Raw genomic sequence first — 144179 nt, 5'->3', positions numbered from 1 at the left:
AAAGGGGGAGAAGTTGACTCAATCTTTGCATTGTGTGTCTTTGTGTGCCACACAAAACATTAAGTAGAGAAAGAAGAGATGAGAATGGTCTGAGGACATGAGAACCAAAATTGTTGAAAAATACCAACAATCTCCAGGTTAAAAGTCCATCTCCAGAGAACTTTTGTTCTTTTGTCCACAGTGTGCAAAATAATCAAAGTTTACAATGCATGTAGCTAATCTCCTTACAAATTGATGAAAATTTGCAAAGCAGGGTAGTCCAGATGGTGGATAAGCAGCCCCAATCAAGTTACAAAGAAATTCAAGCTGTCCTGCATACTCCGGGTGCATCAGTGTCAGTGCACTCTATCCATGAACATTTGGATGAAATGAAATGCTATAGTAGGAGACCCTTGAGGACCCCACTGCTGACACAAAGACATAAAAAAGCTAAACTGAAGTTTGCAAAAATGTACATGAATAAGCCAAAATCCTTCTGGGAAAGCGTAATGTGTACAGATGAGACCAAGAAAGGTTTTTGGTAAATCACATCATTCTATTGTCTACCAAAAATGGAATGAGGCCTACAAAGAAAAGAACACAGTACATCTTTTTAAGTATGGTAGAGGTTCAAAGATGTTTTAGGGTTGTTTTGCTGCCTCTGGCACTGGATGCCTAGACTGTGTGCAAGTTATCATGAAATCTGAAGACCACCAAATTATTTTGGGGCATAATATAGTGCCCACTGTCAGAAAGCTGGGTTTTGTGTCCTAGATTATGGGTTAATGATCCCAAACATACTTCAAGAAGCACCCAGAAATTAATGTATTCAAAGTGCTGTAGAGTTCTGAAGAAGCCAACAATGAGTCCGGATCTAAATACCGTTGCACAGCTGTAGAGAGATCCTAAAATTGCTTCTGGGAGACAGCACTCTTCAATATGAGACCTGGACCAGTTTGCAAAAGTAGAGTCCAAAATTCCAGCTGAGTGGTGTAAGAAGCTCATTGATGGATATAGGAAGCGATCAATTGCAGTTATTTATTCTAAATGGTGTGCAGCCAAAGCTTAGGTTGAGAGTGCCAAAAAATGTCTGGCCCAGTTTTGGAGTTTTGCGTGAAATTTATGTCCAATTTGCCCCTTTTTTTTGTGTGTATAACAAAACATTTGTGGTTGCAATAATTTTCTGGGAGAAATATTTAATTTTCTAGAACAATTTCAAGGGTGCCAACACTTTGTCTTGACTGTAGAATTCTAAATCTACAAAAGCTGTGATTTTACCCTTATGGTGCATTTATACTGCACCTTTATTGTGAATGAATATTCCTTGTGTGATAATCATGTACCCTAAACAGGCTGCCGATCACTTTATGAGCGAGATGAACACTAGCTTGTTGGGTGAAATGATAGAATGGGGCAAACCAAACTTTCTCCTAGTGAAGAAAGAATTGCATGCCTATGTGCACTGAACGATCTATTACAGATAGCTCAGTGCACAGCTGAAGCCAGGTTTGGCTATGTAAACGGGCTATACACAACCACTGACCGACAAGCCGTGCTAAACAGCTGTCGCGCTTTGAGTTAAAGCGCCCTTACTTTACAGGTATTAGAAAGCGGATTTTTAAGTTTTTCAGGTGATCTGTAAGAAGCAGAAATGACATACTTGTATTGTGATTTATGCACTTACCGAGTTTTTTGATGAACCTCATAATCTTAAAGCACAAAATCGTATCCTTACATATAATGTCGCTCACGCTATTACCTGACTTAGTCATGATAATTCGACATTTTAAGCGCCATAATATGTCATGCAACTACTTCATAGGACAGCTTAGTCCTGGAATACCTAAAAACTGTAGGCTATTCTGTTATTCTGGCATCATTACAAGACCAAAAACTGCTACTAAATCTCAAATCTAAAGCCTTAACCTAAAATATAGCTTGGAGACTAGGTAAACCAATCCACCTTCTAATCTACATCTTATCACATATAATAAATACTCCTACAAGGTGATATTAGAAAATATCCTAATATTTGAATATATGTATGGGGTTTAACAACTGAACTTTAATTACTATGTTACAAAAGTATAGTCCCTTCTCCCCAGCCTTCCCATCAGGTGACTCCTCAGCTCAAGATATCAATGTAATGATTATGTTGTTGGCACTTTATTGGTGATTGATCAAAATGAATCAATAATTCAGCATATCTGCATCATTTTGACACTAAGTTTGCTGAAAATAATTGATTGGAAATTTGAGCAGTGAGCAATCGATGACAAGAGATGAATGTCCCCTAAGCAAAAAAAACCCTAATTAACCTGATGATCAAGGGTCCATGTTTCCACGGTGTCTCTCCTATTAACCTATTGTGTAGTATAAGCACTGTAGAGGAATAATAACTTGTCCTCTGGTTACTTTTTGCCATCAAATATTAATAAATGGAAAGAACACTTTCTATTGTTCAGGGAATTTGATGTATTCTTATCTGATACTGCCCATTTTGTTCATTAGAATGACAGCACTTGCGTTGCCCCATCGGTAATAGGGGATCCCACTGACTTAAGGGGATTACCTTTTTTAGTTTTGGCATCAGTGTATTATTAAGCAAGGTAAGTCAATTGGAGAACATAATTCAAAGGTCGTGAGTTCACAATTGCCAGTTGGCTGTTATAATTTGTGATTAGACGTAAGAAGTGATGAAAACTTAAATATCATGGGACTGACAAAAACTTTGACTTCTAGGTGCCGTAGAAGATGATCAGACCTTTCAAGAAGTCACCGAAGGATCCAGGTCAGTTGATCTGAATGCTTTGTTAATCTGATAAACATTCATACATGTTACTAATTTCAGTAGGGATCATTTATCTACTTTCTGCCCATTTTTCACTTCTGGGTTCTCTGTGGATTTTTCATTTTTTAATGTCCTCTTTCATGTGACATGCTGTGGGTGCGTGTTCTTGTTTTATTAGATCCTTATTTTGGATACCTAGAAAACTTCATTGTGTTAATATAATATAGTGTTGTGTTTTTTTTGTTCAGAATACAACATATGCAGTAATTGTCTTTATTGTATTGAGAATATATCTGCATAACATAGGGAAGTGAATGATTTAGATCTTGGTTTGTCTGTTTTTGATTACTCCATTCTTCAGAAATGATCCCAAACCACTCCTCAAGGAAACCCAACAGGTCATGTCTTAAGGATTTCCTTAATGGTGCACAGATGAATTAGATGCTGCTAATCAGTAATTAGCACTATGGTAAATCCTCAAATGTGATTGACAGCCACTCATACTAATATCTGAAAATGGTGGAATGTCGAATGTTAGCCAGTTAATTCCCTAAACATTGATCAGGCAGTGTGGTGTATGTGATGTGAACCCTAGTACTGTTAAAGAAGACCTTTCACAAATTGTGACCCCATATATAATATATATACACACGTGTGTGTGTGTGTGTGTGTGTGTGTGTGTGTGTGTGTGTGTGTTTATGTATATACTAGCTGTAGTACCCAGCGTTGCCCGGGATAGTAACTGTCTGCTTCTGTGTCTCTGTCTCTGTATCAGTATCTCTCTGTCTCTTTCTGTCTTAGGCGGGCTTTGCACGCTGCGACATTGGTAACAATGTGTTACCGATGCTGCAGCGATAGTCCCGCCCCCGTCGCACGTGCAATATCTAGTGAAAGCTGCCGTAGCGATTATTATCGCTACGGCAGTTTCACACGCACATACCTGCCGTGCGACGTCCCTCTGGCCGGCGACCCGCCTCCTTCCTAAGGGGGCGGGTCGTGCGGCGTCACAGCGACGTCACACGGCAGGCGGCCAATTGAAGTGGAGGGGCGGAGATGAGCAGGATGTAAACATCCCGCCCACCTCCGTCCTTCTCATTGCAGCCGGGAGGCAGATAAAGTGATGTTCCTCGCTCCTGCGGCTTTACACACAGGGATGTGTGCTGCCGCAGGAGCGAGGAACAACATCGCACCTGTCGCTGCACCGGCATTATGGAAATGTCGGAGGCTGCAGCGATGATACGATAACGACGCTTTTGCGCTCGTTCATCGTATCAAAAAGGATTTACACGTTGCGATATCGACTGCGACGCCGGATGTGCATCACTTTCGATTTGACCTCATCGACATCGCACGTGCAATGTTGCAACGTGCAAAGCCGCCCTTAGTGTCTGTCTCTCTGTGTATGTCTCTCTGTCTTAGTGTCTGTCTCTATCTCTGTTTCTGTCGCTTTCCCGGTCTCTGCCTCTTTCCCTGTCTGTGGCTGTCTGTCTCTTTCTCTCTCTATCCGTCTCTCCACTGACACCATATTACCTCACACATAAGCTTCTTATACTAACCATTTCGTTCACTCCTATAGCAACCAATCACAGCTTCTATTAATAACCTGCAGCTCTATTGACTTTAATGTAAGCAGATTTTTTTGCAGAGTAACTGTAAAGTGCGGGGTTACATTTTTCCGTCAAAACATAGTCTGACGTTCCCTGAGTCACATGGAGTGTCGGAGCAAAATTGTGTGATTATAAATGAAACGGTGCGAATTCCTTTCGCGGGCATACACACACACATATACATACACACACAGTCAGCTTTATATATTAGATATATAATATATGTATATACACACACACACACTCATATATCATTATGCTCGAGTCACACCCATCCTAGTAGCCAACTGTTCTTTACAAGTACCGAGCACCCAAGCATATCCACGGTATATTAATGCACATATTTAGATTGGGCTCAGGAGCTATGCCTGCTTCTTTTAGGGCAGGTGCCATATGTCATACATAGCATAGACCTCTGTGTGTAACGGGAGCGACTGTTGCATGTCCTGGAATCAATTAAAAGTCAGCTTTGCATGCAAAAATGACCTTACACTGCACCATCAATAGAAAAATTTAAAAAAAAAACGTTCTCAGAAAATGGCAACACAACATACATAGAGAAATATCTATTAGTAGTTATTTAAAAAAAAAATCTTAATTTTTATTACTCCAAAATTAATATGTATATACAATTACACATACATTTGGTATCAGCTTAATCATACTCACCTGGAAATTGGTGCTACTTGGTAATTTATGGCAGAATTGCAGGGAGTTGTTTTTAATTCTCAATTTCGCTCCACTTGGAATTACCTGTTTTTTAGCACATAATTAGTGTCATTAAAAACTATTAACTCGTCCTGTAAAATAAAGCAAGCTCTCACACAGCTATTTTGTAGCAAAAAAAAAAGTGATGGCGCTTGTTACAAAGGCAGGAGAAAGAGCTCAAAAAATGTAAAAATCAGCAGGTCCCGAAGGGCTGAATAGCCGCATGGTCATATTGATAAGGCAATATCATTGGCAAACTTGGCAGCTAATTAAATTAGCAATATTCGAAAACCACCCAGTGGGTGTGGGCATGGTTCTGAATCCATGCTATAACCACAATGTGGAGGCGTACACTTATCACTTGAGAAAACAGTGTGCACTTCAACTAGGCCTATGAAGCACCTGGCCATTATTATGAAGAATGGACACTGAATGCTGCTGTTTTCGGTGTGTGTTACTGCAGACGCAAAGGAAATTTAGTCAAAATTGATAAATGAAGCATCTTATAGGAAAATGTTTGCAGAATTTGCATTTATCGGTTAATAAGATTCTCATAGGCCCCATTTTGACGTCCAACATCACATTGATCCAAACCATAAGGCCAATTTGACCGTTCAGTGTTCTTTTTGTTCTTTTTAAATTCAGTGGACCTGTGATTTTATATATTACTTGTGTGTGTGCGCTAAGTTGTAGTTTTTTTGTTTTTTTATGGCACCATTTTGGGTACATACGGCATCTTGATCACTTTTTGTTGCATTTTGTAAGGTATGGTGGCCAAAAATGCCAATGTGGTTTCTATAGATTTGACTTCTCTGGACATGGTGACACTGAATAGGTTTTCTTTTTACATCATTTTAACAAGTTAGGGTACTTTCACACTTGCTTTGTTTTCCTTCCGCTACAATCCGCCCTTTTGGAAAACAGCGGAATCCGTTAACTGATTCCGCTGTTTCCCATAGACTTGTATGGTGGACGGATTGTACCAAAAGGACCTGCGTTGCTTCCGCTGGGCGACGCTCCGTTGCTTCCGCCCAGCGGGAGGAACGCAGCATGTAACGTTGTTTTGAGCAGCGGAATCCTCTGGATTTCACTGCGCATGCTCTCTGTGATTTTTTGAAAAAAACCCCAAAACTTTATTTTGCCTCGCGGTGGCCGAATGTGCAGCTGAGCGCCCGGCCGTCGGCAAGTGACAGCGCTCAGCTGAGCGACTGGCCACCGGCATGCCCGGGCATCGGCAACTGACAGCGCTCAGCTGAGCGCCCGCCCGCCGGCATGCCCGGCCGCCGGCATGTGACAGCGCTCAGCTGATCACCCGGCGGCCGGCTGCAGGGAGCGCTCAGCTGATCACCCGGCGGCCGGCTGCAGGGAGCGCTCAGCTGATCGGCCGGCTGCAGGGAGCGCTCAGCTGATCGGCCGGCTGCAGGGAGCGCTCAGCTGATCGGCCGGCTGCAGGGAGCGCTCAGCTGATCGGCCGGCTGCAGGGAGCGCTCAGCTGATCGGCCGGCGGCCGGGAGCGCTCAGCTGATCGGCCGGCGGCCGGGAGCGCTCAGCTGATCGGCCGGCGGCCGGGAGCGCTCAGCTGATCGGCCGGCGGCCGGGAGCGCTCAGCTGATCGGCCGGCGGCCGGGAGCGCTCAGCTGATCGGCCGGCGGCCGGGAGCGCTCAGCTGATCGGCCGGCGGCCGGGAGCGCTCAGCTGATCGGCCGGGAGCGCTCAGCTGATCGGCCGGGAGCGCTCAGCTGATCGGCCGGGAGCGCTCAGCTGATCGGCCGGGAGCGCTCAGCTGATCGGCCGGCGGCCGGGAGCGCTCAGCTGATCGTTCACAATAGTCTGCCGCCGGTAAAACTGTAAAAAAAAAAAATCAGAACTGATTCCGTTGTTTTGCAGCATCCGTTGTGCCACTATATGCAACACATCCGTTGCATCCGTCACACAACGCAATGCAACGGATACCGTTCAACGCAAGTGTGAAACTAGCCTAAAAAGCAGGGTTATTTTAAATAGTTGTTTGGGTTTTTTTCTGTTTTTTTTTTATTAAACACTTTTTCTTTAGTCACCCTAGGGAACGTAAACCTACGATCATTGGATCACTTCAGCTACATACTGAAATAGTTTAGTATTGCAATATAAAGAACAAATCATGGTCTCCTATGAATCCAAGCCAAAGGCTGGTCTTTGATGGTGTACTAACATGGTAGTGATGGGGCTTTCAACCATGATTACCACTGACTAGTCAGCACAACATGTTCACATCATAGGGTTTGAAGGACGCCTAGGCAGAATCTTGTGCCTGGAAGGGCATCGGTCATCAGGTTTTTGACATTTAACCTGACCTAACCTGAGAGCAGCATAATGTAGGGGCAGAGATCCTGATTCTAGTGATGTCACTTACTGGGCTGCTTAGTGTAGTTTTGATAAAATCACTGTTTAATCAGCAGTACATTATCATTAGAAGACTACTTGGCGTGCTGCTAGTTAGTCCAGCATATTCATGAGCTGGTATAACTGCTAGATCTGCAGCAGAGAAAAAAATGATTTTATCAAAATGACAGCAAACATCTCAGTAAGTGACTCCTGGTTGGAATCACGGTCTCCGTCCCTACATTGAGATGGCAAAAGTCTGCTGACAGATTCCCTTTAAATGTCATTATCCAAAATTGAGGCAGCATTTAATGGTCAGAAAATGACATATATACTGTGTGCAGAATTATTAGGCAAATGAGTATTTTGATCACATGATAATTTTTATACATGTCCTACTCCAAGCTGTATTGGCTTGAGAGCCAACTACGAATTAGGTAAATCAGGTGATGTGCATCTCTGCAATGAGGGTGGGGGTGGTGTAATGACATCAACACCCTCTATAAGGTGTGCTTAGTTATTAGGCAACTTCGTTTCCTTTACCAAAATGGGTCAGAAGAGAGATTTGACGGGCTCTGAAAAGTCCAAAATTGAGATGTCTTGCAGAGGGATGCAGCAGTCTTGAAATTGCCACACTTTTGAAGCGTGATCAAGCGTTTCATGGCAAATAGCCAACATGGTCGCAAGAAGCGTGTTGGGTAAAAAAGGCACAAAATAACTGCCCATGAATGGAGGAAAATCAAGCGTGAAGCTGCCAAGATGTCATTTGCCACCAGTTTGGCCATATTTCAGAGCGGCAATGTTACTGGAGTATCAAAAAGCACAAAGTGTGCCATACTCAGGGACATGGCCAAGGTAAGGAAGGCTGAAAAATGACCACCTTTGAACAAGAAACATAAGATAAAACGTCAAGACTGGGCCAAGAAATATCTTAAGACTGATTTCTCAAAGGTTTTATGGACTGATGAAATGAGAGTGACCCTTGATGGGCCAGAGGCTGGATCAGTAAAGGGCAGAGAGCTTCACTCCAACTCAGACACCAGCAAGGTGGAGATGGAGTACTGGTATGGGCTGGTATCATCAAAGATGAACTTGTGGGACCTTTTCGGGTTGAGGATGGAGTGAAGCTCAGCAGCTTGTCGTAGGTGATTTCGGAACCGAAAGCAGCAAACCCCCAAAAGGACAACCTCAACTTCCAGACCTACTGCCAGTTTCTGGAAGACAACTTCTTCAAGCAGTGGTACAGGAAGAAGTCGGTATCGCTCAAGAAAAACATGATTTTCATGCAGGACAATGCTCCATCACATGCATATTATCCAAGAAGCTATTGTGATTACACTACTTACAGTTAGGTCCAGAAATATTTGGACAGTGAGACAAGTTTTGTTATTTTATCTGTTTACAAAAACATGTCCAGAAATACAATTATATATATATAATATGGGCTGAAAGTGCACACTCCCAGCTGCAATATGAGAGTTTTCACATCCAAATCGGAGAAAGGGTTTAGGAATCATAGCTTTGTAATGCATAGCCTCCTCTTTTTCAAGGGACCAAAAGTAATTGGACAAGGGACTCTAAGGGCTGCAACTAACTCTGAAGGTGTCTCCCTCGTTAACCTGTAATCAATGAAGTAGTTAAAAGGTCTGGGGTTGATTACAGGTGTGTGGTTTTGCATTTGGAAGCTGTTGCTGTGACCAGACAACATGCGGTCTAAGGAACTCTCAATTGAGGTGAAGCAGAACATCCTGAGGCTGAAAAAAAAGAAAAAATCCATCAGAGAGATAGCAGACATGCTTGGAGTAGCAAAATCAACAGTCGGGTACATTCTGAGAAAAAAGGAATTGACTGGTGAGCTTGGGAACTCAAAAAGGCCTGGGCGTCCACGGATGACAACAGTGGTGGATGATCGCTGCATACTTTCTTTGGTGAAGAAGAACCCTTTCACAACATCAACTGAAGTCCAGAACACTCTCAGTGAAGTAGGTGTATCTGTCTCTAAGTCAACAGTAAAGAGAAGACTCCATGAAAGTAAATACAAAGGGTTCACATCTAGATGCAAACCATTCATCAATTCCAAAAATAGACAGGCCAGAGTTAAATTTGCTGAAAAACACCTCATGAAGCCAGCTCCGTTCTGGAAAAGTATTCTATGGACAGATGAGACCAAGATCAACCTGTACCAGAATGATGGGAAGAAAAAAGTTTGGAGAAGAAAGGGAACGGCACATGATCCAAGGCACACCACATCCTCTGTAAACCATGGTGGAGGCAACGTGATGGTATGGGCATGCATGGATTTCAATGGCACTGGGTCACTTGTGTTTATTGATGACCTAACAGCAGACAAGAATAGCCGGATGAATTCTGAAGTGTACCGGGATATACTTTCAGCCCAGATTCAGCCAAATGCCGCAAAGTTGATCGGACGGCGCTTCATAGTACAGATGGACAATGACCCCAAGCATACAGCCAAAGCTACCCAGGAGTTCATGAGTGCAAAAAAGTGGAACATTCTGCAATGGCCAAGTCAATCACCAGATCTTAACCCAATTGAGCATGCATTTCACTTGCTCAAATCCAGACTTAAGACGGAAAGACCCACAAACAAGCAAGACCTGAAGGCTGCGGCTGTAAAGGCCTGGCAAAGCATTAAGAAGGAGGAAACCCAGCGTTTGGTGATGTCCATGGGTTCCAGACTTAAGGCAGTGATTGCCTCCAAAGGATTCGCAAGAAAATATTGAAAATAAAAATATTTTGTTTGGGTTTGGTTTATTTGTCCAATTACTTTTGACCTCCTAAAATGTGGAGTGTTTGTAAAGAAATGTGTACAATTCCTACAATTTCTATCAGATATTTTTGTTCAATCCTTCAAATTAAACGTTACAATCTGCACTTGAATTCTGTTGTAGAGGTTTCATTTCAAATCCAATGTGGTGGCATGCAGAGCCCAACTCGCGAAAATTGTGTCACTGTCCAAATATTTCTGGACCTAACTGTTCTTGCATGATATGAGTAACATTTTAATATGTTGCTTTTGGGAAGAAAAACTGCTGCAGATAATAAAATATAGGTTTCAGTCTGCATTTTCTGTTGGATGTGGAAGAGGAAACTTTCTATATTTTCATAGAAAGCAATATTAAAGTAGACTCTTAACTCCTTCACCCCCAAGCCTGTTGTCACCTTCCTGACCAAGCCAAATATTAAAATTCTGACCAGTGTCACTTTATAAGGTAATAACTCTGGAATGCTTCAATATTTCCAAATGATACTGAAATTATATATTCATGACACATTGTGCTTCATGATAGTAATTCTATAAAAATACCAAAAATTTGACAAAAAAATTTGAAAATTTCACACTTTTACTTTTTATGCCTTTAAACCAGATAGAACTATCACACAAAATCATTAATAATATATTCTACATGTCTACGTCACATAAGCACCATTTTTAAAACGTGATCTTACGTTTTTTATTAACGGTTAAGTGTTAAAAGTTTATCACCAATGATTGAGTCCCCCTGGGTTATAATACCATCTTAATGTAATTTTCATGTATGTCTCAAAAGTAGGAGGCGCAGGTTATATCCTATATTACTGTATTTTTTGGACTATAAGACGTACTGGACCATAAGACGCACCCTGGTTTTAGAGGAGGAAAATAAAATTTTAAGCAAAAAAATGTGGTCATGACACACTGTTATGGGGCGAGGATCTGCTGCTGACACTGTTATGGGGGTAATGTCCCCAAAATCTCTGCTAAGGTACCCCATCCTGGTAATGATCCTCCTGCCATGTATATGATCCCCATCCTGGTATGTGCCCACATCCTGCTGTATACCCCCATCCTGATATGTGCCCAAATCCAGGTACCTTATATGCCCCCATCCAGGTATATACCCCCATTCTGATATGTGCTCCAATCCTGCTCTATACCCCCTTCCGGGTATATGGCCCGTATCCTGTGGCACACAAAAAAATGAACCTTTTATACTCTCCTTTCCTCACTCCACGCAGCATCTCTCGTCTTCCTGTCTGTGCTAGCAGCAGCGCCGATGACCTGTGTGGAGCCGTGCGCACAGTGATGACGTCATCGCTGTGCGCATCGCTCTCCACACACATCAGTGGGCCGGCAGACATGAGGACATCGCGATGCTGCAGGGATCGGTGGCCGGTAAGTATACTTATTTCACTGCCCCCCCCCCCGTGCTGATGATGATGATGATGCACAGGGGGCAGTGAATATAGCCACACATGATCACTCCAGGCTGTAGTTGCCAGGGATGATCACGCGGGCCGGCTGTTAATTATGTGCGCATCCCCCCGACCACCTGTCAGCGCTGAGAGATGATAGGCGTCGGGATGCAGTGCATATGAAAAGAGATAATGAGCGGGCCCACGTGGTCACAGTAGGCGCTGCTACAGCCTGCTCATGCTGCCGATGACCGCAGCACCCTCATTCCCAGTTCAGACTATACATTCGGACTATAAGACGCCCCCCCCCCCACTTTTCCCCAACAATTGGGCGGGAAAAGTGCGTCTTATAGTCCGAAAAATACGGTATATACCAATATCCTACAAGTGGTTGAAAACTGCTTTTGAGGCACAAAGCTCACAAGGAAAGAGTGCCATACTGAAGTTCTGGTTCAGTTGCAATGGTTTGAGTGTGCCATGTCACATTGACAAAGCCCTTGACATGCCAGAAAAGCAGACACCGCCAACCACTATAAGTGAATCCATTTTACTAACTCCACCTTTCAATGAATTCATCTAGGGGTGCAGTGAGCATATTGACACAGGTGTGTCACTGAATTTTATACTATTGGGTGGTGAAGAAAGGATAGTTAAGTAAAGGGTTGTTTCAGCCCGGAGTTTTTATGTTTTAGAAGGACAAATAAGAAAAAAATGGACCACACAATTTGTTGTGTAGTTTTCTTGAGTGAGCCAATACACTCCATGTTATCGTGAACTACTTTTGTGGTAGAGTCCAAAGCTGAGATGGGAAAGAGCACAAGATTGGACTTCAAAATTTGCTTGAATGGTTTGCGGGTGCCAGTATAGCAGTACTCCCCCAAGTGACCCCATTTTACACCTCAATTATTTAATTTAGGGGTGCAGTGAGCATATTGACACCATAGGTGTCACAAAATTTTATACTAGTGGGTGGTGAAGAAAAAATTTAATTTTTACCACTAAAATGTTGTTTTAGCCCCAGATTTCCAATTTTCACAAGTAGAATAGATAAAACAGGTCCCTTAGGTTGCGGCCACACGGGGGACTACTGCGATCCTCATATGACACTCGGATCAGGCTGGCAACACCGTGGGAGCCGAGTGTCACTGCGACTGAGGTCCGATCTTGTGATCAGACCACAGCTGTGGGGGGCCGGCTCTGAGGAGGGGCAGGCCAGTGCTGAAGAGAAGGAGGGATTTATCTCCCTCTCTCCTCCGTTGCCGGCTATTGCCATTCTCGCTCTGCACTTGCAGTACACCGGTGTACTGCGAGTGCAGTGTGATTATTCTCTCGCCCCATAGACTTGAATGGGTGCAAGACAAACAAGGATCTTATTGCACCCGCAGCATGCTGCGACTATTTTCTCGGTCCGATTAGGGCTGAGAAAATAATCGCTCATGGGTGCTAACACATAGGCTAATATTGGTCCGAGTGGAATGCGATGTTTTATCGCATTCAACTCGCTCCGATTTTCATGCCGTGTGTTTTAGGCCTTAATGTGTTATACAATTTCTCCTGAACCTGGCAATGTCCCACATGTTACTGTACAGTACTGTTTGACCACATGGCAAGGCTTGGGTGGGAAGAAGCGTCGTATGCGTTTTGAAGCACAGTTTTTCCTAGAATAGTTTGTGCACTCCATTTGCAGGGCCCCTAAGTGCCAGAATAGCAGAAACCCCCACATTTTGGAAATTACACCCCTTTGGTAATTTATCTACAGCCCCCGTCACCGACCCAATCCACGGCTCCATTCGCCCCCCCCCCCGAACGGAGTCGTGTATTGGGTCGGTGACGGGGGCTGGAATAGCCGGGTACGAAAAGGCACAATAATTCGTGCGGCTCGTTAAGTGGTGAGGTTCACAGAAGCTAAATGACTTCATTTAAAAAAAAAAAAGAAGTGAAGCAGTGATTGATGGCGGTGTTATAGGGCCAGTCCACTGGAGAAGTCCAATAGCAAGAGGGCTTGGTCGCTTGCCATAATGAAGAAAATCAGTCTGAAAACATGTTGCAAATCTTTTAACTTGAACAAAAGCAAAGGAGAAAATGATTTTGTAATGGTACAGCAGCCGTTAATTCATCTACAGGTGTATTGATGATTTTGTCTCTGGAAAACACCCATGAAGTCAAACGCAGTGAATGTTGCAGCATTACAAATTGCAAATAAGCTCTTGTAGTGCCCAGTACATTGTAGTGTCTGTACTTTGTGCCCAGCTCATGCTTCTGGAGACACACACCCAATAAATTAAGCGGGCTCTCCTCAGTACAACAATGCCAAACATGTGGACGTTAACTATTGGGAGGTTGTTTTTAATTCACAGTGCATCTCAGCCATAGGCTGAGAGGCATTTCTGGGAAAGAACACTGGCCCTTTAAGAGGAGGGCTGGAGTGCGTGCGCATGCATGCCCTAAGCGCACTCTTGTGGAGTCTGTGCAGCGTCCACAAGCCTCGGGGTGAGGAGAGCGCAGAAGCACAAGTGGACGGCAGCGGGGAAGGATGTAGCCTGACCAAGGTGATGAGTAACTCTGCATCCCTGCAGGGATGCTGGCGCTATAGTACCCACTTCTCTTACGCCCCCTCTTCACCAGGCCTGAAAGAGGTTTCTCTCTAGCAACTTGTCTTCAGAGATGGTGGGTGAAGACCTCTCCAGTGGAAGGCGTAGACTGGATGGCTGCTCCTTGAGGGGATTCTTCCTGGGCCTCGAAAGGAAGACTGCATTGACCTCCAGGGTAGTCATCACTGGGGCCTCAGCAACCAGACATCTTTTGTGGCAATTCTGCCCCCAATGATGCACCTCTCCGGATTTCCAGTCCATTGCAGGTTCATGGGTACGGAGCCAAGGCAGACCCAGGACAAGTGGACAGGACAAGTTTGGAAGCACCAGGATAAATATCTTCTCCATATGAGAAGCTCCAAATAAAGTTCCTCCTTCTGGGAAATGAAGCAAATAGATTCCGTCCAGAGTATTCCCTCCACTGAAGACAGTCAAGGTACTCCAGTGGCGCCAGACGAGGATCTGGTATCAATGCACCACCGCCTGTTGAATAAAGTTCCCAGCATATTCGATATCCAGGTGGGCCGTCTCAGTGAATTGAGTAACCTTATGCAATATGGACACAGTCATGGTCTACGAAGATTTGTTCTTCTCAAAGGTCATCCCTCTGACTGATCCTAGTCAGGAGGGTCCCGGCCTCACGGGACACGCATGGATGAAGTGTTCCTCACCTCCGCAGTAGAAACACAGACCCATGACTTGACAGTGGTGTTGACATTGTGCAGACATCTTATCATTGTCGAACTGCATGGGTTCAGGAGCAAGAGCAGCAACAGGAAACTGGGACACCAGCGGCCTCTAGAGGGATGCAGCCAAATGTTTTGGTCCCCTATAGATCGCTCCTGGAACCCAAGGTCAGTCCGGGCAGCCAAGGAAATCAGGTCATCCAAGATAACGGAAATATCACGGCCAGACAGTTCATCCTTTTATCCCCCCAGATAAATCTTCCCAAAAGGCAGCCACCAGCGCCTGATTATTCCAGCCTAGTTCCGAAAAGAGGAGGCAGAACTGAACTGTATATTGACCGACAGTCTGTAAACCTTGACGTAACTGCAGAGTAAAAATACAACCTGCTTGATCGAAAATGTTCTGGAAGGCTTTCAGAAAGGCTAGGATGTCGGAGGTGCCGGATCTCTGTTCTCCCACAGGGGATTGATCCAAGCGAGGGCCTCCTGCCAAGGTGCAACATCAGGAAAGCCAATTTGGCCCACTCCTAAGTGAATTGGTGTGGCAAAAGTTCAAACTGCAAGGAACATTGATGAACCCTCGGATGAACCCCCCCCCCCCCTCCCCCACCCCAGGATAAGAGAGAGACTCAGGTATGGTCTCAGGTTCAGGCAGGTACAAGTTGGATGGCTGAGGCAGACAAGCCAGTTGGTATGGACATGTGTGGTGAGCACGGCAGGGACAAATGGGTAAGGGGAGACTAACACAGGTACAGGTGACTGGACAGAAGCCAGAGACCTGACAACTAGCTAGCAGGCTGATGGACTAACTAACTAGGAGTGTTGCGCAGGCACTTCCCCCTAGAGTGAGGTTGCCTTAAATACATAGTGTCTCTCAGCAATAGGCTGAGAGGCATTTCCGAGAAATGGTGCACCAGCTCTTTAAGAGGAGAGTTGTTGTGCGTGTGTGCGTGCACAGGCTCCAAGTGGAGGAGAGAGCAGGAGCACACGTGAACAGCAACGGGGAAGGACTCAACCCGGCCGGGGCGTTGAGGCAGCGCTCATATCAACGGTATTTTGCTGCAAAACCGGATCCGTTATAAATGCGTTTCAGTTACATTAATTTTCAATAGAATCGTGGCAAGATGCGGTCACATGCGATTTGTGTATAACGCACACAACCACTTGTGACCGCATCTTGCCTTGATTCCATTGGAAATGAATGGAACTGAAACGCATTTGTAACTGACCCTGTTTTGCGTTAAAATATTGCTGATGTGAGCGCTGCCTGATTAAGTCGGCGTGCCTGTAGGGATGGCGGCACTACAATCCTGCAGTACAGTGCTACAATCCTACAGTACAGTAGAGTACAGGACGAAGGATGATAGTTGCAACCTTGCTATCCAGAAAAGTTTGACAATTTAGCAGTGAACAACATTAGATAATCTGTAATGTGAGCAATAGAAGATTTGAAGCAAAGTCAGACAGTATCATGATTCAATATAACCATCTATAAAATTTACAAAATGTTGTTGTAGTTTATGGAAACATTTATTTTAATCAAAGGTGTATATTCTGACAAAAACTGTAAGGATACGTTCCGATGATCAGTGTTTGAGTTTTTGATGCTGTAGAATTTCTGCACCTTATTTTACTCGCATTTATTCATTGGATTTTTGTGTGCGTTTTTTTCCAGAACATTTTTAACGCTTTTTTTTTGTCTGTTTGTGTCAAGCTTTATATAAACTATGATTTTTTTATTTTTTTTTTTTGATGTGCAGTTCATGACTTTTTCCACAGCTATGGCTTGTTATAAAGCTGATTTTGTTTTTGAAAGGTCCTAGTATTGCTATTCTTAGGTTCGGATTACATGCATTTTTTTTATGCGTTTCCGCAGCAGAAATCTCCCTTCGGCTATGTGCGCACGTTGCATATTTGTATGCAGTTACGCTGCGATCTGCACCGCAGCATAACTGCATGCGTCCTGCGTCCCATGCATAATCTATGAATATTATGCAGGAGACGTGCGCACGTGGCGTATTAGAGCGCAGCTCTTCGGCTACTGCCCGAAGCGCGCGTTCTAAGAAGTGACATGTCACTTCTTTCCTGCGCTCTGCCTGCAGCTCCTGCTCTGTCTATGGGAGGGGCTGCACTCAGAGCGCATGAAATCGGCTTTTTTTTTTTTTTTTCATTACGGACTCTTTCTGCAGCGATTTGAAGCGCACGTGTGCTGTTCAAATCGCTGCAGAAATTTCTGTAAAAGTCTGTGCTTTTGACCAAGCGAAAATGGCCAGCGTTAAAAAATGGAATTAATACTCGTTGTGGACACGTAGTCTAATACACATACATCTAGGTTTCAAAGGGTGTAAAATACCAGTATGATGGCATGAAATTCCAAATGAATGAATTAATGTAGCAAGGTAAAATGTAGCGATAAAAAATTAATATAAAAATGTGTGAAATTAGCTTGTCAACTACATTACACAAACTCTTAGGGAAACCAATATACTTAACGTAATAAATTCGGGTTTGAAGTTTTCATCGTTTTACAGAATCCTTATTTATTCAGTCCAAATTTAACATTTTGTCTTTACATTTTTATCGCTTCTTATGTTGGCAAAGAATTTTTTGTGTAAAAATTGCTCAAATACTAATAATGTAACTGATAACTTAACACAACATAACAAAAGAATAGATATATTATACAGTCATGGCCGAAAGTGTTGCCACCCTCAATGTTGTTCCAGAAAATGAAGTATTTCTACCAGAAAATTATTCCAATTACACGTTTTGTTATACACATGTTTATTTCCTTTTGTATGTTTTGGAACAACACTGAAAAAAAGTTAACTTAAACAAAATTTCACACAAAACCCCCAAAAGGGGCCCGACAATTTTTGGCACCTTTCCAAAACTGTGGGTAAACCACTTTTGTTTGAAGCATATGATGCTCGTTCAAACTTACCTGTGGCAAGTAATGGGTGTGGGCAATATGGAAATCATGTGAAACCAGATAAAAAGGGGGGAAGTTGACTAAATCTTAGCATTGTCTGTGTGTGTGTGTCACACTAAGCATGGAGAACAGAAAGAGAAGAAGAGAACTGTTTAACAATTTTGGTTCTCAAATCCTCAAACAGTTGACAATTTCACTTCCCTGCATCAGAAACAAATGGTCCAAGCATATCATATTTATATGGTTACTATTAAAAGAGAACCTGTCAAGAAAAAGAAATACATAAAAAAAAGAACAAAATACACAAAACTACGAATTAATAAATAAAATGATACTCGGGTATGAAAATATACTACAGAAGAAAAAAATATCAGCAATCTCAAGGGTATAAGTATTTCTCCAGAGATTTTGATGCTCCTTGGTCCACAGCGCGCAACATAATCAAGAAGTTTACAATCCATGGCACTGTAGCTAATATTCCTGGACATAGATGGCAGAGAAAAAATGATGAAAGTTTGCAACGTAGGATAGTCCGGATGGTGTATAAGCAGCAGAAATCAAGTTCTAAAGAAATTCATACTGTCCTGCAGGCTCAAGCTTCCTCAGTGTCAGTGCGAACTATCCAACATTAGAATGAAATGAAATACTATGGTAGGAGGAAACCCAGGAGGACCCCACTGCTGACTTGGAGACATAAAAAGCATCATGAAATCTGAAGATTACCAAAGGATTTTGGGATGTAATGTAATGTAGTGTCAAGTGTCAGAAAGCTGGCTTTACATCCTAGGTAATGGGTCTTCAAGCAGGACAATGACCCTAAACCTACTTCAAGAAGCACAAAGAAATGGATGGAAACAAAGTGCTGGAGAGTTTTGAAGTGGCCAGCAATGAGTCCGGATCTAAATCCCATGGAACACCTGTGGGGAGATCTTAAAATTGCTGTTGGGAGAAGGAACCTTCAAATATGAAAGACCTGGAGCAATTTGCAAAAGAAGAGTGATCCAAAAATCTAGTTGTGTGGTGTAAGGCGCTTGTTGATGGTTATAGGAAGCGATTGATCAGTAGTAATTGCCAACCATTTTGTCCAGCCTATTTTTGTGGCTCTGTGTGAAATTATGTCCAATTTGCCCTTTTTTTTTTTTTTTTTCGTTTTTGTGTTATTCCAATAATTATTCCAAGAAAAGGGCACAACAGCAAATGGTCGAGATCAATCCAAATTACACACCAGAGAGTATAAGCAACAAGTGATAAGAAGAGATGGTGTGCAAAAAGTTTGGGATCACTGATGAGAAATCATCAAGCAAACAATAATTTTATTGATAATAAATAGAAACAGCAAAACAACACTAAAGCACACATTAAAAACATTTAAAAACCCACTCCAGAAGGTGGACAAAATGACTGGGGTTGCATACAATAAAGTATAGACCCCTATTTCCTCCTCCAAGGGGACAAGTCTATATTATCTATGGGCAGTCTATACAAAACAGGCCGTCAAAATAGAGACAAAACACACTGAAACACTGGGAGTAAGCAAACCGTAATAAGGCAGTACAATGAAAAAACACTGACAGCAAAATAATATTCAGAGGACACTTATAAATACCATCCCTGCAGATGAAATAGTGTGATAACAGCCAAAGACTGAGCCCACAGAAAGATCACTTAGCAGCCATATAGGAGGAGGAAAAAGAGAGAAACCCCCCCACATACACGCGTATCGCCATACACGGTGGTGGCTTCCTCAGGGGAAATGGGGAGGCTAGTTAGTGCATTTCATACCCAGCAAATGATAATTCGTTGTACCATAATAGATATCACCTGTAGGTAAGTATGTGGATGCTGCAGGGAGTAGCGTCTGGAAACCAGGCAGATCCGGATAATGTGCGGCCAGGAAGTGTGCACCCTGCGCAAAGTGCGACACGCATGTCAGTGAGGAGAGCAAAGCTCCTCCATATCACTGATCTAATTAACGCATGCGCAGATTAGGTAAGTGATGTGGAGGAGCTTCACCATCTTTTCTTTTCACTTGTGTTGTTCCAATACACACAAGGGAAATAACGTGTATGACAAAACCTATAATTCCGAAATTTTTCATTTCGCCCATGACTGTGTGTGTGTATCTCATAAAACTTTAAGCTGGAATCACACATCCGTGTGAAATGTCCATGTGCTGCTGGATATATTATTTTTGGTGTTTTGTTTTGTTTTTTTTATCGGACAGCACACAGAATTGAGTAGAGTGGATATATTCAGAGATCCATTAAAAAGGTGTATCCTAGAATGAGATCTGCGAGACTCTGCACATGACCTTCTGATCCTATTTAGAAGATCCAAATATGATTTACTCAATGGATCTTTGTGCTCTCTAATATTGGACAACACATGGACACTTGACATGAATGTGTGAGTGCAGCCTAAAAGACAGCAGATAGTAACCAGCCATTAGCCTAATAGTGCTGTTGGCGGAGCCACCATCTATGCCTCTCCAATGCCACATAATCGCTGTTTACGAAAGCTAAATAAACTGGAAGGGGTTCCATTTTTCTTGCTCAGAGATTAGAATCTAGTAAATGAGTTCTGGTATAAAGTAGGTACATGCGATGCACATCCCATTTATATACCATCTATTGCTTGCATATCCCCACTTTCCTTTGCCCATTCTCGCATGTGGAGGCATGCTCCATCTATATTATGACCAGACAGGCCAGCTTTATATAGGACTCCTATAGCAAACATAATTTATTGCTAATTTACGGTTCAAGACTGCAAAGGAATTTCGGGATTAGGCTTCTGCTTCACTTGTCTGATTGCTGGAATTTTCTCCTTTTCTAAATGCGGCCACTAACATTTTGTATTGGTAGGAAAGGGAGGATGAAGAGGGATATGGCACCTGACGGTAAGGCAGCTGTGCTTCATCTCATGCACACGTTTTTCCTGTGGCCTTTTTTTCAAGTTTATTAAACTGTAGTTGGCACAATTACATTATAGCTTTTGTTTATAGCAAACTTGGCGCTTCCAGTGTTGCTACTTATTGCCGCTTATTAAGTGAACTTTTCACATAAAAAATGCAATCCAGTCTGCAAGCAGCATGTTATAGAGCAGGAAAAGATTTAATATACAGGTCTGTAGGAAAAGATTCCGTACAGCTTTTTTTTTTTTTTTCTTGTCTAGTGGGCATTTAAATTTGGTGACAGTCTTCAACGGCTAAACATACATATAGCTTTGTCTGTCTTTCACTGATTAGGAACATTACATGACACAGTCAGAGGCCTACGTGAACAAACTGTCAAGTTGTTATGAATATTTCCCATAAACCTATATATCATCTAATGTGTGATAGATTCCCCTTAGTGTAGATGTGATATAATTAATTTCCAGTAGTCTGGGGTGCGTAGACTTCTCTTCTGACAGTGGGAGTCAAAGCTCCTGCTCATCTCAATGGAAAACTTGCAATCCCAGTACAGTGGAACCTTGGATTTGGATTAAGAGTAACTTGGTTTGAGAGTGTTTTGCAAGACCAGCAAAGCTTTTTACAAATTTGTAAATTGGTTTAAGAGCAATGCTTTGCAAGAAGAGCAAATCCTCACCGTGCACACTTCCGGTTCTGTCCTTTTATCATGCTCTTACCCGCTCTACAGTAGAGATGACTTTCTGTACATACTGCATGTACTGTATACTGTACACAGTATACCATTGTACAGTACAGTATATACTATATAGCATGTCTATTAATTTGCATTTGTGGATACAGTATTGTGCGTTCTTTCTGCTATCCAGTACAGCACATTGCTTGTACGTTACCTCTCGCACGCCAACAATTTTATTGTAAGCTAAAGTGCAGTTTAATTTGTTGTGTTTTTTACTGTACAGTATTTTGTATTAGTGTACTGTAATAATTTTATATGAATACAGTAAATTATATTGTATTACTGTAATACGTTTGTATAAATACTGTAAATATTTTAGGGTTGTGGAACGAATTGTCTGCGTTTCAATTATTTCCTATGGGAAAATTCGCTTTGATATAAGAGTAACTTGGTTTAAGAGCACACTCACGGAACCAATTATGCTCGTAATCCAAGGTTCCACTGTATTTTGAAAACTATCTTGAGATGGGGCAGATCTCATTGTGACAGCCTGATTGCCTCTCATGGTCTTTCCTGCACTGCGCTCACTCACTGCCCCATACTCGTACACGACTGTCAATTTCTTGCCTCCTTCTTACTAATCTCTTGGAGCTGGCAGTATCTTGGCCATTGGGTGCCTCCTTCCACACCACCATGGAAATAATTGGTAAATTAAATCCTAAATACGCCTGTAAATCTTACATACACTGGTAGATTTCAGATGTGTGTCTGTGCTACTCGTCACTACAGCGTGCTCTGGAACAATTACCTCCTCCAAAGTGACTTCTGTTATTAATACATTTTTATTTTGTTTCCCCCTTTAGACAAGGGGGGTTGGGTAAATGTGGATTACAGATTCAATTTCACAAGTTTGCTCCGCCATCTCTTTCAAGGGGAGCGGATGTGATTAATGACTTCCTAAATACAAGCCTAAGATTGGAAAGAGAACAAGAAAGAGGACATCGGTCAATGTGAATTGCTCCAGGATATTGATAAAAACAATAATGGACTGGTATGGACAGGGCAATAATGCACAAATTACATCCACCTGACATGTAAGGGCATTATACTATGGGAGGTGCCAAGACAGTGTAGAAATAATGGGTCTATAATTTTTCTATTGAGATGAGCAGGAGCCTTGACTATGGATCTCAGTCCACTGAAAACCAAAGGAATCAGACCTCCATGACAGAATGACAAAATGTCATATTGAAAATGCAGTCCTTATTCTACACCTGATTTTGAACACTGCCTATATTTATAATTGGCTAATACGCAAAATTGTGAAAATTGCTGATCACCCTTAAAGGGTATCTGTCACCAGGTCTTTGCTCTAATCTGAGAGCAGCATAATGTGGAGATACATTCTCAGATTCCAGCTATGTCACTTACTGGGCTGCTTTTTGTAGGTTTGATAAAATCACTGTTTTATCTGCACGCGATTATCACTCTCGGACTAGGAAACGTGCCACCATGTAGTTCTACGTATTCATGAGCTCTGTATGACCCAGCCCTCATCACTGATTGGCAGCTTTTTGCCTATGCACTGTGTAGACAGAAATCTGCCAATCGGGGATGTGGGCAGGGGTTATAGAGAGCTCAGCATTCAGAGAACTGAAAGATCCGCAGCAGATAAAATGAAACCTGGCATTCCCGGTATTTATAAATTACCTTTGTCTTTATAAATACTTGCCATGCTAGATATTTCTGCCCCTCTCAGGCTTTACTGTCCTGGCCATACCAGTCTATTATTATTATTATTATTATTATTATTATTATTATTATTATTATTAATTTATTTTTAAATCCACCTCCCAGAACAATCTGTGTGAACTTAGGTCCTTTTTCTTGTTCCCTTTCCAATCCTAGGCTCGCATTTAGGAAGTCATTAATCACATCCCTTTCTCCGGAAAGAGATGGCAGTGCAAACCTGTGAAGTTGGATCCAGCACCCGCCTTTACACAACCCCACCCCCCTGCCCCTAGTCTTAAAAGGGAAAAAAAAAAGTCTGAAAAATGTAGGTTTTGCCTAAGATCTCACTTCCTTATCTTCTGGCAATGCTAAGGTTAAAAGTTCAAAAGTCAAGTCTCTGTATAGTGCTAAATATCCAGGAGCAGTAGGGTGTCTGTACTTGTGCGCCTTAGTCCATATACATAGATTAGATGTGAGGATATAATGTGCAGAATATGCCTGGTGACGCTCAGCGGTGTAATAGGAGTCACATCGGAGGAGGTAGCTTATGCAGAGCACTGACCCGTGTGGCTGCCATCCACCAGTGTGTGTGTGTGTAAGACTTGCAGGTGTGTTTAGGGCTTCATTCATAAATGATTTCCATGCTTTGTGCCATGAAGCACCTATTGGCTGAGAGCAGTCACTGCCAGCCCCTACAAGCTCTATGGTGATATTCGTAACAAGGAGACAAGTAATTGACAGTCACGTGTGCTGGAAAGCGAGCGCAGGAACCAACACAGGAGGGAGAGCATGCTAGACCATGCTAGCTAAATCTGGGATCGCTCCAAATCAGGATGTCACATTGATGCAGCAGATCACCCACACTGAGGAAACCCGTCATCTGTCATTTGGGAAGCAGGCGGTGTCATGGCTAAAGGTTCATGGCCCTGTATTTTCTTCTAGTGTGTAATGTTTATCTGCTTATGAGTTGGCCGAGGCAGGGGAGGGAGCTGCTACAACCTACTTGTAATGTAGCAAGTGTATAGAGCTTCCATGACTCTGGTACTAGGCACAGGAGACTGCCTATTGTCTGCAGGCTGGTCTTTCACACACCTAACCCTGAAGATGTCTTCTTCACTTGTCCTGGTTTTTGGTAGTAAACACACAAACCATGTGCGCTGCATGCATATGCAATGCCAAGTTCTATACACACTCACGTCACTCATTTTGTGAGATGGCCTATGTGACTGCTTCCTGGGAAAAGTCACCAGGGTTATGATGGTGAGAAGTTAGGTGACCAGAGATGTATCATTGCTGTGTTAACATCATTGTTTCTGCTTTTATCCAGGAGGGGCTGGTAAAGGTGGCAGAGAAGAGCAAGGAAAGCTGCCCGAGCAGGAGGAAGAGGAGGAGGAGGAGGAGGACATCCAGGTCCTGCGTGGTGCAGGCCACTGCAAATGGTTCAATGTGCGGATGGGATTCGGTTTCATCTCCATGACCAGTCGGGAGGGAAGTCCTTTGGAGAACCCTGTGGATGTATTTGTACACCAAGTAAGTGTACGCTTTTCCTCCCCCTTTGTCTGCCACCCACTGTGGAAGGCTAAACCACCCATTTTGACTTTGTCTGCAGGCCGTGTACGAAAGCATCTTTTGTGTCTTCACTTGCTGTTTTATTTTTCATTTCTTTATCTCTGAAATAAGGAGGAGTGTTCCTTAACCCTCTAGGATCCTAGAATTTTTCAGTATGATACACACACAATACGAAGTTTATATTGTGGTACCGTCTTAGCCAGAAAAATCGATGTAAATACTTATGCCCCAAACAAAAGTATTCTAGGAGAGATACCAGGGTAGTTTAACTAGAAAAATGATATTTGCAAGCTTTAAGAGCACATTATTTTTCTGCTAAGCCAATAACGGTATCTGTCTTAGAACGCGTTTTTCATTTATGGCGTGGGATATTTTACTCTCTGAATTTGTGAAAGTAATAGTATAATCTGCTGTGATGTGGGTATGTAAGATTGGCGGCAGAACTTCAATTTAATGGCTTTTTAAGCAAGTGTAGTACTCTGTGCTAAATGTCTTATTTTACACTCACAGAACAAGAAACCTAGCTACTTTCTTCCTTCAGGTTTGATAATGTTGGTATAAGAAAGCTCTGACCGCCACCAAACAACGAGAAGTCAATAATCATAAACTTAATGGCTGTGCTGTAAAAGGGCCATGTTGCCTTTACTCTGGTTGTGAACAGCAGGACATTTCATGAGTCCCAGCACTGCCTCTTTAAGGGTATTGAAGTCCAGCAAGCATGTGGCCAGAGGCGCTCCATGGTTATATACTCTGGACTGTGTACATGGCTTGTACTTTCTCCCTGGTTAGATACTACAATCTTCAGATAGTGTGACGGTTTATTCAGTGTAAAGTGCGTAGATAGTCTCCTCCATTACTGTGTGTTACATGTATGGATTATTAACACTTTCATGCTTCAGGGTAAATGTGCAGGTCAGTACTGCTTACATACAGCCGGACTACTGTTCATTTTGGTAAATTGGTGCATGAAAGAACTGTGCTTGTATTGAACAGCCTGATTTCTTGGTCTATAGATTTCTATTCACTATTTCCACAAGTTGTCTACTATAGGAACAGTGCAAATAGTCTTTTTATTTAATAATACTCCTTGTTCCACCCTATAGCTGCTTGTGATTGCTCGGAGTGGGGCCATAACGCTGCCTCAAAGAAACTAAGCTCCGGTGACATGGAGCTTGACAGGTCACATGGGGACATCTCTGCTCCTTGCTGTATGGCGTATGCCAAGGCACGCATCTCAGTGCTTTGTCTTTTCCAACAAAAAGGTGCTGAGTGTGAAATCCAAACACGTGGGGAGATTATTTTTCTATATATTGTTTTTGAGGGGTTTTTCAGCACCTTTGCTCTATTTCTCTTGCCTCTCCTTCCGGCAGTTAGTGATATGAGCCAGCCCATAGCGTGATGGGTTTTTTTTCTCTCTTAAGAACTAGGTACCTTAATATTTCCTGGATCAGATGGGTGTCAGTGTTTTTAGCTCCTTTTTCCATTTGAAAATCTGTAAGGTTGTAAAGTAATGTCTGCTTGTTTTAACTATCTCATAATTTGCTTTTATAGATGAATAAAGTAAAAGAGAATACAATTTCTTCTAGGTGTAACTGTATCTTTACTAAATGACAGTTCATCAAACGTGTCTGTTTAAGTCTAAAATTGATAAAGATGTGTAATATTTTGTAATTTTAATGTACTTTTTGTAGACTTGGTCACTCATGTGTTCTTGTGGAATATAATATTATATATATATATATTATATAAACACAATTGTATATGGGCATTCATTTAGATTTTGTGCATTGCTTTCTTACATTAAAAATACAATTTCAGCCTTGAATCATCCTGGTGGGTAATGACAGCTGGATTTATTGGCTGATTTAGGTGCTATATGACCTACCGTAACTTCTATGTATATTGCATTGTGTATATACACACACCTATATTTATACAGCATGTGCATACATCATATGTGTGTGTACATAGTGTCTTGCAATTACTTGCATGTGTACATAGGAGTGGGTGTATTTGTATGTATACATATATATTTAGTGTGTATATATTTTTCTTTCGCTTTCTTTTTCTTTCTTTTTCTCTTTCTCTCTCTTTCGCTTTCTTTCTTTCGCTTTCTCTCTTTCGCTTTCTTTCGCTTTCTTTCTTTCTTTCGCTTTCTTTCTTTCGCTTTCTTTCGCTTTCTTTCTCTCTTTCGTTTTCTTTCTTTCGCTTTCTATCTTTCGCTTTCTATCTTTCGCTTTCTTTCTTTCCTTCGCTTTCTTTCTTTCGCTTTCTTTCTCTTTTTTTCTTTCTTTTTCTCTTATTTCTTATCTTTCTTCTTAGTGTGTATTTTTGCATTTATATTCACATCTATATTGTGTGTATGTATATTTCTATGTGTGTGTGTGTGTGTGTGTGTGTATATGTTATAGTTGTTCTTTACATTTCTACTTTTAAATAATTTGCAGTGTGTGTGTATACTTTTGTGAAGCATCTCGATATTGGATATATGTAGTTGGCAGTAAATATGATTTGTGACCTTGTCTTTTGTTTATGCATGTTCTAACCAATAAGGCTGTCATCATAAATTGTCTGCAACACCACTTTTTATAGATTGGCAGTGTAGAGGTTGAGCATTGATGCTTCTTGATGTCTCAGTAATTCTTATGACATAAAGGGTTTTTTTGGTTTGGTTTTCCTGAGAGCATATCACCTTTCAGAAAGTAATGGTTTATTGCTCAATAAACAGATTTTTTTTTTTTTTTTTTACTTGTTTGTGTTGTATGTTTTATTTAATCAAATAATCTTTTTTTTTATTTTTATTCTTCCTAGTTTTATTTTGCAACTATAATTCTAAATATTCTGATCCAAAGCGAATGAACTTATACAATATACTCAATTTATGCTGTTGTTGAGTTTATTTTGGTACCACGATGCGTTTCATCCATTGTCAGTGGATTATTCCTTCTACTCTAGTGTGGTTAGAAATTCACAGTTCAGAGTTGAATAATGAACATTTATTATTTTATATATAACATATGTACACATTGTGGTAGCTGGGAACCGGAAGTGTTAATTCATTGAGTTAGCCGAGTTATTTATTTATTTTAGATATACTTTAATGTTAAGTTGACATTTATAATCAATATGTTCAAATAAAATAAGGCCAGTAAGAGTCAGGCCAGTTTTAGAGCTGCCAATAACGCAAATCGGCCATGTTTTTAGGCAGGACTTGAACAATTTCCCCATTGATATGTTGTGTCTTGCAATCCTCAGTAATGCAAATGGTAAGCTCCAGATGGTCTCCCCTTGTGTATTGTATATTTGTTGTTCTGGAATATACATCTACTTTGTCCTTCAGCTCCATACATGATCTTTATTAGATGTATCTTTCTGACTAGTGATGGCACAGTAGTAATGTTTCCTTCCAGTCAGACTTTTGTGTAGTAATATAAATTATTTTTCATCCGTGGCGCAGGAGTGCCATTGATTTGCTCATACATGAAGTGATGAGCTTTATATAGCTGTATACATCCATGGGAAATGGCTTGCTGACTTACACCAGGCTTTAAGATCTTTTGACATTTTCTAGTCAGTCGAAACATCTAGAGCTCTGCACATTTGCCTTAACATAGTGGTACAGCCATGTGTTCTGTCATATGAACCAATTTGTTGTTAGTTTGTGCTCAGCAACACAGGGGTTAACATTCCTTCCCCCCACTCCATTGAAGATCTTTTGAATGGGAGGAATTTGCACCCTTTGGCTCAGGTTGCAGACTCTCTTGATCAAACTAGAGAAGTTGAGGGTCATAGCTGTTCATTGCTTACTACTTCCTTTGGCACTTTTATGTTTTTTGGGGGTTTTTTTTGTTTAACCTTTTTATTTTTATCAATTTATATGCAGTTTTAGGTGTGGAGCTAAAATATTCTATATTTGATTTGTGTAACTTCTCACGAACTGCCAAATTATCTATAGATATTGTTTCTTGTCATGCCTTTATATTTAAAGAAAGAAATTATGCTTTCATATTAGGTTTAATATACTGTATACATTATATATATATATATATATATATATATATATATATATATATATATATATATATATATATATATATATATATATAATATGAGCTTTCAACCAATGGTCAATGTATGTGTGGAATTAGGAAAAAGTACTTTTAAATTCTGCATTGTTTATCCATTTAATTCTGGTTAAATTTGTATTGTATATTATGGTTGTTTAGATGTAATAAAGAAAATATAAATATAGATATACATATCAATATAGATATATAGATATATATCTATATATATACATATAAATATAGATAATAATAATAATAATTTTATTCATTTATATAGCGCTATTAATTCCACAGCGCTTTACATACATTGGCAAAACTCTCCCCATTGGGGCTCACAATAGATATATAATCTATATGTTAGTGTGCGTGAATATATATATTTATTGTATGTGTGTATATGTGATGATAATAAATAAATAATATCTATATATCTATATATATATATAGTCACATATACACACATATATGTATGTAATATATATAATACATATATGTTATATTTATCAATGTCACATATACACACATATGTGTGTATGTATGTATGTATGTGTGTGTATATATAGATATAGATATAGATATATCATACATACACACATATATGTGTGTATACGTGACATTGATATATATATATATATATATATATATATATATATATATATATATATATATATATATATATATATATATATATATATATATATACTTTCAAACATATATTATAAGATATACGTAAGAGATATATATCGGTCACATGAATGGGATTTTCATGTCATACATGCCTACATTTTATACATTTCTGAAGCTTAAAGCTTGCATCCAAAGCTGTTTACAATAGCCTGTAGACACTGAAAAATAAAATATATATATATATATATATATATATATATATATATATATATATATATATATATACATACATACATACATACATACATACATACATACATACACACATATATATATATATATATATATATATATATATATATACATATATATATATATATATATATACATACATACATACATACATACATACATACATACATACATACATACATACATACATACATACATACATACATACATACATAAAGAAAGGAAGCCAGCACTGCCTATTAGTGGCATGCAACAATGCGAAAGTAAAAAGTGTAAAATTCATTCCTACTGTGACAGTTCAATGGAATTTTTGGCAAATAATTGATCAATGATTTGAGCCCCCCTGCCCCGTCACGGCAAATCTCTATAAGGGGGGTCCCTACACTATATTTATAATTATTAGAAAAAGAGAATAAGAGTTTTTATAGTGCAAATAACAAGTTTTTATTCGACAGTGGTGGGGAAAAAATCCAAACAGTCATTAAAAACATATAAAAACATTAATGACGGTTTACCCCTACGAAGGGCATGATACAAAAATTAAGATGTAAATACATAAGGCATATAAATAGCACGTACTCAGTGATGCAGAAACAACACGTGGATGTTATACCAACAGTCTGCAAGGAAAAACAGTGATGTCATTTTATCAAGCAAAGTTGCTGCAGTGATCTGCACTTAACACCAGACTTCAAAGTATATATGTATAAGGCATGCAGATATAACGTACTCATTTGTACAAAGACACCATATAGATACTATTTAGCATGCTGCCAAGCACTACAAAGTCACTGCAGTATAAAGTCACAGCTGTGATTAAATTTAGATCCTCACTAAGAGCCTGCACACATAAATACCAGTGCCTATAACGCCCAGTACCAGTCCAACCAAGTGAGGGGGGAAGCTCCCTTCATGCCTCCTCCCTGATGAAGATTAATCACCTTTAATATCGAAACGTACGTAGGTCTTCCAGAGGCTTCAGTTACTGGCGGAGCTTCCCCCCTCACTGTCGAATAAAAACTTGTTATTTGCACTATAAAAACTCTTATTCTCTTTTTCTAATAAGTTAATGAGTTTGTGCTGATAGGGCTGGGCTCCAGAAAAATCTGGGCCCACCCCTACTTTTGCTATGGTATTTTGGAGTATTCCTCCTCTAACTATATTTATAATGTATATACGTACCCTAAGGTCTCGTGTAATGCGCAGGACCATGTATGAACATTACTTAAGCACCACCTGCCTGGGGCTGTTCCGCCCTTCATCCATGTATGCTGGTCTGGCACTGTGGGGGTCAGTTCTGACACTGTGCTGGTGAGTGTGGTTCTGCCACACATGCTGGCACCTGGACTGCCCTTTTACTCGCAGTTGTCAGCCCTTGCAGCATGGGAGCGGTTCTGACACTTCTCAGGTAGGTGACGTTCATACATGGTCCTGCGCATTACACGAGACCTTAGGGTACGTATATACATTATAAATATAGTGTAGGGACCCCCCTTATAGAGATTTGCCGTGACGGGGCAGGGGGGCTCAAATCATTGATCAATTATTTGCCAAAAATCTCATTGAACTGTCACAGTAGGAATGAATTTGTGAATTTTACACTTTTTACTTTCTCATTGTTGCATGCCACTCACAGGCAGTGCTGGCTCCCTTTCCTTATATACATGTATGTATGTGTGTGTGTGTGTGTGTGTGTGTGTGTATATATGTATATAATATATATGTATATAATATATGTATATGTATATGTATATGTATATGTATATGTATATATGTATATGTATATGTATGTATATGTAGACTGTGAGCCCTCGCGGGCAGGGTCCTCTCTCCTCCTATACCAGTCTGTCTTGTACTGTTAATGATTGTTGTACGTATACCCTCTTTCACTTGTAAAGCGCCATGGAATAAATGGCGCTATAATAATAAATAATAATAATAATAATATATATATATATATATAATTTATTTTTTTTTACTTGCAGCACAGCGTTGGGCTGATGGTCAACTCATCACCCAAGCCATTAAGTTATAAAGAATAACCATATTCCAATTGATATTGTATACTGCTACCAAATATTGGTGCATGCTTCTCCACAAGGAAATAATGACACTGATTGTGAACACTCCTATTGGCTTATCATTAGGAGCGCTAAATGTGGCAGGAAACCTGTTGGGGGAGGTGGATGCAGTATTCACATTTCTGATGCATTCAGGAGGTTAAAGTGGGGCCCTGTTAAGCTTAACCTCAACCTTTTACAGCTTTTTTGACATGCAAGCCCCACCCATGAATGTCCCTGGACAGCTAATACCAAGCCTTTGTTTCTCTGGCAAAAAGGTTTTTTTTTTTTTTCCTTAGACTGCACTGAAAGGAAAGAAAACAGTGCTTTCTCAATGTTCTGATCAAGTGACTTCCCTTCAGTGAGTCAGAGATAGGGTTGAAGGTGATTCACAGGATGAATCAGACCTAAAAAATCCATTTTTTTTTCATAGGGGTTTTTTTTCGTGTCCGGAAATAAATATGACAAAGACAGCTCATTTGTAATGAGGCTGTCAAGTATTCATAGCAATAAAAGGTATACAACAGCTGTATTGGTTGGTTTACCTGCTATACGTGCAGGTAACATTGCATCTGGTTATGAAACTACTTGAATTCTATGACTGTTTTTACCTTTTTCTTCTTTTTTTTTTTTTGCGTTTTTTTTGGCTTTTGTTTTTTTCTTTAAATGGTCATATAGTTAATAATTAGGTTAGATGGTATTAGACTAATTAATAAACAATAATGCTTTTGTAAATTATGGATGTCTGCTGTTATTTGAATTGGTATTGTGTTGGTTTATTGCCATGTCATGCTTTGCTTTTGAAGATGGTGAATGTTACCAAATTTTCTCTGAACTCACATGGCAGCTACAGTGGGGGGAAGGGTCCCATCCAACAAGCTTCTGGTGGGGGCTGGGAGTCTTGCCTGAGAATTGTGGTGATTAAACACTGCAATCTTTAGTAAAGCAAGGTAATATAAAGCCAACATAATATAACCATCATAAACAAGAAGACTTAATAATTTATTGTTACCTGGCTATGTTGCTTTTAAAAGGCATGTCCTAACACTACCTATTTGTATATCTGTATTTAATGGAATATTGATTAAGAAATATACAGCAACATAATCCTCAAAATATAGTGTGTGTGTGTGTGTGTGTGTGTGTGTGTGTGTGTGTGTGTATATATTTATATAGAAATATTAACAATGTTTTGAACTTTTGACTTTTAAGGGTGCTTTACACGCTGCGACATCGCTAACAATATATCGTCGGGGTCACTGTGTTTGTGACGCACATCCGGCGTCGTTAGCGATATTGCAGCATGTGACAGCTAGGAGCAACGATCGCAAAAATGTCAATCGTTGATCGTTGACACGTCACTCCTTTTCATAGTATCAGTGATGGTGCATGCCGCTGGTTGTTCGTCGTTCCTGCAGCATCACACATCGCTATGTGTGACACCGCAGGAACGAAGAACATCTCCTTACCTGCGTCCACTGGCAATGAGGAAGGAAGGAGGTGGGCAACATGTTCCGGCCACTCATCTCCTCCCCTCTTCTTCTATTGGGCGGCCGTTTTGTGACGCCGAACGCACCTCCCCCTTGAAGGAGGGATTGTTCTGCAGCAACAGCGACGTTGCTGAACAGGTATGTGCGTGTGACGCTGCCGTAGCGATATTATTCGCTACGGCAGTGATCACCACATATCGCACGAACGACGGGGGTGGGTGCTATCGCTCACGACATCGCTAGCGATGTCGCAGCGTGTAAAGCACCCTTTAGGCTCCATATCATCTTTGAGCGTGAGACTACCTTCGTTTTATAGACCATCATCTTGGCTATCTCATACATAAATTTAATTTACGACTATTTAGGATAGGATTAGTTATGCAGATTCTTGACATGTCACTGCTTTGTTACTACCGTATTTTGTTCCTGATGGTGGAAAACTTTCTTCCTGTATACTACAAGGTAACATTACAACCGGTTTTCACATTCCCTAATAGCTCTGTGTGTTAAGTTGATTCTCAGCGAAAGGTCACTGATTAGAATCGAGGAGCAGCCATGAAGATGATATCCCATGAAAAGAGAAATCGCATTATCTAGCTTATCAATAGCGGTTTTTCTGTCAAGAAAATTGCCAAACTGGATCATGTGAGTGCCGTGACAGTTGGAAGAATATTAAATGAAGTTCGTACATCCATTCAGAAGCCAAGATGTGGACGTCCAGGCAAAATATCGGAGTCAACAAGTCGGTTCATCACGAGACCTATCAGTTCTAGTGGGACAAACAAGGCAGTGGAGGTGGTTCTATGCTTCGTAATAGTGAGATCACAGATGTCCATGAAAGCACCATGCAACACACAATGCAGAAGTCTGAAATGGTGGTCCAAAAAAAAGGGAAAAAGCCTCAACTTCAATATCCTCATAAAAAGCATCAGTTCAAGTTTGAAAAAAAAAGTACAAAACGTGGACGATAGAATATCTGAAACAAGATATGGGTGCAAATGGGTCTGGAAGAAACAAGAGGAAAAGGGACTAATGAATTTTTAAATTGAAGGAACTGTCACATTTGGTGAAGGAGACCTTATGATATGGGGTTATTTCACAGCCAATGCTGAGCTACATGTGAGAATCCTACTAGACAAATTATTTCATACACTCAAGTACTATGGGAAAGAAAAGTACCAAATATTGTTCTAGCAGGTCAACAACTCGAAGCATATGTTCAGATTGGCAAAGAAATGCTTCAATGACAATGAAGTAGAGGTGCTGGATTAGCCCCCACAGTCCTCAATCTAACATTTGTGGGTAGAGTTGAAGAAAAAGCTGTATACATACCCAAGTGAGTTGACCATTATGCACCAATATTGGGAACGTGTAGAAGAGACCTGGGATCAAAGTATTGGTGAAGACCTGCTCAAATCTAATAGAGAACATGTCCAGAAAGGTTCGGGCAGTGTTTAAAAGCCAAAGGTAAATTTACAAAATAATAAAAATTAAAATTTAGATGTTTAGGAGTAAAACGGTAACAATGCAGTGACATTACAAGGACCTGCAAAATTAATCATAAGCTAAATAATTGAAAGTCAAATTTATGACTCAGATGGACAAGATGATTGTCTATAAAATGAAGGTAATCTACCATTCTAAGCTGAAGGGGATTATGATATATGGAGCCTGAAAGTCAAAAGTTAAAAACATTGTTAGCTACCCTTTTGCTCGCCAGTGAGTCTATATAAGATAGATATATCTATATATTGTGATATATCTATCACAAAAATGAATGCACCTCTCCCATTTTTATAAATATTTTATTATCTTTTCATAGGACAACACTGAAGATATGACACTTTGATACAATGTACAGTTGTCAGTGTACAGCTTGTATAATAGTGTGAATTTAATGTACCGTCTAAACAACGCAGCACACAGCCACATAATGGATTAGTGTGTATGTAATTGCAACCGTATCATGTATTGTATCTCAATCTTTTTGTAATGCCGTCGTAAAAAAATTCCTTTTTTTTTTTACTTGTGCCTGGTTTAGTATACAGACAAATGAATAATATATTTGTCACATTTAGAGGAGTGTGTCAGAGAGGACCTCCACCTATCTATTGGGAGGACTGGGGGTTCCTTTTGATGACTGTTACAAGAGAAGAGGCCACCAAAAATTGACTAGAATCACTTTGCCAATTGGAAGCCTACCTCTAGAGATACTCTTCTGCTTAATCTGACGTCTGGTAATGAGAGGCTCAGTTGTCACTTAGCAGTACTGTTTCCAATACTCATATGCTTTATGGAACTTGCAGAGAAGGAGGTGGAATCCGGCAACAAAAAAAAGTCTTCATTCAGGGAAAATATCCATCGTTAAAATCCCGTTTATTAGTGCTAATTAAAATCCATTACACGTACAGACATGGGGACCGCGTCCCCATGTCTGTACGTGTAATGGATTTTAATTAGCACTAATAAACGGGATTTAAACGATGGATATTTTCCCTGAATGAAGACTTTTTTCTGTTGCCGGATTCCACCTCCTTCTCTGCAAGTTCCTTAGCCTTTGTTTTCCATGCACCATCTGGCTTCTTCCATGGATGGACATTATACTGAGTGGTGAGCTGTATAATCTTGTTTACTGTTTCATATGCTTTATAGAGTCCAGTGTTCAGTTGACTTTCCACCGCCAATATCAGATTGAACAGGGTACACTTTGTCTTAGGGTGTTAAGGGGGCTTTACACGCTACGATATCGTTAATGTTTGGTCGCCGGGGTCAAGTTGTTAGTGACGCACATCCGGCGTCATTAACGATATCGCAGCGTGTAATACTTACTAGCAAGCTTAGGCGACCTCAAAAATGGTGAAAATCGTTCACCATGGAGAGGTCGTCCCAAAGTCAAAAATCGGTAAGGGTTGTTTAGCGTTGTGGTTAATCGTTCATGCGGCAGCACACATCGCTATGTGTGACACCGCATGAGCGAGGAATGTCTCCTTACCTGCCGCCGGCCCAAATGAGGAAGGAAGGAGGTGGGCGGGATGTTACGTCCTGCTCATCTCCGCCCCTCTGCTTTGATTGGCTGGCCGCTTAGTGACGTTGCGGTGACGTCGCTGTGATGCCGAACGTCCCTCCCCCTTGAAGGAGGGATTGTTCGGCAGTCACAGCGACGCCGCCGACCAGGTAAGTATGTGTGACGCTGCGTAGTGATGATGTTCGCTACGGCAGTGATCACAAACAATCGCATGCGCAACGGGGGCGGGTACTTACACGGTCGCTATCGCTAGAAATTGCTAGCGATATCGCTACCGTGTAACGCCCCCTTTAGAGTTTCTAACAGATTTGAGCAGATAGTCGGACATCCTTCTGGATATTTACTGTGTGCAGAATTATTAGGCAAATGAGTATTTTGATCACATGATACTTTTTATACATGTTGTCCTACTCCAAGCTGTATAGACATAAGAGCCAACTACCAATTAAGGAAATCAGGTGATGTGCATCTATTTAATGAGGAGGGGTGTGGTGTAATGACATCAACACCCTATATAAAGTGTGCTTAATTATTAGGTAACTTCCTTTCCTTTGGCAAAATGGGTCAGAACAGAAATTTGACGGGCTCTGAAAAGTCCAAAATTGTGAGATATCTTGCAGAGGGATGCAGCAGTCTTGAAATTGCCAAACTTTTGAAGCGTGAACACCGAACAATCAAGCGTTTCATGGCAAATAGCCAAAAGGGTCGCAAGAAGCGTGTTGGGCAAAAAAGGCGCAAAATAACTGCCCATGAATTGAGGAAAATCAAGCATGAAGCTGCCAAGATGCCATTTGCCACCAGTTTGGCCATATTTCAGAGATGCAACGTTACTGGAGTATCAAAAAGCACAAGGTGTGCCATACTCTGGGTCATGGCCAAGGTAAGGAAGGCTGAAAAACGACCACCTTGGAACAAGAAACATAAGATAAAATGCCAAGACAGGGCTAAGAAATACCTTAAGACTGATTTTTCAAAGGTTTTATGGACTGATGAAATGAGAGTGACTCTTGATGGGCCAGATGGATGGGCTAGAGGCTGGATCAGTAAAGGGCAGAAAGCTCCACTCCGACTCAGATGCCAGCAAGGTGGAGGTGGGCTACTGGTATGGGCTGGTATCATCAAAGATGAACTTGTGGGACCTTTTCGGGTTGAGGATGGAGTGAAGCTCAACTCCCAGACCTACTGCTAGTTTCTAGAAAACAACTTCTTCAAGCAGTGGTATAGTAAGAAGTCGGTATCGTTCAAGAAAAACATGATTTTCATACAGGACAATGATCCATCACATGTATCCAACTACTCCACAGCGTGGCTGGCCAGTAAAGGACAAAAAGATGAAAAAATAATGACATTGCCCCCTTGTTCACCTGATCTGAACCCCATAGAGAACATGTGGTCCCTCATAAAATGTGAGATCTACAGGGAGGGAAAACAGTACACCTCTCGGAACAGTGTCTGGCAGGCTGTGGTGGCTGCTGCACGCAATGTTGATTGTAAACAGATCAAGCAAGTGACAGAATCTATGGATGGTAGGCTGTTGAGTGTCATCATAAAGAAAGGTGGCTATATTGGTCACTTATTTTTTTTCGTTTTGTTTTTGCATGTCAGAAATGTTTATTTCTAAATTTTGTGCAGTTATGTTGGTTTACCTGGTGAAAATAAACAAGTGAGATGGGAACATATTTGGTTTTTATTAAGTTGCCTAATAATTCTGCACATTAATAGTTACCTGCATAAACAGATATCCTCCTAAGATAGCCAAATCTAATAAAACCCCACTCCAACTTCCAAAAATATTAAGCTTTGATATTTGAGTCTTTTGGGTTGATTGAGAACATAGTTGTTGATCAATAATAAAAAAAAACCTCTAAAATACAACTTGCCTAATAATTCTGCTCACAGTTTATAGTAATTCTGATCCACAGAAGTGTACTTTTGGCCCTAAGGCTCTGTGCGCACTGGGAAATGAAATTTCCTTGCGTAAATTCCGCATGCTCTCAAAGATTACCGCACCCGCGGTAAAAAACCGCGGGAAGCCGCACCCGAAAACCGCATGCGGTTTGCCGCGGTTTTACCGCGGCATTGTTCGCGGTATTGCCGCGGTTTTGCCGCGTGCGGGTTGGGATGTGCTTTATTGCATTCAATGCAATAAAGCACATTGAAGAAAAAAAAAAAAAATACATTTAATTCTGATAGTGGATAGACAGAAGAATAGATAGAGGGATAGATAGATAGATAGAGGGATAGATAGAGGGATAGATAGATAGATAGATAGACAGACAGAGGGATAGATAGAGAGATAGATGACAGATCGCTGCATTTCCCACGGTCGGCAGTGAGTTCACATTACCGGCCGTGGGAAATGACCGGTAATTACCTCTGCTGTCTGCTGCATTCAGCCTGTGTGTCTGTGACAGTCGCGGCTGGATGTCAGCAGTGCAGGACGCCGGAGCCGGAGCTGTGGACTACGCCGGAGCTTTGTTTGGGAGGGGTTAATAAAATGGTGAACGAGGCTTGTTGGTTTTATTTAAAATAAAGGATTTTTCTGTGTGTGTGTTTTATTCACTTTACTTACGGGTTGATCATGTCAGTTGTCACATAGACGCTGCCATGATCAAGCCTGGAGTTAATGGCGGTGGTCCCCCATCACCATTAACCCCTTGTATTACCTTGCCACCACTGCTACACGGTGGCAAGAAGAGCCGAGGACACGCCGGTATTGTCGCATAATGCATGCGACAGTGCCGGGGCAGCTGCGGCTGATATTCTCGGCTGCGGGAGGGGGAGTGAGGCGGGGGACATTACCCCTGCCCCTCTCCCTCCCCAGCCTGAGAATACCGGGCCGCCGCTGTGTGCTTACCTCGGCTGGACGGTAAATATGCAGCGGAGCCCACGTTCTTTGTTTTCTATATTTCCGTTTTCTTTCTATGTGTGTTCTATGTGTCTGTGTCTATGTGATCTATGTCTGTGATGTCTGTATGTGTCTGATATGTGTGTGTTTACTCTCTGCACGGCTTCCTCTTCCTGTAATGACATCACTTCCCTGCAAAACCGCAGACAAGCGATGCACATTACCGGAGGTAAACCGCGAAATACTGCAGGGAATAACGCAGGAAAACGCAGTGAACCGCACAGAATTTGCTGCCTGCGTTATTCCCTGCGGGATTTCATGATTAACATTGAGTCAATGGAGTGAAATCCCGCAGCGATGTGCGGAAAAGAAGTGACATGCACTTGTTTTTGCTGCGGGATTCCCGCAGCAAAACATGCAGCTGTCAAATTCCGCCCAGTGCGCACAGGATTTTTTTTCTCCATAGGATTTGCTGGTGATTCACTGCAGAGATGTTATGAACATTTTTATGCAGCGAAACATGCAGCAAATCCGCGGAAAATCCGCGGCAAAATCCGGTAAGTGCGCACATAGCCTTAGCTGGTTTATTATGTTGCCTGCATTGACCTTCCCTGGGCTTTGCACACTTTTTTTTTTTTTTTTTAACCGTTTTCTACAATATAGAAGATGGCTCTTACTGCGGGCTGACTGCCTTCACTCACTTCTCATTTACATTTATCCTTGTGGAAATACAAGAACATGTAGCCCTAATCTAAATCCAGGTATTCTAAAATGTCATTTTAGAATTGATTCTAACAATATCCTAGGGATTTGTGATGCACCCAATTAGAACAAGTAGAACAGCAAAGCTAGGACCTGCCTAATACAAGTGTTTTCATAAGGTGGAGAGGAATAAGCTGGACTCCTCTGGTAGCATCTTATCTCTTGAGGAAACAAAAGATTTGGAAAGTTTTAAATTTTACACCTTTTGATGGAGAGTTCATTCTCTGAGGGGCGAGTCTTTAGGCTGCTCTGCATTACTACCCTGTGAGCAACAAATTGGAAAATAATAAAAAGGCCCTATATCTCTAGAACCTGAAAAATCACGGGTGCAGCAGGCATAGAGGGGCGCAAGATCAGGCCACTTTTGCCCTGGTGACAGGTCCTCTTTAACTTCCATATCCATAACTAACTTTCTGTAATCTAATAACAGAATAAAGTCTTGCGGTATGCTGTTTTGTTTTATTTTTACTGTTTGAGGCATGTCTGCGATACCAAGCAGCACAATTCAGTGAAGGCGACCCTTCAGACCACACATAATTAATGCTCATTTGCCTTGGTTATACTCAAGCTGTTATCTGATGTTTTTTGGTTGTTTTTTTTTTTTCACTGGTGGTGTAGTAGTCTTTACCCTAAAGGCCCCGTCACACTAAGCAACATCGCTAGCAACATCGCTGCTAACGAACAACTTTTGTGACGTTGCTAGCGATGTTGCTGTGTGTGACATCCAGCAACAACTTGGCCCCTGCTGTGAGGTCGTTGGTTGTTGCTGAATGTCCTGGGCCATTTTTTAGTTGTTGCTCTCCCGCTGTGAAGCACAGATCGCTGTGTGTGACAGCGAGACAACAACAACTAAATGTGCAGGCAGCAGGAACCGGCTTCTGCAGAGGCTGGTAACCACGGTAAACATCGGGTAACCAAGAAGCCCTGTCATTGGTTACCCGATATTTACCTTTGTAACCAGCCTCCGCCGCTCTCACTGTCCGTACCGGCTCCTGCTCTGTGCACATGTAGCTGCAGGACACATCGGGTTAATTAACCCGATGTGTGCTGTAACTAGGAGAGCAAGGAGCCAGCGCTAAGCGGTGTGCGCTGCTCCCTGCTCTGTGCACATGTAGCTGCAGCACACATCGGGTAATTAATTGCTTAGTGTGACTGGACCTTAACTCTTTCCCCCCCCCACCCACACATTGTAATGGAAATTAACTCTTAATGCTTTAAACTTGCTGGTTAGCTTCTGATAGGCTATGTTCACGCAGGGCTTTTTTGGTAAGTGTTTTTTTTTTTCCTGGCCAAAACCTGATCTTGTGGCAGGAAATCTCCTTTGAGTCATCTGCGTTTTTGGTGCGTTTTTCATGTGTTTTTTTATTGCCGTTTTTGCTGCAGATTTGGTGCTGATTTGCTGCTTTTTTTTCCTACAAAATGGGTTGTATCAATGAAAAAACGCAGCAAATCTGCAGCAAAGAATTGACATGCTCGTTCTTTAGAAACCTGACCAAAAACGCAGGTATTTGACAAAACAGTCAGAAAAAAACCTGATGTGTTTTGTGTGTGTGTGTGCATGAGATTTCAAAAATCTCATAGACTTTTCTGGGACTGTAAAAAGCAGCTTTTTATTAGCATGGATTTGCATAAAACCAAGGTAAATCTGCAGCTAAAAAACGCTGCAGAAACTTACCAAAAAAGCCCTGTGTGAACATAGCCTTAAGGGTGCTTTACACGCTGCGACATCGCTAACGATATATCGTCGGGATCACGTCGTTAGTTAGTATAGTGACGCAGAACCGGCGCCGTTTGCGACATTGCAGCGCGTGACACCAAGGAGCGACAATCAACGAGCGCAAAAACGTGAAAAATCGTTGCTCGTTACCACATTGCTTCTTTTCCAAATATCGTTGTATGTGCAGTAACGATGTTGTTCGTCGTTCCTGCGGCAGCATACAACGCTATGTGTGACACCGCAGGAACAACTAACATCTCCTTACCTGCGTCCACCGGCAATGAGGAAGGAAGGATGTGGGCGGGATGTTCTGGCCGCTCATCTCCGCCCCTCCTCTGCTATTGGACAGCGGACGCTTAGTGACGCTGCACGAACCGCCCCCTTAGAAAGGAGGCGGATCGCCGGCCAGAGCGACGTCGCAGGGAAGGTACGGTAAGTTTGTCTGACGGGTGTTAGCGATGTTATGCGCCACTGGCAGCGATTTGCCCGTGATGCACAACCGACGGGGGCGGGTACGCTCGCTAGCGATATAATACCGATATCGCTGCGTGTAAAGTGCCCTTCAGACTGGTTTTAATTTACAGCAAACAATGTAGAGGCCACACTGCCGTAGCTAGAGTATTGGGCATTAATGTGAACCAGGGAAATGAGGAGTCTAAAACTACTTCAGACTCCTTTTAGGCCATGGGTGTCCAACAATTCAGGGTCTCTAGGAAGAAGAGCTGTCTTGGGCCGCATCTTCTATTACATTTAGTGAAGGACCTGCAAGTCAGTGCAGGGGTTATGGTTGGACTAGAGTGCACATGCCAAGTTGTCCTGTAGTGATAATCTTCTGCTGATAAAACAGTGATTATATTGGAACAGCAAAACGCAGCCTAAGTGACACATGATTGCAATTCTGGATTCTGCACCGAAATGAGGGTGCTCTATGATTACATAGCAAAATCCTACTGACAGATTCAATTTTAATTAACTCACACACTGAAAAGGAGGTGGGGCAGCTAGAAACCTGAACTGCCAATCACAGCAATTCCAATGTTTCAGACAAATAAAATGGGAGCCTGGCAACGGAGGCGTCACTAGCCTCAACGCTGATTGGAGTGTTCATATGATGAGGCGTTATTGCGCCAATCAAGAAACGGAGACACGGTGACCACTCTGCTTCGCCTCATTCCCACTTGGAGACATGGATATAGTCATCACTGTGCTGTTTTACCATGGGTCTGCTGGAATTTGTGGTGCCACAAGCTTTTTTTTTTTTTTTTTTTTTTTTAAAACCTCTACTACCACTGCTTGTGCTGCTGCTGTCTGAAGAAAGAGATAATCTTTCCTCAGAATCTATTCCCCCTTTTCAGCCACCCCCCTTTTACTGCCAAGCGCTGATCAGTGCATTATCACCTGATTTTTTGACAGTTTGTTGTTTTGGTTTTTTTTCTTTCTTTTGCACCGCCCTCCACCTGTGCATCCTGCAACCGCCGAGCGTTGATCAGTGATCAATTTCCCTTGCACCGATTCCGACTCACACACATATTGCTTATATTTAAGTGAAAAATGTATTGTTGTACAATGTGACCATCAGACATTTAATCATTTTTATCAAACAATAATCAAGATATTTAGATAGAACATAAAATATATTTATTAGATACAACTTTAAACACAACAAACTGTAATAAATTGTAAATATGTAATACACTGCGTAATATAGGCTACATATATATATATATATATATATATATATATATATATATATATATATATAATACTATGTAATAAATAATGTAAGTGGCAAAAAACACTTTTCAACAAAAACATACTAAATAACATTTGTGCAGTCTATGAATTTGTTCTAAGAAATAGAATTGCTTCCATTAGAGCCTCCTCCGTAGATGACCTCAAATCTGACCTAATAATTTTAAGGCTAGAGAACAACCTCTCTAACTTGGGTTGGAGGCAAAGCCGTAACCACATGGGCAACATCTCTAACAATTTACGGGTATAAAGGAATTTCCTCATGCACAGTCAGTTTTGATGAACGGTTGAATTTTTCTATTTCTTTGAGAGCAAGTGTAAAGTTTTGCTGAAATATGGTCAATCTGCTGCTATAGGAGACGGAGTGAAATCTTTTTCCATGCGGCAACACTTTGTCTGCTCCATGTCATCCAAATACTTGTCAAAGTTAAACTCCTCATCTGATGAGGATGAAGATATGGCAGTAGTAGCACTGTCAGGACCCAAGTCCTCTTGTGCTTGGCAGTCCTGTAGGCCACTCATCCTAACTGCTACCTCAGTCAGAGCTTCTTTTCCTTTAGTAAGCTGTTAATCATCAAGCAGTATATAATGACTTGGGTTCACATAAACTGCTGCCAGAAGAATTTTATTTTCCAATAGCTGTGTCTCTCTCTGATCCATTGAAGCAGAAGTGCCATCTGCGATTAAACCTCCTCTTTGGGACAGGCAAAATAGCAAGTTCTTCTACTCCTTTATGAAAATGCCAGGCGTTAAATCCTCAGCTTGTAATTTTTTAGTCATGGTAAATGGGTGATTAAGCAATTCCTTCAATTCAGCTTTCTGTGTCCATTGACCTTCATTTAGGGTTACCTGAGGGTTCGCCATATCTATAAGAAACTGTTTCAGTTCAAGCAATCTCTCAATCCATTAAATCAGTGCTGCCTCACCAAGTGGCTTGATTGACAATTGCCCCTTTCCCAGCACGTCTCTTCAAGATGGAATCAATTTTAGGGGTTCTGGCGGCAATAACCAATTTCCTCACTTTTCCAATCAGATTTCCAGCATGTCCCTCTTGCAGACTATCTCTTATTGCCAGCTGCAGTGTGCACACAACACAGCGCATGTGATGAATATGAAAGTGTTTTGAAGCAGCTTCATCAAGATCATCTAGTTCTAAAGTATCATTTTGCTGTTCTCTGTTGTATTATCTGTTCCTCAGTTACATGAACAGCACTGTGGCCTTCCATCTCTTACATACTGAATCCTAAATTTCCTTCTAGCTGTTGTTTATTACTCTCATTCATCAGTTTAATTGTACTTATCATGTTTGAAGCATTGTCTGTTATTTTTCTAATCTGCTTTTGCTAATGAAACATTATCTATGAGCTCAAAAACCTTTCAGGTGATGTGGTTTTTTAAAAAGGTGATCTGCTTTTGCAGCTGAAAAACATATCCTCAGAAAACGCAGCAAAAATGCTGTGTGTGAATGTAGCCTTAGATCAGGAATAGAACAGCCATTTATAGGACATTTATAACTTTCCCAAATTCCTATGAAAAAATAATCAGCACATTCTGTATTGAACTACTGTACCCAATTTATTATTTATTTTAGGAGTCGGAGTCGGTCCATTTTATTCCGACTCCACCAAAATGAACTCACGACTCCGACTCCACAGCCCTGGTAAAAATATACTGTAGTATTTTTTTACTGAATATAGTCAGTTTCAGAATTGTAGTGGAAATTTCATGTAGTACTTATACTAGTCTTTCTCTACTGTAGAGCATTACAGTCAGTGTAATTTAGCGTTTTGTTTGCTTTTTTTACCACATTTTTATCCTTTTTACCCACCTCTGAATAAAATCTTATTATTTTCCACACACACCAGCCAAACGATAAAATGTCCGAAAGCAGTATTCAGCCGAGGAGGCATATGCCTCCCACACCACCTTCCTTTATTTTTCCTCCTTGTCCTCCTCTTCCTCCAGTGATGCTGAACCCCCACACAGATGCCCCAGGACACCAAATGAGTCAGCACCCTCCATGAGTGAACACCCATCCACCGCAAGTGACCTATGGACCTCCCCTCCCAAAAATTAGGAGTCTCAGTCCCCTTGGACACACATCCAGCTGAAGCAAGGGCTGATTTCGGCAGTTTCCCCCACCACCCCCAGATATCGTCCCGCCCCTGACTTCGGCTTATAGAGTGCTTAGCTTTCTCCACTGGCTGCCATGTTCTGCACACCTCTGCGGCTCTGCATTACCCTCAGCAGTGTGATGACGTCACAGGTCGTGTGATTATGCGCCCTGCTCTGCCCCCTGGCTTCACCACATGACTAATTTGCATGTGATACACCTGAAGAATCACTTCACATGCAAAGTAGCCTAGTGTAGTGGCCGAAGCAATATGGCTGGCCACCTATGCTGTGGTTGTGACTGGGCCAGGGCTTAATAAAGCTAAGTAATTACCTCGGCCCCAGGCCATGCTCCCCTCTTTACTGGGCCCCATATACCAGTAATAGTTGTAATGCCCTGTTGGCAGCCCTGCCTGTAAATAAAATCTTGAGTGCTTCCAGAGGTCATCTGATTAATACATTTGAGTTCACCTGTGTGTAATTTATTCTCAGTATAGCTGCAGCTGTTCTGTGAAGGCCTCAGCTTTGTTTAAGAATAACAACATGAAAACCAAGGAACACAACAGGCAGATCAGGGATAAAGTAGTGAAGAAGAGTAAGGGCGGCTTTGCACGTTGCGATATTGCACGTGCGATGTCGATGGGGTCAAATCGAAAGTGACGCACATCCGGCGTCAGTCGATATCGCAACATGTAAAACCTTTTTGATATGATGAACGAGCGCAAAAGCGTCGTTATCGTATCATCGCTGCAGCCTCCGACATTTCCATAATGCCGGTGCAGCGACAGGTACGATGTTGTTCCTCGCTCCTGCGGCAGCACACATCGCTGTGTGTGAAGCCGCAGGAGCGAGAAACTTCAACTTACCTGCCGCCGGCTTCAATGAGAAGGACGGAGGTGGGCGGGATGTTTACATCCTGCTCATCTCCGCCCCTCCGCTTCAATTGGCCGCCTGCCATGTGACGTCACTGTGACGCCGCACGACCCGCCCCCTAAGGAAGGAGGCGGGTCGCCGGCCAGAGGGACGTCGCACGGCAGGTATGTGCGTGTAAATCTGCCGTAGCGATAATAATCGCTACGGCAGCTTTCACTAGATATCGAACGTGCGATGGGGGCGGGACTATCGCTGCAGCATCGGTAACACATTGTTACCGATGTTGCAACGTGCAAAGCCCGCCTAAAGCCAGGTTAGGTTGTGGGGTAAAAAAAAAAATTGCTCAAGCTGTAAACCTCTCACAGAGCACTGTTCAAGTCAACATCACATTATGCAAAACTGCAAACCTACCAATACATTGCTGTCCTCCTAAATTGGAATCCCAAGCAAGTAGAAGTCTAATTAGAGAAGTAGCCAAGAGGCCCATGGTCACTCTGGAGGAGCTACAGAAATCCACAGTTCAGGTGGGAGAATCTGTCCCATAAAAGTCAAATTTGTGGCACCTATGACTTGTAATGTGAAGAGTGGCAAAGTAATTTTTAAAAGCAAACCATAAGAAGTCTTGTTTGCAAAATGTTATGGAGACACCTAACATGTAAAAGAAGGTGCTCTAGTCAGATGAGACCAAAGTAGGACTTTTTGTGCTAAATGCAAAACATTGTGTGGTGGAAGACGAACACTGCAAATCACCCTGAAAACACCATTCCCAACATCAAACATCATGGTGACAGCATTATGCTGTGGGGATGATTTCATTGAGCAGGGACAGGGAAGCTGATCAGAGTTGATGGAAGGAGCTAAATACAGATCAATCCTGGAGGAAAACCTATTACAACTTGCAAAAGACTTGAGATCGCTGTAGATTCACCTTCCAGCAGGACAACGCCCCTAAATAAACTGCCAGATCTACAATGGAATGGCTTAGATCAGTGTTTCTCAACTCCAGTCCTCAAGACCCAACAACAGATCATGTTTTCAGGTTTTCCTCAATATTAGACAGGGAATAATTCCATCACCTGTGCAACATTAAGGAAATCCTGAAAACCTGATTGAGGAAAACTTGAAAACATGATCTGTTGGTTGGTCTTGAGGACTGGAGTTGAGAAACACTGGCTTAGATCAAAGCATATTCATGTGATTCAATGGCCCAAACTCCAACCCCAAGGGGTACTTTACACGTTGCGACATCGCTAGCATTGGCTAGCGATGCTGAGCGCGATAGTACCCGCCCCCGTCGCACTCTGGTGATTGCTTCCGTAGCGAACATTATCGCTACGGCAGCTTCACACGCACATACCTGCTCGGCGACGTCACTGTGACCGCTGAACAATCCCTCCTTCAAGGAGGAGGTGCGTTCGGCGTCACCGCGACATCACTAATCGGCCGGCCAATAGAAGCGGAAGGGCGGAGTTGAGCGGGACATAACATCCCGCCCACCTTCTCCCTTCCGCATTGCCGGTTGAGGCAGATGAGGAGATGTTTGTCGCTCCTGCGGGTTTACACAAAGTGATGTGTGGAGCTGCAGGAACGACAAACAATATCATACCTGCAGTCGACCCGACATTATGGAAATGAACGACGCTACACAGATCAATGATTTTTGACGCTTTTGCGATCGTTTATCGTCGCACCTAGGATTTACACGTTGCAATGTCGCTACCGGCGCCGGATGTGCGTCACTAACGACGTGACCCCGACGATAGTTAGGAAGCGATGTCGCAACATGTAAAGCCCCCTAAATCCCATTGATAATTTGTGACAAGACTTGAAAATTGCTGTTCACATGCTCGCTCTCCATGCAATCTGAGTTAGTTTACAAAGAATAATGGGCAAAAATGTCAGGCTCCAGATGTGCAAAGCTAGTAGCGACATACCCCCAAAAGACTTGAAGCAGTAATTGCAGTGAAAGGTGGTCCTACAAAGTATGGGGCTGAATACAAATACACGTCATTATTTTCATATTTATTTATTTTTTTTAAATTTAGAAAGTCATGTATAATTTCCTTTTACTCATGACAAATACTTGCTACTTAGTGTCAGTATATTACATAAAATCCCAATAAAATATTAAGCACATGGGTGAACGTCAAATAAAATGTGAAAAAGATATATATGGCGCTTCCAGTATAATTGTCAATGTAAATACCTGTAATGTATTCCACTTATCAACATGCTATAGACATCATGTGAAACTGTAAAATGAATAGATTGATGGCAGCACACTTTCCCGTTCTCTGAGGTCACTGGAAGTTGGTCACAGACTGACGGCAATTGGCTTCCTCTGTCGGTACTGCTGTCTGGAGATGGTGGTACCGTCAAAGTAGAAGCATTGGACTATCCTTATCTGCATTCTTTTTTGACCCTGCTAAATGGCAGTACATAAAGTTTAACTGTCATTTTAATTAATCTTTAATCTCAAATTTAAGAATTTTGATAATGACCAATTCTGGCAGAGAAAGAAGAAAATTTGTCTGATAAGATATATTACACAGTTCCTTATTTTTTATGTGTACAATTGATTTGAGATAAAAATTAAAAATATGGTCTTGCCTTAAGGTCTATAGGACATCAATCCCAGTGTGTGCTTCTACCTTGAGCAGCCCTATCAATAAAGGGTCTCTGTCATTTTCAAAAGCATTTGATGCCCCTCGACAATTTAGAAATCCTCCCATTTGTTTGCTGCAAGATTATTTAGAGAAAAAAAATAAATTACAAAATATTTCCAGCAGCAAATGCCACAAAATTGGCTTGCATTTGGGTAATTCATAATTCAGCCGTCTATAATTTTTCACATATGCAAAAAACAGCAATAATCTTGTATGAGTAATTTTGATATGTATTGTAGCTCAGATCAAAAATGGATATATCTCCTTGGGGTTTTTTTTTCTTTTCTGTAGACCCTGTCTTTTGTTTTTTTTTAAAAAAAAAACAAAAAAAAAAACAACAACAAGAACATGTGAATAGCATCATAGATTTTAATAGGTATGTGTGAAATTCATCAATAAAACTCGTATGTGATTTGCAAAAGTCTGAATGAGGCCTTTAAAAGTATCGGAACACCTTTTTAATCCTTGAATTTAGGCTTTTCATTCAGTGCCATTGCTACAGATGGATAAAATCAAGCAGCTAGCTGTGCATATATACTAATATTTATGAAAGAATGGGTTTTAAAGGGTTCACTGACATTCAAGATGGTCCTGTAATAGGATGCCATCTTGACAAGTAAGTTTGCAAAACTTCTTCTTTCCTTCTGAATCTTCTATGATCAACTGTGAGTGGTAACATCAAAAAGTAAAAGCAATTCTTAATTAAAATAACTCATTTCCAAAGTGGCAGACCACATAAAGTTACAGAGCGGGGCTTCCAAATGCTGGCACATTGTGCCTAATAATTTCCAAGACTCTGGCAACTTAAAGGGCTTGTTGTTATGATCCGGTAACCGTGGAAGATTACAAAAAACTCCCATTGGTGAAAAAAACACCAAGAAACAGGAGTAGTTGGAAACTGGGCTGACCGCAATCCCCTATCAGACCACACTAGAAGTAGCCGTGGAGCGTTCTTAAAAACCTAGACACCTTGTCACAGCCTGAGAAACTAGCTACACCTCACAGAATAAAATTAGGAAATCTACCTTGCCTCAGAGTAGTCCCCAAAGGAGTAGATAGCCCCCCACATACAAAGATTACGGTGATCTAGAAAAACACAATACTCAGGAAAAATAGATTTAGCAAAAGCAAGGCCCAACTAACTAGATGCAAAGAAAAGAAAAGGAACTGATTGTGGTTAGTACAAAATCCCTGTAGAAAAATACTTAACTCCTGATAGTAAAAAATGGCCCTGTAAATAATGGGAGAACAAAATACCAAAAGAATACCAAAAGAACACAAAATACAGAAGAGCAAATAATCAAATTAGACAGGGATAAAATCTGTTTTCCTGCAGGAGAGCTAGCACAGGGGAAACCCCCATGCTCACAGTATAATTGAAACAAAACTTAACCTGCAAGAAAACGGACACAAAGCAAAACATGGAAAAAGAACACCCTAAGGTGTAAACCAGGAAGCAAAGCAAAAACTTATCTGCAGAAGTCTTGCTCAGGGATACAGGGAAGGACAACTCTCCAGGCCAGGAACAGAAACTGAGGAATATACCATTACAACCGGCGCCCACAGGGCAAAAAGTGCTCTCCTATATAGACCAGACTTGTCTGCAATAAGACGTCCCCAATTCCCAATTAACGCCGACACCTGTCTGAGTCACACGCTCAGATTCAGCTCCACTACCATTCCTGGCCACCAGAGGGATCTTCAGAACAGCACCAACACAGACATTCATAACAGCTTAGGCAACTACTAGGTAAACCCTTTCTGATTCCATGTTTTCCCCCAGGTAACATAAAAAGGCCTATACTTCCGCAGCCGGTGTTTCCAGCGGTGCTGGGGCTCACATGACATTGTGATGTCTTGAGTACCCTGCATCCAATCTGTTGGCTTGTGTCTTCCCGTCTTTGGACACAGGAGCAATCAACAAGGATGTGAGTGGCAGCCGCAGTGCTCGCTTTCTGTTGATTAACTATTTTGTCTGAAGGCAGGAAGACAGAAGCCAGCGCTGATTGGACACTGGGTTCTCATGACCTCACAATGTCATGTGAACCCTGGCACCACAGGGGCTGCGGAGGTGAGTATAGCCTTTTTTTTTATTTTACTTGGGGGAAACTGGGAATCAGAAGGGATTGTTGTAGTAGTGGACAGCCCCTTTAATTAGCACAAGAGTTGTGTGCTGGGAGCTGTATGGGTTTCCATGGCCAAGTAGCTGCATTCCAACCTTACATTGACAACCACAAGTATCGGATATAGTGGTGTGATGCACACTTCCACTGGTCTCTGGAGCAGTAGAAATGTGTTCTGTGGAGTGATCACACTGTTTAGCTGTCTGACTGAGGAGTCTAGTATTGATGGATGCAGGAGTTTGGCACAATGCGGTCAAGCTTCAGCATACCAAAAAATGTTGGCCAATTGTGTGCTTTCAGCTTTGTGGGAACAGTTTTGGAAATAACCTTTTTATGTTGCAGCATGACTTTAGGTACCGTCACACATAACGAGATCGCAGCTGAGTCACGGTTTCTGTGACGCAGTAGCGATCCCGTTAGCGATCTTGTTATGTGTGACACCTACCAGCGATCAGGCCCCTGCTGTGAGATCTCTAGTCGTTGCAGAATGGTCCAGGCCATTTTCTTCAAAGGCGATGTCCTGCTGGGCAGGACACATCGCTGTGTTTGACACTGTGTGACAGGGTCACAATGACTGCTGAGATCGTTATACAGGTAGCTACTGCGACCTGTATTATTCCTGCATCGCTGGTAAAATCTGACTGTGACATCTCACCTGCGACCTCCCAGCAACTTACCTGCGATCCCTATCAGTTCGCATCGTTTTCGGGATCGCTGGTAAGTCGTTGTGTCTGACTGGGCCTTTTGCCTCAGTGAACAAAGCATGATGAGAGGACCTAGCTTGCAACCTCAGTCCTAGATCCCATCAAACACTATCCAAAATCTTGTAGAAGGCCTTCCCCTAAAAGTGCAAGTTGGTTTTGGTTTAGAGATTGAAGGGAACTAAAGTCCAGATTAATGCCTATAGATATAGAATAGTAAATAGTACACATGAAAGTAAGCAAGTTAGTAATAAAACTTTACAAAATCTGCCTCTTTCACTTTCCGAGCTGATCTTTCACTCTTAGGCGGGCTTTACACGTTGCGACATCGGTAACGATATATTGTCAGGGTCACGTCATTAGTGACGCACATCCGGCGCCGTTACCGACATCGCAGCATGTAAACCCTAGGAGCGACAATCACCGATCGCAAAAACGTCAAAAATCGTTGATCGGTGACACGTCGCTCCTTTTACATATCGCTGCTGCTGCCGGTACGATGTTGTTTGTTGTTCCTGCAGCACCACACATCGCTGTGTGTGACACTGCAGGAACGACAAACATCTCCTTACCTGCGTCCACCGAAAATGCGGAAGGAAGGAGGTGGGCGGGATGTTATGTCCCGCTCATCTCCGCTCCTCCGCTTCTATTGGCCGGCCGCTTGGTGACGTCGCTGTGACACCGAACGCACCTCTCCCTTGAAGGAGATATTGTTTGGCGGTCACATCGACGTCGCTGACCAGGTATGTGCGTGTGAAGCTGCCGTAGTGATAATGTTCGCTACGGCAGCAATCACCACATATCGCATGTGCAATGGGGCGGGTGCTTTTGCGCTCAACATCGCTAGCAATTGCTAGCGATGTCGCAGAGTGTAAAGCCGCCTTAATCCATGTGTAAAATCAATCTGTACTCAGTGCAGACAAGGTTTTTTATTTTACTAAGGAAATTACGTGCTTTTTAAATTTCTCTCTATAAAGGAGGAGCTAGAGGCAGACACTAAATATATTTTTATAAGCAACAGTTGTTCTCCCCTATCTCAGTAATGGTAAAATCTGTATTCACATAGGACGTACACTACAGTTCAAAAGTTTAGGGTCACTTAGATATTTCTTTATATTTGAAAGAAAAGCACATTTTTTTTCTAATGAAGATAACCGTAAATTAAACAGAAATACACTGTATAATTTGTTAATGTGGTAAATAACTATTCTAGCTGCAAACGTCTGGTTTTTAATGCAATATCTATATAGAGGCCCATTTCCAACAACCACCACTCCAGTGTTCTAATGGTTCATTGTGTTTTATAACTGTGTTAGAAGGCTAATGGATGTTCAAAAATCCCTTGAAAATCCTTGTGCAAGTATGTTAGCACAGCTCAAAACAGTTCTGCTGATTAGAGAAGCTATAAAACTGACCTTCCTTTGAGCTAGTTGAGAATCTGGAGCATTACATTTATTGGTTCCAATTAAACTCTCAAAATGGCCAGAAAAAGAGAACTTCATGTGATCATTTTCAGAAGCAAACCTCACTCCAAAAGGAGAAAGAAGCAGATTTCTCTGATAAGATATATTACCAAGTTTCTCATTTTTCACATGGACTGACTTATAAAAAAAATTTAACCATTACACTTTAAAGAAGTTGTCTACTACTTTGACATTGATGGCTGATCCTTAGGATAGGTCATCAATGTCTGATCGATCGGAGTCTAAAGGCTGCTTTACACCAGACAATCTATCGTGCAATAGATCGTCGGGGTGACGGTTTTTGTGACGCACATCCAGCATCGCTGGCGATGCCGGCCTGTGTGACACCTCCTAGCGACGCAGTATCGCTCACAAATCGTGAGTCGTGTACTGGTCGCTAGGTTCCATAATATCGGTTCTGAAATCGGGCGCCGGTTGTTCATAGTTCCCGTGGCATCACACGTCGCTCCGTGTGACACCACGGGAGCGATGAACATCGCGTACCTGCCTCCCGCGTCAGCCGCCGGCTCTATGTGGAAGGAAGGAGGTGGGCGGGATGTTTACATCCTGCTCATCTCCGCCCCTCCGCTTCTATTGGCCGGCGGCCGTGTGATGTCGCTGTTTTGCCGAACGTCCCTCCCACTCCAGGAAGTGGACGTTCGCCGCCCACAGCGTGGTCGCACGAGAGGTAAGTATGTGTGACGGGGGTTACCGACTTTGTGCGCCACTGGCAGCGATTTGTCGGTGACGCAAAAAGGACGGGGGCGGGTACGATCGATTGTGAAATCGGTCATACCATGTAAAGCAGCCTTAACACCCTGCACCTCCGCCGATCAGCTGTTTTTTGGTCCCAGCAGCAGGCAGCCAGAAATGCTCAGTTCCGGCGCTGCTACATCTTCTGATAGCGGCCACAGCCAGGTAATGCACATTAACCTCCTATTGAACTGAGGACGTCCAGGTGCCGTGAGGGAAAACAGCTGATCGGCGGGGTATCTGGCCCTGGCTGAATAGTTGTTGATGGCCTATTTTTAGGATAGGTCATCAATTTCAAAGTAGTGGACAACCCCTTTAATGTGTTCCTTAAAAGGAAAAAACTGTTTTGTAAATGGTAGGCACTTCTGTGTATATTGTTTCTGTGTATCCCTGCCAGTTCCTATGCCCGTCTTAGTATTTTTACTTTACTTTTGTATTTTTTTGTTTTTGGCATGTAATACATGAATTAAATGACTGTTTCAGCATATTGAGGTTGGCTGAAGTTACTATTCATGGCTAAACTTGAGAGCGGTGGAATAAAATATTCCAATGGTCCTGTTTAAATAATTTAATGCTACTTGATATCGCTACACTATGAACAATGGTGAAACAAGATACGGTTATTGTATTAAGGTAGTCTTGCAATTTATAGCTGTATATTTCACATAGGCTCTTAGTCAAGTTTTTTGTGTGTGGTAAAATTATCTAATGTATATAAATAATTCCAATCTTTATAAAATTATCTCATTCTGCACAAATTGAATAGCTTTGCAGTGACTTAAATGTACTGAGATGTAATACAAATTCTTACTTGATACCATTAGAATACGGGTTCCAACTGAAGGCTCGCTTATCCGAATTATAGAAATGTCAATCTCTGTGCGTATTCCCAGTGTTAAATGGCTCCGTCCAGTGCACACACATGGTCAGCATATGTAGTGAGCAGAAAGTGGACCTGCAGTTAAACTTATTCCATACATTAATATACAAATATAAACACTATATGGTGCTTTTTATTTTGTTTTTTTTGTTAATTTATTTATTTTTTCTGATTGTGGCCAGCTACACTACAGACCAAAAGTTTGGACACACCTTCTCATCTCTAGAACAACTATTAAGAGGAGACTTTGTGCAGCAGGCCTTCATGGTTAAATAGCTGCTAGGAAACTACTGCTAAGGACAGGCAACAAGCAGAAGAGACTTGTTTGGGCTAAAGAACAGAAGGAATGGACATTAGACCAGTGGAAATCTGTGCTTTGGTCTGATGAGTGCAAATTTGAGATCTTTCGATCCAACCACCGTGTCTTTGTAGAAAAGCTGAACGGATTGACTCTACATGCCTGGTTCCCACCATGAAGCATGGAGAAGGAGGTGTGATGGTGTGGGGGTGCTTTGCTGGTGAAACTATTGGGGATTTATTCAAAATTGAAGGCATACAGAACCAGCATGGCTACCACAGCATCTTGCAGTGTAAGTAAATCTAGTAAGGCTATGCTCAAACTTTGCATTTTTTTTTTACGTTAAACCTGTTTTTATTACGGTTTTTTTTGTTTTTTTTTTTTTATAACATAGAAACAAAACAAACATTTGCAAATGACAGAATTGACACCCCCAAAGTTAAGTCCGTGGGATTTCTATGGGCTTCCAAAACAATGGTTAGCTTTGCAATAAGGAAAGACTATTAAGAACTAGTAAACACTTTGTGGGTTTTCTTGTTTTTTTTTTTTTTTTTGCAAACACTTATTCTTTTTACAGACTGAAATTGAAAACTACTGCATTTTTTTAAAAGAAACAGCATGCCAATTTTTTCAGCATTTTTGCTGCTTTTTTCACCATTGAAAGCAGCTTTTTTTTTTTTTTTTTTTTTTTTCCGACAAACCGGTTTGGCTGCAGAAAAAAAAGCAACGTGTCACCATACCCTTAAGTTTTGAATCTTTTAGCCAAATAGGTGAGATTTTTGGACTTGTGAAATGTGTTCACAGTGAGGTCCAAAGCAAATTGATAGTTTGAATGGATAACAGTTGGGTTTAAAGATATGAGATGAGCTAACCCAATATTAGACCTTACAAAATAAACAGGGTTCACGCTTGGTGTTCGGGTGCTTTTACGTATGCTAACAACTCATGCGAGCATCACTGTGCTCGGGTACACTCGGTGCTCAGTCCAGTGCGAGCCTCTTGCAGCGTTTTAACGGCTCTCACTGGGGGTAATTACAGCGTGATCAGATGTAGTGTGCACCAAACAAACAAAAAATGGACCCCTCCCCCCCTACTTGCCCCTGGAAGTGTCTGTTTATGGCTGGCTGCATGTGGGCAGAGACCCAAACAGCCCAATTTGTAACTTCCGTTGGCGTCTAGATAAACTTCGGTTTGAGACCCGGACATGATCTGAAGGCAGGCTAAAGCTGCCAAACTGAACTTCCACAAGTTCACTCATCTCTAGCTACGAGCCTTAATTTGGATGCATGAAACTGAAGTTGTACCAGGAACAAAAATGATCTAGCCCTACTAAGATAATAATGTGACGTTGGGTGGTGTATTAAACGTGACGCACATCCGGCGCCGTTGGCGACATCGCAGCGTCTGACAGCTAGGAGCGGCTTGCAACGATCGCAAAAACTGCAAAAATCGTTGATCGTTGACACGTCGCTCCTTTTCCAAATGTCGTTGCTGTTGCTTGCCTGCCGCTGGTTGTTCCTCCGTTCCTGCGGCATCACACATCGCTATGTGTAACACCGCAGGAACGACGAATATCTCCTTACCTGCGTCCACCGGCAATAGGAAGGAAGGAGGTGGGCGGGATGTTCCGGCCGCTCATCTCCTCCCCTCCTCTGCTATTGGGCGGCCGCTTAGTGACGCCACTGTTACGTCGCTGTGACGCCGAACGCACCTCCCCCTTGAAGGAGGGATTGTTCAGCGGTCACAGCGACGTCTCTGAACAGGTATGTGCGAGTGATGCTGCCGTAGCGATAATGTCCGCTACGGCAGCGATCACCACATGTCGCACGTACGACGGGGGCGGGTGCTATCGCGCACGACATCGCTAGCGATGTCGCAGCATGTAAAGCACCCTTTACAGTGCCTTGAATAAACTTTCAGACCTTGTTAGTTTTTCCACATTTTTTCACGTTACACAAATGCAAACTGAAATGCATTTTATTCGGATTTTATGTAATTTACCAACACTAAATAGCAAGCATTTGTGAAGCTTAAACAATATGATGCATTGCTTTCTACATATTTTAAAGATCTAAATCTGAAAATTGGGACATGGAAATGAGTAAATGAGCTGCCGTTTTTCCTTTTGCCTTTCCCCTGTCTTTCTAGTCCTTGCCGTCTAGCTCGATCAGGAGAACAATTCCAAAACTGCAGGCAGAACTATTAAATGATAAACGGAGATAATGGGATGGAATAGAGAAGGGGAAGAGATTTGGGAGCAATGGATGAAGAGGGAAAGGGTGGATCAGCATCGATATTCATGAAAAATGTAAATCGATTGCAACAACTATTTAATAAAGGAGGGCAAACCGAGACACCACGGGCTAATGAGAATAAGGCACAATCCCATAGACTGCATAAGCATCAGTTTGAGGGATCTTAAAGCTCTGTCCAATCCCTCGATTTTTATACATTACTTGTCCATGGCATTTGGAGTTGAAGCTGTTGGGTCTCCCATCCTGTTGAGAATGGATATTTCAGAAAACTGTTCTTGCAGATTAGAGGGATCTGTGCTTTTCCAATATTGAGGGAGATAATTTTTGACTGCTTGTAACAAAATCACTCTTGATTTGATCTTCTCAGGGGTGTTGGGGGTGATCATCAGTTATGAGTAATGAGAGTGAGTACTGGACTTGGGAAACTCCACCATGTGAAAGATTTCAAACAATACAGTCAATTTCCCCTCATCCACTCTGTACCTCAAGTAAATATCTGATACTCCGTTAACCAGCCATGTAGCAAACCTGGTGTCCTGCCTGTACCTTCATGGGAAAGTGGAATACATTAAGCCCATTGTAGCTCTTTAAGGCTAAGGACACACATCCAACTTTTCTCCCGTTTGTTGGATCCGGCGCGCTGCCGTACAGTGTATACAGTACAGTGGCTGCTCTGAAACTTCCTGGTCACATGACATCACGTGACCGGAGTTTGTCGCGCAGCCACTGTACTGTATACACTGTACAGGAGCGTGCCGGATAGAACAAACGGGAGAAAATCCGTATGTGTGTCCTTAGCCTAAGGGATCTTCCAGGGTCTTTTCTTTTTTTTTTTTTTTCCCAAGCTGAACAATAGCATGGGCACTCTTCAGAATCTTAATTAACAAGCCATCCATAGAGACAGGATAGGGATTGCACAGGAGGGTATTAGAGGCATGGCTTTTCAAAGTCAGAGATGTATGCACCTGGATATTTTGTTTAAATGTGTAAGTGTTGGAGTTGCATATAGTCATAAGTAGCTCTTGGTGGAATAGAATCAGTTTGAAACAAACTATCAGTGATGTGTTTTGTGTAACATTGATGGGGCGATACTTCTTTATTCTGAAGAATTGATTGGAAGAAGATACTGAAGGAAATGCTGAGTTGTCTGAAATGGAAACCCGCGACCTATTAGGATCAAACGACCTCTTTCTCCTTGTATATTTAAGGCCAAAATGATGTAGTATGCTCTTAATGGTGTGTGTGTGTGTGTGTGTGTGTGTGTGTGTGTGTGTGTGTGTGTGTGTGTGTGTGTGTGGTGGTTTTTATGAGCTTAAGAATATGAATGGACCCTTGAAATGCACGAACACTCTACATGTATTGCTGTCTTGGGCCCTGTGCGCACTAGAAAATGGAATTTTCTTAAGAAAATTCCGGATCCTCTGAAAGAATTCCGCACTTGTGGCAAAAACCACACCCGAAATCCGCATGCGGATCCGCAATTACGCTGTAAAATCCGCAGCGTGCGCACAGGGCCTTAATCTTTAATACAGTCTGCCCCTATGCTTAGGGAAACAGAAAACCTCAAAAGAAAAACCCTGTTAAAAATTAACTTTTTAATAAATAAGTTAAAAAGCCCAAAAAAGGACACACATATATAGATTAAAATTGAACGAGGGTACCACAATAGGTCAGAGGGCAATGGCAGTCACATGAAAATATCACAAATACAGTGACCAATACTAGCGTGCTAGGAAGAAAAAACAGGGAGTAACCCCTTTCAGTCAATAGGTATTCACAGGGCAAATGACCCTAATAAGCCCTAGAAATCCCTACCTAGTAATGGAGGATGTGACACATTAACTGTTTTGGGCGCCCCCATTCATCGTCGGGATGCCCTAGGCCAGTCATGGCGAACCTTTTACATGCAGAGTGCCCAAACTGTAGCCCTAAACCCATTTTTTTTTTCCAAAGTGCCATCCAATCCTATTATGTAAATAATTGATTGTAACCTTACCTTTGCAGTCTTCTCTTCTCTTTAGCAGGGGACATCACACTCATGCATGCTTACCACACATTGAAGCCTGAGCCCCTGCCCTTTTCCAGACACAGCAGTTGGATTGATCTTTCTGGAAAAAATTGCAGCATATTAGACAGAGATTTTACCATGTAATCCACATCTACATTGCAAAGTCTGAACATCCTGAAATCCCATAAAGACATACGAGTTGCTCCCCTCCCCCTTCATTGTGTAGTTCTGTCCACCTTCCTGGGCCACTTCCTCGTAAACATGTCCCCCATCCTGATATATATTTCCTACATTCTGGTATATTTGTCCCCATCATGGCCCCATTCCTGGTAGTCCTCCATTCTGGTTAATGTACCCCATTCTGGTAAATTTACCCCATCCTGGTAAATGTATCCCATCCTGGCATGTTCCCCCATCCTGATAAAGGTCACCCTTTCTGCTAAATGTTCCTCATCCTGGCATATTTCCCCCCCATCCTTTCATGTTTCCCCCCATCCTAGTAAATGTATCCCCCATCCTGGTAAATGTACCTTTTCCTGCTAAATGTACCCCATCCTGGCATGTTTCCCCCCCATCCTTCCAGCCATGTTTCCCCCCCATCCTTCCAGCCATGTTTCCCCCCATCCTTCCAGCCATGTTTCCCCCCATCCTTGCAGCCATGTTTCCCCCCATCCTTGCAGCCATGTTTCCCCCCATCCTTGCAGCCATGTTGCCCCCCCATCCTTGCAGTCATGTTGCCCCCCCATCCTTGCAGTCATGTTGCCCCCCCATCCTTGCAGTCATGTTGCCCCCCCATCCTTGCAGTCATGTTGCCACCCCATCCTTGCAGTCATGTTGCCCCCCCCATCCTTGCAGTCATGTTGCCCCCCCCATCCTTGCAGTCATGTTGCCCCCCCATCCTTGCAGTCATGTTGCCCCCCCCATCCTTGCAGTCATGTTGCCCCCCCATCCTTGCAGTCATGTTGCCCCCCCATCCTTGCAGTCATGTTGCCCCCCATCCTTGCAGTCATGTTGCCCCCCATCCTTGCAGTCATGTTGCCCCCATCCTTGCAGTCATGTTTCCCCCCCCATCCTTGCAGTCATGTTGCCCCCCATCCTTGCAGTCATGTTTCCCCCCCCATCCTTGCAGTCATGTTGCCCCCCCATCCTTGCAGTCATGTTGCCCCCCCATCCTTGCAGTCATGTTTCCCCCCCATCCTTGCAGTCATGTTTCCCCCATCCTTGCAGTCATGTTTCCCCCCATCCTTGCAGTCATGTTTCCCCCCATCCTTGCAGTCATGTTGCCCCCCATCCTTGCAGTCATGTTGCCCCCCATCCTTGCAGTCATGTTGCCCCCCATCCTTGCAGCCATCTTTCCCTCAATCTTTGCACGTTTCCTCATCTTTGCAGCCATGTTTGCCCCGTGCTCTCCATGCCCCGTGCTCTCCATGCCCCGTGCTCTCCATGCCCCGTGCTCTCCATGCTTGCCCCGTGCTCTCCATGCTTGCCCCGTGCTCTCCATGCTTGCCCCGTGCTCTCCATGCTTGCCCCGTGCTCTCCATGCTTGCCCCGTGCTCTCCATGCTTGCCCCGTGCTCTCCATGCTTGCCCCGTGCTCTCCATGCTTGCCCCGTGCTCTCCATGCTTGCCCCGTGCTCTGTATGCTTGCCCCGTGCTCTCCTTGCCCCGTGCTCTCCAGGTTTTCCCCGTGCTCTCCATGCCCCGTGATCTCCATGCCCCGTGCTCTCCATGCCCCATGCTGGCACTGTCCCCCACACCTTGGCACAGCCGCACACAGCTTTTAAAAATAAAACTAAAAAAACGTACCTTCCAGCACTCGCTCCTCCGTAGCGCGCCGCTGGATCCTTCAGTTCCTTCCCGTGCAGCCACAAGACTCCGGCACCGCCTACTGATGCTCCTCCGTCTCCTAGGCAACAGGCCTGCTGCCCAGGAGAGGAGGCGTGTCAGAGCGAGGAGAAATGTCTCCTGTGCTCAACACCACTTTGATCTGCTGGCGCGATCACACCAGCAGATCACAGTGGCTCAGTGTGGTGACAGCGTGCGTGCCAGCAAAAAAGGCTCTGCGTGCCCAGTCTGGCACGCATGCCATAGGTTCGCCATCACCGCCCTAGGCCAACCCTACAGTGACCCTGTCCACAATGATACACCAAAGGTAATAGATTACTTATCTGAATTTTCAAACAATTTTCATACTTCAAGAGGTATCATCCTCATTTCCAGATCTTGGCACACAGCTGTCTTTTTCTAGAGTCCCTGTATTTGGGACTCCTGAATATTAATCTTCTCTGTTCCCCTGATGAACCCTGGTACAACGGAAGCTAGGGAGGGACGTTGTTTGAGAATTCAGATAAGTAATCTATTACCTTTTGGTGTGTCATTGTGGACAGGATCACTGTAGGGTTGGCCTAGGGCATCCCGACGGTGAATGGGGGCGCCCAAAACAGTTATGGTGTCACACCCTCCATTGGTAGGGATTTCTAGGGCTTATTAGGGTTATTTGCCCTGTGAATACCTATTGACTGAAAGGGGTTACTCCCTGTTTTTTCTTCCTAGCACGCTAGTATTGGTCACTGTATTTGTCATATTTTCATGTGACTGCCATTGCCCTCTGACCTGTTGTGGTACCTCGTTCAATTTTAATCTATAGGTGTGTTCTTTTTTTGGGGCCTTTTAACTTATTTATTAAAAGTTAATTTTTAACAGGGTTTCTCTTTTGAGGTTGTTTAGGCCTGACCATTGTGCCACTGGCTATGTGGGCACCAGCTTGACTATATGAATTCACAATGATGACCAAAGCAAAGGGATATAATGAATGAATGTAGAACTGTTGGGGGTAATGTAAAGATATGTTACAAGTAGAAATGGGCAAATCTGCAGATGTTCAGTTTCGGTGGGTCCAGGATGATTTTAAGAAGTCCAGTTCGGGACCAGGCTTGACGCCGAACCCCATATATGTATATGGGAACCTGAACTTGAGTGGTATAAAATTATGGTAGTAGGGGCTGCAAAAGGGAAGCACAACAGGGATTAATGCAGGGCAATTATACTTGCGAAGTCTCCGCAGCTGTCGCACTGCTTCTCGGTCCAGTGATTAACTTTTGTGAATAGTCACTGCTTCCCCCACTCTCTGTGATAGCATCTGTGATTGAGATATTGAGACATTGCTGTTTTTGGGGGGTATTCCCACCACTGTTGATGGCTTTTGTTTCAATAAATTGTTTGAGATAAGGAAATCACCATTGCTTGCTTCTACTTCCATGATAAAATATCACTGTAGTGTGAACTTTATACGTTTTTCATAAATTTCACCCGAAAGCCAAATATCACTAACGTTTTGTGAGTAATGCATGTACAGTAATAGTAGATTAGCAAAATCTCAGGTACTCCTTTCCTCTGCTAGTGCAACATATTTTTACGCTAACATATTTTAACGCTGCATCCTTACACAGTGTAGCAGACATCTTTGTTTATCTCTCACAGTTCAACCTTGGTTTGCGATGGGAGTAAATGTCTTTGGAGAAAAAGGTTGTGGTTGTAGTATGTGTGTGTCTATTTACATATGTACATACATTTTCTTCTAAAATATTTGCGTATGTCTCAATATACTGTACAGTCAGAGCGAATAAATAGAAAATTATTTAAAAAGTTTTGATATTTTCAGCTTGTCAACACTAGGGGGAGCAGCTGCTCACATTTGACATGAAAGCCTAATATACTGCTATATCGCATTATGACTACAGTAAAAGTGGGTAGGATCTATTTTTATGTATTTAATACATACAGCTGCATAGAATATGCTAACAATGAATAGAGTAACTTTGGTACTGCATTACTGCTATAGAAATATTAGAAAAAGGATATACTTGGCTTATATATTGGCCAATGCATGTGAGCCCGGTCACCACGACAAGGTGATCTCTTATATATTGGGAACTAACAGGAAATGCTGCTATCTGGATTTTTGTCATTATATTGTGTTTCAGCTGTTACCTGTTCACACCTATTGGATGTGCGGGTCAGTCTTTTTTGATATTGGCATTTATTTATTGTCCTGCCACTCCCCCAACCCTCACTACCACCACATTTGGGCATTTGCAGAAGGAAAAGGGAGGATAAAGTTTAGGACCACAGTGCAGCACCATTTTGTTAATGACTGCAATGTGATAATGACTTGTAGACCGTGTCACAGAAGATGGCTAGCAGAAGCAGATTCTGGCTTTTCTCCTAACTGGTGCCCCTCCCTTCATTGCAGTAAAATCTAGAAAATAGATTTTTCTTTTTTTTTAATTTTATTTATGTTTGTTTTTACAGTGTTTATTGTATGACAAGAATGACCTGGTAACTGGAGTCTCCGGGTCATTATGATCTGCGCCAATGCCAAACTTGCATTCATTCATCTAAATTTTTTCCCAACATTAAAACAAAAGAAATATATGTTAAAAAATGGTTTGTGTCACCATTTTCCTAGATTCGTAACGTTTTTATTTTTCCATTGATAACGATATATTAGGACTTGTTTTTTTACGAAGTGAGGTGACCGTTTTATGGATACCATTTTGTGTTACTGATTTAATATTTTTTTTACTGCATTTTTAGGGGGAGGTGTGACCCAAAGGAAAAAACGCTGCAATTCTGGCATTGCAACGATTTCTCTGTTTTATGGTGTTTCCTAAGTGGTTAATTATAGACTAGACTTTTAAGGATGCCGTGTGTGTGTGTGTGTGTGTGTTTGTGTGTATATATATATATATATATATATATATATATATATATATATATATATATATATATATATATATATATATATATATATATATATATATATATATATATATATATATATATATATATATATATATATATAATATGGTACATAATATATATAGTGGAGAAAATAATTATTTGATACACTGCTGATTTTCCAAGTTTTCCCGTCTACAAAGAATGGAGAGGTCTGTAATTTTTTTTAGGTAATTTTTATCGTAGATACACTTGATGTGTGACTGACAGAATTTAAAAAATAAATCAGAGAAGGGTGATTAAGGTTGGGTGTGATCACAATTTAATATATTTAAATATTTGGTAATGCCACCTTTGTAAAAGTTAAATCTGTCATTTAATAATTTAACCATATATTAAACTACAAAAATAAATTAAAAAGTCAAAATGCAAGAACAGCATTTTTGGTCACTGCACTACCAGCATTTAGCCAAAAAACAAGCCCTGCCCTGACACAGATGCCTTGACCGCATATAAAAATGTTACAAGTCTAAAGGGTGCTTTACACGCTGCCTATTCGCTAGCGATTGCGTGCGCAATAGCACCCGCCCTCATCGCTCATGCAACATTTGATGTTCGCTGCCGTAGCGAACATTATCGCTATGGCAGCGTCACATGAACATACCTTGTCAGCGACGTCGCTGTGAGCGCCTAACAATCCCTCCCTCAAGGGGGAAATGCGTTTGGCGTCATAGCGGCGTCACTAAGCGGCCGGCCAATAGAAGCGGAGATGAGCGGGACGTAACATCCCGCCCACCTCCTTCCTTTCGCATTGCCGGTGGACACAGGTAAGGAGATTTTCGTCGTTCCTGCGGTGTCACACGTAGAGATGTGTAATGCCGCAGGAATGACGAACAACATCGTACCTGTGGCAGCAGCGATATTAAGGAAAGGAGCGACGTGTCAACTATCACCGTTTTTGAACGATTTTGCGATCGTTGATCGTCGCTCCTTGGTGTCACACGCTGCGATGTCGCTACCGGTGCCAGATGTGCGTCACTAACGACGTGACCCCGACGATATATCGGTAGCGATGTCACAGCGTGTAAAGCCCCCTTAAGAAAATTACACAAACCAAAATTTTTTTCTTAGAACAGTCAATTTTTTTGACCACTGTAATATAAAAAAATCAAGCCATTGCTATTGCCATACACTTACTGATCTAAAGAATTATGCTGTCACTTCAGTTTAACCAAATACTACCGTAAATACAACATACAAGAAACAATGGAAGAGTTGCACTTTTTTTTTTTTTTTTTTTTTTTTTTGCTATTTGTCCACAGTTTAATTTTTTTTCCTCTGTTATTTCAGCACAGAAAATTAAATTATGTGAAACTACACCTCGCCCTGCAAAAAAATGCCTATGTTTGGCTGTGTAGTTTATATACTGTACCTGGAGAAAGAAGGAAAACAAGTGGGTGGGAAGTCGTTTTTAAATGTTTGCTCACACCATGAATTTTAAGTGTTTGTGGACAAATAACTGCATACTTCTGGAAGAAATGTGTTGCAAAATAGTGATCCAGTATAGAGGCCTGAATGGCATAGTAAGTATGTAGGCTTCATGCAGAAGCAACTTTAGGTTGGACTTTGACCAGGACTGTAACATTGCAAAGCCTAGCCAACATGTTCCTGCCCTGATCCATTCTGTAACCAGTGTACCCAGAAGCAAAGTGATTTGAGTTTACCAGGCAGATGATGCAGGTATTCCTGACCTATATCTATGATAAGAGGGGGAGGGAGGCTCCAACCTATACCACTCCATCTGGGGTACTACAGCCTGAAGTATTTATCACCTTTAGGGAATACTGTATTTTTGAGACCTCAAGATGCACTTTTTAGCAAGAAAAATTCCAGCTAAAAAGTCTTTTGCTATAAGCCAATGTCAGAGAGGGAAGTCAGCAGCCCATACTGTTACCTCTTCCACTTCTGGTATTCAGTGTCACTTGTGGGTGGCCTTGTTGCTGGTTGTTACAGCTGATTTGTCCCAGTTACATTGCACAATGTCAGCGCGCAAGAACCAGTCCAGCCCCTGAAAGGAGCATTACTGATGACGTTTCATTTCAGGGAAGGGGCAGAGGCTGTGACTGTGACCACTGCCTCTAATGACGCTTCATTTGAGAATTGGGAAAAAAAATCAAAAGCAGATAGATAATGAAGTTAGACTATCGTAGGGAATTTTTAATGCAACCATATTAGAAATCCGTTTAGATTACCCCAATCAATAGATAGTTTCAACCAAAGCCCTATGTTTATCCTTTGGACCACCCCTTTAAGTTCAGCCTGAAGGCAGGTGGAAATGCAGAGAGGGTAAACTGCTTGATTAAAGCGGAAGTTGGGCTAGGCACAGAGCCTGGCAAGAACCTGCAAGTAATAAACGATATAAGACAAGGGGTTGCACTTGGATGCAAGCTACATCAGTCAGAAGGGTGGGACAGATGAGGGAAGAGCACAGATCAACCAACTGGGGCAGCAGTACAAAAAGATAAGTATAAAGCCAGCAATGACTTCTGTCCGTTGACTACTTTTATGTGACAGCATACACCTCTAGCAGTGTGCGTTATGCACACATACTGCTACTTCATTCAAGGAGTACAGACGAAAACCGCTGAACGCATTCACTCTTTTCGCTCTGGGACCAGGGCCCATTGTTTTGGAACTTGGTGGCTGTGCCCAGTGATCTAGTGTTTACCACCTATTCAGTGTATGATTACATCATAAATGACGCTACATCGCAAAAAGTACTTTGAAGCAAACAAATTAATTCCATTTTTTTTTCTGACTTTTTTTATCATTATTTTTGAGTGTATTGATGATTATTGATCTGATTTATTTATTTATTTTTTTACAATAAAAAACAAAACATTTTTTACACTACATTTGCCCACTATTAAAAAGAAGACCAAGTTTCTCAGGATTTAGGATAACTATATTTACAATTGTATACATACTCTGAAATGAATGACTTGCAATCCTAATTGACCTAAAACAGAAAAGGTTAATTCTGATTTCATGTCAGATAGTGAGAAAAACATGCAGATGTGTCTTTTTACATAGTGTATGTAAACCTCTGGTTTCAACTGTATGTAATAGTATAGCAAACCCACAAATTAAATCTAAATCCTGTGTATTCATTAGCATAAAGCTGTTCCTGTCAGCGGTAATTGACAGCCTGTATGTATTAATGTGTACACAGCTGCCTGTCAGTAACGGAGTACGCTAATCTTTGATAATGTCCCTGAAATGTGCTGTACTTGCATAAGGCAGCATGTCGAGGTGACAGATACTCTATTCCATAATAAGAAGCATTTACCTTACTCACATTGTAGAAATATATCATAGCTTTCCTGTCACAGAAATAACATTAACATCTTCTTACATTTTTTTTATTCTCCTTTTTTTTTTTCCTTCACGTCAGCCTCCTGCAGTCATCATTGTTATCTATTATTGTTTACTTTCTGAACTTCTTGCCAACTTTCCTCCTGTACCTCTAGTCTACATTTCCTAAGCTTGCCAGAGCTGTATCTGTAACCCAGAACACAAGCACCCTGAGACTCCTATACAGTCTCAAGATGCTTGTTTTTCTCTCTTCTTTTCTCTCCTTTTCTCTGTTGCTTTCTCTTGCTTTCTTTTTCTCTTTTCTTTCTTTCTTTCTCTCACTGTCCTTTTTTTCTTTCTTTCTCTCACTGTCCTTTTTATCTTTTGTTCTATTTTGTTCTTTCTTTTTCTTTCACTCTTTCTTTTTTCCTTCTTTCTTTCTTTCTTTCTTCTCCTTTCTTTCTTTTCTTTCTTTCTCTTTTCTTCTCATTCTTTCTTTTCTTTCTTTCTCTTTTCTTCTCATTCTCTTTTTTTTCTCTTTCCTTCTTTCTCATACCAGTTGTTGTTTTTACTTTTACTTTTTTTTAGTTTTGCTTTTACAGTGTTCACCATACGGAATAATGTTAGTTTTATAGTTCAGTTCATTCTAGATGATTCATTTCCAATTATGTATACTTTTTATATAAAGTTATCTTTTTTTTTTTTTTTAGCACAACGGCTGCGTTTTTAGTAGCGAAATAGGTTTTTGTGATTTTGTGCGCTTTTTCTGTATTTTTTGTTTTTTTTACTTTTTTGTATTTTTTATTTACCTTTTTTTCTTTACTTAATACCACTTTGGGGCATGAATAATTTCTAGTTTGATCACTGGCCCGCACCCAAGAGTTTGACATATATGTTCTAAGGGGAACCTTGTACGGCCATGTCTGCACGTTGCTTTTTACCTGCTTTTTTGCTGCTTTTTCAACTGCAGCGTTTAATGCCAAAATGGATGTGTTCTGCTTTTCAAGCAAAGTCTATGGGAATTGTCCGCACTATGCAGTTCAAACTGCAGCCTTTTTGTTGCAGAACTTTGGTCAAAAACTCAGCTTTGCAGTGCAAAACCCAAATGGCAAAAACAATTGACATGTCAATTGTTTTTGCCATTTGGGTTTTGCACTGCAAAGCTGAGTTTTTGACCAAAGTTCTGCAACAAAAAGGCTGCAGTTTGAACTGCATAGTGCGGACAAGAAACCCAAATTCCCATAGACTTTGCTTGAAAAGCAGAACACAACCATTTTGGCATTAAACGCTGCAGTTGAAAAAGCAGCAAAAAAGCAGGTAAAAAGCCACGTGCAGACATACCCTACTAACTTTATCGGTTCTGCTCCCCCTCCCTCCCTGTGATATGTCCCTATGACACCACTATTCAGAGAATCACTGTTTGAATGGACTTGGGAATTAAGGCGCTGTAGGTAACTCGACCATGTGTGCAAGTTCAGGAACGCAGTAGAATTTGAACAGCAAATTATGAAATATTTAATTTCTCACATACTTTCCAATAGTTTAATAATCTGTGTGCATAGAAAACAGCTTAATATACAAAAAGCTATATTATTCAGTTAAATGCATGACTTAACTGTTTCAGAACTGCTTTTCTAATCTGACATGATCGTGAGAGATGTTTGGAGTAATTTTTTTTAGAATTTTCAGTTATTGAACTGGACATGAACCATTTAACAGAAAATATAATCAGTGGTCATTGGGAAGTTCATTTCATATACATTTTTTTTTTTTTTTTTTCCAGAGCAAACTTTATATGGAAGGTTTTAGAAGCCTTAAAGAAGGAGAGCCAGTTGAATTCACATTTAAGAAATCTTCCAAAGGCCTTGAGTCATTACGGGTAACCGGCCTAGGAGGGAATCCCTGCATAGGAAGTGAAAGAAGACCCAAGGGAAAGATTATTCAGAAACGAAGACCAAAAGGCGATAGGTAGGTGGATTTGACTTCTAATGACTTCATAATAAATCCAACAGATTGTTACCATTTTACGAGTACCTAATGGTCAACCCTAAACTGGCCAGAAACCCTCATGCCCTAGAAACGTCCAGTTGGTAATGATGCAAAGAGTTAGACGCCCATGATCTCATTTCACCGGCATGTCATTTAATACAATCATTTACTCAGACCAAAACCTCAAACACTTCCTATATAAGGTTTAATGCGTCAGCCTTAAAAATGAACAGTTTTGTTGCTGGCAAATCCTATTTATTCTTGGGAATGGAAGAATGGACTTTGCTCACTGTGGCTTAGTCAAGAGCGTTAATGAAACACTGCTGTTCTATGTTTCATTTTGTTTAGCCTGCCAGCCTTATGTCCTATTAACACCAGGTTTACACTGCCCTTTTATACATTAGCCTTGATTAAAAAAATATATATCCTTAATTAGATATAGTGTGAACCGAGTGTTGATGCCATTTTCTCTTCGTACTTTGCATTAATCAGTGTTGGTTGAGGAGACCAGTAACTCATGAATATCAAAGACCCCACAGGGTCTGCATATAAAATTTGGCTCATGCTGAACCCTATAAAATGTGATGTTATTGAAACTACTGCATGAAACAGCATGGTAGTTGGTGCTGTTACTTTGTAGACAGGGTTCCTGGGTTCAAGTCCCATCAAGGAAATATCTGCAAGTAGTTCTATGTTCTTCCCATGGTTTGTGTGGGTGTCCTTCGGGTTCCCCTGTTTCCTCCCACACTCCAAAGACAAACTGATAGGGAATTTAGATAGTGAGCCTCAATGGGGACGATGATGACGACAATTATTGATTGATTTATTTGATTTATTATTAATATAATATGTAAAGCGCTGTGGAGTATAAGTGAGTAAACCTAATGGGAACCAATAACCAGGATTTTCGTATTTAACCTAAAGCCAGTGCTATACTGGCACTATCAGGCTGATTCTCTACATTCCTTTAGTGGTCAGCTCGGATGTTTAGGTTTTGAAATTCAAGAAAGTAAAGTTTATAAAATCATCAGCTGCTTGAGTGACAGCAGCTGAGGATCAGATAATATCTGGGGGGTATTCATAGTTATCCCCTCCCCCTGCTAGAATTAGCATAAGTATTATATAATTGATTTAACTTTTCACTAGCAGGACCTGCGTGAGGTCATACCCATGTGACCAGAAGGGGCCTCAGCCAACAAAACTTATACCAAGAAGAAACATTTTTCTGTTTGCGGCCCCGCCCCTTCTGGTCATATGGGTATGACCTCACCACAGTTCCTGCTTGTGAAAGTTAAATCGATTGTATAATACTTATGCTAATTCTAATGGGGGAGGGTATAACTCTAAATACCCCCCCCCTCCCGATATTATCTGATCCTCAGCTGCTGTCACTCAAAAAGCTGGTGGTTTTATAAATTCACTTTCTTGGATTTCAAAACCTAAATATCCGAGCTGACCACTTACAGGTATTTATAGAATCAGAATGATAGTGATAGTATAGCACTGGCTTTAGGTTATATACAAAAATCCTGGTGATTGGTTCCCTTTAATAAATAAAACAAAAACAATAAGGGATATTGTTATATGGAAATCTGATCCTACTGATCTCAGATTAGAGATTACACAACAATTGCCAGACATATCCATTAAATTGCAAAAACTGTAACAATCAAAAACCACTATTGTGTGCGTTATCGGCTGTAGTTCTGCAATATTATTGATCACAAGGGTCTTCAGGGTAAACCGTTTTCCCCAGAGCTTTGATGCCATTTGTATGCATATTACCCACACCTTTCAACTACAAATTCAGTGGGATAGTCCCATATTTCGGGAGTTGTTCTGCACGGTCTTGGGGTATGTCCAGACCTCAACTGCATCTTTGTCCTCAGGACATAGATACAGCTGAATGTAATGGTGGAGTTCACATCTATTCCGGTTGGGTGTTATTCTTGTGTCATATGAATGGGCAGCAGAGAACATGAGAACAACAAGTCAATGGAGCAGGTATGCAGGCAAGTAGAATGCTTGTGTCAGATTATCATACGATGTGTGGGGGGGGGGGCTGTGTGGACATTAGACTATGAAGGGTTAAAGGCAGTGGGGTCATTATATTGTGTTGAGGGCATTAAATTGTGTAAGGCTTTATATTGTATGGGGGAGAGTCTGTGTGGCATTATATAGTGTGGGGAAGGCATTGGATACAGTTGGGAAGAGCTTTGTTGTGGGTATGAAAACAGTACTGTGTGGGAACTCTAATGAGCCCCACTAGGAGCAATATTTCTGTGTGGGCATATATGAAGGACTGCTGCAGTATGTATACCTCTTATCTGACTTTCAAATTTGGGGGATATGACTTAACCTACTGTGTCTTAAATGAAAGCTACATTCCCACAATGAGCTTTAGTTGAGTTTTTGATGTTACATTATTCCTCACCTACTATTTAAATGTAATTGTAATTTTATTAACTTTTTTTGAATCTGCGTTTTTGTGTTTTTTGGAGTGATGAGTGAATACTACCATGCTCGGGTTCTCCGTTTTCGAAATGAGGAGGTCAGGCGATCGGACTGGCTCAACCCATATACAGAGTATAATGGAAATCAATGGAAAACTCTCTAGCGTTTTTTCCTGCAGATGTTCTGGAAAATGCTTGAGTTTTCCTTTGACTTCCATTATACTCCATACACGAGTCGTGCCCGTCCAAGCATCCAACCTGCTAGTTATGATTACCGAGTACCTGACAATAGTAGCGCTCACTGATTACTTTCTTTTTCGTACGTCATCTATTAAATGAGGTTGCTTTATTTTTTATACTTTATGGTATTTTGGCTTTGACAAAGCTTTGATATACTTGGGTGCGAATTACATGTGTTTTTGATGCGTTTCCATTGTTACACACTATAAACGCATGTTTGTCGTGCTGCAAATCTGCAACACGCCCCACTGGTCAGTTTGCGCTGAGTAAAAAAGAAGCAAGGTGGGCAGGAGACTTTATAAATCTCATCCATTTTGCTGGAACTGTAAGGGTGCTGCGTTTTTGATGCAGTTTAAATCCGAGAAAACTCAGCAAATCTTGTTGTGGTAGCACAGCCATACAAGATTTAGGTACCGTCACACATAACGAGATCGCTAGCGAGATAGCGGTTTCCGTGATGCAGTTAGCGATCCCGTTAGCGATCTCGTTATGTGTGACACCTACCAGCGATCAGGCCCCTGCTGAGAGATCTCGTTGCAGAATGGTCCAGGCCATTTTAATCAAAGGCGATGTCCTGCTGGGCAGGACACATCGCTGTGTTTGACACTGTGTGACAGGGTCACAGAGACTGCTGAGATCATTATACAGGTCGCTACTGCGACCTGTATCATTCCTGCATCGTTTGTAAGGTCTTACTGTGTGACATCTCACCAGCGACCTCCCAGCGACTTACCAGCGATCCCTATCAGGTCGCATCGTTTTCGGGATCGTTGGTAAGTTGTTGTGTGTGTGACTGGGCCTTTTGATCACAACTCGTAATTTAGGAATGGTATCCATTCTGACTGCAGAGTTAATATGAAACAATCAGTCCTCAATTGCTCACTTTATAACCTTGCAATTTGCGGTGAGATCTTGAACGTATTTTTATACTTCTTCAAACACCAAAATATGCCTGGTACGACTCTGCCTGTAATGTTTCAATTCAACATTGTTGGATTTTACAACCTGCAAATTCAGATATCTTATTTAAATGGCTTAAAAGTATAAATCCATGGAAAGAACGTCCCATTCAGACATTTTCTTTTCTTCATGAGACGTGTTATCCGATGAAATTTTTAGTGCAGCCGCTCTGAAAGATTGTGTAATGTAGGAGTTGCTTGGTAACCAGAAAATGCAGGTCCTCCATGATCTGCAGAGTCAGGTAGACGTTTCAGTCCGCAGGGCTTGTGCTGAGATAAAATGTTTGTTTTCAATAGTATCCAAGATGTTGAACGCTACAGCCGTCAACCAATTAAGACACTGACCATTTTGTTTATTGAGATATTTTGGGTTTTTTAGCCTTTATGTAGCAATTTCTGTGTTTTGCCAAAGAAATGAGCTGGAGCAAAAAAAAAAAAAAAACATTTTAGGAGCATGTTCACAATGGTCATTAGATAGAAACTAAATGAACGTATATGATGCAGTAAGTAAATAGTAATAATAAATCTAAATAATATAGGGTACTTAGTAACACTGTTGTTGATCAAAAAATCCATTCCGTCACCACAAGATGCAGCGCAGGACCGTAGTCCTACTCCTCAGACACCTGCCCATGGGAAGCAATTAGTCATGAGCGAGTACTGCCATGCTCTGTACTTGTAATGAGCAGTCGGACGCTTTGACTGGCTCAACTAGAGTACCCGAGTATAATGGAAGTCCGTGGGGGGACTTGAGCTTTATTTCCTGGAAATCTTCTGGAAAAATGCCCAATTTCTTCCATAACTTCCAATTTACTCAGGTACATGAGTTGTACCCATCCGGGCATCCAACTTCTCATTATTGGAGATTGGGGAGCACTATAACGCTTGGGTGCTTTTTAGTCGAGTTGAGCAGGTCAGATGCTCTGAAAGAGCTCAACTCGAGTAATGAGTATTATGGAAGTCAATAATTGGGCAGTTCGGCTCTCTGCCCACATACAGCCAGCCATAAACAGAGCATTTCCGGGTTGGGGTAGGCTGTTTTGGGTTTTTTTTTGTTATTTTTCTTTCTTTTTTTTTTTCTTGACACACTACATTCAAAAAGGTTCTTTATATCCCCTGGGAGAGCCATTCAGATGAATGGCTTACACTGGGGTGTTGGCTTCCCTCATGCTGGCTTTTTGTGTTCTTGTTTCATTGACGACACTTACGAGCACCAGCAATACTCAGCCGAGCACTGTGAGTACCCAACCACCCTGATGCTCATTCAAGTATCAAGCAGTGGTGAGTATGCTCACTCATCACTACTCATGATTACTGAGCAGCTGAACATGGTAGTGCTTGCTCATCGTTAGAATCTATATAAATGAAATGCCTAGCTCAATAAGGTGGACATGCCCCTGTATGAAGTAATACCAAAGAAATGAACTGGAGCACAAGTTGGTATTTATGCAACCAGGGGTGGACACTGACCGCTTTGGGCCCCTGTGCAAGAAATCGTGCCTGGGACCCCCCTCCTTTTATGGCGACAGATCAACAAATTATATATATATATATATAATTAATATGGGGTGGTGCTGTACTTAACCAAAGAGGGAATATATATACAGTGTGTGTGTGTGTGTGTGTGTGTGTATATATATAATATATATAATATGTGTGTGTGTGTTCCCTATTTTAAGTACAGCACCATCCCTTACATATTAGACTCTCGTTAATTTTGCTATTTATTTCGCCCCCTCTTTATTTAATAGCATTCTCTCTTGTTAGATCTAAAATGACATGTCTGCTGATAGAACATGGTAAAACTTCTTTTCTGATGGACTGTTCTTCTGGTCAGATGCTGCTTAATCAGCAGTCATTTTATATATAAAATGAGAGGATACATAAATATAATAAAGCGAGGGTGCCTTGAATGACAAAAATAACAAGAATACTCTATTTAAGAGACGCTGCTATACATAACAAGGGAGGACACTATATAGTAAGGGACAGTCCCATACATAACTAGAGAGGACTCTACATAATAAGGGACAGCTCCATATATAAATAGAAAGGATGCTAATAAGGCTCAGTGTTATACATAGTAAAACAGGAAACTATGTAATTAAGGACAGCGCTTTCCATAGTGAGAACAGTAAATGCTAATGGACGCTGCTTTACATAATAAGGCAACATTCCTGCATCCTTGTGCAGTGTCAGTGTACTGCCTGCCTTTTTTTTTTCTTGTACAGCCCACAGACTAATGGAGTATGTCCTGATCCTCCTAAACAGATCAGAGCAGCACATGCTCAGAGTCTCGCAGATCTCATTCTCGGATCTGTCATTTTCACAGATATGTGAACGGATCTATGAAACTCTTGAGTGCATGTGACGTCCAATAACAAAATCTGTCAGCACACGGACATATCACACGAATGGGAGAATGTGGCCCAAGGGATTTAACAAATAGTTGCATAATTCCAAGACCTACAGTACAGAATAAATATTTCCATCCAGTGACTTAGCACTGATATCTTATCTGATTAGTTTTCTGTTGTTTCTTCTCCATCTGGTCAGACTTTCATGGTGCCATCTTCCAGCCACGACTCGTCTAGTCACATTGATCACCACAGCCCTGAAAATAGCAAGGTCACATACAGTATATTGTGTATATACATTTACAACCTGAATATAAAATCCCCCAGACTGCACCACTGAATATAAATATGTACCAGACTATATATTATACAATTAGCCACCCACTATTCACAATATTAAGTGATAAGCCAGCACTGTGCGCCCCATTAACTATAATCTCTGCCACCCAATAAATATACTTAAGCAAGCATTGTTGACCTTAGGGAGATCAACATATCCACTGCGGAGACACCATCACGTGTTTCTCAACGCAGTGATTCTAGAGCATTGCCCCCTGGGAAGTATGCAAATAAGAAAGCCGCGGAGACACCATCACGTGTTTCTCAACGCTGGCAGGAAACTAGCCAGGTCTTTCACCGGGAAGGAACAACCACGGGAAGGGCAGTCTCCAGTCAAGGAGACCACCTATACCAAACATGGTATCCATCCACAGACAGCCGTTTCGGGGTATTTGCCCCTCATCAGTGTGGAGTAGGAATCTGGCTAGTGGGGGCAATGCCTAGTAAAAGACTACTTAAGCAAGCATTGTTGACCTTAGGGAGATCAACATATCCACTGCGGAGACACCATCACGTGTTTCTCAACGCAGTGATTCTAGAGCATTGCCCCCTGGGAAGTATGCAAATAAGAAAGCCGCGGAGACACCATCACGTGTTTCTCAACACTGGCAGGAAACTAGCCAGGTCTTTCACCGGGAAGGAACAACCACAGGAAGGGCAAGTTGATCTCCCTAAGGTCAACAATGGTTGCTTAAGTAGTCTTTTACTAGGCATTGCCCCCACTAGCCAGATTCCTACTCCACACTGATGAGGGGCAAATACCCCGAAACGGCTGTCTGTGGATGGATACCATGTTTGGTATAGGTGGTCTCCTTGACTGGAGACTGCCCTTCCCGTGGTTGTTCCTTCCCGGTGAAAGACCTGGCTAGTTTCCTGCCAGCGTTGAGAAACACGTGATGGTGTCTCCGCGGCTTTCTTATTTGCATACCCAATAAATATAAACTAAGTAGTCTCTGACTCCTCACCCCGTTCCCCATCCAGCCCCACATATGTTAAAATAACCTCATTCCCAGTACAATCCCCCAATATGCAGCATCTTCTCTGTGAAATCCTTCAACATGCAGCCCCCATGTAGGAACATCCAGTTATCCTGTTCCCCAACAAACAAACAAACACTTGCTCACATTACTCGCCCTTTTTTCTATGTATGAAGCCCCTTGCTCCTTGGTTCAGCCTATCAGTCCTTTGTGTGGTCGCTCCACAACCATCCTCTCCAGCAGCCACAGTACAGTGATCAGCTCCGTGCTGGAGAAGATCACTGTGACGACATCACCTCACAGGAGCAAATCCATTCTAGCCACAAAGAATGGATTCCTGTGGCTCTGCTGCCTATGCCAAGCAGTGATCGCCCGCTGCACCGCTTTTAGATGAGGGCAACCTGGCCATGGGCCACCCGGAGCCCCAGGCACCAAACAGGCCAGACTGCCTTCATTACTAACTGCCCTGCTTGGGCCCCCCTTCATCTTTGGGCCCCTGTGCAGGTGCAGCGGCGAATTGTCCACCACTGCATGCATTGTGTGTTTTGACAAATACATCTATGCTATCACAAACATTTCTGCAACTTTCATTTGCAGCATAAGGCTAAGTTCACACAGCAAAAACCTTTGCTACAGTTTTTTTTCTGCAGTCAAACCCTGGCAGTAAATATGCTGCATTTAAAACGCTCATTTCTTGGTGTTTTCGCAGTGTTTTTTGCAGCTTTTTTTGAGAGTTCATATCACATGTCCTTTGCCTATTGTACATGTTAAATTAATTTTTATTCACGAAAATTGTTGCACAATAAGCTATTTTTTTGCGGTGGTTTTTTTTCACTTTCTCATTGCTTTCTATGGGTAAAAAAAAAAACATTTTCATATTCACTTGGAAAAAAATAAGCATGACAATTCTGAAATCGTATAGCTTTTTTTGGTATCGTAAAAAAAAGCACCTTTTAATTTGCAAAAAAAGCGCAAAAATGTTTCATGTAAACATTACCTTATACTGCTTTCTATTATACTTGATGTTGCTTTGGCTTTACTTGAACACCCTATAAATACCTGTTTGGAAAATGAAAATGACCTATTTTGTTTAAAGGGAATCAGTCAGCAGGTTTTTGCTGTGTAATCTGACGAAAGGGGTTAACATCTGTGATGGGTCTCTTATCACACTGTGTGCTGTTGTTTACTTTACATTGTTTTGTTTTAGCTGGACATAATCATTGCTCACTAGTGAGCTGCTAATCACTGCAGGTGGACTACAGACTAGCTATAGAGTTTGTATATAGACAGACTGGGGTTGGTGGTTTATCTTTCTGCGCTCTGCTAGAGGCTAAATCTAAAAACTCTGTGTCAGAACTGTAAACTAAGTGATACATAGTTAGATTCAGGGTCTCTTTGCTTACATCATGCTGGTTTCGGCTAAGGTATCAAAAATCTGTTGACAGATTCCCTTTAAGGCTAAGTTCACACTTCCGTTGTTTTGCATCAGTCACATGCGTTGCTTGACGCATGTGACTGATGCGTTGTACAACGGATGACAACGGTGACAAAGAAAATAATTTCTTTGTCGGACTTCGTTGTGTGCGGGGGGCGGAGCTGAGGACGTCAGTGCCGCGGTCTGCATGGCTGGGGACGTGTGTGTACATGCGTGTGTACATGCGGAGCGCGAGGGGGCGGAGCGCGAGGGGGCGGAGCCGTGGAGCTGAGGACGTCAGTGCCGCGGGGACTGCAGGGCTGAGGACAAGTGTGTGAGTACACATGCGGAGTGCGGGAGGGGGCGGAGCCGAGTGGTGAAGTGTCGGCCTCCTTGCACACTGTATCCAGGGTAAATATCGGGTAACTAAAAGCAAAGCACTTTTTGCTTGGTTACCCGATATTTATCTTGGATACCAGCTTAGCGCGGGCTCCCTGCACCCCGTAACCACTGTAAATATCGGGTAACTAACCAAAGCGCATTGCTTGGTTACCCGATGTTTATCCTGGTTACGGGGGCGGGGAGCCAGAGAGCGCATGCGCAGCGAAATCCTACGGATCGCGCTGCTCAAAAAAACGTTACATGCTGCGTTGATCCCGCCCGGCGGTCAGTTAAAAAAAAAAACAACTGACCGCGACGCAGCGGATGCAACGCAGCATCATCAGTCACAATCCGTCACTAATAGAAGCCTATGGGGAAAAACAGGATTCCTGCAAAATATTTTGCAGGATACCGTAATTCCTCAAGGCTACGGATTGTGACTGATGCAAAACAACTGAAGTGTGAACTTAGCCTAAGGCCACTTTCACACTGCGTTTTTACCTACGTTCACTGGTCCCATTGGGGCATCCGTCCAAACCCCCCTCACCCCGCAAAACGTGTTTCAGATGCATACGCCAACGGGGCCATTGACTATAATTGAGCAGATGGAGTCAGCGTCTGTCCTGTCTTGCACCATTTTTGGGCATATACGTTTTCTGCAGGTGGACACCCGAACGTAGTAAATTAGTAGACAGTGCAAAACAGAGGGGGGGAGGGTTCGGACGGATGAACATACAGTAGGTAAAAACGCAATGTGAAAGCGGCCTAAACCATTTTAGCTCTGAATCTGCAACTATATATTTTGGCTGCCAATGCCCCTTGCAGCCAGGGTGTATATCTGCATCTCTCATGTTAATTGCAGATTTAATGGCACAAAGGTATTCGAAGTCACACTGTAAGGCCGGGGACACTCGGGGAACTACTGTGATCCTCGCATGACACTCGGCTCACGCTGCCAGCACAGCAGGAGCCGAGTGTCATGCGAGTGTCGCTGAGACTGAGGTCCAATCATGCGAGCGGACCTCAGCTGTAGGGGGCGGGCCGGCGCTGTAGAGGGGAGGGAGGGATTTATCTCCCTCTCTCCTCCATAGCCGGCTATTGCCATTCTCACACTGCACTCGCGGTACACCGGTGTTTGCGAGTGCAGTGCGATTTTTCTCTCGCCCCATAGACTTGAATGGGTGCGAGAGAAAACAGCATCACATTAGTCGCAGCATGCTGCGATTTGTTTTTTGTTTTTTTGTTTTTTTTTTTTTTTTCTCGGTCGAATTAGGGCTGAGAAAATAATCGCTCATGGGTGCTGGCACATGGGCTAATATTGGTCCGAGTGGAATGTTTTATCGCATTCCACTCGCTCCGATTTTCATGGCGTGTGTCTTAGGCCTGAAGGATCATTTACACTTAAGAATTATCATGACCAAGCTTTCTTAGGATACTCCTTCAAGAATAATGTTCTAATGTAAACAAGAGGGGCATTGCAGCTATAAGTCCCCTTACCTGGCAGCCAGACTGGCTTGCAAAGTCTCCTTAAGGAGAATAGTGTTCCCCCGTGGAATTTTAGGGGCATTGCAGCTATAAGTCCCCTTACCTGGCAGCCAGACTGGCTTGCAAAGTCTCCTTAAGGAGAATAGTGTTCCCCCGTGGTCCCCACATAGCTTTCTCATGAGCCAGATCAGACACCCCCATACTTTGCACTGACGAGGGGCAAGCACCCCGAAACACCGTGTCTGCAAATTGGGATTCTGATCTGGCTTATATATCCTGAGTCATATTGCAAAGGATTGTCGAAAATCCACTTGTGACTTTTAGGATCGCTACTTCCAATAGGTGGCGCTGTGCTAGAGTTTGTCTCCTTTACTGGAGAGACAATTTGAATATTTCCCAGAGGGGCATTGCAGCTATAAGTCCCCTTACCTGGCAGCCAGACTGGCTTGCAAAGTCTCCTTAAGGAGAATAGTGTTCCCCCGTGGAATTTTAGGGGCATTGCAGCTATAAGTCCCCTTACCTGGCAGCCAGACTGGCTTGCAAAGTCTCCTTAAGGAGAATAGTGTTCCCCCGTGGTCCCCACATAGCTTTCTCATGAGCCAGATCAGACACCCCCATACTTTGCACTGACGAGGGGCAAGCACCCCGAAACACCGTGTCTGCAAATTGGGATTCTGATCTGGCTTATATATCCTGAGTCATATTGCAAAGGATTGTCGAAAATCCACTTGTGACTTTTAGGATCGCTACTTCCAATAGGTGGCGCTGTGCTAGAGTTTGTCTCCTTTACTGGAGAGACAATTTGAATATTTCCCAGAGGGGCATTGCAGCTATAAGTCCCCTTACCTGGCAGCCAGACTGGCTTGCAAAGTCTCCTTAAGGAGAATAGTGTTCCCCCGTGGAATTTTAGGGGCATTGCAGCTATAAGTCCCCTTACCTGGCAGCCAGACTGGCTTACAAAGTCTCCTTAAGGAGAATAGTGTTCCCCCGTGGTCCCCACATAGCTTTCTCATGAGCCAGATCAGACACCCCCATACTTTGCACTGACGAGGGGCAAGCACCCCGAAACACCGTGTCTGCAAATTGGGATTCTGATCTGGCTTATATATCCTGAGTCATATTGCAAAGGATTGTCGAAAATCCACTTGTGACTTTTAGGATCGCTACTTCCAATAGGTGGCGCTGTGCTAGAGTTTGTCTCCTTTACTGGAGAGACAATTTGAATATTTCCCAGAGGGGCATTGCAGCTATAAGTCCCCTTACCTGGCAGCCAGACTGGCTTGCAAAGTCTCCTTAAGGAGAATAGTGTTCCCCCGTGGAATTTTAGGGGCATTGCAGCTATAAGTCCCCTTACCTGGCAGCCAGACTGGCTTGCAAAGTCTCCTTAAGGAGAATAGTGTTCCCCCGTGGTCCCCACATAGCTTTCTCATGAGCCAGATCAGACACCCCCATACTTTGCACTGACGAGGGGCAAGCACCCCGAAACACCGTGTCTGCAAATTGGGATTCTGATCTGGCTTATATATCCTGAGTCATATTGCAAAGGATTGTCGAAAATCCACTTGTGACTTTTAGGATCGCTACTTCCAATAGGTGGCGCTGTGCTAGAGTTTGTCTCCTTTACTGAAGAGACAATTTGAATATTTCCCAGAGGGGCATTGCAGCTATAAGTCCCCTTACCTGGCAGCCAGACTGGCTTGCAAAGTCTCCTTAAGGAGAATAGTGTTCCCCCGTGGAATTTTAGGGGCATTGCAGCTATAAGTCCCCTTACCTGGCAGCCAGACTGGCTTGCAAAGTCTCCTTAAGGAGAATAGTGTTCCCCCGTGGTCCCCACATAGCTTTCTCATGAGCCAGATCAGACACCCCCATACTTTGCACTGACGAGGGGCAAGCACCCCGAAACACCGTGTCTGCAAATTGGGATTCTGATCTGGCTTATATATCCTGAGTCATATTGCAAAGGATTGTCGAAAATCCACTTGTGACTTTTAGGATCGCTACTTCCAATAGGTGGCGCTGTGCTAGAGTTTGTCTCCTTTACTGGAGAGACAATTTGAATATTTCCCAGAGGGGCATTGCAGCTATAAGTCCCCTTACCTGGCAGCCAGACTGGCTTGCAAAGTCTCCTTAAGGAGAATAGTGTTCCCCCGTGGAATTTTAGGGGCATTGCAGCTATAAGTCCCCTTACCTGGCAGCCAGACTGGCTTGCAAAGTCTCCTTAAGGAGAATAGTGTTCCCCCGTGGTCCCCACATAGCTTTCTCATGAGCCAGATCAGACACCCCCATACTTTGCACTGACGAGGGGCAAGCACCCCGAAACACCGTGTCTGCAAATTGGGATTCTGATCTGGCTTATATATCCTGAGTCATATTGCAAAGGATTGTCGAAAATCCACTTGTGACTTTTAGGATCGCTACTTCCAATAGGTGGCGCTGTGCTAGAGTTTGTCTCCTTTACTGGAGAGACAATTTGAATATTTCCCAGAGGGGCATTGCAGCTATAAGTCCCCTTACCTGGCAGCCAGACTGGCTTGCAAAGTCTCCTTAAGGAGAATAGTGTTCCCCCGTGGAATTTTAGGGGCATTGCAGCTATAAGTCCCCTTACCTGGCAGCCAGACTGGCTTGCAAAGTCTCCTTAAGGAGAATAGTGTTCCCCCGTGGTCCCCACATAGCTTTCTCATGAGCCAGATCAGACACCCCCATACTTTGCACTGACGAGGGGCAAGCACCCCGAAACACCGTGTCTGCAAATTGGGATTCTGATCTGGCTTATATATCCTGAGTCATATTGCAAAGGATTGTCGAAAATCCACTTGTGACTTTTAGGATCGCTACTTCCAATAGGTGGCGCTGTGCTAGAGTTTGTCTCCTTTACTGGAGAGACAATTTGAATATTTCCCAGAGGGGCATTGCAGCTATAAGTCCCCTTACCTGGCAGCCAGACTGGCTTGCAAAGTCTCCTTAAGGAGAATAGTGTTCCCCCGTGGAATTTTAGGGGCATTGCAGCTATAAGTCCCCTTACCTGGCAGCCAGACTGGCTTGCAAAGTCTCCTTAAGGAGAATAGTGTTCCCCCGTGGTCCCCACATAGCTTTCTCATGAGCCAGATCAGACACCCCCATACTTTGCACTGACGAGGGGCAAGCACCCCGAAACACCGTGTCTGCAAATTGGGATTCTGATCTGGCTTATATATCCTGAGTCATATTGCAAAGGATTGTCGAAAATCCACTTGTGACTTTTAGGATCGCTACTTCCAATAGGTGGCGCTGTGCTAGAGTTTGTCTCCTTTACTGGAGAGACAATTTGAATATTTCCCAGAGGGGCATTGCAGCTATAAGTCCCCTTACCTGGCAGCCAGACTGGCTTGCAAAGTCTCCTTAAGGAGAATAGTGTTCCCCCGTGGAATTTTAGGGGCATTGCAGCTATAAGTCCCCTTACCTGGCAGCCAGACTGGCTTGCAAAGTCTCCTTAAGGAGAATAGTGTTCCCCCGTGGTCCCCACATAGCTTTCTCATGAGCCAGATCAGACACCCCCATACTTTGCACTGACGAGGGGCAAGCACCCCGAAACACCGTGTCTGCAAATTGGGATTCTGATCTGGCTTATATATCCTGAGTCATATTGCAAAGGATTGTCGAAAATCCACTTGTGACTTTTAGGATCGCTACTTCCAATAGGTGGCGCTGTGCTAGAGTTTGTCTCCTTTACTGGAGAGACAATTTGAATATTTCCCAGAGGGGCATTGCAGCTATAAGTCCCCTTACCTGGCAGCCAGACTGGCTTGCAAAGTCTCCTTAAGGAGAATAGTGTTCCCCCGTGGAATTTTAGGGGCATTGCAGCTATAAGTCCCCTTACCTGGCAGCCAGACTGGCTTGCAAAGTCTCCTTAAGGAGAATAGTGTTCCCCCGTGGTCCCCACATAGCTTTCTCATGAGCCAGATCAGACACCCCCATACTTTGCACTGACGAGGGGCAAGCACCCCGAAACACCGTGTCTGCAAATTGGGATTCTGATCTGGCTTATATATCCTGAGTCATATTGCAAAGGATTGTCGAAAATCCACTTGTGACTTTTAGGATCGCTACTTCCAATAGGTGGCGCTGTGCTAGAGTTTGTCTCCTTTACTGGAGAGACAATTTGAATATTTCCCAGAGGGGCATTGCAGCTATAAGTCCCCTTACCTGGCAGCCAGACTGGCTTGCAAAGTCTCCTTAAGGAGAATAGTGTTCCCCCGTGGAATTTTAGGGGCATTGCAGCTATAAGTCCCCTTACCTGGCAGCCAGACTGGCTTGCAAAGTCTCCTTAAGGAGAATAGTGTTCCCCCGTGGTCCCCACATAGCTTTCTCATGAGCCAGATCAGACACCCCCATTCTTTGCACTGACGAGGGGCAAGCACCCCGAAACACCGTGTCTGCAAATTGGGATTCTGATCTGGCTTATATATCCTGAGTCATATTGCAAAGGATTGTCGAAAATCCACTTGTGACTTTTAGGATCGCTACTTCCAATAGGTGGCGCTGTGCTAGAGTTTGTCTCCTTTACTGGAGAGACAATTTGAATATTTCCCAGAGGGGCATTGCAGCTATAAGTCCCCTTACCTGGCAGCCAGACTGGCTTGCAAAGTCTCCTTAAGGAGAATAGTGTTCCCCCGTGGAATTTTAGGGGCATTGCAGCTATAAGTCCCCTTACCTGGCAGCCAGACTGGCTTGCAAAGTCTCCTTAAGGAGAATAGTGTTCCCCCGTGGTCCCCACATAGCTTTCTCATGAGCCAGATCAGACACCCCCATACTTTGCACTGACGAGGGGCAAGCACCCCGAAACACCGTGTCTGCAAATTGGGATTCTGATCTGGCTTATATATCCTGAGTCATATTGCAAAGGATTGTCGAAAATCCACTTGTGACTTTTAGGATCGCTACTTCCAATAGGTGGCGCTGTGCTAGAGTTTGTCTCCTTTACTGGAGAGACAATTCTAATGTAAACAGGCTGCCAACACCTACTGAACAAGCAAACTACTTGTTAGACAGGGAATGGAAGTTTTATCTTTTTGCTTTGCCCAAAAGAGCATAGGTGTCGGCAACACATTGTCCTGTATAGCAGGACTAGCGCTCTTGAGAACAATTCTGCTTGCTTATATAGTATCGTCATATTCTGGAGCACTTCACTTACATCATCGTTACTTTCCCCATTGGCGCTCACGATCTACATTCCCTATTAGTATATCTTTGGAGTGCAGGAGGTAACTGTAGGAAACATTGAAAAACTCGAGGAGAACATAGAAACGTCTTGAAGATGTTGTCCTTATTGGGATTTAAATCCAGGATCCCAGCTCTGCAAAGCAAGAATGTGAAGCACTAGTCCACAGTGCCACGGTCCTGGCCTACTGACTGCCTATGCAGACAACTATATCGTACAGATCATTCAGTTTGCACCTGAAGCAAGAGTTCTTTTCGGATAGCACTTGGACCAATGTTGTCCAGTGGGTCAGTGCTGGTCACCTGACAATATCAGAGTGCAGTCTGATTTCCACAGAATGGAGAAAATGAAGAAATTTTACTCCCTCTTTTCCTCATCTGAAAAAATTAGATTGCATTAGACTGACACTAGGATCAAACTCTGATAGGAGTTTGATCTGATTGGCTTTAGCATAATCAACCTGATTCTCCGAGATGAAAGAACACTTGTGTGACTCTGGCCTACGACTGACTCCTCTGAAATGAGCAGCATTGTTGCCACTACTTTGTTGGACATTTTGCATAGACATTGGGGGAAAAATATGGATAGATTTTCAGTTTGCATAGTCAAAGTAGGGCTTCAGAAATGAGGCATTAGACTCTAAAGGCCACTTCACACATAAGGAGATCGCTAACGACATCGTTGCTATGTCACAGTTTGTGACGAAACAACGACTTCACCAGCGATCTCGTTATGTTTGACACGTACCAACAATCCGCCCCCTGCTGTGAGATCGTTTGGTCCTTGCTGAATGGCCTGGGCCATTTTTTGCTCGTTGGAGTCCTGCTGGGCAGGATGGATCTGTATGTTTGACACCTACCAACGATCTCGTTAACGACCTAGATGGATGAGAACTTAAAGTGTGACACTTAGGCATGTAGTTGCATCACCTTTTCCGCGCCCCCTCTGCACCGATTGGTTGGCGCTGAGAACAGTAAGCAAACACTCGGGAACGAAGGAGGGATGAATCCGGGTGCAGATGCAGCCTCGATCCGAAAAGCAAGCAAGCAACCGGGAACAAAGTACGAATGAATCCGGGTGGAGTCACAGGTTCTATCCTCAAAGCAAGGCTCAAAAAGGGACAAAGGATGAAGCAATACAAAGTTGCCTTCTAGGTCAGCCGCCTAATCAGAACACAGTATTGGCCACCAATCGTAGTGGAGGGGTGTGGAAAAGGCGACGCATATGCACGCCTACATGGCTTACAGCGTCAAACACTACGCCCCTGTTCGAGGTCGGAATCGTTACATAGCTGCTGTGTGACAGGGTCCCAACGACCAATGAGATCATTATACAGGTCGCTGCATCGTTACTAAAGTCGTTGGGAAAATGACTGTGTGACATCTCACCAACGATCTCACCAACGATCTCCCCAACGACTTAACAACGATCCAAAAACTGTGACGTAGTATTAAATTAAAACTATGGCATTAATGTCAGAAAACAAGTCTACATTTTTTTGACTGATCTGCCCAATTTAAATTATTTTATTTGTCAATTTATTGGTAATAACATCAATGTAACAAGGAATTTAATTAGGCTGTCTTTGCCAAAATGCTTCAAAATGCTTAAGAATTTTTGGAGACTTGATGATATAATTTAACATTTTCATGGCTTTACAACATTGCTTCCTTTTTGTTTCAAATTGAAGTTGCTTCATTGTGACCAGTAGAGATCAGACAATGTGGTCAAATGTGTCAGGGACCTAGTAAATTAAGCTGGTGTCACACATAACGACGACGACAACGACGTCGCTGCTACGTCACCATTTTCTGTGACGTTGCAGCGACGTCCCGTCGCTGTCGCTGTGTGTGACATCCAGCAACGACCTGGCCCCTGCTGTGAGGTCGCCGGTCGTTGCTGAATGTCCAGCTTCATTTTTTGGTCGTCACTCTCCCGCTGTGACACACACATCGCTGTGTGTGACAGCGAGAGAGCGACGAAATGAAGCGATCAGGAGCCGGCACTGGCAGCTGCGGTAAGCTGTAACCAGCGTAAACATCGGGTAACCAAGGGAAGACCTTTCCCTGGTTACCCGATGTTTACGCTGGTTACCAGCCTCCGCTCTTGCTGCCAGCGCCGGCTCCTGCACTGTGACATGTGGCTGCAGTATGCATCGGGTAATTAACCCGATGTATACTGTAGCAAGGAGAGCAAGGAGCCAGCGCTAAGCAGTGCGCGCGGCTCCCTGCTCTCTGCACTGTGACATGTAGCTGCAGCACACATCGGGTTAATTAACCCGATGTGTGCTGCAGGAGAGCAAGGAGCCAGCGCTAAGCGCGGCTCCCTGCTCTCTGAACTGTGACATGTAGCTGCAGCACACATCGGGTTAATTAACCCGATGTGTGCTGCAGGAGAGCAAGGAGCCAGCGCTAAGCGCGGCTCCCTGCTCTCTGAACATGTAGCACAGCGACCTTATGATCGCTGCTTCTGCTGTGTTTGACAGCTAAGCAGCGATCATAACAGCGACTTACAAGGTCGCTGTTACGTCACCGAAAATGGTGACGTAACAGCGACGTCGTTGTCGCTGTCGTTTAGTGTGACACCAGCTTTAGACTTAACTGTGCCTCCTGTGGGGTCCCCAAAGGGTGTTTAGTGAGAACAATAAAGGCCTCCATACACTTTAGAAAAAACCTGCCAACAGATGATGTCCGTGAAGACAAGGATAGAGTCTGATGAATTTCAGAAGCCAACCTTTTTGTTCTCCCTTTAGATAAGTCACCGCCAGTGGAGCCTTCCTATGTATGGGGGAGTTGGGAGACATGCCTGTTGACTGGATGATTGTTTAGCCGACAGCCATCTAGTGTATGTAGGGGCAGTTTGGTAAGGCATATAATATTCCTAAGAGCATTGTAAGGTATATAACATTCTCCATGTGCACAAGGTTAATTAAAAGTTTAACAATGCCAGATATCCTGGAGCCTCTATGGTTGAACTTACCAGTTTTACATTAGCAATTGAACAGTAGCATCAAGATGATCCATAGAACTGCAAATTTGTCTTGTCCAGGTTAATTTTCACTTGTAAAGGTTTTTGCACAAAGACCCCCAAGTAATTGTTCAGCTGCACTTTACTTAAGGGCTTACTGGTGGTGGCCACATCTTAAAGGGGGAAATCATGGTGACAGGTTCCTTTTTAAGATTTTGGTGTAAGGACTTAAGAAAATTGAGAGATGCCTGCTGGAGAATGCTCTGTCTTCATCAAGAAGAAGGTTCTCTTTGTTTTCCTCAGATAAAACTGAAGACGCCTAAATTACTATAGTGTGTCCTATTTTTCTCTTTCATATATTCCTGGTAGGACTGATATCCATCCATATTACACTTTTTTTTTTTTTTTCCTCCCAGTTCCTGTTTGTTGTGGTTTTTGGGAGAGTAGTTCTTTCCCCATGTCGGTTTACTTATAATGGTTGACTATTACATTTTCCCTTCAGTGACAGTTTGAAATTCTAGTCTCAGTTCTGCTGATATAGTTGTTTCTGTACTGAATATATATAGTCTTCAGTCTATACAGCTTGTTATAGACTGGCAGCTCAAAAGTGTCGGTTACATACAGTGGCATGCTATTACCTGGGGTGCATGGATTACTTGCTTTTGCCATGGATTACTCTTGTTCATGGTAAAACCACAGAAAGAAATACATCCTTACCGTGTGAATTTTGCAGAAATCATGTTAAAAATGGGGCATAAGCACAATAGTGCCACTCTCCGTTACTGCCCTAGTTGCGTTTACCTTTGATCTGAAGCTAAGATGTCCTCTATCGGTGCTAAGGGGTGCTTCACACACAGAGAGCTCGCTGCCGAGATCGCTGCTGAGTCACGCTTTTTGTGACGCAGCAGTGACCTCATTAGCGATCTCGCTGTGTGTGACACTGAGCAGCGATCTGGCCCCTGCTGCGAGATCGCTGCTCGTTACACACAGCCCTGGTTCGTTTTCTTCAAAGGCGCTCTCCCACTGTGACACACAGATCGCTGTGTGTGACAGCAAGAGAGCGACAAATGAAGCGAGCAGGGGAGCAGGAGCCGGCGTCTGGCAGCTGCGGTAAGCTGTAACCAAGATAAACATCGGGTAACCAAGGTGGTTACCTGATATTTACCTTAGTTACCAGCCTCCGCAGCTCTCACGCTGCCTGTGCTGCCGGCTCCGGCTCTCTGCACATGTAGCTGCATTACACATCGGGTTAATTAACCCGATGTGTACTGTGGCTAGGAGAGCAAAGCTAAGCGGTGTGCGCTGGTAACTAATGTAAACATCGGGTAACCATACCCGATGTTTACCTTAGTTACCAGTGTCCGCAGCTTCCAGACGCCGGCTCCGTGCAAGCGCAGCGTCGCTTGCACGTCGCTGCTGGCTGGGGGCTGGTCACTGGTCGCTGGTGACATCTGCCTGTTTGACAGCTCACCAGCGACCATGTAGCGATGCAGCAGCGATCCTGACCAGGTCAGATCGCTGGTCGGATCGCTGCTGCATCGCTAAAGTGTGAAGGTACCCGAAGACTCTTGGCGTTAAGGGTCACTTCTGTTCAGCAGCTAAAGTAATTGATCAAACACCCATAAAACTTGTCTGCATGTTACCTGGCCATACATATTTAGATGTAGGTCGGTCAAACTCCCTACAAAATTGGAGCACCAGGCGAGCATCTGTTCTCACGTTACCAATAACATGGGCTGTCCTCTTGGCATTTGAGGAATGTCCTATCATATATATATATATATATTGTTTTTAATGGTTAATGCTTTTTGATCTTTTTAGAAAACGAAATACAAAAATCTTTATGATTTGCAGTTTAAAATCAAATTCTCAAATACTTAATAGATGAAAAATAATCTTTCATTCATAAAAAGGAAACTATTATCAGAAATTCACCTATTTAGGTTTTGGTGTTTGCCAATTTTTTTGGAAAAATACATGTAGTAATTATTTATTTATTTTTTTTTATTTTATGCTTTATCAACAAAAATTAGTAATTTTGGGATTTTCACACTAACCGCTAGGGCTTTTTTTGAAACTTGTTGTTTTTTTTGTTTTTTTTTGTAGACTAGATGTACTTTTAATTGACATCATTAATTTTACCATACAATGTACGGAAAGCCTGGAAAAAAAATTCCAGTGTGGTGAACATTTTATATTAAAAAAGCAAACAAACAATTCTGCAATTTTTATTTAATTATTTTAATGGCATTTATTGTGGATAAAAATGGTTTGCAACATGGTTATCCTAGTCAGTTTGATTACAGCATTACCAAACTTAATTATGGGAGACCTATAACTTTTTTGTTTTTCCATCGATTGAGCTGGATGAGGGCTTGTTTTTTTGCGCAATCTGTTGACTGTTTATTGATACCATTTTTGGCTGTATAGAACATTTTGATCTGTTTTTTTGTTTTTTGGTTTTTTTTTACGGAGGATTAGTGATTAAAAAAAACAAAACACAATTCTGTCATTTTTTATTTGTATTTTTGGTTGTTCTCATTACATTGTTTACTAATTAGGTTAATTTGTTCTTTATTTTACTAGAGCAGACTCCTATGAATGCGGAGATATGAAGTACGTATATAATAATAATAATAATAATAATAATAATATATATTCATTTATATAGCGCTATTAATTCCATAGCACTTTACATACATTGGCAACACTGTCCCCATTGGAGCTCACAATCTAAAGTCCCTATCAGTAGGTTTTTGGAGTGTGGGAGGAAACTGTAGAACCCGGAGGAAACCCACGCAAACACGGGGAGAACAAACAAACTCCTTGCAGATGTTGTCCATGGTTTGCTTTGAACCCAAGACCCCAGCGCTGCAAAGTACATGTGTATATATTATGTTTTTCAATGGACAAAAGAGGATTGATTCAACTAGATAGTTAATATAAGATAGATACACTACTCACAAAATGTTTTGGATATTTTGGCTTTCTGGTGAAATTTGTATAAAACGTAAAAAGTTCACGCTACAGTAATATTTTCTCATGACAGTAGGTCCTTTAAGTAGATGCATCCAATAGTGATTTCCTCATCTCAAACAATTTATTGAAAAAAAAAGCCAACAGTGGTGGATATACCCCCAAAAAATGTTTGTGTCTCAATAACTTATCATATGGCCTTTAGCATTAATTAAGATAACAAGATGGCAGGCAGTTCACAAGTGAAGTTATTGTCTGCTGAGGCATGGCATCCCACTCTTCTTGAAGGGTGTCACTCAGGCCATTGAGGTTTTGAGGTACACAGTTATGAGCCTCTACATGGAGACTTAGTTGATCGTATTGGTTTTCTATGGAATTAAGGTCTGAAGTAAGTTCAGGCAACTACATTTGAGGTGCCCCAGTCTCCAGCAGCCGTTCCCTAATGATGCGACCTCGATGAGCTTGAGCATTATTGTCCATGAAGATGAAATTATCCCTATGTTTTTCATGCAGAGGCATAATGACTGGATTAATGATGATGTTCATGTAGAAGGGTCTTGTCACTGTACCATATAGCATGTAGCTTATACTCACTGGCGGTGTCAGCAACCGCTTTCCATTGGCTCACATGAGATTGTTCGACCACGTGAACCCCTTGCACATATAGTGTCGGCCTCCATATCCCCACCTTTGGAAGTATAAGTAATCAACAGGAATTGAGTGGCAGCCACAGCTCTTGCTTCTTATTGATTGCTGCTACGTCGAAATGCAGGGACAGTGAAGCCGTGATGGGGCTCAGGACATAACCTCATGCGAGTCCCGGGAGAGCAAATGCCAGCACCTATGGATTGGCACCAACATGGAAAGTTTTATTTTAATGAGGACTAACATATGGGTAGAGAAGGGGTAGTCCAGGTAGTGAACAGCTCCTTTAATATACTACTCCCTTTCTACACACATCACCCCTATAATCACGCACATGTATGTATATCATGTTAAGAGGTTAAATAATTTTAGATTTTGTTCTGACTTCTATGGATATAAAAGTTAATTTTTCACATTTATTTTAAACTGGGTTAAAGGGTGGTAATTAGTATTGTTTTTGACTAAAGGCCTCGTCACACTAAGCAACATCACTAGCAACATCGCTGCTAACGAACAACTTTTGTGACGTTGCTAGCGATGTTCCTGTGTGTGACATCCAGCAACAACCTGACCCCTGCTGTGAGGTCGTTGGTTGTTGCTGAATGTCCTGGGCCATTTTTTAGTTGTTGCTGTCCCGCTGTGAAGCACAGATCGCTGTGTGTGACAGCGAGACAGCAACAACTAAATGTGCAGGCAGCAGGAGCCGGCTTCTGCGGAGGCTGGTAACCAATGTAAACATCGGGTAACCAAGAAGCCCTGTCCTTGGTTACCCGATATTTACCTTTGTTACCAGCCTCAGCCGCTCTCACTGTCAGTGCCGGCTCCTGCTCTGTGCACATGTAGCTGCAGGACACATCGGGTTAATTAACCCGATGTGTGCTGTAGCTAGGAGAGCAAGGAGCCAGCGCGAAGCAGTGTGCGCTGCTCCCTGCTCTGTGCACGTGTGGCTGGTCACTGGTTGCTGGTGAGCTCACCAGCAACTCGTGTAGCGACGCTCCAGCGATCCCTGCCAGGTCAGGTTGCTGGTGGGATCGCTGGAGCGTCGCAGTGTGACATCTCACCAGCAACCTCCTAGCAACTTACCAGCGATCCCTATCGTTGTTGGGATCGCTGGTAAGTTGCTTAGTGTGACTGGACCTTAACAAAGCTCTCTTTTAAAATCTTCATCCCCCCCCCCCTGTTTTTGGTTTACTTAATCCAGTCAGAGGACTTGAACCTGCAATCCTTCAGTTTCTTACATTATATACCACAACACTAATGTATTGCAGAATAAAGAAAAATTACAGTTCTCCTTTGACGCTGACTCCATGGTTGAACTTCTCAGGAGGGCCACTGGCTGTCATGGTAACTTATCTGTTTCCCGTGATCATAGAATGACTTCATTTAAATGCCGCTGTTAGGGTACGTGCCCACAATAAGTGCTATCAGCGTTTTGGACGCAGCATGTTTTTGCTGTGTCCAAAATGCTGTCTTGTACAGTACAAGCACATTGGATGGATTTATAGAAATAGAAATCCTATGCCCAGTATTTCTTTGTAATGCTCCGTAAATTGATCTGTGGCGCAGGTTTCCGAGAAGCAGCTTGTCAGTTTATACTTGCGGAGATGCGAGTGTTCTCAGTGGAAGAACACAGTGAAAATACGCTCTGTCAGAAATAATGATCGTGGGCACGGACAGCACGTTTTCCCGCACAGGACACTAGTGTCTCCTCAAGAAAATTTGCACTGCGTCCTGAACACAAAGAATACTGATCGTGGGCATATACCCTTACAGATGGATTGTGGCATTTAAAAGATTAAACTGCACTGACCAAAGCAAGTCGCAGTTACAGGCAGATGCCGGCAATGAAATGGCTGAAATTTGCCTAGTATAAAGCAAACTCCTCCCCTGAGCAGGCTTGATACTTCCCTTAGGGCCGTTTCACACATCTGGCTTTTCGCTGGATTGGCGGATCCGGCGCACTCCAGTACAGTGTGATACAGTGCAGTGGCAACACAACAAGCTCCGGTCACATGCTGTCATGTGACCTGGAAGTTGTCGCGCTGCCACTGTACTGTATCACACTGTACTGGAGTGCGCCGGATCCGCCAATCCAGCGAAAAGCCAGATGTGTGAAACGGTCCTTACCAACGTATGATGAAAATGTATGTCATAGGTTAAGAGGTTAAACATTACTGTAATTATTGCAAATACCAATTTGATATTGCCATATTGATAACATTCTGTAGAATAGTTATCTATGCTACAAAATGTATGGCTTAATTTATGGGTTAACAGTTTTATGTAGATTCCTCCCACAAAAATATTTTTATCATTAAAATGGTGCTAATAAGAATTAAAATTCATTAAAAAACACAGGGAAATCCTTTTTGTGTAATGGCGGAGACTTGGGCCTGGCTGTGTTTAGCACCCCAAACATACCGAATGCAAAAACCCAAAACAAAACCAATAACAAGGGCCAGCACCCCTCTGGGTATTAGCGTCATACGTAGGTGCACCGTCATACACTAGCCATTAACAGACAAATATAACCTAAAATAAAAAAGATTGTGTAGAAACACTGCAGTAAATCACTAGTAACACGTTAGCTTAGTACCCTATGGTTTTTTATCCTGAAATTATAGACCGCAAACTGAAGTCTTTGGCCTTGTGCGCACTAGGCGTTTTTGCCGCGTTTTTAGCGGCGTTTTTTCCCCAGCAATGTCAATGGGTTTTCAGAAGTGCTGTCCTCACACAGCGTTTTTTTTAGCTGCGTTTTTGTGGTGACCACAAAAACGCAGCATGTCAATTATTTCTGCGTTTTCCACTGCGTTTTTCACTCATTGAATTCAATGAGATGTTAAAAACGCAATGAAAAACACATATAGCCGCGTTTCTATGACTAAAAACGCAGCTATAAACGCAAGGGGTGGGCACTACAGTGACGTGTACAGGAAGAGGATTCCTTCTGTTGGTAAACACAGAAGCAGGAATCCTCCCGGTACCGTCACCGCTGCGTCCACCTCCCGTCCGGTGCCATGTCAGCTCCGTGCGGCGCCATGTCTGGGCGGGAGGTGGAGGCAGCGGCGAAAAACAAAGTGAACAGTAGAAAAAAAAAAATGTCATATACTCACCTGTCTGCAGGGTCCCGATGCCATGCCCGCTCCCATCTCCTCCCGGTCCCGCCGCTCTGGCTGTGTGCAGTCTCCCCGGGGCAGGACCTTGCTTGCAGGACCTGGCGGTGGATCACCTGATGCAGTCACCTGACGCATCAGCTGATCGCGGTGTCACCGGCTTTTTCGCGCCCGGCCGGCTATCAGCTGATCCTGCCGTCAGGGGACTTCATCAGCTGATCACCGGCAGCTGCTGCAGCGATCGGACGGGATCAGACTCCTGTCCAATCGATCGCTCCAGGAGCTGCCGGTAATCAGCACAGCACATAAGTGAGTATGTATTTTTTTTTTTTTTTTTTTTTGGCACTGATGCATCTGCTGATTGTATAATCGGCTTTTATACAATCAGCTGATGTGTGATGGGATTCAGGCACTTGATCCTGACACATCATCTGATCGCTTTGCCTTCCAGCAAACCGATCAGATGATATTGGATCCGGATTGGACGGCGCGGGACCCAGGATTACTATGGAGGGGGGTTTATTTCAATAAAGATGGAGTCACTAATTGTGTTGTATTTTATTTCTAATAAAAATATTTTTCTGTGTGTTGTGTTTTTTTTTTATCATTACTAGAAATTCATGGTGGCCATGTCTAATATTGGCGTGACACCATGAATTTCGGGCTTAGGGCTAGCTGATAATATACAGCTAGCCCTAACTCCATTATTACCTAGCTAGCCACCCGGCATCAGGGCAGCTAGAAGAGTTTGATACAGCGCCAGAAGATGGCGCTTCTATGAAAGCGCCATTTTCTGGGGTGGCTGCGGGACTGCAATTCGCAGTGGGGGTGCCCAGAAAGCATGGGCACCCTGCACTGTGGATTCCAATCCCCAGCTGCCTAGTTGTACCCGGCTGGACTCAAAAATTAGGCGAAGCCCACGTCATTTTTTTTTTTAATTATTTCATGAAATAATTAAAAAAAAAAGGGCTTCTCTATATTTTTGGTTCCCAGCCGGGTACAAATAGGCAGCTGGGGGTTGGGGGCAGCCCGTACCTGCCTGCTGTACCCGGCTAGCATACAAAAATATGGCGAAGCCCACGTCATTTTTTTTTTTCTTTTTGGGCAAAAAACTGCATACAGTCCTGGATGGAGTATGCTGAGACTTGTAGTTCTGCAGCTGCTGTCTGCTCTCCTGCATACACTAGTGAATGGAGGATGCTGAGACTTGTAGTTCTGCAGCTGCTGTCTGCTCTCCTGCATACACTAGTGAATGGAGGATGCTGAGACTTGTAGTTCTGCAGCTGCTGTCTGCTCTCCTGCATACACTAGTGAATGGAGGATGCTGAGACTTGTAGTTCTGCAGCTGCTGTCTGCTCTCCTGCATACACTAGTGAATGGAGGATGCTGAGACTTGTAGTTCTGCAGCTGCTGTCTGCTCTCCTCCATACACTAGTGAATGGAGGATGCTGAGACTTGTAGTTCTGCAGCTGCTGTCTGCTCTCCTGCTTACACTAGTGAATGGAGGATGCTGAGACTTGTAGTTCTGCAGCTGCTGTCTGCTCTCCTGCATACACTAGTGAATGGAGGATGCTGAGACTTGTAGTTCTGCAGCTGCTGTCTGCTCTCCTCCATACACTAGTGAATGGAGGATGCTGAGACTTGTAGTTCTGCAGCTGCTGTCTGCTCTCCTGCATACACTAGTTCTGCAGCTGTCTGCTCTCCTGCATACAATGAACATTTTGAAGAAGGAAATGACATCAGACCTTTTTTTTTTTTTTTTTTCATCAACAATCTTTAATGGCATTGTGCACTGATTAAAAACACAGTGAGCAAAAACGCAGCAAAAAACGCACCAAATCGCGGCAAAAACGCATGCGTTTTTGCCGCGGTTTTTTTAGCCGCGGGTGCGTTTTTTTAGACAAAAACGCACATAAAAACGCAGCGTGAAAAAAACGCCTAGTGCGCACATACCCTTTGACTTCCCCAAGCCAACCATCATCACGTAGTCACAAAAACAAACCTTTTCATTAGCTCCATGTCTCAATAATATAAAAATGAAAACTATGATACCTGTGTGAACACAGGCTTAAAGAGGGTGTATTATATTTCAGCATCAGTTGTAAATGGCTTGAGGACAAAGGCTGGTAGCACGGCGTTAATAAATAAAAAAACTTCCAACAAATAATCCATCATTTCAAATCTTTCCAGTTCCGATATTGAACCTGTGTGTGTATGCACTCGTAATTAACTGTTTGTGTGCAAAATCCATACTAAAAATCCAGACAAGTTGAGTATTTCCAAGTATTGTGCCCATTTTTGCATGCCCATTTCAGCGTCAGAAGAGTTATCTTGTTGAGTTGCATTGAGCAGTCATTTCAAGACGTAGTGATTTTTAAATTGTGCTCGGTGACATTTTCAGACACGTGTCGCCCGTGTTTACTAGAAAAGCAGCGCATTTATCATCACCCTTTCTCTTGGGCTCATAAATTTAATTCAGGGCTGTCCACTTGTTGGCCCTTGGAATCTGTGGTGACAAGGCTTCTCCGAACGGTTTGAAACAGTTTGTTGTTAAGCACTGACAGTTTCAGTTGATGAAAACAGCATCTGCTCCGCTTCTTGAAGATGCTGCTCGTGCATTGTTTGCAGATGCAAATGATTCATTGGACAAAATGGCTCGAGCTCCATATTTCATTGAATAGCGTTAAAATCATGACTGCTGCGACAGATGTGTACTGCCTTTTAGGAGTTAAATGTATACAATGAGTGTTGACGTCTAGTTTTTATTGAATTGAGATGCAAGTTTAGTGGGGGAGGGAGGTAAAAGGCCAGATGTATGTATTTTTCATTTTTGCAGTTAATGTATTAGCATCATTTATCTCACCTATTTTGTATGTATGTAACATACATATTTGTAGTATATGCATAAGTTGATTGAATATGTAAAATTATTAAATAGCTTGAACGTGTGTAATATGTTATGATGTGTTATATACAATTTATCATAAAAGTGAGTACACACCTCACATTTTTGTAAATACTGAAGATATGATGCTTTAATACAATGTAAAGTAGACAGTGTATAGCAGTGTAAATTTGGAGTGCCCTGTAAATAACTCAACCCACAGTCATTAATGTCAAATCCGCTAGCAACAAAAGTGTAAATATTTTGTGTGGCCACCATTATTTTCAAGCCCTGCCTTAACTCTTTTGGGCATGGAGTTCACTAGAGCTTCCCAGAAGCCACTGGAATCCTCCTCCACTCCTCTATGATGACCTCACGCAGCTGGTGGATGTTAGAGACCTTGCGCTCCTCCACCTTCTGTTTGAGGATGCCCTACAGATGCTCAACAGGGTTTAGTTCTGGAGACATTTGCCAGTCTAGCACCTTGACCTTCAAGGCAATGGTCGCCTTGGAGTTGTATTTGTGGTCATTATCATGTTGGAATACTGCCTAGTTTCTGAAGGGAAAGGATCATGCTCTGCTTCAGTATTTCACAGTATATGTAGGCATTCATGGTTTCCTCAATGAACTGTAGTTCCCCAGAGCCAGCAGTACTCATGCAGCCCCAAACCATGACTCTCCCATCACCCTGCTTGACTATAGGCAAGACACACTTGTCTTTGTACTCATCTGGTGGACACCACCCACACTTGACACCATCTGAACCAAAAAAGTTTATCTTGGTCTCATCAGACCAAAGGACAGGGTTCCAGTAATGCATGTCATTAGTCTTTGTCTTCAGTAAACTGTGGTCTTTCTTCTGAATCATCTTTTAGAAGAGGTTTCCTTTTGGCACAACAGCCATGCAGACCATTTTGATGCAGTGTGCGGCATATGGCTGAGCACTGACAGGCTGATCCCCCTCCCCACTACCACCACCACCCCTATAAGCTTTGCAGCAATCCTAGCAGCAACTCGTACTTGTATTTTGAAAGACAAACTCTGGATAGGACACTGAGCACATGCACGCAACACCTTTGGTCAACCATTGCAAGGCCTGTTTTGACTGGAACCTGTTTTGTTAAACTGCTGTATGGTCTTGGCCACTGTGCTGCAGCTCAGTTTCAGGGTGTTGGTAATCTTTTTATAGGCTAGTCCATCTTGATTTACAGCAACAATTATATTTTTTTCAGATGCTCGGAAAATTCTTTGCCATGAGGTGCCATGTTGAACTTCCACTTACCAGTATGAGAGAGTGTGTGAGCGATAACAGCAAATTTATCACACCTGCTCCTCATTCACACCTGATGTTTTGTAACACTAAGTCACATAACACCAGAACAAAAAGGAAATGGGAGGGAAAATGGCTAATTGGGCACAATTTGGCCATTTTTACTTGGAGGTGTATTCACTTTTGTTGCCAGTGGTTTGGACAATAGTGGTTTGTTGCATTATGTAGAGGACCCACCAAATTCACACTGTTATACAAGCTGTACACTGACTACTTTACATTGTTTCAAAGCGTCATATCTTCAGTGTTGTCACATAAGCTACAGTAAAATATTTTCAATAATTTGAGGGGTGTACTCACTCTTGTGATGTACTGTGTGTGTGTGTGTGTGTGTGTGTGTGTGTGTGTGTGTGTGTTAGATATATATATATCTATGTATATATAATTTATATAATATATACTCATAAGGTATCTATCGCAAACAATTTTATTTTTCTTATACAGTACACTCAGCTTGCAAAATTTACTATGTCTACATATATTATACACATTAGGTCAGTGAACTAAATATTGTCTGTATATATACACTCACATATGTATCTAAAATATATGGTGTATGTGTGTGTATTATCAGGTACGGTATATTTTATTCTATAGTATGTGTGTATATTCATTTCAGTATATTTTAAATACAAGTTAGTGTAGTTGTAATGCAATATTATGTAATGCACAATATACATGTATGAGAGAAAAACATACCTAGCCTCTGCAGTAAGAATAAAAGCATATCCCAGTGTTCGCGTATTCTGGCACTTCCTATATGAAGAGTCTCAGATCTGTTGTACAGTAGTTGCTTTGACAACCGCTTACAAGTTAATAGGCGATCTGCCAGACTATTACGACACAGCAAAGACAAGAAACCTTCACTATCGTTTTTGATGCCAAAATTCATGGTGGAATGAATGCTGTTGTGTATGCGTTTATGAAGGTAATATTTTGTGATTATACCGGACTGATAATGCAGTTTTAATGATTCATGCAATAATCTGGTCGTTTTTATATTGATTTTGGACAATGTCAAAGATTTTCAGTTAAAATCCTATTTTAATTATTTTTTTTTTTATTCTATTTTAGTAGAGTATTCCCTGTAGTTGGTTGTACATGTGTACAGTGCTTTATATAGATATCGCCAGACTAATAGACTTGGGGTACGGCACATTCTTTGCTTGACTTATCGTGACGTTCGGAAGTGTGTGTGTGTGTGTGTGTGTGTGTGTGTGTGTGTGTGTGTGTGTGTGTGTGTGTGTGTGTGTATGTATATGTATGTATGTATTTATGTGTATATATATATATATATAATCTCATTTTAGACTCTTTTCTTGATTCTGCTAAGCAAACTCTAAAATGCACCCCAAAATACAATCAATCTAATAAGCAGAGTACATCTGTGTTTCCCTTGCAAGTCGAATTGATCCTAGAATTCAGTACGCCGGGGAGGCTTGATCGTCATTTGCTATGTTGCATATTGCCCCCCCTCCCCCAAATCCTTTCTCCCTTCATTTTTTCATTACCCTTTATTGCTTTAATACTATATTTCTATTCTGTTCTTTCCCCTTTTTTTATTTTTTTTTTTTTTAGCAACCTGGTTCTAAGTGTTTGATTACTCTTGCGCTGTTGTGTCTTCCGTCATGCCTTTCTACAGGCTTGCTGACCACATTTTATACTGCTCTGGTTCCTCCTCTTTTCTTTTGCTTATTTTTGTTAACTTTTTTTTTCTAAGTATAAATAAAATATTATTGTTTTATTCCATCATTTTGAGGTTTCGAGAGATGCTATTTTTCATGATGAAGGATTCTTTCAGGCAGAAGTTGATGGTCTCAGTCTTTTGAGGTCTGTCTCTTTATAACCCCTGACCTTTGTTCTTATAAAGTCAACATCCGAGGGCAGGAGATTAAGGCGGTTTAAAGACTAGAGTGGGAAGTGAAATGGAAAAATTAGCTTGCATATTTAGGGTGCAAACATCAAAGTGCAAAAAAATGTGCTTGTTGTGAGGGAAGCTTAATAAAGTTTATTTTCTGTCACTTTCAAGGTGGATAACTCCCTTTAAAATCAAGATGTATGTTAATATAATAAACAGTTTAGAGTAGCTGACAAATGATTTCTATTTGTTTCTAATTTTGTGCCTGGTTTAACAATTACTCATCTAATGTTCTGTGCACTTTTAATATCCTGAACCTACTCATACATTTCTTTATGTATATATATGGATATGTGGACGCACATATTGTTGATTTTGTTTTCCCCATTTGAAAATGGTGATTACTGAGCCTCGTTATTTGTCGGGCCATGCTAAAATTAAAAATATATCTAAATGTATTGTTAATTTGTTCCTGAACCCAGATTAGTGCTAGACAAAGACCAAGTTGCAGGACGAAGTTGCACAAACCCAGAGTACCAATACCTTGGCCCTACTAATTATTCTTCTTTAGGGATTTTACGTGTAATTTTTCAGCATTTAGATGTTACATTATTTTCAGGGCCACCCTGTATGTTTGCATATCATGATTGTATTGAGTGTCTTCATTTGGAATTACAGATTGTCTTTTATACAGTGCCTACAAGTAGTATTCAACCCCCTGCAGATTTAGCAGGTTTGATAAGATGCAAATAAGTTAGAGCCTGCAAACTTCAAACAAGAGCAGGATTTATTAACAGATGCATAAATCTTAAGCTGGGTTTACACACTGCAACATCTCAAACGACATCGCTGTAACGTCACCGGTTTTGTGACGCAATAGCGATGTTGTTTGCGATGTTGCAGTGTGTGAAGCCTATGAGCGACCCGGCCCCTGCTGTGAAGTTGTAATCGTTACAAATCGTTCAGGACCATTCCTAGGTCCTTTGTTTCCCGCTGTGCAGCATGAAGTTTCAGTGTGTGAAGACTTTGCAGAGACTTTGTTAGCAACTTCCCTTTCAAAAGGCTACTTATCAACGTCCCCAAACAACCAGCTAGGTCGCTCTGCAGGTCCGGATCGCTGTTGAGTTGTTGGCCAGGTTTGCCTGTTTGAATGCTCACCAGAGACTTAGCAGAGACTTAGGGAGGTCGCTATTGCGTCACCAAACCGGTGACGTTACAGCGATGTCCTTTGCGATGTTGCAGTGTGTAAACCCAGCTTTACAAACCAACAAGTTATGTTGCTCAGTTAAATTTTAATAAATTTTGAACATAAAAGTGTGGGTCAATTATTATTCAACCCGTAGGTTTAATATTTTGTGGAATAACCCTTGTTTGCAATTACAGCTAATAATCGTCTTTTATAAGACCTGATCAGGCCGGCACAGGTCTCTGGAGTTATCTTGGCCCACTCCTCCATGCAGATCTTCTCCAAGTTATTTAGGTTCTTTGGGTGTCTCATGTGGACTTTAATCTTGAGCTCCTTCCACAAGTTTTCAATTGGGTTAAGGTCAGGAGACTGACTAGGCCACTGCAACACCTTGAATTTTTCCCTCTTGAACCAGGCCTTGGTTTTCTTGGCTGTGTGCTTTGGGTCGTTGTCTTGTTGGAAGATGAAATGACGACCCATCTTAAGATCCTTGATGGAGGAGCGGAGGTTCTTGGCCAAAATCTCCAGGTAGGCTGTGCTATCCATCTTCCCATGGATGCGGACCGGATGGCCAGGCCCCTTGGCTGAGAAACAGCCCCACAGCATGATGCTGCCACCACCATGCTTGACTGTAGGGATGGTATTCTTGGGGTTGTATGCAGTGCCATCCAGTCTCCAAACATCACGTGTGAGGTTGGCACCAAAGATCTCGATCTTGGTCTCATCAGACCAGAGAACCTTGAACCAGTCTGTCTCAGAGTCCTCCAAGTGATCATGAGCAAACTGTAGACGAGCCTTGACATGACGCTTTGAAAGTAAAGGTACCTTACGGGCTCGTCTGGAACGGAGACCATTGCGGTGGAGTACGTTACTTATGGTATTGACTGAAACCAATGTCCCCACTGCCATGAGATCTTCCCGGAGCTCCATCCTTGTTGTCCTTGGGTTAGCCTTGACTCTTCGGACAAGCCTGGCCTCGGTACGGGTGGAAACTTTCAAAGGCTGTCCAGGCCGTGGAAGGCTAACAGTAGTTCCATAAGCCTTCCACTTCCGGATGCTGCTCCCAACAGTGGAGACAGGTAGGCCCAACTCCTTGGAAAGGGTTTTGTACCCCTTGCCAGCCTTGTGACCCTCCACGATCTTGTCTCTGATGGCCTTGGAATGCTCCTTTTGTCTTTCCCATGTTGACCAAGTATGAGTGCTGTTCACAAGTTTGGGGAGGGTCTTAATTAGTCAGAAAAGGCTGGAAAAAGAGATAATTAATCCAAACATGTGAAGCTCATTGTTCTTTGTGCCTGAAATACTTCTTAATAGTTTAGGAGAACCAAACAGAATTCTTGTGGTTTGAGGGGTTGAATAATAAATGACCCTCTGAATAAACTTTTCACAATTTAAAAAAAAAATAAAAAAAGAAATAACATAACAACATTCTTTTTTGCTGCAGTGCATTTCACACTTCCAGGCTGATCTACAGTCCAAATGTCACAATGCCAAGTTAATTCCGAATGTGTAAACCTGCTAAATCTGCAGGGGGTTGAATACTACTTGTAGGCACTGTATATTAACATTATTGTAATGTTTTTCTTGGCTTCATGTCCTTGATTAATTAATCTCTGCAGCATTCAGTTTAGGTTTATTTATCTTCAGCACCTTTCTGTTCTCCATTCATTATGGTCTTCTGAGAGGTGTCATCTTTGGAGAGAAACCTCTTTTCATATTACCCAGATCTTGAGCTGCTTCATTGGCTCCAAAAAAACTTGGTAACACATCATGCAAAAGACTATATACTGGTAAATGATGTATCATGCCACATTCTAAATTTTAAATTTGACTGCGGTATGGAAAATATATAAAGTACTGGTGCTGTAAGGTTTTATTTTCATTTTGTTTTCCCTTTTTGTGGGTTGTTGGTAGGGGTTGAGTAACATTTTTAGCAGGATCTGCAGTGGAGCTATAGCATAAAGGGCAACATGGCCTTTGCTTCATTCTGATCTCTTTAAACTGCTAAGATCAGTATTTTATTTTTACAAGTATCCTATCCTGGACATTGCAACATGAGCATGGCTGTAGGAGCCGGCCCCATTCACGGCAGGAGCCGGCCCCATTCACGGCAGGAGCCGGCCCCATTCACGGCAGGAGCCGGCCCCATTCACGGCAAGAGACAGCTGTTATAAGCTCTTTATTCCAAAATGTCAGTATTCTGGTTCTATTTCTGGTCCATATTTCATCTACCCCTTCCCTTTAAAGTCATGGACTTTAAGCCATACTGAAAATTAAACCAATCTGATCTATCAAACAGAGTTCACTAACTGATCTAATTTTTTTCTTGTTTTTTGGTAGTAGATCATTGTTTTAAAACTGGTCATATGGTATATTGTTCATGCTCCACCACCTTGTCTCCTAAGCATGACATAACTTTTCTTCCAATTCCCTTATCATACATGTTACACTAGACATTTAGTGCTGTATTAGTGAATTATCTGTTACAGGACAAGGCATGACCTGTATTTTTCCTTCCGGGCAGAGCCTCATTCATTAGCAACATGATATTACAATCTACTGGGCTCTTTGCTCCGCCCACCAATCATTCCATAAACTTCAATAGGCAGTTGTATTATGATGATGTGGCAGTCCATCGTGGTTTGAAGCAAAATGGCTATTAGCAGTGGATGACATCAATAGTTGTTGGCTATAATTTACAATAAACAAGCGCTATGAAAGGAATGGCATGGATCAAAATTGGCTCTGACCCCAGCGACGTAAAACCTTAGCGACTGTTCCATATAATGACTTTACACAAGGAGGGTACCCTGTCGGCAACACATTAGACTTAATATTTTTGTTTTTCTGTTAAAAAAAAATTAATTTAAAAATAGATATATGGTATTTTAGAAATCTTAATTACCCATTGACATTCACTGCATAGTAGTGCGAGTTTTTTATTTAGTTGACTTTTATGAGTTTTCATCAGCATGCACTATTTGTCAGACTACAGGATATTCTGCATTCTTTTGAAAATAAATGTACCTATGAACACTAGGTGGATATTTCTCCAGACTTCCCTATACACTATATATTCTCTTCTAATATATTATATATTTTCTGTGGTTAGCTGCCTATCTCCTGCTGAAACAGAGGATAATACATGTTGAAATCCTAACACCTTAGCCCTTTTGACCTTGATGCATATGCCATCATTGAAGAATTGGGACAACTATTAAGACATGTTAGCTACTCGGGGGTTCCGAGTTCTCAAGACCCACCATCTTCTAGTAGACATATAGTCAAGGTTACAGTAATTTTTCTGATTCTTTCAATGCTAGGTTAGCAGATTACTAGGGGAGGCTCAAATGGTCTTTATAAAGCTTAGTATTCTGTCCATATATATGGAGCTGGTTTCCTCTACTAGTAGAGCAGTAGGTGATCGTTCAAGCAGCATTGTGTATAAAATGTAATATGTTCTCACTTGCTAATATGCTTTTTGATTAAATGTGCTTCAATGTTCAGCTGTCAGCCCTGGAATCTAGCAAAACTACTTACCGCTAGGCTTCATTGCTAAAGAAGACCTTCACATCCCTCTCTAAAGACCCTTTAATACATGTTTGGCCTTTTAAGTAATTTTCATGTTTAATGCATAGACATGAAAGCGGCATGCCTAGCTGTTGAAATGAGCAATCAGCCAGCCCCTTACAGGCATGTCGCCATCACCAAGGTGGTAGAAGCTCTCTTCTGCTTAAAAGTCTAGATAAAAGAAGAGGCACAACTGAGGCTAATATTAGGATTACACTATTAATTCTACAGCGCTTTACATACATTGGCAATACTGTCCTTATTGGGGCTCACAATCTAAGTTCCCTATCTGTATGTCTTTGGAGTGTGTGAGGAAACCGGAGCACCCGGAGGAAACCCACGCAAACACAGGGAGAACATACAAACTCCTTAGAGTTCTTGGTGGGATTTGAACCCAGTACCTCAGCGCTGCAAGACTGCAGTGCTAACCACTGAGCCACCGTGCTCTCTCTCTGGTGGACAACCCATTTTAAAGTGAGTGTCAGTTCAGAATTCATATTCAAACCAAATACAGGCATTCGTGCACCCTTGGCATGGCCAAACATTTACGTGCACATTTTTATTTTAAATGAAAGGGGTGATAACCAGTTTCAGACTTCTAGATCAGGAAAGCAGACTGTCAGTCATTACATGTCACACTGGTAATCCTCCCTTTCATTTATAATAAGCTCTGGAGGCAGATTCTCGGGGAGATCTGTGTCCTGCCCAAAGGTCTGAACAGCTCATTTACATATTAAGAAAAACCTAGATTTCTATGGAGTAAAGGTCCCTTTACACACTGCAACATCGCTAGCGATATCGCTGTAACGTCACCGGTTTGGTGACGTAATGGCGACCTCCCCAGCGACATTGCAGTGTGTGACACGCATCAGCGACCTGGCCCCCGCTGTGAGGTCGCTGATCGCTACAAGTCGTTCAGGACCATTCTTTGGTCCTTTGTTTCCCGCTGCGCAGCATGTATCGGTGTGTTTGACACTGTTACAAACGACATCGTTAGCAACCCAGCCCATAGGCATGCTAGCGTTCCCTTTCCAGTGAGGTCGTTCTGCAGGTCCGTATCGCAGCTGCTTCGTTGGCCAGATCTGCCTGTTTGACAACTTACCAGCGACTGTTAGAGACTTTCCAGCGAACTCGGCCAGGTCGAGATCGCTGGTGGGATCGCTAGAAAGTCTCAGTGTGTAAAAGGGCCTTAAGACTTCGGATTGCAAATATCCAATTTCGGCATGTTACCGTATTTATCTCATGTACTGGGCAGCTTTTTGGAGGACTTTGTCAGAAAACACATATGCCATGCATTTACACATCTGCTTTCTTACTAATTTTTATCAGTGTCTACTTTTTTTCTTTTGTCTTTTTTAAACTGATTTGAATTCAGGAGAGGCTTCCTTCCTAGAGACAGTAGAATTGTATGGGCAGTTGCTGATCTGGCAACCCCAGTTACAACGGAAAACCTTTGTTTAGCAGTACCTTTTAGGGTATTTTCAGAGTTCTGAGGAGGAATAATCCAATGTGGTTTCCAAGGGAAATCCATATCAGAAATGCATGTATTTTGTGATGGAAATTATGATAAAAAGACTATTGTGTTCACAATGTATATTCACGTGCTCCATTCTTCCAATCTATAGCCTGTCTGTTCTATTTTGATATTTTGTATCTTGACCTTTTATCCGAATTCTGATCTATGGGACTTGTGATATTTTAATCCTAACCGGAAATGCAAGGAGCCACTGAAATAAGCAGTTGTCGATTCCGATGTGGATATGTCATGGTTTTTTAAGCCTTTTGACTGGACAGAGTGAGTTTGGAGCATATTTCACAAAGCTTCTGCATCAAAGAAGTGATATGTCACACTATTCACCCTCCCCCAATGGCAAGGTTTTCAAAACTTATCAGAAAAAACTAAAGAATAGCAAAATTTGTAGGAAATGGGAAGTGTATTTGAAAAATTAAGTGGATTTTGGAGCAGATCAGTATTAAAATCTGTCAAACGTGAACATCAACCACCATGACATACAAATAATACTCCCCGTAGTGGAATACCAGATATGTAGGTGGGCTTGGTTGGTTTGTACAGCTTCAGCACAGGAATTCCCATTCATACTTATCATTCAGATCCAAGCACCAGTGACTGTCACCTTTGTTGACTGATCTGAAGTTCGGATATCATTGTAGTGTGGAGGCTTGTCTCAAGATAAACAAATTACGAAGCAGATTACTGATATTCCTGAACAGTAAATTACAAGTTAAGGCCCCGTCACACTAAGCAACATCGCTAGCAACATCGCTGGTAACGAACAACTTTTGTGACGTTGCTAGCGATGTTGCTGTGTGTGACATCCAGCAACAACCTGGCCCGTGCTGTGAGGTCGTTGGTTGTTGCTGAATGTCCTGGGCCATTTTTTAGTTGTTGCTGTCCCGCTGTGAAGCACAGATCGCTGTGTGTGACAGCGAGACAGCAACAACTAAATGTGCAGTGAGCAGGGAGCCAGCTTCTGCTGAGGCTGGTAACTAATGTAAACATCGGGTAACCAAGAAGCCCTGTCCTTGGTTACCCGATATTTACCTTTGATACCAGCCTCCTCCGCTCTCCCTGTCAGTGCCGGCTCCTGCTCTGTGCACATGTAGCTGCAGGACACATCGGGTAATTAACCCGATGTGTGCTGTAACTAGGAGAGCAAGGAGCCAGCGCTAAGCAGTGTGCGCTGCTCCCTGCTCTGTGCACATTTAGCTGCAGCACACATCAGGCAATTAACCCGATGTGTGCTGTAACTAGGAGAGCAAGGAGCCAGCGCTAAGCATTGTGCGCTGCTCCCTGCTCTGTGCACATTTAGCTGCAGCACACATCAGGCAATTAACCCGATGTGTGCTGTAACTAGGAGAGCAAGGAGCCAGCACTAAGCAGTGTGCGCTGCTCCCTGCTCTGTGCACATTTAGCTGCAGCACACATCAGGCAATTAACCCGATGTGTGCTGTAGCTAGGAGAGCAAGGAGCCAGCGCTAAGCAGTGTGCGCTGCTCCCTGCTCTGTGCACATGTAGCTGCAGCACACATCAGGCAATTAACCCGATGTGTGCTGTAGCTAGGAGAGCAAGGAGCCAGCGCTAAGCATTGTGCGCTGCTCCCTGCTCTGTGCACATTTAGCTGCAGCACACATCAGGCAATTAACCCGATGTGTGCTGTAACTAGGAGAGCAAGGAGCCAGCACTAAGCAGTGTGCGCTGCTCCCTGCTCTGTGCACATTTAGCTGCAGCACACATCAGGCAATTAACCCGATGTGTGCTGTAGCTAGGAGAGCAAGGAGCCAGCGCTAAGCAGTGTGCGCTGCTCCCTGCTCTGTGCACATGTAGCTGCAGCACACATCAGGCAATTAACCCGATGTGTGCTGTAACTAGGAGAGCAAGGAGCCAGCGCTAAGCATTGTGCGCTGCTCCCTGCTCTGTGCACATTTAGCTGCAGCACACATCGGGTTAATTAACCTGATGTGTGCTGTAACTAGGAGACTGGGGGCTGGTCACTGGTTGCTGGTGAGCTCACCAGCAACTCGTGTAGCCACGCTCCAGCGATCCCTGCCAGGTCAGGTTGCTGGTGGGATCGCTGGAGCGTCGCAGTGTGACATCTCACCAGCAACCTCCTAGCAACTTACCAGCGATCCCTATCGTTGTTGGGATCGCTGGTAAGTTGCTAGTGTGACTGGACCTTAACACTGGAAAGCCTTTTCTTTTTCGTTGCCTCCCCTCCCCCTCAGGAATGTTGCTTCTTAGAGCTCCTCATTGCTTCCTGCTACTTTCACTTAATGTGTAGTTTTGGAGCAATCATGTTATTGCATGTTCTATTCACAAATGTTTGGGATTTGAATGCTTTAGTGTATGGGTCCCACCTAATACTTAACTGATCTAATAAAGCAAATAATTAAGTGTTGGATTTCATCTCCTGGAAAACCACAAACATGTTGTTTTTATTTGCTAACCATGTGCATTCATTGAATTCAGTACATTTTCTGCTTTGTCTGACCCTCCAAATACATTGTATCCTGCAGATCTAATTGTTGGGACAACATAATTAGCAAAGTTCCTGATATAAATAAATAGTTGAACCTTCCTTATGCCTCATTCAGACGGCCTTGATTTTTATCCTAGAAAAAAAAACACGAATTGTTGGATCAGATTTATTTTTCAGTGTTCGTTTTTACTTTCGGTGTTTCATTAGTGATTTTTACTGATCACATAAAAACCTGTAAAACTTCTTCTATTCGTTACATTAATCATAGACAGCACACAGAAGCCATCCATGTGCTCTTCGTTATTTTCGTGGACCCATAGACTTGTATAGGTAATTTTGAACCATGAATTTGGTCAAAAAACGATTTTTATGTGGATCACTCAAACGGACATTCATGTAGTACCACAGACCATAACGGGTACTTGTTTTTTTTATTGAAAATCGCAGAACTTATACGTGATTCACTGACGTCAGTGAGGCCATGAAGTGTATAGAGCGGTCAGTCAACTCAGTATGTAAGTCCATAAGTCTTCTTTCCCAATGGAAGAAATTAGGCATGGTCCTAATCACTGACATAATGCACACAATTGCAGTGTCCAATGCCTATGATTTAAAAACAAAACAAAAAAGTTTGTATATATGAATATTTATTCTTTTATATTATTTTGAGTTGGACGCCTTTGTAATGAACTATGTAGTAGACTATGCTAAGATAGTTTTGAAAAAATATAGGGACAAATTACAGTTAAACCTACCGTATTTTAGAATATTCTTTGTGAAAATCTTGAAAACAAAATACGCTTGACTATGGTCCGTCGCCAGGGATTGGATGTACAACATACCTAGTATGTAGCTCTGGAATCTCTTATACTTGCTCATATGCACTGTTACCATGTAGATTGTAACAATAATAATTTTGTATTTAGAAATTATGTGTTGTCATTTGTGTTAGTGAAAAAAAAACAAACAATCTCTTGTTACCCAAGCTGTGTTCAGTGGAATGAATGAAGACACTAAGAGGAGTGTCGTGTCATAGAGGATATTTTTAGCCCAATTCTTCTTCACTCTACATCCCACTATATATTCATCTAAATCTGCACCTTATTGTTTTCAAATGGTGTAATGAAAATTTGGAACTGTGGAACTAGGGGGTTGAGCAGCTTTATATATCTATGGTTAGGGGACAAAAATAGCTAGTCCTAGTTGCCACAATGGTGGCTTTGGAGTTCTACATCCTGTCAGTTACAGAAGAAAGAACATCAATGGGGCACAAACCGTCTCTATCAAGTTACATACCACACTGAGTGAGAATCATGCACATTTACAGGTACAAATGGTGTTTAGTCCGAGATCTTTGCTCCGGGTTAGGCTAGGTTCACACTTGCGTTGTTTTGGATCAGTCACAATCCATCGCCTTGAGGAATTACGGTATCCTGCAAAATATTTTGCAGGAATCCAGGTTTTCCCCATAGACTTCTATTAGTGACGGATTGCGACTGATGATGCTGCGTTGCATCCGCTGCGTCGCGGTAAGTCGTTTTTTAACTGGCCGCCGGGCGGGAGCAACGCAGCCTGTAATGTTTTTTGAGCAGCGCAATCCGTAGGATTTTGCTGCGCATGCTCTCTGGCTCACTGCACACGTAACCAAGATACACATCGGGTAACCAAGCAATGCGCTTTGGTTAGTTACCCGATATTTACAGTGGTTACGTGTGCAGGGAGCCAGCGCTAAGTGGTGTACGCTGGTATCAAAGATAAATATCGGGTAACCAAGCAAAAAGTGCTTTGCTTTTAGTTACTCGATATTTACCCTGGATACGTGTGCAAGGAGGCCGACACTTCCCCACTCGGCTCCGCCCCACCCGCACTCCGCATGTGTGCACACACTCACTTGTCCCCAGCCCTGCAGTCCCCGCGGCACTGACGTCCTCAGCGCCACGGCCCCGCTTGGCTCCGCCCCCTCACGCTCCGCCCCCTCACGCTCCGCCCCCTTCGCGCTCCACCCCCGCACACAATGGAGTCCGACAATGATTTCTGTTCTTTGTCATCCGTTGTACAACGCATCAGTCACATGCGTTAAGCAACGCATGTGACTGATGCAAAACAACGGAAATGTGAACCTAGCCTTAACTCTCAAATACAGCTTTTCTGCCTTTCCCATAGTGGTCTGCTTTAATTTTGTTATTTTATCGATCCACAGCTAGAATACACACTATAAATTTATTTAACTAAAAGGTGTATGTATATGTGTATGTATGGATGTATTTGTGATCTATATGTGTATGTAGCTGTGGATGGATGTAATAAGAACACAAATGCAGGTTGACCACTAGGGCAAAGGTAGAAAAGCTGTAGTCAGAGTAAATCCAGAGAAATATCTAAATAATACCATTAATACCTGTGAATGTTAACCATAGCAGTGCGACTATGTGTAAAATATGGAAATTTAGCTGAAACAACTACATGAATGGTGAAATTGTTCAGCTGTCAAGAATTTCTTGACCAAAACCTATAATGTGGGAGTCTTTGTGGCACAGGCAGTGTAGATCTGTATTAATTTGTTGCTGTTAAAGGTATTGCTTGGGATGTTTTCTTTTTGTTTTTAGTGTACATGTTGGATGGTGTCTATCATCCTACTTTGGATTTACAATTTGTTTATTTGTAAAGACTGTGACATCTGTGTCTACATTTTTGCTTTAGCTGCATTATGAACCTTAGTCATACATGGTAAGATCATTTCATTTTGTAGATACTCTAATAGTAACTTTTTTATGTTTCTTGCAGTATTAATGGAATGGGAATATTTTTCATTCTTAGGCTATGTGCGCACTGGGAAATGAAATTTCCTTGCGTAAATTCCGCAGGCTCTCAAAGATGTTATCACCTGCGGAAAAAATCCGCACCAAATTCCGCACCAAAATCCGCATGCGGATTGTCGCGTTTTGTTGCTGATTTGGTGCGGAATTGGTGCGGATTTGGTGCGGTTTTTCCGCAAGCTGTTCCCTGCGTGATTTTTACATTAGATTAGGGAAAACCCGCAGCTACCTGCGGAAAAGAAGTGACATGCACTTGTTTTTGCTGCGGGATTTCCGCAGAAAAACATGCAGCTGTCAAATTCTGCCTAGTGCGCACAGGATTTTTTTTCTCCATAGGATTTGCTGGTGATTCACTGCAGAGATGTTATGAACATTTTCTGCAGCGAAACAAGCAGAAAATCCGCGGCAAAATCCGGTAAGTGCGCACATAGCCTTAAGGCTGCTTTACACCAGGCAATCTATCGTGCGATAGATCGTCGGGGTCACGGTTTTTGTGACGCACATCCGGCATAGCTTGCTATGCCGGCCTGTGTGACACCTCCTAGCGACGCAGTATCGCTCACAAATCGTGAGTCGGGTACTGCTAGTTAGGTTCCATAATATCGTTTAATTTAGTTGACCATCGTTTCGTGGTAGCACACGCCGCTCCGTGTGACACCACGGGAACGATGAGCAGCTCACCTGCCTCCCGCGGCCGCCACCGTCTCTATGTGGAAGGAAGGAGGTGGGCGGGATGTTTACGTCCCGCTCATCTCCGCCCCTCCGCTTCTATTGGCCGGCGGCCGTGTGACGACGCTGTGACGCCGAACGTCCCTCCCACTCCAGGAAGTGGACGTTCGCCGCCCACAGCGAGGTCGCACGAGAGGTAAGTATGTGTGACGGGGGTTACTAACTTTGTGTGACACGGGCAGCGATTTGCCCGTGACGCAAAAAGGACGGGGGCGGGTACGATCGATTGTGAAATCGCACAATCGGTCGTACCGTGTAAAGCAGGCTTAAGGCTGCTTTCACACATTAGTTTTTTTGCCATCAGGCACAATATGGCAAAAACATGAAAAAACGGATCTGGCGTCTGTTGCCGCTGGATCCGTTTTTCCCGCATAGACTTTCATTAGCGCCGGATTGTGCTGGATGGCCTTGCGTTTCATCCGTTTTTTGCCAGATCTGGCAAAATGTACTTGTCCGGCTGCCGGATGAAACGAAAAGAACGTTTTTGTGTCCGGCAAAAAAAAGGATCGCGCCGACGGCGTGTTTTATAATGGAAGCCTATGGACGCCGGATCCGGCGTAATGTGGCAAAAAAACGGATCCGGCCGCCGGATCAGTTTTTTTTTTTTTAACTGAGCATGCTCAGTATCACACCGAATCTGTCAAAAAACTGAAGGAATTGATGGAAAAAACTGATGCAACTGATCCGTTTTTTCACCAGATCCGTCGCCATCAGTTTTTTCGCCGGATCGTGCCTGATGCCAAAAAACTGATGTGTAAAAGCAGCCTTAGAGTAACCGTAGAGTTATTATTTTTTTTTTTCTTCTTTGTAAATCAACAGTACAGGCGGAAATCGGAGACTTTGTAATATATGTTCTCAACAAAAACTGTTTTTCTCCTCCTGGACTGATCTTTCATTGTCAATTAGGTGGTGAAATCTGTCTCCACTGAATACAGATTTTACCTATGAATTGAGGGTGAAGGATAAATCCAGGGGCAAAAAGAAGCAGATTTCTCAGATATGATAATAAGCAACTTTGTAATAGCCTTAGAAATAAGCTTAAGCAACAGGTCAAGAAAAAAACTGTAAAACTCAAAACTAACTAAATTATTAGTTCCATAGTATAAACAACGATGGTATGGATGGTGGAGCGCAAAACAAATATAGACCTGCAAAGGAATAGAGTGACATAGAACCAGAAGTCATACAGATTAATTTCATCTTTATTAGATACATAGAAAACAGGTAAAAACATCTGTAAAAAGTCAGTCAGCCGCACAACAAAACAAGAGGTAAGTATAGCGTGCTTGTGTAAGGTATTCCAGGCCAATAAGCTAGAACGATATAAATACAGTACGTCAGTACAATTATATAAATTAGGCAAGTATAATGTTCATATGAACACTTCTAAACTTGCCATTAAGAGCACAGACCATCAAAATACCTAAATGAGCATAATAAAGGTAAATGGGAGCAACGGATAATAAAGTAGCGTATAATTTTACCTCCTGCAGTTGTAGTGCAGCTGGAGGTCAAAACATGCGCCACCACACCACACCTGATGGAGGAAAAATACATTTGATATATCATGTGTACTATTGATACATTGAATTAAGTTACTCTTTAAAGGGAGTCTGTCACCAGGTTTTTTCCACCTAATCTGAGAGCAGCAGAACATAGGGGCAGAGATCCCGATTCCAGCAATGTGTCACTTACTGGGCAGCTTAGTGTAGTTTTGATAAACTCACCAATTAATCAGCAGTAGATTATCATTAGAAGACTACTTGGCGTGCTGCGTCTTCATGAGCTCTGTATGAGAACATTGATTTTATCAAAATGACAGCAAACACCTCAGTAAGTGACACATAGCTGGAATCAAGGTCTCTGTCTCTACAATCTGCTACTATCAGATGATGGAGCAAAAACCTGGTGACAGATTCCCTTTAAACCCACACAGCTGGAAAACAATTGAAGTTGAAAAGTACGTATTGCAGTGACTGTATTTGGTAAAATTAATCACTGGCTACTATTACCATTGTAAGTTAAAGTTACGTAATTCATGATATTGTATATTTTCTTTTATTTATTTTGTAAATTTTTATATAGCACCATTACTACTACCACAGTGCTTTACAGATGTGACTGTTGCTGTCCCCAATGGGGCTCACTATCTAAATTCCCTATCAGTATGACTTTGTAGTGTGGGAAGAAACCCCACATGAGACTTTCTTACTATAATGTCTATGTTCAAAAAGTGCAGGTCCGCAAACACACAATCTCATCGCCACTACTGCAGGCACTGAGTCATGAATGTCACACATTTGACATTTCTAGAATGACTAGTCCTAAACGAAGTATGTTTTATTAAAACCTAATTTTACGACCATTTAGATCAGCAAAACCAAAGAAATGAGCCGGAGCATAAGATATACATGCAACGTGTAGGTTTCTTGCACTTAGTACAGACAGTGACGTGCCCCCCACCTTATGAGCCAGGCATTTCATTTATAAAGCTTCCCATGGGCAGGTGTCTGACCAGTCGTTCCCCTGTCAGTCCTGCCCTGCCCCATCTACATTGACATCTGTTGATATAATGTGAGGTTTTAATATTACAGAGCATTATCACGATTTGGATACACCTTGTCACGGTGGGATGTTACTAAGTACCCTGGTTTATTTATTTGTATGATTACTATATACGTACGTATGTACAGTATATGCGCATTTTTTTCTTTTTTGGTTTTCTGTGAACATTTTATATATATATTTATTGTGTGTATATAATTATTCATTTATATAGCGATGTTAATTCCACAGCGCTTTACATACAATGGTAACACTGTCCCCATTGGGGCTCACAATCTAGGTTCCCTATCAGTATGTTTTTGGGGTGTGGGAGTAAACCTGAGTACCCAGAGGAAGCCCACGCAAACACGGGGAGAACATACAAACTCCTATATATGTACGTGTGTGTGTGTGTGTGTGTGTGTGTGTGTATATATGTATATGTATGTATGTGTGTGTGTATATATATATATATATCTATATATATATCTCTCATACATACATATAATATAAATTGTATGTATATGTGTATGTATATGTGTGTGTACATAGTGTGTATGTATGTATATATATATATATATATATATATATATTAGTGTATGTGTGTATATAATGTGTATATATACTGTAATATATACTGTAATATGTATGTGTATATAGAATGTATATATACTGTATTGTGTATGTGTATATATACTGTAATATGTATGTGTGTGTATATATGTGTATATATACTGTATTGTGTATGTAAATATATATATATATATATATATATATATATATATATGTGTGTATATATACTGTATTGTGTATGTGTGTAATATAATGTGTGTGTATATATTAGATATATAATATCTCATGAATCTGTTGTGAAACCAGTTATCTATGTATGTGTGTATGTGTGGCCAATGAACCCTCGTACACGCTATTCTGCTTTTCGGTAGCTGTTGGTCCCCATTGTTTTCGTTGGTCTTATATTGGTTGTCAAGTTATTTTTATTTTGTACGTCTTGCCATCATGTAACACCTGTATATTTGGCTTTGCGAATATAGGGTTTAATGTAAATATGCCCTTAATGTTTTATCAGATCTGCACATGCCTTGGAAAAAGATTGATTGCCATGACCAATTATATTTTCCAACTGGCAGCTGTGCTTCTGGAGGGCCCTAGAAGCAGCTGAAGAGAAGTTTCTCTACGTGCTACATGAGCCATCATTAATGCAGCGTCACCTGACAACATTTAGAAATTAGTCATTTTGGTTTTGTCTCCTTTATCCTTTTCCTCTCCACCTTTTGTGTGCCATACACGGAACCAAACAGCTGAGTAAAAGTCAAAACTGTTAATTCTGTGGCTGAATTCTATTAATCATTGTATTAAGGGTTTACACATTTTGCTGAAAATCCTTGATGGACAAAAAAAACAAAACTAAACTGAGAACTGGCTTGATTTGTGCTGCTGGTAAGAATGATTGACACAAAGTGAATACATACTCAAAAGGATGGAATAAATGGCTCCCATCCCCCTCTTAGCCGGCACTCATAAACAGGAGCAGATAGCATCTAAGGCATTGCCTCAGCAGGGAAGCAAATGTGATGGGGGTTAGGAATCCGGAAGAGGACATTGTGCAGCAATTAGAATTTTTGTGTGCAATAATCAGTACATACTTAGAAATCTTCATGCATCAGGTCTAATATGGTTTGTAGTCAAAATGCACTTGCAGCAATAAATCTTACAAAGGTGTGCGCGTTGATTGAAAGAGCTGGACAGCAGGTTTTTGGCCAATTGGTGACGTGAAATGGTTCACTGAATCGGCTAACACTGTGCATACCATAGTGACTGATTTAAATTGATTTGTCCATGGCTGCAGGCGGCACCACTTCTGAAGCCCTTTAACCCCTTTTCTGTTGGAGGGTGGGGTGTTTGTCCAATACCTTTTGACATACATTTTGAAATTTATAAGCCAAAAAACTGCAGCCTATACATATCACATGTATTTGTTCATAAACACCTAGTAGGTTTAATTTTTATTATATAGATATACATTTTTATTTTTGTTTAATGGCCACTGCTAAATATAAAATTAAAAGCAATGCCAAATTCTTCATCCTTCCATTCATTCCCTCCTCCACATTTCATTCTAATGCGAACACATGGTCGAGATATAGTTCCCGCCCCAATTTAATTTTCTACAGGTCAAAAAATATATATTTTTAGAGGGCAATAATAACTTTTATTTATATAAACGCCAACATATTTCGCAGCTCTTTATAACTCAAAGGGCAAATAGAGACCATATCAGACATGACCATAAAACACAACAGATATTACACACACTTTTTTTTTTATTTTTTAACAATTGCTTTTGCCTTCTGAGAATATTGTGTAATTTCCAAATTAAAAAAATCCTTGTTTTGTTTTTTGTTTTGTTTTTTAAAAGAAGCTAATATATACAATTGTGTATGTAGTTATCATTTTGTTTATGCACCATGTGCAATTTCTATTAACCAGAACCTACTTTTTTGGCTCGAAAGAAATGAAAATGTGATACTAATAGTTAGCAATTAGACTGCATTGCTACAAATTTACGGAAACCCAAATCTAAATGAGTATGTCGCCACCTTGTGGCAATTAAATTACTTTTTTTTTCTCCCTTTTAAAAAAAAAAAAAAAAAAAAGTACATGTTTAACAATATCAGGTGAACAATATGCAATCATTTATTTTGGTAAAGTGATAATTGTTGATTTTGGCTTTGGGAAATTAATTTGTGCTTTTAATGCCTGATCTTCATACTTTTTAGTCCTATTGCTTGACTTTCTTATGTGCTAATTAATGTTGGTTAATCAAAACAAAATTCTTCTCTGTGAATTGTAGACAACAATGATATTTTCCGCATATGTGGATCTTCTCTACACAAAGTATCTGTGCCTCATGGATGATATATATATATATACATTTTTATAGTTGTTACTAAATTTAACGTATAGACTATTAGACTTAAAGGGAACCTGTCATCAGGATTTTCCCCTATAAGCTGTGGCCAACACCAGTAAGCCCTTAAATACAGCATTCTGTAATACTATATATAAGAGCCCAAGCCGCGCTGTATGACATTAAAAAACACCTTTATTATACTCACCTAGGGGGCAGTCTGGTCTGATTTGGTGTTGCTGCTCTTGGGTCTGTAATGCGTAGGCGTGTGGAAAGGTCAAAGACCGCCCATGCATGCGCACTACAATACTTTGATCTGCACTCAGCAGGACAGATCAAAGTGTGCATGCGCAGTAGCACAATGGAGGCCTCTGTGTGGATGATGTAGGGTTGTCATCCACACGGAGCTGGGAAGAAGGACAACGATCGCGCGAAGAGAGCCTGCCCGATACCAGTGACGCCCATCGGACCGACCCGCAGGTGAGTATAATAAAGGTGTTTTTGTTTTGTTTTTTTTTTACATTATACAGAGCGGCCTGGGCTCTTATATACAGCATTCTAGAATACTGTATATAAGAGCCTACCACCCTGGTTGTGGCCACAGTTTGTAAGGGAAAATCCTGGTGGCTGGTTGCCTTTAAGTACCAGGAAGGGGATAAATGGAAATCAGTCCATAATCGGTTGTTATATATTGCTGCTGACAAAAAGTGGTGTAAAGATACAGCAATCGTACGGTTTGTTCTTGGTGATATGGGCAGCCTAGTGGTTAGCACTATGGTCCTGTTTTTTTCAGGTACTCGCGTTTCCTCCCACAACCCAAAGACATCCAGATAGGGAATTAGGATTGTGAGTCCCAATGGGGGTAGTGATATCAGTCTGTAAAGCGTTATGTAAATTTAAAGGTAATGGCTCCCCTGCTACCTCATCTGAGAGCAGCATAATGTAGTAGCAGATACACGGATTCCAGTGATGTCACTTACTGAGCTGCTTCCTGTCATTTTGATAGTCACTGTGTTGTCTGCTGTAACCCCACCAGTTCATCTGAACCCAACCCACACCACTGATTAGCAGCTCTCTGTGTACACTGTACATGGAAAGAAGGCTGCCAATCAGGTGTGGGGGTGAGGTTACAAAGAGCTCATGAGTATGGAGGACTATATGGCAGCTGGTTTACTAGTCCTCTAGTAATAATCTCCTGCTCATAAAATGGTGATTATATCAAAATTCCAGTAAGCTGCCGAGTAAGTGACACATCACTGGAATCCGTGTCTAATTTGAGATCAGCATAACATAACAGATTCCTTTTTAATAGTGCTGTAAAAGTAATATAAATGACAAAGGTTGAGTATTGAACCGTAACTGATGTACCTTGTCTTTCCTATTTTACAGATGCTACAACTGTGGTGGCCTAGACCATCATGCTAAAGAATGTAATCTACCTCCTCAGCCAAAAAAGTGCCATTACTGTCAAAGCATAATGCACATGGTAGCTAACTGTCCCCACAAGATGGTTCCACAACATCCAGAAGCCTCTCAGGGAAGATATGAAGCAGAACAGCAGCCTTCGACTTCTGCTTTTCAATGGGAAGGAGGAGGGGCTTATGGCTATTCATCTCCATCATATTCTCAGGAGGGAAGATCAGAGCACTCAGAACGTTCAAGCAGGTCACCGCAAGAAGCTTCCTTAAGTAAGATATCTACATCGCCTGAAGAACAAAGCAGAAAGGGGCCTTCTGTTCAAAAACGAAAAAAAACTTAGCTTCGTCTCTGTGTTTCCCTTAAACTTGCCTTTTCTGGGAAGTTCTACCTCATATAAGTACAGGGGAAGTCATTTCATTATTCGCAACTGACCTGGAATTTTAACTACTGTTGAGGAACTGTGAATTTAAGGACAAAAATAATCTGCAAATGGACAAATCACTCCAAGCAAACTGACCATGCAGGGTGTTATGAATTGTACCTCATTTTGTGTGTATGAATGTGTGTGTGTGTGTGTACATCATGGCTACAATTTCAAAGCAGAGTATATATGGACGTATGTGTATATATATATATATATTCTCAACAATTTGCATTCCTAGCACCCGTCAAAGTATGAAGCAATATTCGTGGTTCCTTTTTTTAAAACATTTTTCTTTGGAACACTCCTATTTATTTTATCTTTCTGCGCAGTCACATTTGTGATAAATGTTTAGTGTGTTTTTATGGTGTAGATGGATTTAAATCCGGCACCTGTAGTATTAAAACTGCCCAGAAATGATTTTTGCTTTGATTTTATTTGCTTTTTTTTTTTTTCTTCATCTACTGGAGAATGTGACTTAATCAAAGCAATATTGTCGGCTATGTATGATGTAAGCATACTGGAATAGTGTTTAGCCATGAGAAATGCCAAAACATACACCAATATTTGAAGTGCTGCGCTTCATATAATGTATGACGTGCGGATGAAGTTAAAGGCCTTTCAGCTCTCCTATTTGATATAAAGACAAGAGGACTATGGGAATAGTAGTCATGAGGTCATGGGATGACCAATTCAAAATGACAACAATTACTGCTTTTTTGCAAAAATATAACAAATATTTTATTAATATAATCAATAGCAAAAAAGTGACATGACACAATAACAACAGCATTAGACAAAAATCAGGCTTCAACAAGGAGATGTCACTGACGCAAAAGGACCAGGAGTCCACCGTTCATTGGGGAAGCAGAGTCACCAAAATAATAGGTGGGATATGGCCAGACAAACCAAATGGATAATGGGCCCAAATAAACACCAATGGTCCGCAATGCGCACACCTATTATAGTGTGCACCAAGAGGGAATAACATACATAGGGGGTCCAATATCCGGAAAGTCGGACCATTTACCACACCGCAATTATAGCAGAGACAAGCATTAGTCAAAAATGCATCATATTAACATAAACAAAGTCCCTGTGCTGCACTCACCCATAATGAGGAAGGTAGAACCCGAGTAAAACGTGCCCCGACGCGCACGTTTCGATGTCTTCTTCGGGGGGCCGTGGTGAGCAAATAGTTGTATTTCCCATAAAATGGCCATTCTGGGAGCCTTTTCTGCATTGCGCTGGCCTTCAATTATTCCTCCTAAAATGTATGAATCATTTGTCAAGTAGGTGTTACTAATTGGAGAGGGGTGTCTCCATACAGTCTGACATTGTCCAATCAGTGCTGCAAGTGTCAGACGTCCTAGTGGCAAGGTGGTACCGCCCATGAGGAATCCAGAACAATGCAGTATATACAGAAAAGCTGTTCCTGAATTATAAGTCATGGGAACTACAATTATTTGATAAGAGGCATGTCAGAAAAATGGATAAGCCCCCTTTTAAATAATGCAGTATCAAGTAGAAGAGTCTCTGGTTCCCATGTGGGAGTCCACAAACCTGTAATACTGTATACTGCCGTTTGTGTCAGCTGATATGAGTGAAATCGCACAAGCACATAATTTTTTTTTGAGTACATACCATAATGTGTACAGTGATTGTAAACACTTCCATATAAACACTTGTATAATGTGTTAATATAAGCACATCATGTTGAAGCTGTTACATAAAAAACTGCCTCATGCGCAAGATAATCTATGCACATTATGCCACATTACAGCTCATGCAAACTCACACATGCCCTGCATAACGTCATATGCTTTAGCTCCAAAACTAGCAGTGGCAAAATGAAGACTTACCTACAGCAACCAAACAATAGGCTATATGTATGTGTGTATATTTACAGTGTTTATATGCATATGTAACACTTTCAAAGACAAGCCCAGTAATTAGAGTTGAGTGAGTAGTACCTAAGGCCTAAACCACACGGCGAGAAAATCGGTGCGAGTGGAATGCGATAAAACATCGCATTTCACTCGGACCAATTTTAGCCTGTGTGTCAGCACACATGAGCGATTATTTTCTCAGCCCTAATCGGACCGAGAAAACAATCGCAGCATGCTGTGATTGTAATGCGAGACTCTTTTTTTTTTTTTTTTTTTTTCTCTTGCATCCATTCAAGTGAATGGGGCGAGAGAAAACTCGCACTACACTCGCGGTACACTGGTGTACCGCACGTGCAGAGCGAGAATCGCAATAGCCAACTACGGAGGAAAGAGGGAGAGAAATCCCTCCCTCCTTTCCTCCGTGCCAGCCCACCCCTCCTCAGTGCTGGCCCGCCCCCGCAGCTGAGGTCAGCTCGCACAGTCGGACCTCAGATGCAGGGATACTAGCATGACACTCTGCTCCCGCTGTGCTGCCAGTGCGAGCCGAGTGTCTTGCCAGTATCGCACTAGTGCCCCCTGTGGCCCCGGCCTAACTATTCGTATTCACTGTACTCATAACGAGTACAGTCTAATACTCGCGTATTCATTCGCAATAGAGTGTGCAATGCAAGTCAATGGGGAAAAACTTGCAAAGTAACGAGTAACCCGAATGCCGTAGTATTCGTGCGAGTAGCGAATGGTGCAGAATTCGGGTTACTCATTACATTGCAAGTATTCCCCATTGACTTGCATTGCACACGCTATTCGGAACAAGTACGCTAGTATTAGACAGTACTCGTTATGAGTATAGTGAGTACAAATAGTTAGGTACTCGCTCAACTCTACCAGTAATACCGTTACATGGCCAGTCCATTCTTCGGTTACCAAGTAATCAGTGTTTGAATTTATATGCAAATGAGATTGTAATCCTAGAGCCTCCGTCACTTCAGCTCTATGCCCTGCCCAGCATCGCCTTCCTCCTACTTTACTGATGTCTCCTTTTTGTCTAAAGTTAAGAGCAAGAGGAGATGGATCTGGGTGGAGCATAGAGCTGGAGTGACAGAGGCTACGAACAGACTGACCATGTAAAATTTTAACTAAACTTGACTTTGAAAGAGCTACATGCACATATATATATAGTTTTTTGGGAGTGAAATCCTGCTGACAGATTTCCCTTTTATTACAATGCCTGCATATGGACCAAGGGAAATGTGCCTTCAGATAGATGTTACAATCTTTGTTTTTAATCTAATATTTTACAAATCATTATCAGAGCAAGTCTTTCAAATCCATATATATATATATATATATACTGGCATCATGTGAGATGTTTGTGTTACTGTATTTTAACTGATTGCTATGGCACAGACATACGATACACTTTATTGATCCCATGGGAAATTATGGATTGAACATACTGAAGAGTCTTCTGGTTGCTGTATGTAATTCTCTTAGAACCACCTCATCTTTGCAAATAGTGATTTTGGTACCGGACTTGCATCATATACATTGGAATACCTGGCAAGCGGTTAAGAGACCCTACCTCAGAAACACCGCTGCTACTGGTGCAAAAGTAAGAGGTGTTAAATAACCCTTAACACTTCAAGTTTCATGTCTGGCAGAAGACTCATTTGCCTTTTCCAATAGTGTGAAACTTATACAAATTGGCTATCACTTCTTTTGAAAAAATATTAGTCATGCCACATGCTTATAAAATTCATATCAGTAGACACTGACACTATACACTATAATGTGTATCCATATGGAGCGAGCTAGTCTTGTGTCCAAAACATATTCCTTTAATGGGGGTCTTCCAGACTACTTGAATTACCTATCCAATTGTTAATAATTCTTAGGCCGGTTTTGGTCCTGACACTGGTACTCTCACCAATCAATGAAATTTCTGGGATCCACATCCATCTAACCATTATCGCCTCTACAGTAGATAATTTATAGAGACTGGGACACCCCTTTAAATGATAAAACGCAAATAATAATGACTTTCTTCTTTATACATTTCTATGAATAATAATGTTGTGTATTTTTTCAGTACTTTCCATTTGTCTATCTGTTTTATAGAAATGACTATCCATTCAGTTTAATTTAGTGCTGCTGATTAGTTACGCCTCGAGACACATCCATGTAATAGTCATATCTGTTTGCCAGTTACATTTTCTAATCACATCTGAAATCCAGTCATTTCTATATGAAAAATACTGGTTCAATTTCCATTATTGTAATATTGCTGCTGTTCATCATGGTTTTTCTATCCACTGGCAAATTTCAAGTCACTACACTTGAATCCCATGACTGTGTTTTTTTATTATATTTTTTTTTTTCTATGTTTATATAGTACTGATAATTGTATTTTATTTTTCATTGTGGTCTAATGCAAAGTTTTACCTTTTGACGATATTGAATGTGATGACTTCATGAGATGCTTCCTTGCCTTACGTAAGGAAAAATGAGTCTTATTTAAGTTATGTAGACAAATTAAAGTGGAGTTGCATAACCTAAGACCATGTGCTTTTAATGGCACCTGGAATTGTCCTGATGCTTCTGTACTGTGTGCTCTACGAGAAGTGCTTGGAAGAAAATCAGAACGCCACTGTCTATGAAACCAAAGTTTACTCACTTTCTGCCAATAGAAAGTTTGTGGAATTTGAGAAATGGGCATTCCCTGTTTACATAGAGTTCAGAACTGTAATTAGCGGGCCATCGTGCCGTCACTGCTCATATATTCATCCAACGCCTGTGTTACCCTCCCCTTCTGAACTAGATGGAGCACATACAAGCCTGTTTTATTTTTGTATAGGAAAATACTATCATTACTTCAAAACATACTCAGGACTAAGAACTCAGGGAATACACCATGTGATATTTTCCATCCCATTACCAAATCGTCTACAGACCTGTTGTTGTATTGGAACAAACCAAATAGATGTAGAACGTATATCTAATATATTAAGTGTTATATTCTGGTATTAGTAACTACCTCTCATATTTCATATCGACCCACAATTCTGGTAATCGCATAAATACTTATATTTTTATTTTACGTGTTAACTATAAAACTGTTCATATTCTAACTATTTACTGTATGTGAATATTTGTGATTTGAGTTTTATTTTGGCTTGTATTCACAATGCTTACATTGTTTTTTTGTTTTTAATTTCTATTCTGTTTACAGCAAAAGGCTACCTCATCCAGTCACATAGCATTATGATATGCTGCTTCAGACTTAATGGTCAATTGTCATATCAATGGTACTTTCTTTCTTTTTTTTTTTAACTGTTCTAAGTTTATCCATTAAATAAATGCAATTTGAGTAAGCCTGCAATAGATTTACATTTAATAGGTCCTATTGAGTGTTTTTGTGAATTAATTAACCAGAGCAAGGGACAATAAAAAAGGGACAAACGAGGTAATAAGTCTTTCTGGTAGTGAAAGATTGAAATAAATTTTTATTAAGAACAAAATCACCATCAGTTTGTGTGATCCTGCATTAATTTTAACACAATCATGATCACTATTAATTCATAATTCCCAAATCTAGCTAGGGCCCAAGCAAAATACAGGAAAATATGATTTACAAAATTGTCTAATCTCTAGATAATCAAAATTAATGAAAGATTCTGATACATGGGTTATGCTAGTCAATTCATGATTAAACCCCTACCCTTCCAGCCTGATATCCCATCATAAATATATGGACACATCATAAACTCATAGGAAAAAGTCCTACATAACTTTACTACAGAGATACAAAATAAAGGGAAATAGTGCAGAAAGTAATGTAGATGCCCGACCAGGCATAATGCTCATTCTCACTGGATCCATTCTGTTGCTGTTAAAAGCAAGTTGAGGTAAACCATAAGTATATCACTGAATCGTAGCACCGTGGGCCACTAGGAAGATATAAGGCATTGTTCAGTTGCCTTTCCAAGCCGGTACTGCAGCAGTTCTCCTGCAAGATGCTGGTACCAGCCTCACCACATGCATATATTGATATTGATGGGTGTTAAATGTACTGTCAGTTTGCTTGCATCCCATCAGTTGTTCTTTCAGTATCATGAACCAATTAAAAACTACAGATAATCTGGTCGGTCCCCTACTGTAACTGGAAGGCACAAATCCTCCTAAAGCTTCAGACATTCACAAGCCATCTCATGCATGGTCCATTTTTTATGGTTTCTATTAGAGAATCAGGGAGCGCCAAAGGAGGTGAAGTGACTTAACGTTCACAAATTTCAGCACACTATATGACTTCCTCAGAGCATTGGTTGTGCTAGGAGAAGTGAGAGCCTTAACTCGCATATTCAATGCCTCAGTTTGGCTAAGGATCACTAGAGGGTGGGTAAAATAGGCATGAATTAAAAAAAAATACTAAAGTAAAGGCAAAAATTTAATAATGAAAAAAATATATAAGTGAGCATATTGATTGTAACAAAATTCTAGGACAGCAGTTTTTATGAATTGTTTGGAAAAAGACTCTTGTGAATGTTAAGATATTCCACTATGAGACACGATGTAGTTGGACTGTTGGTCATACCCATGCTTCTAACTTGTAAGATCATTATCATGGATCTACCGCTGAAGCCAGAATCACACATCTTTGTGTCGCAATCTGTAATCAGACCGCGATGTACTGACTGGCTGTTGGTCTCCTGACCCAAGTTCGGCAGCCTCATAGACATACTTGTATATGAAGCTCTTGTTCAAGGCCTGTCTGTGCATCGCGGTAATAATTCGACCTCTAAACTCCCTTTTTTTTTTTTTTATGAACGTTTTCAAATTTATTTCTGATATTTAACACATCAGTATAAAATATCTGCTCAGAATTTCAAACAACTACTTTAACATAGTGCCAATTTATCTTTGGTACCACCATTATTTAATAAAGAAATCGTTGCACCAAAATCTGATAGTCTATTGTAAGGCTGAAAACACACATGCAGTTAGAGCCAGAAGTGATTCTAAGGCTATGTGCGCACGTTGCGCAAATACATGCAGTTACGCTGCGCTTTGTAGCGCAGCGTAACTGCATGCGTCCTGCGTCCCCTGCACAGTCTATGGAGATTGTGCAGGGGCCGTGCGCACGTGGCGTTTTAGAGCGCAGCGCTTCGGCTATTGCCGAAGCGCTGCGTTCTAAGAAGTGACATGTCACTTCTTTCGTGCGCTCTGTCTATGGCAGGAGCTGCAGGCAGAGCGCATGGAATCGGCTTCACTACGGACATTTCTGCAGCGATTTAAAGCGCACATGTGCTCTTCAGATCACTGCAGAAATTTCTGCAGTGAACTGTACGCAACGTGCGCACATAGCCTAATGGGAAAGAGAAGTATAAATTCTTCCATTATTATCTACAGTGGAACCTTTGTTTACGAGAACAATCCCTTCTGGGAGTGTGCTTGTAAACCAAGTTAGTCATCTAGCAAAGCAAAATTTCCCATAGGAAATAATGCAATCTCAGACAAGTCGTTCCACAACGTGTTCAATATCCCCTCCTGGTCCCCTATTGTGCCATTCCACACATGCACAAACACGCACGCACACACATTATGTTCACCTTGCCTTCCGTTCCATCGCCGGCCTCCCGGTTCTTGTAGTTCTCTGGTACAGGATGTGTATTGGGTAACCATTGCAACTGATGCCGGAGTTTCCACTGCCAGAGCGCTGACATCAAAGGCTGGAGCCGCCTGCCTCTGATTGGTCAGTGAGCTGCCTTTGAGAAGCGGCTGACAGCGGAAGTTCCTCCATCATCGTGATGGTTATCCGATACACATCCTATACCGGCGAGCTACAAGAACCGGGAGGCTGGCGATGGAACGGAAGGTAAGGTGAGCATAATGTTTGTATGGACTGCAAGAGCGGGTCAGACCACGGTGACAGTACGGAACCGGAAGTGCGTACGGTGAGTATTTGCTCGTACATCAAGCTTTGCTCTTATAGTGAAATACACCAAGTTACTCGTAAGCTGAGGTTCCACTGTATTTCCCTTCATTTTAACTCCTTGTGGTACTGGATTTGCCACAGAAACTGCATGTTATTCCACACTTCTACGATAGTGTTTAGCTTTGAGCTCAAACAAGCCAATAAAATTAACACAATTTCTACCCTTTTAAAGTGCCTCCATATATTTCATAGGGTTACTGAGTAGACAGACATTTTATTCATTTTTGTTTTTGAGGATCTACACCTGCACCCAAACCAGTAATTCTCAAAGCCGTAGTATTTAACTTGTACTAATTTTTACAATTTTTGGCAATAAGAAATTTCCTTAGGTTTTGATCACAGATTTGTCACAGATTTCTTCCTTTAGGTGTCAATCTTTGCTGGTGCTTAAAGGCACGTCATGACATAATATAACATTTTGTCAGATTCTAACAATTATGCCCATTTTTATATCAGTAGGATACTTCTTTTTTTGTATTTCTTTTGGGATTGTTCTGTTCTCCAAATTATACAACTAATAAACCCCATTATCATTTGTATTTAGAATGTATACTATGTTTTATGCAGAAGGTAAAATCCTTTATTAAGACTAGTAATGAGTTGAGATATCTTGATGAGTCTTGAAATTAATTTAAGTTAATTTATCTCCTGTAAAAAAAAAAAAAGTCTATAAGTTATATATGTTGATATGACCCATTTATAAAGTAGGCCAAGGTTGGGGAATATGTGCATATGCACTGATATCTTTATTTAGATGCATTTCATGAATGAGGCAAGTTTTAGAAAATAATTCTATCTGTTGTAACTTTGTAGAAATGTACTTCTGTTCTGAACTTAATAGCAAGACATTTGCAAAGAAACTGCTATAATTACTTGTTTATTCAACGAGCAATTAAAGCACCATAATTTAATTCTCATTAGATTATATAAGGTTTTAACTGTTACTAAAGCAATTTGTAGACCTAAGAAGGATGCTGAAGTTCAGCCTAGTCTGCGACCTCCAACTGCCACTTTTAGTTACAGATATTTTGGTCACTTACCATATTCTCAGTTTTTAAGAATCCATTTTTTTGAGAATAAGCATAATAACTACAATTAAGAACTAAACAAGCACTGACTTTGTTGTTTTGGTTTTAAATAACCTATCACATGCTTAAGTTACCTTTTGTAGAATGGAATACTTTTAACTTTCTATTCTTCTTTTTTTTTTTTTTTTTTTTTTATTTTAACTAAAACACGTTTACAAAACCGATTATTGCTTGAATAATATTTTCTCTCTCTTTTTAAATGGAAAACAGTAACAGTGAATTGAAGTTAAGGGTCATAATGCCTGTTTACCGTCTACTCAATGGACTAAAGCACTGAATGCCTTTCTGCATATCATGTATTTTATTTTTTCATTTCATGTCTTTTTATAACTGTCAATCATGAAAATTGTGAGGTTTAATATGAATTACTTGATAAATAAAATGTATAACTTTGACATTTATTATATGCCCGTCTGCTTTTTTTGTGTAACCATGCTTTATTTACACTATATAGATGTAGCAAACTTGATAGTAAACATATTACATACCCATTAATTGGCTAATTTTAAAAGCCTGAATATTGCACTTGCGCTTTTTCTTGTTTTGGTTTTTAGTATGGTATTAATTTGCTCAAAATTCTTAATTTTTTTATTTTTTTTTTGTCACTTTAGTCCAGCAATGTGGCACAGTTTTGGTTGTCCAGCTGTTCTCAATTTGTTTTTGTTTTTTTTTTAAGTTACACAACTTTTTGTGAAAATGTACCCCAGCACTTTTCCCACTCCCCCCCCCCCCCCCTTCAAAAGGAGAGATTTTATGTAACCCTGAAACATTTAAAGACAAAGTAAAGAGGAAACCACATTCCACATTTTTGAGAATTTGCTGCAAAAAAACAGAAACAGACACCAAAATTGAATTGCGGTGGCAATCTTCTGTAGGACTAGATCTGTGAAGAAAAAAAAGCAAATATGACACTCTGATAGAGTAATAATTTTTGGGTTTGGAATTAATTATAACACATATTCTTTTCTGAACTTCTATAGCATAGGACCTCACATGATGGGATTGTGCTCCAAAATAGACACAACACTGTTGTAGGCTTGGCTTAGATTGTTATGCACCTCTGCACCTTTATCCCACTTCCAAATAAGAAAATGGATCTTGCCCAGTTGGCATGGAAAAATTCTAAAAATATTTAAAAACTGGATATCCAATGGATGTCTAATTTAAAAAAAAAAACGCATGTAGATGAAAATTAGATCTATTTTAATAAGTGTTCTAATATACAGTACATATCATCAGTATTGAAACTGGTAACCAAGAAAGAAAAGTTGTGAAATTAGGGAAAGCACAGGATTGATATGTAAGTGATTAGAAAAAAATGGAACAAAGTTTTCAAAACTTGGTACTAAATAAATTGAGGGGTAGCAGCTCCATGCACAAGAATATGAAATTACATGCATTGGAATACTACCAATGGTCATTAATGGTTCTCAAAGACCATCATGGTCAGAACAAGACTGTAAAGGAGGTCTATACTAATTCAATGATAAGTTTTGAGAAGAGTGATAATTTGAAATTGGTATATAGACAACGTAGGCGAAGAGGCCATCAAGAAGGAAAGTTAAAATGTTGCAGGAGCCATTTTTCAGCACAACCAGGCCAGGCCACATGTTCCTCATGCTACTTTGAGTAGCCTGCATGGCCTAAATGTGGTACCACTGTCTGCAGTGTCTTTGGCCTTGTCTCTCATTTGAGCACATCTAGTCTGTCTCTTGCCAGCAATGAAGAGGGAGCTACCAGTAACTCATCTTAATGATTCACATGCCAAAATGCATTCTTCTTGACAAAACAGTCCTCAGAAAACTAGCAATAATCTAATTGATAACATGCCCCAAGGTGTGTGTGTGTGTGTGTGTGTGTTACTGCATGTGGCGCTCATACTTCATCCAGAATAAATCGACATGTTTCCATTTTTTTTTCATCATTAGAACATCATTAACTTGATTATCAATCCTGTGAGTTCCATAATTCCACAACTTCCCCTTTGGTATTCCAATTTCAATTTTGGGAAGTGTGTACTCTTAATTTATAAACATTTATCTTATGAATTACAAAAAAAAAATAGGTGTCCGTCAGATAACCAGTTTTTAATTATTCTGTTGATTTATTTTTTCCCTTTTCCCATCCACGACAGCATCACAGGAAGTTGCCTTATAATCCTAGTTAGGGACAGGAAACGCAAAGCGTTAAATAGCTTCCATAAGAGGTAGTAATGGCTAAGACTTTAGCAACTTTTAAAATAGAGCTGGATTATTTCCTCAGTACACACAACATTTTTGGTTATAAATGTCATAATGACAAAATATATAACTGGTGGAGGAACGTTGAACTAGATGGACCTAGGTCTTTTTTTCAATCTATGTAACTATGTAATATGTAACTATGAGTTACACCAAAGGGGTAGACGGGAAGAAATACATTTTGGAATCAATGTCAAGAAAAACAATGACACAGAATTTAAAGTTTTCTTCCACAATAGCAGAATATATCTTCAGATCAGAGAATTCTGGAATCTGTCAGAGAGGGGGGAATAATCAAGTTCCTCTCCCACCTCCCTCAAAGGCTTGAGGTCTGCCATTTCTAGGATTACAGATGATCCTAACCTCAGGGCTTCAAGACCTACAAGCTTTTGGTGTGATTTCCTCGGTTCCAAAACTAGAACAAGGCAATGGCCATTATTCTAACCTATTTCTGATAAAATAAATAAATAAAAAGTGGGACCTTCAGAATTATCATAAATTTAAAACTCCTAAATCAGCATGTTACCTACAGAAGGTTCAAAATGAAATGTATAAGATCCACAGTCCCATCCATAGACAGAGACTTCGTCATGTCAAGTATCAAATTGCAGGATGCCTACTATGAAATGCCCATTCATCCAGCATATTCAAAATTACTAAGATTTGCAGTCTCGCAAGGTCAATAAGTTCTTCATTTTCAGGTCAATGTCCTTCTTTTTGTGATTTCAGCTCTTTGAATATTTACAAACATCATGGCGGAGGTGGTAGCTAGCATTCATCAGGAAGCAAGACATTATCTGGTCAACTTCTTAATTATGGCTCCTTCTTTTCCACATCTCAGAAATCATCTCCAGTTAACACTTCAAATTCTAAGATCCTTGGGTTGGTTAGTAAATCAAGAAAAATCAGACTAGACTCCTTCCACCAAAAAGGTCTGCTTGGGAATCCTGCTGAATTCTCGGTACCAGACCTATTCTTTTCCAGTACCCAAGCAATTACAGTTAAAAGCCAATATTTATGCTCTCAGAAACCAAAAGACTGTCTATAAGATCTGCAATGTCTGTCCTGGGGTCCAAGATATCATGCATCCAGGCAATTCCTTGGCCCCATACAAGAGGTCTCCAGAACTTCATCCTTGCACGCTGGGACAGATCTTCAGGTTTGCTCAGCTGAAGGATACACTTATCATGTAAAGGCTCTTGGCTGGTAGCTCTGAAGGAACTACAAAGCTGGGATGATGTTTTTTAAGCCAGCTGAGAAGGGAGGCAACCTTGTCATCTGGCCTAATGACATGTACATCAAGCAAGCGAATAAACTTGAATGATAAAGAATGCTACAAAAAATTATCTAATAATCCTTTGCCACAGTACAAGACAGAATTATTGGTTGAGACCATCAAAGCAATATGCTCTATGAATACGAGACTTCCTACTTTCTACCTCATACTGAAGGTTCGCAAGAACTTGTTCGACCCTCCCGGTAGACCCATTGTCTCCGGGAATGAGGGCCTTAATGAAATTATCTGTCAGACTATTGACCACTATCTTAAGGTACCGTCACACTTAGCAACGCTCCAGCGATCCCACCAGCGATCTGACCTGGCAGGGATCGCTGGAGCGTCGCTACATGGTCGCTGGTGAGCTGTCAATCAGGCAGCTCTCCACAGCGATCAGAGATCAGCCACCAGCGCGACCCTTGCAACAACGCTGTGCTTGGTAGCCATAGTAATAGTTATAATAATAATTTATTCATTTATATAGCGCTATTAGTTCCACAGCGCTTTACATACATTGGTCATACTGTCCCCATTGGGGCTCACAATCTAAATTCCCTAACAGTATGTTTTTGGAGTGTGGGAGGAAACCGGAGAGCCCGGAGGAAACCCACGCAAACACGGGGAGAACATACAAACTCCTTGCAGATGTTGTTCTTGGTGGGATTTGAACCCAGGACCCCAGCGCTGCAAGACTGCAGTGCTAACCAATAAGCCACTGTGCCGCCCATCATATCGGGTTACTAAGCAAAGTGCTTTGCTTATAGTTACCCAATGTGTGCCTTGGCTACGTGTGCAGGGAGCCGGCTTCTAGAAGCTGCGGATGCTGGTAACCAAGGTAAATAAAGCGCTTTGCTTGGTTACCCGATGTGTACCTTGGTTACCAGCGTCCGCAGAGGCCGGCTCCCTGGTCCCTGCATATTCAGATCGTTGCTCTCTCGCTGTCAAACACAGAGGTGTGTGCTTCACAGCGGGAGAGCAACGACCAAAAAATGGTCCAGGACATTCAGCAACGACTGGCGACCTCACAGCAGGGGCCAGGTCATTGCTGGATGGCACACACAGCGACATCGTTAGCAAGATCGCTGTTGCGTCACAAAAACCGTGACTCAGCAGCGATGTAACTAGCGATGTCGCTTAGTGAGACGTGGCCTTTAAACCTTTGGTACAGACCTTACCTTCTTTAAAAGACACTACAACAGCTTTGCAAAGATTAGACCATCTCAATCTTGCTGATAACATAATTCTAGTAACAGCAGAGGTTGAGGCCCTAAACACCTCTATAAGACAAGAGTTAAAAGCTACCGCATGGTTTTTGTGTAACAGCGCACGTTTCTAATGCCCTTTCTGTTTTAGCTTTTGTTATATTAATTGTGCTGTATGTTAATTTTGTTTATAGGATATGCACCTTTATATACATATATTTATCTACTTTGTTTAAATAGACTTAAAACTAAAGAGAATCTTTCACCAGGTTTTTGCCAACTCATCCAGGGAAACAAAAATGAAGCGGAGGCACTCACTAGTAGAATGCAGCATTTTTTTTTTAATTTTCTGCACGTCATATAGACAAGAGAGAGGGTAGGTGCAGGGCACAGAGATGGATGACGGCCGTTTCATGCACACACGGCACTTCAACAGGTCCTGCTGTGTGTGCACGAAATGTCCGTCATCGGTCTGTGTGCCCCACAACTAAACTCTCACTTGTCTATGTGACATGCAAAATAATTAAAAGAAAAATGCTGCATTTTACCGGTGAGTGCAACCCCTTCATTTTTGTTTCTTTGGACTGTATGCGTCTACAATGGATTGAGCAACATCGGGTTTCAGCTGATCTTCACCTTCTCCACCTCCTGCTTGTTTGTTTTAAGTCTGAGTATAACGCAGCAGTGCCAGTGACTTCTATTTCAATACCTTCTTTTGCCAACTAATCTGAGCTCAGCATAACATAGGGGCAGAGATCCTGATTCCAATGATGTGTCATTTACAGGGCTGCTTAGTGTAGTTTTGATAACACTGGAGAACAATTTGAAAACATTTTTCTGTTGAGTTAGGTTTTTGAGCTGATTTATAATAAAATTGGCATGCTGATTCCAAAAATGTAGTCAGTTTTTTTGTGTCACGTCAAGTTTTTCCTCCTCAACTTCCCTGCCATAGAAGCAGAATTGCACTGATTTCTGTAATGAGACTTGTTATCTGAGTACAATTCGACTCATATAGAGCTATGTGGCAACTTGTAAGAGTAGTCACAACTGAGACAGTGCCTATTTCTTATATATTTCATTTTTTGTTCATATTTGTACTATTTAAAAAAAACAAACACTTTTTAGGTACAGTAGTTTACATATTTTTGAGAAGACAATCCTATAGTTCAAAAACTTGACGTGATGGAGAAAAACTGAGATCATTTCTGGATTCAGCATCCAAAAATTAATTAAGAACAGTTGTCTGACCTTAAGGTCCAGTCACACTAAGCAACTTACCAGCGATCCCAACAACGATAGGGATCGCTGGTAAGTTGCTAGGAGGTTGCTGGTGAGATGTCACACTGCGACGCTCCAGCGATCCCACCAGCAACCTGACCTGGCAGGGATCGCTGGACCGTCGCTACACGAGTTGCTGGTGAGCTCACCAGCAACCAGTGACCAGCCCCCAGCGCCGCGTGGAAGATGCTGCGCTTGGTAACTAAGGTAAATATCGGGTAACCAACCCGATATTTACCTTGGTTACCAGCGCACGGAGCTACACGTGCAGAGAGCAGGGAGCAGCGCACACTGAGCGCTGGCTCCCTGCTCTCCTAGTTACAGCACACATCGGGTTAATTAACCTGATGTGTCCTGCAGCTACATGTGCACAGAGCAGGGAGCAGCGCACAATGCTTAGCGCTGGCTCCCTGCTCTCCTAGCTACAGCACACATCGGGTTAATTAACCCGATGTGTCCTGCAGCTACATGTGCACAGAGCAGGAGCCGGCACTGACAGTGAGAGCGGCGGAGGCTGGTAACAAAGGTAAATATCGGGTAACCAAGGACAGGACTTCTTGGTTACTCGATGTTTACTGTGGTTACCAGCCTCCGCAGAAGCCGGCTCCTGCTGCCTGCACATTTAGTTGTTGCTGTCTCGCTGTCACAGCGATCTGTGCTTCACAGCGGGACAGCAACAACTAAAAAATGGCCCAAGACATTCAACAACAACCAACGACCTCACAGCAGGGGCCGGGTTGTTGCTGGATGTCACACACAGCAACATCGCTAGCAACGTCACAAAAGTTGTTCGTTAGCAGCGATGTTGCTAGCGATGTTGCTTAGTGTGACGGGGCCTTTACTCCTAAAAAATTGTGTTCCCCAGTGTAATCTACTGCTGATTAAACAGTGATTTTATCATTCGAGTACTACTTGGCATGCTGCCAGGTAGTCCAGCATATTCATGAGCTCTGTATAACTGCTAGATCTGCAGCAGAGAAAACAATTGATTTTATCAAGATGACAGCAAACAGCTCAGTAAGTGACACATCTCTGGAATCAGTGTCTCTGTCTCTACATTATGCTGCTCTCAGATGAGATAGCAAAAACCTGTGACAGACTCCATTTAATTTGTTGCTATAGAGGCATACTTAAAGGAACCTGTCAGCAGTTTTTTTTTGTTTTTTTTTTTTTACTAAGTAAAGTACAGCCAGAACCATATACGCACTGTCATACTGATTTAAATTATACCAGAGGTGAAGAAATCCGTTTTGTATTTTTTTCTTTAATCTGTGTTTGAAGTTTTTTTTCTATTCATATCTTCGTGCATTCTGGCGGGCCTGTGGGGAGGGACTGTGGGTAGGCTCTTCAGCTCTTTTCTGCTCCCTCTGCTGCCTCTGGGTGTCTTTTTTTCATCCTTATTTAAATTTCATGTTGGCGCTGTCCTAGCCACAGGCAGCGCTTGCGCACTTTGATCTCATGGTGGACTTCAGCAAAATGGTGTCAGTGGCACTGTGCATTCTGCGCATGCGCAGCTGCCGGCTCCATTGTCCTGAAGGCTTCCAAGAGATCAATTTGTGCTGAGTGGCACAATACGGAGCTTTGCAGAAAAAACGCAACAGGTTTTTTTTGCCGCTGGTTGCGTTTTTTCCGCATAGACTTGCAATAGCGCCGTATTGTGCCGCATGGCCTTGCGTTGCGTCCGTTTTTTGCCGGATGCAGCATATTTAGCCCATGCGGCGGCTGGATGGAACGTTGCCTGGCACGTTTTTTGTGCGGAGAAAAAAACGCATCGCGCCGGATACGGCGCGATTTACAATGCAAGCCTATGGATGCCGGATGCGGCATCCTGCGGCAAAAAACGCATCCGGCCGCCGGATGCGGTTTTTTTGCACTGCACATGCTCAGTATCAAGCCGCATCTGTCAAAAAATGGACAGGCCGCATGGAAAAACTTATGCAACGGATCCGTTTTCTTCGCCGCATCCGTTGCATAGGTTATTGAGCCGCACTGCAAAAACCGGATGTGTGAAAGCAGCCTAAGACACACGGTTGCCATCTTAACTTTTTATAAAAATAACAGACAGACAATATTTTTTATGGCCACATTGGAAAACCATAATGAATCATTATCATTATAAGTGATCCATGTCTGCAGCCCATAGTTCTGATATGAAGACATCAGCTGCATTCACTGTAAACTGTAAGATGATAATTACAGTAAAAAAAACTTTTTTCAGCTTAAAAAAAATGCTTTGTCCTATTTTCACATTTATTATTTATATAAAGATATGAGGGTAATGTTGTACACAAACATCCGTGTGCACCTCCTATATAATATAAGATGAGATTTCTGTAAAATGCAGCCCTCATTCACCTGAGCGCTGAGTCATCGTTTTTAAAGATGCTGTTATTCATTGTCATCTCTGAGCAGCTGTCACTAGGCACAGTAATTTCCTTATTTCTAAACTTGCGAAATTCGAAGCATCTGGGTCCAAGTCTCTGTGGATTGAGACACTTCATAGGAGGTGCACATGGCATCTCTTTCAGGCGGATTCCGCCTGGAACTTGCCTGAAAAGTCTTTCAACTTTTTATCCATTTCAGGCTTCGAAATTTGTGAAGCCATAGCTATGAAGCCGCTAAAAGAGAACGGTTCATTTTTCAGTTTGCTTCTGTTTGGAAATGCTCAATACTTTAGGTCCCCTTCACATGTACGTGTTTCTAGTACGTGTAGCATTTGTTTTCCCCATGGATACCACATGTACCCATTATAATGTGTAGGGATCTTCATATGTCCGTGTGAACCACATGGAGACAAGTCTGTGTTTTTTTTCAAGCAGCATTGATGACAAGGGCCAATGCAAGTCCATGTGTCTGTGAAAGACACGTACAGCACACGGATGACAAGGGCCAATGCAAGTCCATGTGTCTGTGAAAGACACGTACAGCACACGGATGACAAGGTCCAATGCAAGGCTATGTGTCTGTGAAAGACACGTACAGCACACGGATGACAAGGTCCAATGCACGGCTATGTGTCTATGAAAGACACGTACAGCACACGGATGACAAGGTCCAATGCAAGGCTATGTGTCTGTGAAAGACACGTACAGCACACGGATGACAAGGTCCAATGCACGGCTATGTGTCTATGAAAGACACGTACAGCACACGGATGACAAGGTCCAATGCAAGGCTATGTGTCTGTGAAAGACACGTACAGCACACGGATGACAAGGTCCAATGCAAGGCTATGTGTCTGTGAAAGACACGTACAGCACACGGATGACAAGGTCCAATGCAAGGCTTTGTGTCTGTGAAAGACACGTACAGCACACGGATGACAAGGTCCAATGCAAGGCTATGTGTCTATGAAAGACACGTACAGCACACGGATGACAAGGTCCAATGCAAGGCTATGTGTCTGTGAAAGACACGTACAGAACACGGATGACAAGGTCCAATGCAAGGCTATGTGTCTGTGAAAGACACGTACAGCACACGGATGACAAAGACCAATGCAAGTCTAGGTGTCTGTGAGGCATCCATGTGCCATCCGCGTGCTGTATGTGAAACAATGCAAAATAAAAGCGTATGCAAAAACTAGGGGCTCACCAAGTAAATACAAAAAAGTTTATTAATAGATGCTACAGCCAAAAAAACAAAAAAAAATTAAAAACAATTAAAAAAACAAACAAAAACCTTATGGGTTGAAACATGTATTCCGGGTTCTAAGCTGATATAAACATCGAACCCCCACCCTATCAGAGAACCTATAACAGGGAGCTTACCAACAATATATTTTTTTTTGCAAAAATATAATCACTAAAAAGTAATGCTATAATGTCATAAAAATGCTCATACAGGTCTTGTAAATGGAAATAAGGAGTTATTCAGAAAATAACACCAAGCAATGCAGTGATCATAATGTACAGTGCAAAAAAAAACCAACAAATAAAAAAAGCACATAATAGGAAAGATGATTAAGAAAATCATAATGTAGTTTGTTGGCATGTGAGGTCAGTAAGATAAAACGAAGTGGTGGCGCACCCTGTATAGAATATGAGGCAATCATAGGTGGAAAGGAACCCCACTTCCTTTACAATAAGGTAGTTTAACAGTCACACAGCGATTTTAATTTTTTGGAATTTATTCTATCCAAGACCAGTTTTAAGTTAAGATTTTTTTTTACTTAATAAATATATACAGTCATATCCGAAAGTGTTGGCACCCTTGAAATTCTTCCAGAAAATGAAGTATTTCTCCCAGAAAATTATTGCAGTTACACAAGTTTTGCTATGCACATGTTTATTTCCTCTGTATGTGTTGATAGAATACAAAAAACTGAGATAAAAAGGTAAATTGAACATAATTTCACACAAAACTCCAAAAATGGGAAGGATAAAATTGTTGGCACTCTCAACTTTAATATTTGGTTGCAACCCCTTTGGAATAACTGCAATCCTATAACCATTTTGAGATTTCACTTACGTGATGGGAGTCACTCATTTTGGCTGTGTCTTAGGCTATGTCCGCACGTTGCTTTTTACCTGCTTTTTACCTGCTTTTTTGCTGCTTTTTCAACTGCAGCGTTTAATGCCAAAATGGTTGTGTTCTGCTTTTCAAGCAAAGTCTATGGGAATTTGGGTTTCTTGTCCGCACTATGCAGTTCAAACTGCAGCCTTTTTGTTGCAGAACTTTGGTCAAAAACTCAGCTTTGCAGTGCAAAACCCAAATGGCAAAAACAATTGACCTGTCAATTGTTTTTGCCATTTGGGTTTTGCCCTGCAAAGCTGAGTTTTTGACCAAAGTTCTGCAACAAAAAGGCTGCAGTTTGAACTGCATAGTGCGGACAAGAAACCCAAATTCCCATAGACTTTGCTTGAAAAGCAGAACACAACCATTTTGGCATTAAACGCTGCAGTTGAAAAAGCAGCAAAAAAGCAGGTAAAAAGCAGGTAAAAAGCAACGTGCGGACATAGCCTTAGAGGTAGCACAGGAACTCAAACCTGTAACACCCATACTGGCACCCTCACACTGTCCTGCCCTATCCCTTGGCAGGGACGCTGACTCTATGGCGGTCTTTACACATTGCGACATCGCTATCAATTGCTAGCGATGTTGAGCACGATTGCACCCGCCCCCGTCGTACATGCGATATCTGGTGCTTGCTGTCGTAGCGAACATTATCGCTACGGCAGCTTCACACGCACATACCTGGTTGGCGACGTCGCTGTGACCACCGAACAATCCCTCCTTCAAGGGAGAGGTGCGCTCGGTGTCACAGCGACGTCACCGCGATGTCACTAAGCGGCCGGCCAGTAGAAGCAGAGGGGCGGAGATAAGCGGGACATAACATCCCGCCCACCTTCTTCCTTCCGCATTGCTGGCGGGACGCAGGTAAGGAGATGTTTGTCGTTCCTGCGGTTTCACACACAGCTATGTGTGGTGCTGCAGGAATGACAAACAACATCGTACCTGCAGCAGTAACGACATTATGGAAATGAATGACGTGACACAGATCAGCGATTTTTTACGCTTTTGCGATCGTTCATCGTCGCACCTAGTATTTACACATTGCGATGTCGCTACCGGCGCCGGATGTGCGTCACTAACAACGTGACCCCGACAATATATCGGTATCGATGTTGCAACGTGTAAAGCCCCCCTATCACCTTCCCAGCCGCCCAACGGTGGCTGCCCCGTCCCCGCTCCATGCTGCTGTCTCCCAGGGTCTGTGCACACCACACAGGCCTCCTGGGAATGCCCGTAGGGTGTGCACGTGGGCACATCACTTTTTTTTTTTTTTTTAAAGTGCCAGCCCGCCCTGACGCAGAAGTGCCTCTTAAGTCACCTTCCCCTTAAGGGTGGTGCCTGGGCAACGAATTTTATATGTTGCTAGTCCTCAGTGCTGCTGCTGTCATTATGCTGTATGCTGTTACTGATTTGTATCTGTGTATCAGTGCGTTACAAGTCCGCTGCTGCTGCAACAATCCATGCTGTCTGCTTCCTACGATACCTGCTGCTGCAAGCAACCACAACGGCTGCCTACCACAATATCCACTGCTGCTGCAAGTATCCACATCGGCCATTGCTACTGCATTCATCCTGGCTGAATCCACAACACCGGTCGGCTGCTGCTGCTGTTCCTACAACCAGAGACTCTATCCGTGGCACCAGCTGCTGAAGTACCGTTGATCCCTGAGACTGCCCTCTGTTGGCTGCCTAACAGCATGTGTACCGATCGCCCTCTCCAGTGGCTTTAGTAAAAACTTGACAGCCAATTCAGTTTGTTCATCCAGGCCAGTGATCTGTACTTTTGGTCCAGTGGACTTACTAATCCAGTGGTCACTCTGCAAGCATAACAAACCATTTAAAAGTTCAAGCGGTTTATTAACACAGATAGAAATCACTCTCATGGAACATAACATAAACCCCGGGTTTCAGTTCTGTAATATTCTCGGATCACCCACACAGGTTGTCCTTCATTCCTTCACATTAGTATCCCACTGATCTCGTCCAGTGTTTGCTCACAGATTTCCCATCCATTACCTCGTGGTACTTCCGCTTAGGTACACTTCTCAAGTATCCCACTAACCCCAGCCAGTATTCACACACAGATTTCAAGTCAGTTACCTCACAGTTTTCCATACAGGTTCGAATACATTTCTCAATTATCCCACTGACACCAGTCAGTATACATACACGGCTTTGAAGACCCTTACCTTATCTTCTCCAAACATTTTGTTCCAGGGCATCACAGCCCTCCATACACTGACCCTGTTCAGAAGAAGTGAACCCTCTCTTCTCCCAGGGTGTCCCTTCAGAGAGGCTTCAATCTCTCTTCATGAATCTAGCAGCCTCTTCACACTGACTCCTGCCAGTGTACACACTCTCACACTGCTTCTCACATTGAACATATGCCAAACAAACAATCTCCATTTTACAAGCATGTGACACATATCAAACACACCCATGGGTGGGATATGTAGATAGCTAGACCCACCCATCTCTTCAGTTATCTGTAAACCTGGCCAAGTAAATAGTTTAACAAAAACATGTGTCACTACAAGTACCAGAACAGATATCTAGGTTCACACCACTTTTGTGGTACATACCGGCCATTTACAATGAAGCCAGTTATCATCTTACACCATCAAAAAGCTTCATCTACCTCTCAACTGGAATTTGGACCACTCTTCTCTTGCAAACTGCTCCATTTCTCTCATATTTGAAGGGTGCCTTTGGTCAACAGCAATTTTAAAAGCTCTCCATAGGTGTTCAATGGCATTTACCATAGTCATACCATGCCTGAGGAAGAGACCTGAGATGTCTCGAAAATGGTGTTAGTAAAAAAATAGCTCAGGGCACAAAAACAAGCCCACACACACACAACCATATACCGAGAAATGAAAATATTACAGCTCTAGAAAAATGATGACACAAGCAACATAATTTTTTTTCACATTTTGGAAAAATATTTAACCACTTAACTCCTTCCACCCCCCTACTGATTTGGAGAATCATACTGCCAGGTCAGGTTTACTGTATAGTGAATATGGTAAATTTAAATAAAAAAACGACTTGTGGATTTGCACTTTTGTTTTGCAATTTCAATGCACTTTTAAATTTTTTTTCACTGTTTTCCAGTACACTATGTGGTAGAAATGAATGGTGTCATTCAAAAGTACAACTCATCCCGTGAAAAATAAGACCTCACACCGCTATTTGGATGGAAAAATAAGAGTTATGGCTCTTGGAATAATGGGAAGAAAAAACAAAAGCGCAAAAATGGAAACGCGCTCTGTCATGTAGAGGTTAAAATGTGACAATGAAAAAATTAAAGAAAAAAAATATATTTTCCATGAGTGTAGTAGAGAAATAATTGGTATGGTTTATTAAGATACATACTTTAGAATTTTGATTAAATTTGCAACAAAAAACATGTTTGAAGACTTCCCCTATTAGTACGTGTTTATTTTAATACTATGAAAAATAATAGGAAAAAAATTGCAATCCCAAAAAAAAGGTGATAAAGCAGGTAAGTTGCTGCCATAGTTGATTTATGATTGTCTTCTACTTTGTTGAACATGGAATATGCATATCTGTTTTACTGGTGCAGTTTCTGGACAATGGGAGGGAGGTAAAGCTGCACATATGTTCCAGTAAAGTGAAGCCTGCAGCTGCATGTCCCCTAAGGCAATTAAAATAATGTAAAATTTATGGTTGATAATTTGTTAGTATAGGAAGTGGAAAGGATTTACTGTAAGGATGAAGCCGTGAGGCTTCTCTTAGATGCATTAGTCACAACTCTAATGTCTGGCCACACAAATGTTTAAGCCTACCTGGAAAGCCATCATGACAGTTCTGTATCATATACAATATGGAGGAGCTGATCTTTTCAGTCATTTACACTAAGGTTAGACATAACAGATATTAGAAATATACTATAAATATATACCATATATATATATATATATATATATATATAT

At 41.9% G+C, this 144179-nt stretch overlaps 1 protein-coding gene across 1 annotated transcript; it reads left to right on the top strand.

Annotated features, from left to right (window-relative positions):
• Positions 1-24493: 24493 nt before the first annotated feature.
• Positions 24494-120662, top strand: LIN28B (lin-28 RNA binding posttranscriptional regulator B; the record flags this gene model as incomplete). Its single annotated transcript, XM_075341489.1, has 3 exons — positions 24494-24703; positions 69351-69535; positions 120293-120662. Coding segments are annotated over 3 exons (765 nt in total), but the record flags the coding sequence as incomplete, so codon positions are not given.
• Positions 120663-144179: the final 23517 nt, after the last annotated feature.

The sequence above is a fragment of the Anomaloglossus baeobatrachus genome, chromosome 3 (genome assembly GCF_048569485.1).
Source record: "Anomaloglossus baeobatrachus isolate aAnoBae1 chromosome 3, aAnoBae1.hap1, whole genome shotgun sequence".
Classification (NCBI taxonomy): Eukaryota; Metazoa; Chordata; class Amphibia; order Anura; family Aromobatidae; genus Anomaloglossus; species Anomaloglossus baeobatrachus.
The sequence above is the reverse complement of the archived record's forward strand: the minus strand, read 5'-3'. Positions and strand labels throughout refer to the sequence as shown.